The sequence below is a fragment of the Camelus dromedarius genome, chromosome 5 (genome assembly GCF_036321535.1).
Source record: "Camelus dromedarius isolate mCamDro1 chromosome 5, mCamDro1.pat, whole genome shotgun sequence".
Classification (NCBI taxonomy): domain Eukaryota; kingdom Metazoa; phylum Chordata; class Mammalia; order Artiodactyla; family Camelidae; genus Camelus; species Camelus dromedarius.
The window spans coordinates 46099968-46244146 of NC_087440.1; positions in this window are offsets into that span (position 1 = coordinate 46099968).

Genomic DNA, 144179 nt, shown 5'->3' on the forward strand with positions numbered 1-144179 from the left:
AATATAGTTCTGCAAGGTTAAGTTTTCTACAGTTTACATAGCTATTAAGATTGGGAACTAGGAATATACATGAACTGGTAATATACCTATATTCCTGTATATACACAAAATATAATTTACAGAAGTGATAGCCTATATTTTCATTTTAAACTCATCTAACTATAATTTGATTTTAGAAAAACCCTGGTAATCTTTCCCCTCCAGGCCTCGACAATACCAGCAATATAGTCTTTCTTTAGTCAACCAGGAATTTCTTACTATTTCATTCTCAATATTTTTCTTTTCTCACTTGATTTTTACTTCTCCTAATACTACTTGAGATCTGCAATCTGCTTTCACTGGTACCACAAAAATAAAATTAATAGTTTAAACCTCTTTCTCTACCTTTTTTGCTTGTTTAATTCTTTAAAACACAGGCATCTTCCTATCCAATTTGTTAAAGTAAATTAAGTTTTAATAGGAGTATTAATAATCTAACACTTCAAAGAAAAATGTCCACAGATAACAAAAGTTAATAGGAAAAGAAGTACAAATTATAGATTATGATTTTCATCGCATCAATAAAAAACTATTAGTAAAATGGATCATGAAAATACCGTTGAGTAAACTATACTCAGGAGAAATGGATTTTGACAATTTACACTAGAAATTTAAAAGAAAATATTATCTTTAGCTTTAGCAACATTACTGCTTTATTTATAACTTTGCTAATATATCAGTTGTGAAATCAGATGGGCAACGAAACCGTAAACATGCAAATATATTTTTCTGTACATTCTTCAAAATGTATTTTCCATGTTTATTCTTATAAGATTTGAGTTTTCTGTACCAAAATGTTACAATATCATAATGATTTTTTTTCTCTGTTTCTGTTTAAAAATAAGTATGAATCAGGGTGAAACTTGCAAAATGATTTCTTTATTGCTTGGATATTCTTCTTTAACTTATGTTCATGCAAATTAATTTTTATTTTTAACTTCTCCCATCATTCTTCTTTCCATATTTGTTTGAATTAGAGCAGTATCATTTTCTGAACTATGTTACACTTATTTCATTATTCATTTAAATACATAATATCTTACCTGATGTCGGGTCCTAGATTTGTTCTCTTGATTAAGTTGTCCATCTTTAATCATTAGAGTCAGTTCTTTGCAAATGGTAGACCTCAGATCATCCCAGTCATCTCTTACAGCCATCTAGATCTTCTCCAAGCAGTTTAACTTGCTGGGGGAAAGTTAAAAGAATAGAGCTGACTGGTCTCAATTTACCATGATGACCGAAGAGTTTAAATGTGTAAATCACTGTCTGGAAGTCCTTCTACATTTTCAACGTCCCAAGTAATTATTTCATATCTTTTTTTCTTTCACCTCAGTCAACAGGCACTGAAATGACAAATTTTTCAAATTTCACCCAAAGCCTGAAAGCTATTGGATAATAACTGTCACTTTCCATATCTACCAAACAAAGCTAACCCCATTCTATCCATCATCAATGTTTTCCTCCTTGATATACTGAAAGCAGCAACACTGACTACTTTGTCATCTCTCGTCTCAGGGATTTTACTCCTGTGATTGTTCTTCCTTTAATTTATCGTACCCATCAGCATAGTTGTACCATGCTTTTCTCTGGGAGAAATATGCACTCATCACCATTCTGTTTCCCTCAGACTATCTCAGTCTGCTCCCCTCTACTTCACTGGAAAACCTCCCAAATTGTGCACACTTAGAGTCTCCACATTCACCATTTATTCTCTCATTAACCTATTCTAATAAGGCAAATGTCTCCTCTCTACAGAAATTATCACTGTCAACATACCAAAGGTCATTAGTGCACCAAATCTAATGCTTACTTCCTATTCAACTGAATCTGTAGAAATCCCTCTCTCCCTACCTACTTTCCCAGAGGGCCACAATTAGCTCCTAGAGGCTGTCTATATTTCTTGCCAAACTTTTCCTTGAAATCCAAACTTATACATTCTCTCCTTAAAATCCCACTGGTTGTCTGATAACCTTCTCAAAATTAAGAGTTGAAAAACAGAATTCTTGGAATTTTCAGTAAATCTTTTCCTCCCCTAGATGTTTCCATCTTGGTTATAATATAGTATACACCAGTAAATCAAAATCTGTCTTCTTTGATTACACTTACTTACCTCCTCATCTATTTAATTATTAAGACTACTTGTTCTATCCTCAAAATGTATCTCAAAGGTGATCAATTCTGCCCGTCTCCCAAAAACTTTGTTAGTTAAGTATCCTTTGATTCTTGCATTAACATCAACAGCAGCCTCTACCAGATTTCCTTGTTCCATTCTTGCTCACGTATAATCCACAGCAGTCAGAGGGACCTTTAATTTATACTACCATCTGACAGACCACAAGGCAAAAAAATGAAATGGAACAAAGGAGACTATTTTTAACAATAAAACGACATACAATTCACAAAGTAGATAGACATCATGAACCACTGCACACCTAACAACAAAGAAACAAATATATATATATAAACCAGAAACCAGAAGAAATATAAGGAAAAAAATATATAATCCTAGTGAGAAATATTTAATATTTATCTGAGAATATTTTCTCTAGTGTTGAAAAAATAAAAGAGTAGAAAAATCTTTAATAATACCAACAATTTTAATATAACAGATTTAGTAAATTATATTCTACACAAATATACTTAAAACTTTATATCTTATACCTTGTTTTTAAATGTCATTAGAACATTTAGATGAACTGGCTAAAAGACAAATACTACTAAATTTCGAAAAGTGGAATTCTTGTGGGATACATTCTTTGATCACAGTATATTAAAGCTGGAAAAAACTAAACTTGTATATATATATATACATATATATATATAAAACACACACATATATATATACACACTTAAGTTATAAATAATTCTTGCATCAACTATAAAAACAAACATCAGTATATCAGTATATCAGAAGAATAATGTATCCTGTCCAAACATATTTTATTACAGGAATGAAAAATTAGATACATATTAGGAAGTGTATTAATGAAATTTTTATGTTAAAGGAGAAAAACAACATTCTAGAGGTTAAGAAGAAATTTGGGACAGCCATTTTAAATTAACAATATTGATAAAGTATGAATGGAATAGAATTTCTTTTACATGAAACAAATATCCGTATGAAACAAAAAGAAGCAGAATCTGTGCTATTAAAGTCAAGAGTAAGATAAGGATGCCCACTGTTCTTAATAAACACTTTTCTGGAGGGCGCAATCAATGCAATAGACAAAATTTTAAAGGAAGAGACATAATTATCATTATTTGCAAAAATATGACCTTTGCTTAGAATATCCAAAATAATTATCCAAAAGAACTATTAGAATTAACATAATTCAGTCAAGTTGCCTAATAAAAAGATAAATGTATAGAAAAAATAGCTTATTTAAATGTTAGCTATAACAAATCAGAAAATGAAATGGAGAAAACTTGCTTCACAAAAGCAAATGGGTTAATGTTTAAAAAAAATCGAATGTATTCTACTATTTCTCCTATAAGCCTTCAAAAGTTCTCCCATTACTTAGGATAAATCCAAACTCCTTTTCCCTAACTCAAAAGACCCTGCCTGCATCCTCAACTTAATTGTACTTGATTATTATCCAAGTTCACCAAGATTGCACTGCCATTCTTCCCACCGCATCTTCTTGCCAAATCTGTTCTCAAATCAAATTTTACACGCTAGAAAAGTGTTCTTTATTATTCTAAGTAAATTACACCCACAATTTTAAGGCACTCTTGCATTACATTACCTTATTTTATTTTCTTCAAATTACATGTTGAAATATCACATGCTTTTCTTAATTTTACTATTTAGAATATCTCCTATCCAGTCTGAGAATGTAAGTTCCATGACAGTAAATCATGAATCAGTTGTTGATCATTCAAAAGAGGCAGAGAAAATGTTAGGACAAGAGGACATAAAAGGCAAAGAAGAGTCTATTTTAAAAGGTTCCAAAAATAGAATTTAGAAGAATAAAGAAGTAATATTATTCTACCTCTTCCCCCATGTCCATACTTCTCTATCTTTGTTTACTCCAAATGTAATTATCATCCCCTCCCCAATTTGTTCAAGTCCTTATTATCGTGAATTTTCATAGCTCAAATATCATTTCCTAACTGACAGTTTCCAGAATGTCTAGGACTAAAGTCGTTTCTTCTACATTTAAACACCTGAAATATTTTATTTTGACTTTGTTTACACTATTTAGCAATTATTTATCATGCATTTAATTATCAGTCCATAAGAATATTGCCCCTACTCTGTTATAAACCACACAGCAAGTTATATCTCTGATTTATAATTCCCCCTTGCTATCCCTACTATGATAATTTCTGTATTATGGACTTATTATTAGCAAAATAATGGGTAGGAATCAGACATATTTATTGGAGAAATAATTTATGTTCCACGTTTTCCAAATCAGATTCATGATGGACACAATTTTCTCTATTTATGTGACTAAACTTATTTTTTAAAAAATTTAAAGTTTATTTGAAAAAGTAGAGATGGTGATACATTTTACATATTAAACAATTACATAATATACAATTAACAATACATATTTTTTCTTCTGTTCTACTTTTCTTCTATTTGTTTGCCTTTAATTTCTAATTGTCTTGTTTTTGAGTTAGGTGTAGCAATTCTCCTTGGCTACTTTTTAAACTTTGTCAGTGAACAATCTGTCATCATGTGTGGCCATAATTTATCAGGAATTTTATATCTAGGAGAATGACAGTTCCAGGGATGTCAAAATAGTTTAAATATTTCAACACAAAGAGTAATGTTGTTTTTGTTTTAGTGTTTGTTCTGGTATTATTGAGCACCAACCAAATGCAGGTAATTTTAATATGGATATAATATAGATAGATATAGATGTATAAAGATTTAGATAGATATAGATATGTATTTTAAATACATACATATGTATTTATATAGAATGCATTTATATTTATAGCTCTATGGATATAGATAGATATAGACACAGATATAATTTTTTCTCATATATAACATGGTGAGACCATGCTAGGCATTATTTTCTCTCTTTTACATATCATCCTTGAAGAGTTTAATCTCCTTGGTTTAAGAACACTAAGAGAATAAATGGAGAACCAACATCAAACTCTGGTTTGTGCGGCTCCACAAATCTTGCTTGTGACCTGCTGCCTCTGGAGACTCTCTTTGTCTCCCAGGAAGGTAAACTCTGTCTACTTTGAGTATACTATCCATATTTTCTTCTTGTCTCAGGATCCTACGTAGATTGTCTCATCAATATCTGTTAATCTTCTTATTGTCATCTAATAAGTTGTGAAATGACATGGGGGAGGTAAAAGGTGTAGTAAATCAGTTATGAAATAGCAAATATAAGTGTGTGTGTGTGTGTGTGTGTGTGTACTTGTGCACACACACACATACACATTACTGGTGGCAGTTAAACAGGTTTCATTTGCAACAGAAGATGACCCACAGGACAAAAATGACACTTCTTACATATCTAAGGATTAGTACAGGAAAATGATACCACATAGCAAAGCATTAAAGACACAGTAATAATCACATTTAAAGCCTATCTCACTGCAGAGGTTCAAAGAATCTGTAATCTCCAATCATCCTTCCTCTGCAGGGGGCACCATGATATGATTTCTTTTGGGGGACAGGAATCACCATGTGCATGGAGCACCATGGAATCAGGAAGTCTGCAACAGAGTATAAGCCCAGACTTGCATCCTGCAGGTTGCACAGGCTTAATTTTACCCTGTAACCCACCTACAGGGCAGAGCCCTCTTGTGGGTCTCACAGAGACCACATGGAAATCACTTATCTCTGAGCTTGAACTGGTTTTTGTACAAAAGATTGTAGGGCAATAGTATTAAATGGTAAATCCATGCCTTGACCAGGGGTTTGTGTCACACAGAGATATGTTTTGTTTCAGGAAAATGGCTTAGGAAAATTCCAGACCTGCTAGAATCAGCAATCATGGCATGATATATATTTTAATTATCATAAATCATTTTATATACTTTTTAGCTAATACTGTGAAGTTAACATGAGTGTCCAAACTTACACTTTCTTACCCTATCAGTCTGTTCCAGTCTCTAAAACTGACATCATAAAATTTATATATGTGATGTCTCGTTTTAATTTGTATATAATTTTTTTATAGAAATTGTCTAGTCTCCAACTTTTTTCAGGAATATAATTCCTTTTTTTATTTTCATATGAAATGTTACTTGCTCCTTCAATATACAGAATGGATTAAAAAATGAACTTACCTATTTAGGGAAAAGGGAATTTCTACTCCTACTTCCTCCACATTCCCACCCTTTAATGGCCCCTGAATACAAATTCTAAAATTCCATGAAGCACAGCTTGAAAATTGTTGCACTAATCCAATCCTATTGTACAGAATGTGAAATAGACACATTGAGGTCAACTTTTATTTGCAAAGAAGTATTGCTTGTTAGTGGCAATGATGTTAAGAACAGATTTTCTCTCTTGCCTCTCAATGTTCTTCTCAAATAGAAGTATCAACAGCTATTCAATTGACATATAGATAATATTTTCTTTGAAATAATAATTTATAGATATAAATTAAGATGATTATTTTTAAAGAACATTAATTTAAGCAGATTAAATATGCTCCCATAAATATACTTGATATGTTAATTTGCATAGATTATCTTCTCTTTAGTCACTCAAAAATGAATACATATTCAGTTTGTGGAGAAGTACCATAAGTGTAAATAATTAATATTAAATTCTAGTTAGTAATTAATATCTAATATCTAACACTACTGTCTTTTATTGATCTTAATATCTATGTGCTAGTCCTATTTTATTATATCTGCTAAATGAGTCTTAACATTGTGGCTATTTCATTGTTTTTTTTTTTTTCTTTCATAGGTAAGCATAGAATAATGGTGTTATCTTAGAATGGTTGACATCTTAGTTTCATGAAATACGTATGTCTGGAAGAAGTTTCCAGTGTTAGTGAAGTCAGTACATTAATTGTGCTTGAGAGTGAGCCACAGGTTGAATTTTACCTAAAATTCACTTAGCTTCACTCAGAAAATAGTGTTATCTCTTGGTCCCTATGGCTTTTTGCTGTACCTAGTCAGTTCAATTCTAATACTATAATAGATTGAATTATTGTTTGTAATTGCCTGGTTTTCTTCTTTGTAGTTACAGAAATGTTTATGCAGTTTATTCTAGCTTAATCCACTCTAGTCAGCCTATACTTAAAACATGCTGCCAGAACTATACAACCCTGATCACTGCCATGTGAATTGCTACAATCCCCACTGAAGTCAGCCTTGGCCAAGAGACTTGCTAAGACAATAGAATATGAACAGAAATGATATACTTTAAATGCATTGCTTTCTTTTCCATTCTCTATCAATGTCATAACCATTGGATGGCTCCTTCGTCCTGGGTCCTAGTATGAAAACTTTTGGAGTATACTGACAGTTGACTCACAGCAAATTTAAAACAAAAGCGAGAAATAGCTTTTTTCTTTAAATGTTCTCAATTTTATGATTTTATTCATAAAACTTGCTCTCTCTAGAATTTAGAGAATCAGCATCTAAGTTAGTTTAGGATTAGTTATTTGAAAATAACTACTAGGCATCAATCATGTCTTCTCCATATAGTTGTTATAAACTTAAAATACTTCACCTCTAGCATTTTCTTGAGAATTAGAAATCAATTTTCGGTTAGTTTAGGGCATAGAATAGCTAAAACTAAGATGACAGTCATTCAACTAATTGCAAAAGAATAATAAAATTTTCTTTAGTCAAAATTACCTGGACTGGATGTAAAAAAAAAAACAAAACAGTTCTCATGTATAGCCTTTGGCAACTTATTTAACAGTCTTAAGTATCCATTTCCAGCGTGTATGCAGCTTTGATACTCCAATTATTTGTGTCATTCTAGAATACCTGTACTAGAAACTAAAAATTTAAGTCCAGAGAATATTTATTCAGAGAAGCAGGAATAGAGGAGTCTTTTAAAACTGATGAACCATGCTACTGAATTGACATATATTTGATTCTGAACTTCCTAGAAGTACCTATCTTTCAAAATTATTGTATATATGAATAAGGTAACAAACACACATTAAAAGCTCAGCACTAGGCCTGACTTCCTGTTATTGCTATTAAATAATAACATTGCATCTTTCTCTGCCTACATTAGAATATTTTTAAAGTACTGAATATCTTAATTTGAGAATTCAGCATGCTGTAATTTGATGTTTCATGTAAATGGACAGTGTAAATGGAGATTAAATTGGTACTTAATTCAAAAAATAATTTGGCTGCAGAAAAAAATACTGATTAACAGACCTAGTGTGTTTTTCCAAATATTCTTAAATATAGTTTTGAAAAATTTCAGTGATTAGGGATACAATTGGATAGAAATTTACTTATAGTCCTTGGCCCAAATGAGAATGTGCTATTCACATTATCACCTGTTCCTCTGGCTAGATCCCTCCAGCTGGCAGGAAATATAGCACAGCCTGGACATTCCCAATATAGAATTTCCAAGTGCTGGTAGGAAATGTTCAGTATCTGGCAGCTCAGACCTTTAGGATTTGACTCTACCTCTTTTCAGTTTAATTTGCAATATTCATTAGATGTTTTTTATTCACATATTTCTACTCATCTTAAACAATTCACTTTATCTGAACTACATCTTAAAGATGCAATGATAATATTTTGATACATAAATACATTTCCTGAAGCTTATAGTTGAAAATTATACTCTGAATATGGAAGAATTAGTACAAAAATCTAAGCAGTTTAGCAGCCTGTGTCTGATTCAGGAAAGCAAATTCATGGAAGAGGAGCTTGATTCAATTTGGATAAAGGAAAAACTGTTATTATCCATAAAAACATGTTTGCTAGGTACCGTCTCCCAGTGGAAATGAGGATGTTAGTTATAGCTGTGAGATTCAAGTGAGAAAATGTAACATACTAGGGAAAGCAGAAGATTCAACAAGCATTCAATTTTTTGTTATTGTTAGTAATCACAATTATCAAAACCAGTTCTAAATCAAACAATTTAAGAATAAAATTCTAGCTGGGGTAAAAACCCCTTATAGCTCTTCAACTTGAAAGAGGATTTCTGTGACAGACACCAGGCATGTTTTCAATGTGACTCCTAGAAATATTTTACCAATAAAGTTATATTCCTGCTTTTAATTTCTTCCTAACTGAAGACTAAAAGAGTTGCTTTTGTGAAAATATTTTTAGTCTGTAGTTTTGTAATTTTATATGAGCAAAAGTATGCATGTGGAAACAAATGCAATGTTAATTTAAGAAACAGACATCAAATACAAATTTAAGTATTTGATCAGGAATTAATAACAAGAATTCAACAATATTTTCTAAGGTCACATTATGTTTGGAATAAAACACAGTAAGAAAGGGTGATGTAGAATTATATTAAATCACATACTGAGATACTTTTGAATGAGCAATAGGCATGGAGTTAAAACATGCCCTTAGTTCTCGCAGACATTCAAGTTATGTAATCAGGACTACTCAAGATGAGGTCATGCTTTATATTGTTGTATCTTTCATTGTGTGATATTTTCATTAATCATAACTTTGACTTTTCATTAATCATGTTATGACAGACAACTCCATTTGAAGGAAGAGTTGCAAGCTGCATCTCTCAATGACATTTAGTCTTTAGTCAGGAGTTTTATTTTCTATTTATCATTCAATATTTATAAGAAAATTGTACATTTTCAAAGAACCTGACAAATTACCAAAGTTAGTGATTAATAAGATCTGATAATATTACACAGACATTTTAATGACTGTCAAACTATAATGTATAATATATATAATGTATAATATGTACAATGATAATATACAGAAATATTTTAAGTGCCACATTGATAAATCATTTAAATGACAAACCATTTTATATTAGGAATATCAAATCAATAGCTTGATGGGTATTATTTCTAAGCCATGTCTAAGAGAATTGACCTAAAATTCATTAATAGAAAAGTATCACATGGATATTATTAATACAGATGGTATACAGATATGACAAACATTTTTAATGTGTATAGGGAAGATTAAATATTTAGGACTATTGCCAAGATACCTATTAAATATTTTGGAATAATTTTAATCAAAAGTCACATTACATGTTTTAGTTATTTTTAGATAGCCTCAAAAAACACAGGCTACATTAAGTACAAAACTAACCATAAAACCTTCAGAGTTCATTCCTGCTTACTAACTTAGATAAGGTCACAGTTTGTAATACATTATTTTTTTATTGATGTTTTAATGTAATGTGCATATTATCAACAAATGTTGATTTTAAGACCAATCTTCAAATTACTCCTTTTTTCTCCTAAATCTTGACTTCAGATAATCACAGAAATAAAATTCAAAACATATATTTAAAACTATTGTATCTTGAACATATTGCTTCCTTCAGGTAACCATAGAAATAGGATCTGTCATACGTGAAATCAGATAAACTATTTCTGCCAGGAAAAGGTATCTTCCTTAAAAACCCATCCTGAAACCATTTTGTTATAGTCTTTAATTTATATTACTTTATAAAGAAGGAAAGAGTTGTTTGGCTAAAGTTCTCAAGCAAGTATTTAGTGAAATATTGCAGCTTATAGGCAGCTAAGAGTTTTGCAGTGATACCTTTTAATCTGTTTTGTTTATTCTTAAGAAATATAATCTTATGTTCATGTGTATCATTCAAATACTACGCCTTGGAACATCTGTAATATAATCACCAATGGTGATGTTCAAAATGCAGTTTCACGAACCACTCCTCATCTGCAAATTTCTATAGAGAGGTTCTAGGAATCTTAACAATTTCTTCTAAATTACACGGAAAATGAAGTTGGCAATCAGGAATATCTATAGGATAGTTTAATTAGAGATCACTGTACTGATGGTTGACAGTATATGTCTCATTCTTTTTTGTTTGATTGAGTTACCATTTATATAGAATAACACAATTTACAGATGCTTATGTACATATTCAGATGTATTTTATATAAATTTTGCCATGCCCACTGTTTGCATTGGGTTTCCCATTATCAACTTTATTTTCTCATTGTATCAGTCCAGGTCCAATAGGGAAAGAGATAGCATGTACAAATTTGAATAACTCAGAGTTTATTTACAAAAAATAATTTCAAAAGTTTGGGTGGTATATGGGGGAACCTTAGTGAACAGTGCTCAAACATGAGGTGAGAACAATACAACTGTTACCACCTCTAGTTCCAAATAGTAGAGATGAGGAAGAGGCTGAGAATTCCAAAAGGAGAGATTTCTGTAGAATAGGCCACTTTGGGAGAAGCAGCACCTTTCTGTGAAGGGACGCAGGAAGCACAGCGTAGTCTAACAGGGTGGGACACAGGGAACTGTATATCTTGACCTCGCTCTCTTAAAACTCTCCAGTTCTCTGCTGTGATTCCTCATTCGTTACATGTAACAGGAAAACAAGGAACATGCAGAGTCTTGGATGCAATTCATATGGATCAGTTAACCTGGCAGAGGATGGGCTAAGACAGAATGGCTTTGAAAGGACGCAAAATATACCTAGTGTATGAATTCTCAACACGTGCAGATATTATTACTTTATATTTCTGAGTTGTTTGGTGGTTATAATATATCTGAAATAGTGTTTTGTTATGTGGAATGATTTCTAGCTAATATAATGCTACTTAATTTGCATGTATTTGTGTTTAAATGCACATGTACATGTCAACATATTTTGTGTGTATGTAACCATATGTGAAAATTATAGGATTAAAAAGAGAAAAAAAAATGCTTCTCACTGTTGACACTACTGTTTCATTGTAGTATCCCTTGGTTTGCCATACTTTCTCCTCATAATCTTTATGAGGTTTACCTTTTCTTAATGTATTTATTTCTTTTGGTAAATTTTAAATGTCATTCCCCTTCTATTTATTTTTTCTTTTGTACATTTATGCATATAGGTAATCAAAATATATGGTGTATATATTATGCATTGTTTCTGTTTCTGGCTTACACAAATACACATACATATGTATGGAGTAAATATGTATCCACGTTGCTGCTTTGGCATTCTTATTTATTTCTAATGTAAATGTCACCTCATACACAAATTGGTAATTATGTCCAAATATATTTAACATTTGTGGAATAGTTTGTAGATTAATATAAACATTTCAATTTTATTAGGTAAATTGGAAGATTGCACAATTAATTTTTAACAGAGGTTTTATTGCAAAAATTATTCCTTTCTTCTACTTGCACTGTTTGTTCACAGGCGCTTAACATAATTTTCCTAGTTCAAATTCACTTCCTTATTTCATTTAAAATGTTATGACTCTTGTCTCCCCATCAATTGAAGCAGGGATCTAGGGAGTGTTGGCTTTAAAACTAGTAAGCATAGGTAATTTTTCAATTGCTCCAAACAGAGAACCAGTATTTTCCTTAGATCATTGCTACCTACTCTTGGTTTATGATTAGATCATTGCTGCCAGTTTTCTGACAACTAATTCACCTACCTGTAAGAGGTAGATTTACCAAGGAATCAACAATGTCATTTTAAATTCTAGGCATGTTGTAAATTCAGCTATTCTTTTAAACTTTACATTTCCCAAAGACTAAGTGCTTAAGTTGTCAGATAAACAAAAGAAATAGGAAGGAAGAATTTTGAAATATGCATCCCAGGAGATATTTAAACATGGCATAGAATTACAACCATCTCTGGGGTAGGTGTATGCATGCTTGAAAATATAGTCACTTGTTTTTACTCCCCTTAAGAAAGTCATTTTTTGGGGTCAGTGTTTAGAATATTTTTTAAGGTAACAATTTAAAATGGAGGTATTGCTAGAGAATATGTGTTTAAATCATATATACCGAAAACCTTATGAAGTGATAGCAGATTTGCTTAGAAAAAATCAGTCTTGGGGTACTACTGGTAAATTCAAATAAATCTCTTTTAGAGTTGAGAGATCACTCAGAGGTAAGCACATCATAACTACTTAAATAATTTCTATTCTATTTACTTTTTAGGTATTGCTTTTTTTTTTCATGAATTAACCTCAGATCATGTTCAGATTTCTCAGAAGAAAAGTTTTAAAAATAGTTTTGAAATACAATATTACTGGGTAGTACTCAAAACACACTGACACCCATTTTTGAACTTCTCTTTCCACTTTCAAAACAACAATAAGTAATGGGGGAGGGTACACCTGGGTGAGGTTAAGGCTTGTATGGGATATCTCTGTATCTTCTTTTCAATTTTTGCTGTGAAGTTAAAAACTGTTCCAAAAATAAAGTCTTTAAAATTAAAAACTAACAATTATTTTTAATTAAAATATATAGTTACAATAAAAATTACAGTTTTTACTTTTTTCTCATTGGGCTAGACAGGAACTGGAACAGATAGCTACAGCCTTGGATCTGCTGTGCTGTGGGTACGAAATAGGCAAAAGAATGAGAGTCTAACTCCTGCAATAATACTAATTAAAACTGACACAGCACTGAATAATGGTGCTATGCAATAAATTGTGTCACCCCACTAAAAATGACAACAAATTTGCTTTGAAAACTTACAAAATAAGAAGGAAAAATGAAAATATTTGGACAGTACTATCATATAGTAAAATTTACCATGAATCTGTGATAATTATAATTATTGAAATATAGAGAAGAGATAATATTAAATGTAAAGGAAGTGCATGAAATTCTAAAGATAGGCATATGTGCAAGACTTCACTTTATGATAAAGAGACTGAGGGAGTGAAAAAGGCTTATACAGTGTTGTTTATGTAGGCGAGGCAAATTAGGCAACTTAATAGCACTATTCCCCAAATATATAGAGAGAGAAATAAATATATCTACATATCTCAGTAAATGTCCTAACTTGTTTATACCATAATAAATTCTATATAAATCAAATATTTGAGCAAAATATAAGCCATACATTTCCCAAAGAATGAATAAATGCAGAATGAAAGATCATTTCCACTTAAACATGAAATCCAGAAGGCATAAAGAAAATTCTTGATAAATTTAACTAAATTAATGTTTAACATTTGAATGTGAATAAAAAAGAAAATACAAGTTAAAAAGCAAACTTCCATATTGAGTAAAGTTATTTGCAATATATATTATAGAAAGGCATTTCTTTAATGTTACACATAAAGAATTTAAACCAAGCAGTAAATAGTAATGAATTGCACATTACAAATTGGACACAGAATTGAAAATGCAATTTATATTAAAACAGCCAATCACACATGGTTATATGAAAAATTATAAATCATATGTAAGATATAATTGTTTTAGATTGTAGCTGAGTACTCAGTATAAGAAACAGAAGAGAAATACATTTGAAGTATTCTTTGTTTTTTTTGTTTCATATTTCTTTCTTTCTACCTTTTTTGTACTGAATACAAGTAAGTTACTAGAACTAATAAGAGTTTTGCAAGATTAGGATATGTAGTTAATACATAAAAATAAAATGTAAATATGTATAAATGTAAATATATATTAATGAACACTCAGAAAATAATACAACAATACACTGTTGTATAAGGTACTAATGTGATGTATGATAATTAGTATAATGCATTATAAGATACACTTTACATTATAAATATTACAATATTATTTGTATAATAAAGTATTATTATAAGGTATAGTATAAGGCTTATGCTATAGCATCAAAAACAATATATCATCATAATTGTAAGTAAATATGTACACAGTATCTAGGCTGAAATTACACATATATGTAATTATATTACAGCTTATTATAATATATTAAATATAGTTTCCTGTGCTATATAATAGGTCCTTATTGTTTACCTATTTTATATATAGTATTGTGTATCTGTTAATCCCAAACTCCCAATTTACCTCTCCCCTCTCTCCCTTTTGGTAACCATAAGTATGTTTCTTCTACGTTGTCCATTTTATTGGTGTACAGTTGCTCATAGTAGTCGCTTATGATCCTTTGTGTTTCTGTGGTGTTGGTTGTAATTTCTCTGTTTTCATTTCTGATTTTATCTATTAGGGCCTTTTTTTTTTTTTATCTGATGAGTCTGGATAAAGGTTTATCAATTTTTTTTAATCTTTTCAAAGAACCAGCCTTAATGTCATTGATGAAAGAACAAGATAAAAAATCCCAGAAAAATAGCTAAGTGAAGTAGAGATAGGCAATCTATTGCAAAAAGAGTTCAGAGTGATGTTCATGAAGATGATCAAATAAGTAAGGAGGAGAATGGATGCACCAAGTGAAAAGTTAGAAGTTTTTAACAGAGTTTGAAAATATAAAGAACAACCAAACATAGTTAAAGAATACAATAACTGAAATGATAAATATACTAGGAGGAATCAATTGTAGACTAAATGATTCAGAAAAATGGATCAGTGAGCTGGAAGACAGAGTAGTGGAAATCACTGCTGCTGAAGAGGAAGAAAAGAAAAGAAAAGAAGTGAGGACAGTTTAAGAGACCTCTGGGACAACTTCAGGGGCACTAATGTTTACATTATAGGGGTCCCAGAAGAAGAGAGAAAGGGCCTGAGAAAATATCTGAAGACATAATAGCTGAAATCTCCCCTAATCTGGGAAAGTAAATAGTCACCCAAGTACAGGAAGTGCAGAGTCCCATACAAGACGAATCCAAAGAGGTACACACCAAGGTACATTGTAACAAAAATGACATAAATTAAAACATAAAAATAGAATATTAAAAGCAGCAAGGGAAAAGCAACAAACATACAAGAGAACTCCCATAATGCTCTCAACTGATTTTTTTAGAAGAAACTCTGAAGACATAAAGGAAGTGGCATGATATATTTAAACTGATGAAAGGGGCAAACCTACAACCAAGAATACCCTACCCAGAAAGGCCCTTGTTCAGATATGACAGAGAAATCAAAAGCTTTACAAACAAAAGCTAAAAGAATTCAGCACCACCAAACCAGATTTACAACAAATGTTAAAGGAACTTCCCTAAGTGAAAAAGAAAAGGCCACAACTAGAAATTTAAAAATTATGACATGAAAAACCTCACTGGTAAAGGCAAACATACAGTAAAGGTCGGAAATCATACATGAACAAAGCTAGTTGCTTTAGTTTTTTGCTATTACAAGTAATACTACAATGAATTATTTTCGAAAATAAGCAAGTTCATATACATGCAAAGACATCTGGGGGTTGAATTCTCATTAGTAGATTTAATGGGTCAATGTATGAATGAGAATGCATTTATAATTTGGGGGATAAGTTATTAAATTGCCATCAACTGGGAATTTTGCCAGTTTACTATCAGACTAGCAATATATGAAAATACCTATTTCCTCAGCATTTAACTACAGAAGATTTTTACAAATTATTAAAATTCTCTTCCTATTTGAAAGATGAGACTTTATATTTCAATATGCTGTAACTTGCCTTTCTCTTACTACTGTTGAGAACCATCATCCTTTCACAGGCTTAAGAAGAACTTCCATTAGTTACTGTGAAGTATTTTACAGCTTAATTTGTATATGTGTGTGTATATATATATATATATATTTTTTTTCCTTTTGTTTTAAAAATACTTGCATATAGTAAGGAAACCACTCTTTTACTCATTCTATGAGATGGAAATTTCTTCCCAGTATTCTAATCATTTTGCCAACAGAATTGCTTTAATATTTGGTTGGTCAAAATTATTCATGTTTAATTTTATTATCTTCATGATTTAAAACATGTTTAGATAAATTCCACATCAGTATTATTAATGACAGTTAAAATATCTCATGAGTTATTCTAGCACATTTAGTCTTGATATACAGTTGTGTCTTTGAAATATGAAATTCATTTTGTGTAAGGTTTGAACGGTGAGTCTACTTACTTTTTTAGGTAGCTCTAAATTTATTCCCAAAGTATTTACTTACAGTCTTTGTCATCTGATTTAAAATGCTACCTCTAATGTATAATAAATATCACATTTACTGAGGTATGTTTTCTGACTTTCTATTCTTTTCCATTGATCTTTCAGTCTTTTTATGTTTAGTACTACAATGTAGTTTTTAGATACATTTTAATATCTTGAAAAATTAAGCTTGTATTGACTTATTTTTTGAAAAAAAATTGGCAAATATTTCACTTTTGTTTATTTACATAGATTTTTAGAATTATTCTGTTTAGTTATAAAAAGTCATGGTATTAAATGTATAATTTAACATAAGTAGAACTGATATATTTATGAGATTTTCTTCCTACTCAATACTTGGAATTTTTTCTTTTCTTTTCCACATTTGAAGTGGTGGATCAGTAATGAGACATTTTTATATTTTAATATTTTGCTTATTTTGTATTATACTTATTCCTAAGTACTATTAGTATAAATGGGCATGTTTTTATTATATCATTTTAAGTGGCTGATTTCTGTCAATGTAATAAGACTATTTTTAAGTGTTTATTTACATTAACCACTTTGTTTTATTTTAGTTAATTTTCTTGGATTTCCAAATTATACAACTTCCAAACAGCATAATAAATGCCAAGATTCCTTAGGGAAAGTTGAAAAAGAGATAATATTCATCCAGGCACAAGTTCAAGTGTGTTCAAGAACCAAACATGATATGTGGAATGGTACATCTGGGAAATAGCAGGTACAGAACTAGAAGCCACAGAAGCTGAACTAACAGATATCCACATCCTTGTATTTGCAATTTTCAGCAATATGAAACAAGGCTAAATTAACATACCCAATACTAAACTGATTTTTGTAAGTTATAAAGCAGTGTTGAAAAATTTTCTAACAATTTAGAATAGACTTTTTGGACATACTATTCTCATTGATAATTTTAGAATGTATATATTTAGTATTTATATTAGACTAAAATGTATAGAATTTGTATTTTATTAGCGATTACACTTTATAATCTCTTTCAAATGGGATTTTAATTTTAAGGTAAACTATACTAAGTAGCAAAGTATGGTACTGATAAATTTATATTTAGCTACAGTCAAATGGACATTACTATACAGACACACTGTATTTTGAATTGTTAAAGTGATTTAAATAGAAACAAAGCCCGTTCAGTTTAAAACATTTCAAATTGGCAATACTGAGTAAGGTGAGCGTTAAGGTATTTGCAGTCTTTTTTATTTTTTATTTTTTATTTTTTGTCAACTCAGAAGCTGACAATTCTTCCAGTTTTCATAAGAGATGCTGAAATTTTCAGACACTTAGTTTTCTTGCCTTTCTGGTGTCTGGAGTACAGTACTTGATTTTACTTTAGCAGAAACTTTGAGGGGAAAGCATTAGGGGGCAGAATCCACCTGGCATGTGTGGCAAAAGAGGATACACACATACCTCATGTTATCGTGCTTTGCTTTATTAAACTTTGCAGATATTGTCTCATTTAAAATTGGAGGTTTTTGGCAACCTTGTGCCAAGCATTATCTGTTGGTGCCGTTTTTTTTAAACAGCACTTGCTGAGTCCCTAGCTCTGTGTCACATTTTGGTAATTCTCAAAATATTCAAACCTTTTCAGTATTATTATATTTGTGATGGTGATCTGTGTTCATAGATCTTTGACATTACTATAGTAATCATTTTGGGGCACCACAGTATTCCTGGCTGTGTCATCTTTGATCTTAAATCTTTGGCTCTCTTGCTGATTCTGTGATCTCTGAAGCATCCTTTAATAAATTACTTTGCTTCGTAATTAGCCAAATTCCTTTCTAATTGCTTTTGTTATGAAGTGCTAAATAACTAAACTATAAATCAGTATTACTTAACCTTGGTATTACTGATATGTTGGGCTAGATAACTGCTTCTTGGGGACCAGAGGGAGGCTGTCCTCTTTGTTGTGGAATATTCATCAACTTTTATCAACTAGTGCCAGTATTTTCATTTCTGATAACAACCAAAAATTTATCAAGACATTGCTGCATGATTCATGAGAGACAGAACTACCCACAACTCAACAGAGAACTACTGCTACAAATGTATTGATAGGTATCAGAGAGGAAAATTGGATTATATGATACATTCTGTGATATTTTCTCATTAGATAGATGTCTATTTCAGTAAATAAATATTAAAATATATTCCTGCAGAATCACATAATTATAAGGATAAAAGTAATTATAATGTTTATAAAATTTAATACAAAATATGTATTTTATTCAAAAAAAAAAGAGAGACACATTTTATCTCTCAGAGTAAATATAAATCTCAGATTCTCCAGTTCAGAGAGAAAATTAAAATTCTTTGGAGTACCTAATATTGTCATTAGAGACGGAACAATAACTATAGAAATATTTCTTAGAAGGTGAAATCAATATTTTGTGCTCTGTTTTTCAATTTTGTGGTTTTTGTGCAAAATAACTTCCAATTTATTATGAATTTATAAATATGTTTCATAATTTCTGTGGATTTATAAGTGTGCATTGATTAATCCTCTATTAGTTATTGAACTATGCCATATATTGGACGTTTGGGTCATTTCCAATATTTTGACTATAATCACATTACCTGGATAACTTAATTTGTAGTACTTTTCTATAATTTTTATATTTGATTTTATTTCCTTACAATAGACTATGCAAAGAAAATTGGTAAGATGAAAAAATGTAGAATATTTTAAATCTCTTAGTAGTCTGTGTTCATATACCTTAGTAATAAGAGTTATTCTAGTTTTAGTCTACCAAAAATGTGTAGGAACTTCTGTTTACTCTGATCTCAGCATAACTGGATTGATTTCTATTTACAACAACTGAATATTTATGGAAATGGTTTTTTATTTAATATCAGAATAAAACAGCACAAGCAAATTATGGAGTTCAGCAGGTATTTTAAGAGATTATGAGATTATTACTCAGGCCTTCATTATCTCTACCTATCAATAAATGCTATTATACGTGGATATAGTAAATGCAATGTATATTATATGTTTATACACAGACACATACATATGCAGTGATTTAAATCGTACTTAGCTTCCTCTTAAAGTGAAATATTGCACCTTATGTGTAAAAGCCAAAGAAACAACAAAAAACCAAAAACATCTGATGAATTAATTTAAGACTGAAAGATTATGGAGCAAAGAAGAAATTTAAGCAAGAAAATACATTGATGGTTTTATTAAGAGAGTTACTGAATAATTCATCACTTTTTCTGTGTAGATTAGGGATGTGAAACCATGGCATTTTGCTTCAGAGAAAATGCTTGGCAAAGGATTGATAAATTACTTTATGGAAAGGCATGAATATGGTTAATTCACTGTTACTTGGAGCTTTGGTCTTCCATCTTGCAGTTAAAAATTATTTTTTATCTGCCCACTTAGAAATTAGCAGATCTCAGTGAAGTGTTCATAAAAAGAAAATTTACATGAGACTGATGAATAGAAAGCAAACTGAATGCAAAATAGGAGGATATATCTTTCTGGTGACTTAAATGTTTATATTCCTTACTGAGGATAGCAATCCACTCTTTAAAAATAGGATTCATTGCAATTATATTAGTAATTGCTTTTGTGTACAGGAGTACACATAGTAACTCTTAGGTATTCTTGATTCTTTTTTTTTCTAGCCCATGTATAGGGTTAAACACATATTTCTCAATATTGCCACATCTTCATTGATAATTTTTCCATATCCCTAATTAATCTCAAATTCACACAAGCAATAATTTCTCAGATCTGGAGGTCACTACTTTTTATGCATTTTTCCTGTTACTTTAAAAAATGTTCTTTGTTAAAAATGCCAAATTACAGTGTACAGTTTTTAAGTGTATTTTTTTGTATATGTGTATGTATATATTGTTTTACTGAAGTATAGTTAGTTTACAATGTTGTATCAATTTCTAGTGTACAGCATAATGCTTCAGTCATACATGAACATACATACATTTGTTTCCATATTCTTTTTCACCGTAAGTTCTACAAGATATTGAATATAGTTCCCTGTGCTATACAGTATGAACTTGTTTATCTATTTCATATATATTAGTTAATATCTGCAAATTAAGTGTACACTTCTGTAGCAAGTGACAAGTGGCTAAGTTATGAATGTATACAGTCATATAGGTACTTTATTATGGTTAGAATATGAATATTAGTTTTGGTTGTATTAGAATTGAGGATAGAAAATATCAAATGAAATGAGAATGAAGAAGCTTTTACTAATTTTATTCTGATACCCATCTACTAGCTAGCATATTGAGACCTATATCCAGAGTCTCTTAAGAAGTGATGCATTTGCCAGTGGAAGTAATATTCTTACCAAAACACCATGAAAATTATTTATGTCAGTCCATCTTAAATACTCAGTTATAATCTTTTTTTCACACACAGAAAGAAGACAATTGGAAAAGGTTGGGACTTGAGTTTTTCCCAAGAGAAGAGAAAAGCCTGGTCTCGAAAACCTAAATTTGCTATTGACTCACAATACATAATTTTGGTTAAGAGCACACACACAAAAACATATATAGAGAGAATTAAATTCTGCCTCTCTCTGAGATTCATCTCAAATGATATCATTTTTTTTTTCAGTCTATGTAAGTCTCAGTTTCCTGCATTAAAGAATGATCTATGACTACCTATAATGTAGGTGTATTTTGGGGTTTATCTGAGATAATTAACATAATGTCTTAGGTATCTTTTATTTAACAAACAGTCAGCATTCCAGAAATATTAGTTGTTATGATTACTATTATCATTTTCCTATTAAATATATGGTATGATGAATACTAATACGTAGGAAATGATGAAGCCTGGAAATAGTCCAGAACAGTTATTACTGAAACTGAAAGGAAAATAAAAGAGGAACAACAGCACCCAATTCGGCCCAGAATCATTAACATATTTTTGTTACAATTCAACACAGGTCTATGAAGAGATGGAAAGGCTATTTGTTTCACAGTGCAAGACCGAACTTTGACAATTCTTTGGGTGAGTCAAACCCAAGTGCCATCATCAACATAAAAGGATTTCTATATTGAGGGGCTCTTTTAGAAATTTCACAGTTCTATTATTTTTGAATTAAAAAGGTAAAAACTCTCTATAATCAGAATAATATTGACAACAAGAGAAATGCATGCTTTCTCTATAAACGGAATACCTTCATGATTTGAAATAACTTGTGAACACTTGAGGAAGGTTCTTCATTTAATTGAATTTTCTATCAGTCTTTATTAACATCAGAGGCTCTAATAACTTGAAACAAATTTGCCTGCTGACATGAGATTTGGCAACTTCATCAGAGACATTACTTCTTATTTATTGTGGTGAAATATACGTAACATAAAATTTACCATTTTAAACATTTTTACATGTACAATTTTGTGCCACTAAGTACATTCACATTGTTGTGCAACTGTCACCACTATTCAGCTCCAGAATTTTTTCATCTTTCCCAACTAAAACCTGTACCTATTAAACACTCACTACATATTCAGCCCTTCCTCTAAGCTCTGGCAACACCATTCTACTTTTCATCTCTATGGATTTGCTACTCTAAAAATGTTATATGAGTGATATAATATTTGTCCTTTTATGACTGACATTTCACTTAACATAATATTCAATGTTGTAACATGTGTGGAAGTTTCCTTTTTAAGGCTAAAAAATTACATACTACATTTTGTTTATCCATTCATCTGTCAATAAACACTTAGGTTGCTCCCACAATTTAACTATTATTAATAATGCTGTCATATACAAAAGTGTACAAATATCTGTTGGAGTATCTGCCTTCAATGATTTTGTGTATATATCTGGAAGTATAATTGCTGGATCATATAGAAACATTCTCAATTCATCATCTTTTCAAGTTATTTTATCAAGTAAATAAAGCACAGAAGATGTCTTCTTCCTCCTATAGAAAAGATTACTATTTTTCTAGAGACAACTCAGAGTACTTGATTAAATGTAGGTGGAAGTATATTTACTTATTTACTTAGCTAGCTATTTAGTTAGCTGGTTTGTTAGTAATGTAACGTGTACTTTGAAAAGAATGTGACAGGAATGTGTTCATTCATACCTTGACTTACTGAAAATACATTTAATTAGGTTACTCCCTTGGTTCAATATGATTCAGACTAACTTTTTGGGTGACAATAACTCTTATTTTAGATATCTTTTGACTGATGTTAGAAAGCTACAATAATATCTAGCCATAATTGTTATTATAGAAGAGATCAGAAATGTATAATCATGAACACTTCAAATAAAGGTGTCATGGTGGAAAGGAATAACAAAAGCATGGTCATGGTCAACCTTTGCAGAAATTGGTAATCCCTTGAAAATACAAAAGTTATTTGAGAATCATTCTCTTAGTATTAACTTCATACAGACTAGTTTTAAGAAATAAAAAATACAGATATGTATAAAGAAGAAAATGGAAATGACCAATATATTCACTGCCCAGAAATAACCATTATTAAATATTTGGCATATTTTCTTTTAGTCATTTTTAAATAAATTAAAAAAAAACAGGTAAAACATAAGTGCTAATTATCAATCAATTAAAAAAGCAGAAATTGGCACAGATAAAAATCATAAAGAAGTTTAAACATTCTATAATAATTGTTACAGTTAATTGAACTCCTGCAGTTATCTTTCTATGCATATAGATATGTGTAGATGAACACTTTTGTTACAATGAGAATTTACTTGAGGGTGCCGTTTAAATCTTTCAAATAAAATATGCCTAGTTTTGTTTATATTTAATACAGAAAAATAAGTGAAATTAAAAGATTTTAATCCAAATAAATGTAAGTTGAAGATGAAGTTAGTTTCTTAGCTATATGGTTTAATTTTCAGTAGAGTTGACTAACTCCTCAATATTTAATATAGGGACATCAGTAAACTTATACTTTATCCAATTTTCTCTGCCTTCCTACCTCAATTGTTGTTAAACCTCTAACTCTATATGTGTAGATCATAGCATTAACATTTCTATTTTATATTAAAATTCACATACATTTAGATTTATTTTACGCCTGTATTAAATCAATTATATTCATCAGTCCTTTTACCATTTTTCTATTTTCCTCAATTTAACTATAATTGGTTAAATATTTTAAATTTATTTTTAAAACTAAGTTTAATAGAAAGTATAGATAATATAGTTAGTATATGTTGTGATTTAGTAAAAGATAAAGGAAGCATTTTAATTAAATTTTGAAAATATAACTAACAGTTATATTAGTTATATTGGGGCATTTGTGTAGACATTTTCAAAATAAATTTAGATTCATGCCCTCCACCATATACCAATACAAAATCAATGTACATGGAGTATTTTGATGTAAAAAAAAAGAATCTAAAATAGACAAATAATTTGAACATATAGTTTAACCCTGGAGTAGGGAAGATCTTTTCCAGCAATAACCCCCAAATCTGAAACCATTACATAATGCATATAAAATACTTCAACATGCACAAAACATACAATTTGCAAAATAAAAAGATAAATGAAATAAGTATTTGTAATTCATATAATAACAGAATGTATGCAGAGATTATAAGAAATTTTAAAAAACACTCTTTAGAAATACAATCAACACACTAGGTATATTCACTGGCCCTATTCATCAAATTTCGATTCCACTTTGGACTCTGATAGGACTGCACTTCCCTGGACACTTGCATTAAATAAGATTACGTGATTTGTTTTGGACAATAAATGTGTACAGAAGTGATGTGTCACTTCTGAGCTGAAATTTTACATCCACCGTAGCCCCATCCTTCTAGCTCAGTGGTCATGGAAGTACATGTGAATACTGAACCCTGGTTAGCCTAGAACTTTACAGATTATGATTAGCAGAGTTCCCAGCCAACTTGTGATAGATATTTGGCACAATCAATAAACAAATCTTTCTATAGCCACTTGGATTATCAACTAGGGTTTTTTGTTGTTTATTTGTTACTATAGGGCATAAAATGTTCCTTTCTAACTGTATCTAACAGAAGAGTCAAAAAAAGAGAAGCCGTCTAAAGTACATTATATGTATTTTAGAACATTTTGAAATCAGTCTAGATTTCACAAACATACTGCTTGTAGGTCAAAAGCTTGAATTCACTGTTGAACATGAATAAATTCATAGATAGGGTAAACTGACATCTTTACATCTTTGTACCTATCAATATCACTGAAAAAGGAACCAGAATCCTAGATCACACTCTAGATTGAAAGGCAATATAAATATAACAAAGAGAAACATTTATTTTAAATTCAAGAGCCACAGCAAGTCATTACATGTGCTAGAAAATCCGTATGATAATTCTGATAGATATTTATGATGTTTCTTTATCCCTTTCCTCAATGTTAGATCTGAAAACACCCTGATTTTTTTATGACAAATAAATCCTCTCTTGAGGATAATTTTCCCCAATTATATTACTCAAAGGATATCACATGTACATTGTGTTTCAGACCAATGGTGAAGAATTACATACGTCCCTAGATAATCAATCAGGGGTCCATGGGAGGAGATATATCAATAAAGTATACTTTGCACCGTTTACTTTTCAGGATAAAAGTCCATAAAACTGCAAAAAGATTAGATTTCTGTCAAATTATCTGTAACACAAAGTAAAAGGAGCCTTTTTCATCCAATCTCCTCATAATTTTTCTTTCAAAGTTAAAGAATCAAGTGATAAATGTAGCTACTATATATGTAAATGGTGAAAACCTAATTTATATTGTTTTCTATCACAACTTATTAACTATTTAGATATTACAACAGATATTTCAATATATACATATATATTCTAATTATAATTTGAACACTTCACTGCCTGATCTAATATATATGTTTAAAACTTTTATGGGCTCTTGAAAAGTAAGAAAAGATAATCAAGTCAAAACATAACAATTAGAGTCATCTCTGATTTTGACAGTTTTCACTGAGATTTCATCTTGAACTAATGTATATACACACACACAAATAATCTAAATTAAATGAGTTCATATCAAAGTTTAGAGACGATAAGTAAAAACAAGTATTTCTGTACCTTGCAAAATATAAGCAAATTAGTTTTTCATTAAAATAACATATCATTTATATTATGTATCAAATATATATATATAATTCACTATTTTTTTTCCTCCTGTTTTTTTCTTCCTTTCCTTTCTTTGTTCTTCCCCATTTCATTCTTTCTTTTTCTACATTGACAGAGTATCATTTCCTTATTTTCTGTTTGCATTAATTACCTAAAGTCCTGGGTAACAATTTGAGACAAGAGAAGATTGCCCTTTGGCTTCTTAATTTATGGTGTTGTCTTCTCAGGACTCATTCTTCCTCATGTTTTAAATTCTTACTAAAATATATGATTCTGTTCTGTATTTGTTATTAATCTGAGAATCTCATATATTTTGAAATCTAAATTCTCTAGGTTTGAATACTAAGATTCCTACTTATTGGAGAATTGACTTAGAAACACCCCTTTACCAGAAACAAATCTCAATTTACTCTTTGGTAAAATGAAATACTTTTTCATAACTCAGAGTAAAGATTAAAGAAAGGGCATGCAAAACAGGTATGGTAATTGAGTTTGGGTGGATATTCAACTAATGTTATCTCTCCTGACATCTTGCTAAGCAGACAAATTAATCTTTGCTAATAGAAAACATCGGAGGCTAAAGTCAGGCTGACTCCTTCCTGTATGTAACCGTGTTGACTTTGTTGTTGGAATTTATTTCAGCTAAGAAACTTTCCAGAGATGTCTGGAGGAGTGAATAATACATAGTGGGTGTGATTTTGATCTTATGTAGCTTAAATTGCAAAGACATTTGCTTGCTTTTATCACCTACAAGTGAGGTCAGTCAAGGGTGCAATACAACCAGTGATCATAAAGCAGAGTCTAGCTGTCTCACAGGAGAATTGAATCATGTCTTATATTCTCTATCTTTTATAAATTATTTTAGACATGTTAGGTTTCTAAATAACTGAACATTGTGTTTCTAATAAAGAATTATTTTGATAATCACAATGATACTTTAGTTAAAACTTATTCAAATAAAATTTTTGTTGAAATGTGCATATTAAGAAGCTCTGTAGCAAAAAAAGTCTAATTCTATACTAGAAAAATTATACTATGACATCTTTTTTTTGAGTACATGTCAAAAGTAATTAATATATAGAGTCACATTTACCTTTATTTGTATCATAAGCTATGGCTCTGGTGATCTCATGGTTGACAGGCCTAATATAGAAAGTGACATGGCACACTGGGTTTTCTTTGAAGTATAATTGTGACATTTACTTTGAAAATACCAGTAGTAATGAGAGGTCATACAACCATAATTCAGTTTTCAAGAACAATGAAGGTATATACAGTATGACTCTGTTTTAAAGAATACCCACTTTTCTTATTTGGTCTCTCAAATAAGTAAGAGTATTGACAGTTTGTTATTTATGTTTTCGTTTTTTAATTAGCTCACATAACTCCTAGGGAAGAAGAACTTTAAGACATAGATGTTTATTACCATCTTGATATTCTGTGTTTTCTAAGGGATATCATTTAATTAGTTCTTTGAGAAAGCTTTATTGTACCTTTCAGTGAAATTTAAAACTTTGATGAATTTCTAGCATAAGTATGAAGATAAAATGCCAGTGATATTCTCAAAAAATAAAAACAAAAACAAAAACAGAGATGAAAGCATGCTTGAACTAATAGTAAGAGAAGGTGGTGGCATGTTTTCTAAACAAAGCACACAATTAATCAAAATCCCTGATTTCATATGTGCTCTCCCTGGACTGTAATAGAGAGGAAATTACACTAATTTAAAGCTTAGTATTTGTCAAAATGTATCCTGGATATTTTCTTTCACATTTTTCACTAGTTTTTACAATAAGTCACTAAGGAAGATATAATTACTGTCATTTTAAAGAGAAAGAAACTGGGGTTTAGAAAGGCAAGGTGATTTTTTTTGAAGGGAGACATTTAGAAATAAACTTAACAGCAATGGAAACAGAACTTAAATTCAAGTTGTTTGGTTTGAAGTTAGTGCTTTTTAAACTAAAATCATTTGTTTTGCTACTTATAAAAGTTGAAATATGATCAAGAGTAACATTTCACTCTAGAATCGCATGTTATTACCAATATAAAATTTTTCATTTCAGAGACCCCAGAGAAAATGAGGTATCATTTAAAGACAGTGAGTGGTCACATACATGACAATGAGAAGCTCATCTTTCACTGGGAAATCGTGCCTATGATGTATGTGTCATGGACTAAGCTATATATAAAAGCGTTAGGTAGATAAGGGAACTGGTATGAGGGACTTGAAATATGGTAAAGGATACAGATATGTAAACATTTTTATAATAGAAATCAAAAACGAAGTGAATACATTAAAAACTTTATTGGAAACCCAAGGCCTCCACTGAATAGCTTGGTGACTTTGGGCAAGTTATTCAGACTTGTTGAGACTTAGTTTCTTCATCTGTAAAATGCAGATGAAAATAATATCTATTTTATGGAAAGTTGTGTGAATACATTTTAAGAAGAATGGCTTTAATGTTATTAGAAGGTCTGGTTCCTTCAGGAGGCCCCAAAGGAAAATCTGTACATTTCTTGTCTATTCCATTTTGGTGGCTGCTAGCTTTCCTTGGCTTTTGGCTGTATCAATCCAATGTTTGTTTCCCTTCTTTTCTCTAGTCAAATATCCCTCTGTATCCTTCTGATAAGGGCAGTGATGATCACATTTAGGATTTACCCGGATAATCTCATCTTGAGATCTTTAATGTAATCAATCTGCAAAGTCTTTTTCATCATGTAAGGCAGCATTCTAGTGAATAGGGAGCCTTCTTTCAGCCTACCACATGCCAATGAATATATGTAGTTTCACTGAATCCTCTGAATTCCCATATCCACTAGCTAATTTGATGATCCATTTTATGTGTGGATATGGAGAAATACAAACTAAATTGGAGGTCACATAGTAAACTGCAAAGCTATGATTAGATTCTCAGAAGTCTGACTCCAGTAGCCACTCCTAAACATTTACAGCAGTGAAATAAAAGAAAATTAGATAAAAGAGCCCCAAAAAGCATGTACAAGAAAGTCATAATGGATGTGAAGTAAAACATATATGTGAAGAAATAAAACTATACAAAATTTATTGTTTCTCAATTTTTGAATAAGCAATCTGCACACAATATGCTAAAGACTTATTTATAGTAGCAGGACATAACATAAATACCATCAAACCTTCTATAGCAGTCCACTCTTTTCCATGGGGAATACTTTCCAAGACACCCAGAATGCCTTAAACTGCAGATAGTATGGAATCCTATATATACTACGCTTTTTCCTATACATGTATACCTATGATAAAGTTTAATTTATAAATTAGGGACATTAAGACATTAGTTGATAGTAAAAGTAAAATAGAACAATCATAACAATATATTGTAATAAAGGTTATGTAAATGTGGTCTCTCTCAAACTATCCTATTGTTCACCATTCTTTTTCTTGTGATGCCAGATGATAAAATGCCTATATGATGAGATAAAGTGACATGAATGATATAGATATTGTGAGGAGCATTAGGCTACTACTGACCTTCTGACAACAGAGGAGGATCATCTGCTTCTAGTGATCCTGAAGACATAGTGTTGTCAGTGGTTGGATGTCAGGAGCACACAATGTCAATAGTTGGAAATTCCAAGCAGGAAGGAGCAGATAGCATAAGATTGCATCATGACAAACAGAATGGTGGCAATTTAAAGCATATAAATTACTTATTTCTGGAATTTTCCATTTAATATTTTCAGACTGTAGTTGACCATAGGTAACTGAAACCATAGACATCAAAACCATGAATAAAGGAGACTATTGTACTTCATAAAGTAAATACAAATAGAAATGGAGAAGAAAATTGGATGAAAAGGGAGGGGTGACAATTGCTTCTTTGCAAAATGAGGGACAGGCAATCCTATAAATGCTATTAGGATAAAAAAATAGAGATACAGGTTTTTATGAAGTCAGCAAGATAATACAAGAAGGAAAAATTAGTGATGTAATAATAAAATATTGGAAAAGGGAGAGAAGAGGGAATTGGAAAAGAAAGCTACCTGCTTTGCCATCAAATCAGGAATTTAGTAGACACTATTAAAGATGATAATTTCAGAAAAAGCAGAATAGCATACTATTTAGAGACATGCAACTAGCTACAATTTGAGCAATAAGCAATACTGGTTACATCTGATGACCCTGATAACTGATATTATGGTGAGAATGGGGCGGGACTGGAGGCTGCTTTGTGTTCTTCATTATAAATTCTTCCATAATATTGTTTACTTTTATAATATCTACCACTATTTGCCTTTTTGTATATCTACCTACAATACGCATAGTAAAAGTAAAAAGATAGCAACATCCTTTTTCCTTTATTCAACAGATATTTATTGAAACATGGTATGTGCCTAATTTAAATCAACTTACAATATCACAATGAAAGAGAAGAGAATCTTTCCCCTTTCAGAGCCCACAAGGTATGGAAAACAGATGATTAAACAATTATGATGATAGAGAAATAACACGTCCATTAGGTGGAGAAGAGACACAATGATGGAGGATAATTTAGAGAAATACAAGAAAAAATTATAAAAACAGATTTAAATGGAAGAAATGGAAAATATCTAAAGGCAAATGTGGCATAGGAAAAGTTGTTTCTTTAAATTTTGCTATTTTTTTAATTGAAGTATAGTTGATTTACAATGTTGTGTTAGTTTCTGGTGTACAGCATAGTGATTCAGTTATATATCTATATATCTATATCTATCTATCTATCATCTATCTATCTATCTATATTCTTTTTAGTTACAGGTTATTTACAAAATACTGAATATAGTTCTCTGTGCTACACAGTAGGACCTTACTGTTTATCTATTTTATATATAGTAGTTTGTATCTGCAAATTGCAAACTCCTAATTTATTCCCCTCTTTGGTAATCATAAGTTTGTTTTCTGTGTCTATGAGTCTGTTTCTGTTTTGTAGATAAGTTCATTTGTGTCATTTTTTTCGATTCCACATATAAGTGACATCATATGGTATTTGTGTTTCTCTCTGACTTACTTCACTTAATATGATAATCTCTATGCCCATCAATGTTGCTGTAAATGACATTATTTTATTCTTTCTTATGGCTGAGTAGTATTCCAGTGTGTGTGTGTGTGTGTGTGTGTGTGTGTGTGTGTGTGTGTGTGTGTGTGTGTGTGTGTATCTCACAACCTCTTTATCCAATCATCTGTCAGTGTTCGTTTAGTTTGCTTCCATATCTTGGCTTTTGTAAATAGTGCTGCTATGAACATTGGGGTGCATGTATCTTTTTGAATTAAAGTTTCCTCTGGATATATGCCCAGGAGTGGGACTCCTGGATCATATGGTAAGTCTATTTTTAGTTTTTTGAGGAATCTCCATATTGCTTGCCACAATGGCTGCACCAAATTACACTTCCACCAGCAGCATAGAAGGGTTCCCTTTCTCCACACCCTCTTCAGTTTTTATCATCTGTGAACTTTAGAATGATGGCCATTCTGGTATGAGGTGATACTTCATTGTAGTTTTGATTTGCATTTCTCTGATAATTAATGATATTGAGCATCTTCTTATTGGCTATCTGTATGTCTTCATTGGAGAAATGTCTATTTAGGTCTTCTGCCCATTTTTTTGAATAGGTTGGTTGTTGCTTTGTTGTAGAGTTGTATGAGCTGTTTGTATATTCTGGAAATTAAGTCCTTGCCAGTCACATCATTTGCAAATATTTTCTCCTAGTCCATTGGTTGTCTTTTTATTTGATTTATGGTGTACTTTGCTATGCAAAAGCTTGTAAGTTTAATTAGGCCAGATTTGTTTATTTTTGCTTTTATTTCTATTGCCTTGGTAGACTGCCCTAGGAGAACATTTGTTAAGATTTACGTCAGAGAATGTTTTCATATGTTCTCTTCTGAGAGATTTATGGTGTCCTATCTTATGTTTAAGACTTTAAGCCATTTTGAGTTTATTTTTGTGCATGATGCGAGGAACTGTTCTAACTTCATTGATTCACATGCAGCTGTCCAGCTTTCCCAATACCACTTGCTGAAGAGACTGCCTGTTCTCCATTGTATATTCCTGCCTCCTTTGTCAAAGATTGACCATAGGTGTGTGGGTTTATTTCTGGGCTCTCTATACTGTTCCACTGATCTATATGTGCTGTTTGTTTTTAATGATAAAATGATATGTGGGCAAGAACAAGACAATAGAGGAAAATCTGAAATTACAGACAAGAAACCAGCATCTGATGATGTAGGATCTCCAAAAAGGTCACTTTGGTGCAAAATTAAGAATGTATCTAGAGAGCTGGAGATTAGGAGCCTTCTCCAGCGATGATGAAAAGAATAAGGATGCAAAGAAGTGAACTTTAAATCTTGATCATTGAAAGAAGTGATGAGAATCTGTGGTGAGTCTCTGTGTTTTCTGTGTAACGTCTAATATAAAATTTATATCTTAACTCTGATACTGTTTTGTGGTTTTTTTTTTTTGCCTGGTGGTTAGCTCCTTGCCAGCTTGAAGTTTTAGAATTATTTTGGAAAGATCCATCTTAACATTTGTAGGTCTTGGGGTCAAGGGTACAAGTGGAAGTAAACAACACATATGTAAATGTTTAAAAGTTACGAACAGAACTAACAAAAGGACTCATTCATGTTCCAGAAGGCCAGGTCTCAATCAGACTTCTCTGACTCCTAGGAACTCAGAGCCTGAACTTGAATGGGGCTTTAAGTAGAGTGCTTCTCACTTACCTCCTACTCTTCTTCTGGCCTCCTCCATCCTTCCTGCCATATGCAAGGTCTGGCTTGTGTGTGCAAGTTTTGGGGGGCAAAGATTTCTGGGTGCACAGTCCAGACTCAAGTCCAAGCACCCAGCTTCATAAACTGCTGCCCTTTGGCCACATCTAGAGCTTAAGGATGCATAAAATATAAGTTATTTGGGGTTTGTTTGACAGTTAATTCCAGGGTTGTAAGTAAAGGAGCTAGTTCTGGAAAAAAGTGCTTGGCTTCCTGGTGAGCACATCCCTGTGGCCTTAAGTCTTCTCATTCAGGGGTGCAAGGTACAATCAGAGGAGGGCCAAGCCCCTTCTAGCTCCCAGCCAGGACCAGGGACCTCCTGTAGGAGATCAAGGGCAGTCTTGGGAAGTTAACAGAGAAGGATGTGCCTCTCTGTGACTTAATCATTATCTTTACCAAAAATTTTAAATACAAGTCAAATTTTAAGTATTTGATAAAATCATGATGGCATTTTCACAAAGCCACACACATTTCATTTTACTAATATTAAACAAGCTTCCTCTTCCATTTCTCTTTCTCCCGACCTTTTATTTACCCCCTCATCTTTTTCATTTCTCTTTCCCAATAAAAAAAATATTAAAAGAACAGCAGATACATTTCAATAACCAAAGTAAATCATTATCAAATGCAGAGTATATTGGCTATATTGACTTTGCTAGCTGTTTTTAATATTAGGTCAATATTCTAAAGGTGATAAGAAAAAAAATTCAAAAATGTCCATTTTAATTGTAGGAAATGTAACCTTCAGCAAACTTCTTATCACTACTTGAAAAGGAAGTTTAAATTCAGTATTACGGTAGTACATTACATGACAAAATGTAAGGGGAAGGAATATGTTCTCTTGTGTAAATGGATGAGACACTTACTGTGACAGAGCTAATTAGGCTCTTGGGGAAATTTATGCACAGCTAATAAGAAGCAGAGCTAAATGTTGTCTTAATTTACCCTCAAGCTCTCAAAAAAAAAAAAAAAGTTGCTCATTCAAGTTGCAGTAATTGAGCCAACAACCATTAACCCCTCTCTTCTGGATACACTCCCTCACTAACTTATAGAAACTAAGCTATATCTTTCCCAAAGAGTGAATTTTTTGTTTTGTTTTGGTTCTCCATGCATCTTAGAGTTAGTATCCAAAGTGCATTATATTTGAAGATATACACAAAATTCATAAATTTCTTTTTTCTCTGTATGACACTTTGATTATTGCTTTTACCTTTTAATATGGTGTTACAGAGTGAAAAGGATTAATAATCATCACTATTATCAACTGGGGTTAAACAGGCTCTCAAATAATGTTTGTGAGAGTGTAAATTAGAAAACCCCTTAATATGAGTCAATCTCTTTATAACTCAAAAATTTTTAATATTCTTTACGTCTAAATGTGTCTCTTTTAGAAACATGTACAGAAATGTTCAATAATGACATATGCAAATAAACTAATCAAAAGATTATATTAGATTTGGTGTAAAGGATTTTAAATTTGACATATTTACAATTTATATTACATCTACAAAAGCTGATGTAGCTATATGCTAACCTATTGGGAATAATGTCTTCAAGTGTGACATTTATGTTTGGGCAGATTTATATCAAACTTCTAGCTATGGCCTTCTTTTTTGATGGTGAGATTGGATGAACTTTTATTTTCCAGTTTATGGATTTTTTTTTATTATCTAAAAAGTTTAATATGAATATATGTTACTTTGGAGATAAAAGAATTATTTTAATTTTGTATTTTTAAATCTCATTAATAGAACAATTTAAATTATCTTAAAGTCATATCTGGCCATACACATTTTAAATGAAAAAAAATAAAGCAAGTTGATAAATTTTAATTATGTGGTAAAAGCTGAATCACACTCTTGACCTTAAGGAATAAGCACATCAAAAAATATTTGACAGTACATACTAGTGAAGTAAAACTACCTAAAATGGATTGGTAACAACAGGATTCAGGAAAGTTAAATAATAAACAGGAATGGAATACTGGAGCTCTTCAGAGCTATACAAAATTTACTGTCAAAGTCATAAGTTATGTTGGATAATGGATTCAGTTACTTACTGCCTTATTAAGATGAATCTATCATATTAGAGAGAAAAGGGAACATCCATGAACCAACAATCTTGATCATTTCATTTCTGTGGACTTCAGTTACATAAGAAAAAATTGAAAAAATATTGTTATATGAAACTCATACCCTAAAGCATTAAACACTTTTTAGTTTTTCATGTTAAAGATTCTCTCTTAAACCTCACAGTGTATACATAAAATAGAAATGAGAAATAAATACTGCACATTTTTAGTAGTAATTTTCTGCAGGTCGTGTGTTTTGTCAAATTTTAGTCATCTTCTTTTCTATAATTTTTCAAGTTTCTGTAATACAAATGCATGGTACATTCTATAATTTTAGATATTAAGTGAAACATATTTTGTATTAAAAACTTTAAAAATATAAACTACAGTAAGTTTTTCTAGATACATTTTAAGAAGGTCACTGGAACTTTTTATCTGCAGTTCTGTTCTTTTTGATATTGCACAATAGAGACTAATGAAGGAAAATGATTCTCTTTAATACAAATTTTAGATACAGTTAAAATGAGTGTTTAACAATGTGTGCAGAATGTGTCTCCGATTGATCACATGCCAAGGTCATTCTAAGCATTTTTATTTCTGTGAACAGATTTCATTCAAGTTATCATTTAAAAAAAAGAGAGAGAAAAAGCACACAAACTATTTTTACCTAATGTATCATCAGCACTCTGATCTTCAAATATTAAATGTTTCATGGGAATATGCCATGTTATAGTCACACACACACACACACACAAATCAGACAGTCTGATTTCCAAAACCCTGAGGTGATCAGAAGTTGGACTTGACACATTTAAATATATACATATCTCCTAAGGCGCTGTGATGCAAATGCATATAACAAAAAATATATGGCTTTTTGCCTTTGGAGAATTCAAAGCCTAGGGAAATGAGACATAGAGCCAAATACAGTGCCTGAACAGCCTTTCCCCTCCTTTGGTTGTGCATCTGGAGTCTCTGTATTACACAATCTGAAGGAGCAAATTCACATTAAAATTAATGCTGTAATACAGAAGCTCTGAAAGCACTAATACAAACAAATAGAAAGACAAAAAGAATATAAAACCTCTTCACTGGTATAGTTTCGCATTTATAAATGATGTACATCTACTATTTTATTTCTTGTAATACACTATGGAACATTTTTACAGGATAAGTAAATATGAAATTAATGATATTTTGCAATTTTTGTTCTACTATAAAAAGTTTTGGCTCCATTCTAAGTTTTAGTTTGTAAATGTCTGCTATTATTCCTTGATAGTAATACTAGCACACTGTATTCCTAAGGAGAGACTCATTTTTAACAGTAATAGATACAAACCTCTATTTCAAATTGTCTTTGTTTGAAAATTCCAATGGTGTTTGGAACATCTTGTCAAATTTGAGTCAACAGTATTGTTTCAGACCTGTAATATAGCTGCTGGTATATTTGAACTTTCCGTTTACTTACTATTCTTACTTACATTATGTGCATTATATTCCTCCTGGAGTTTTAAATTTTTTTCCAGATACTTTATCTCATGATGGTTAAAATTAGATATTTTCTTTCTATGAATTCGCATACCTAGGACATATAAACTAAAAATCACAATATTAAAACAGGTGGAGAATACTAAAACTCTCTATATTGGATTTCTGTTCTTACACATGTGCAGGTAAAAGGTATCATATGGACTAATTATTTTCCTGTAATATCAGCATACTAAATATCTCTAAACAAAGTCACTGCTTATTTTTATTAAAACACTCAAGAGATATCATCCTTTCTCTTCCTAGTATTGCACTAGAGTATGTGGAATCAATTGTAAAGAAATGTTATCAAATCCCAGAAAGCCATGCATGAAGTGTTTAATAGCTTGGATGTTTACTGGCAGTCAATAAGTATCAATGGAAATTAAAAACAAAACAAAGCAAAAACAACCAACATGATTAGAATCTTTTAGTTGGATGGACAACTCTCTGCCATGAAGGAAGGTGTAATAGAAAAGAGTCACTTGTATGGTTCAGGATGCTCCCCTTCCCTCATATTCATCAACCGCATGGTAGGACCCTTAATTACTATATAGGTCATATTTTTCCCTATTTAAGGTGCAAATGAAGTAAAAGAGTAGTATCAGTAATTCGTGTCAGTTAACAAAACACTGAGGAACTGAGCCATGTAAACTATGAAGAGGTAAGAAGTAGCATGACACAGTGGTTAGACCAAAAAGGTCCTGAGTGCCCGGAAACTGTGAAATATGAAAGAACAGATTTTGAATACAGGCTGCTCTGATTTGGCCTATTTAACAATAAAGCCCATTCTAATGGAAATCTCTAAGATACTGTCTCACCAAGTTCAGGAAGAGATCATACCAACTGAACCAGTAGGGGCACGTCTTCCCCAAAAGGTTTCTCATAGGTATGACTAGAGAAAGGTAGAAAATTCATATAATGGGGCTGAATCCCAGGAGCTCTCTTCTTTTGGCTTTATTGATGAGGAACATTTAAGCTTTTTGCCTCATACAGGGATCTATTCTAAAAATAGTGAACCTGCTGGGAATGACTGTCCAGTTCACAGCTTCATATGTAACATAGCCATCAAAGGGATCGAAATCTCATTTCACAATGCTATACTGAAAGGGAAATGCAGAGCAAATGGACATGGAGCACAACATAAAGGACAGGCTTAGAAAAATTTCAAGTCCAGTTTTGAGAATAAGCAAATACAATGGATTACATCACTTCAGCATGTGTGAATTTGCTGGTAAATATACTACTTAAAGATTTAGCCCAAGTGATTCTATTTCCTGGATCATTTTATTTGCATCATAGAGTTCTTCGAATCTCTCAAGAAATTGAAAAAAATTCCATAAGTTCACAAAATAGAAGGCACTATAATTTTAGAATAAATAGTCTCGTTATAGATCTAAAGAGATACAAATTTTACATTTATCGAACCTACGCAATGACATTGTTAAAAACTGGGAATAAAAAGACCAAATACAAATGTAAAAGAGCAAATACAAATATAAAAGGTATATGACAGCCCCATCTTTATTGTACCTCAGGGAATTTTCTGCCCATGCGTCTAGGAGTCAACAGGTGCTTTATAAGCAGTTGGAGAAGAAAGGCAACTCAATATAATGAAGGACTTTAGCTATTCTTAGTCTGTTCTCACCACATTCACTCATGCCATCCTTGTGAGTACTCAAGCTCCTGGAAGAATTTGACATTTTTTATGATTCCCTCAATCACAGAGCTCTCTCTCCCCCTAATTTTTATTATAAACTCTCCCAATTTTTGACCAATGCTATAACCTCTGTTTCTTTGGGGGCTCTGCTTCCTGTCTGGACTGTAAATGTCAGTTTCCCTAAAGTGTTAAGCCTTGTCATTTCTGTACCTTTTGAACTCTAAGTTTTGTGAAAATCCTACAAGGACTACTACCAGTTTTTTGCTTATAAATAGATTTCAACTCTCTCATATTTTTCATGTTTTATAAATTTTTCAGTGTTAGATGCTGTTTCTATTTCTCTTACACCTTCCTAGGGTAGATGATACACTTGCCTAGGAAAGACGATAACTCATCTTTTGTTGATCATTTAATGTGTAGAGTTACCAATGATCCATTTTCATTAATTTAAAATGACACATATGTTAAGCAAAGTGGCCTTGAGGATGTACTTGTTAGCAGGTATATCATGTCACACTGTGTCAAACAGGCCAGGCAATGATACAAAATTCTAATAATCCTGATGGGCCTTAGAAATTATCTAAGTATCTAAACCTATCCTAACATTAAGTACATTGGAGTTCAACAAGGTTAAGTGACAGAGCGTAGGGCTCACACTGAATTAATAATCTTAGAGGTGAGAAAAGAATCATATTTCTAGAGTCAAAGTCCAGGTGTCACTCAGCAGGGAAACTGGCACAACATTAAAAGTCTAAGATGGTCACAAAGATCTGCATGAGTCACCTTTTATAATCAGTTCCTTCCTGTTTTCAACTCCTAGTCACTGCTCTCTGTGAATAATACAAAAGGAACTGTTGAGCATAGTGCTTAAAGCAAAAACCTAATAGCTTTCCTACCAAACAGATGAATTAAGTTTTTGTGGAAAGTGGTTAGTGATTATCTCAGCATAGTCACAGGAAAAAACATTCATTCAATAATTTCTTGCCCTAACTATAGTCTTACTCGTCTTCCCTATTCTGTGAAATATTCAGGTTTTAAAACATACATGAACATATTTCAATATTGGTTATAGAAGAATTATTTGAATTAGTGATATTCACAATGTTATTAGATCATTGTTTTATATTCACAGTTTCAAGTTGGAAATATTCAGAAATAATGATTAACATTTGGAAATTAGCCATTCATTTACAATTCAGAGAAAAAGAGCTTTTGCTGTGTGAGTCATAAAGAATGCTAATCATATTAACTTTACTACATTTGGGAAGTCACAAAAGCAGAAGGGCTGGTAAAACATTTTGTAGTCTGGTAAACATTTTTCATCTATTTGCATGGTTGACTGATCCTATTCACTAAATTTGTTTTAAAGAGCCCCATGCCAAAGGCAGTAAAATGTAATATGAAAGAATAATAAGCTAATTAAAGCAAATTACTGCCATGCAAGATAATTATATTTAGACTTTAATACATTTTATGCAGTGTATTTATATCTGTCTCACATTATTGCAGGTTAATCAAATGTAGGATAAATGCTAAGAAAATTAAAAATTTACACATCTGATTTAACTTGTGTAAAAATATTGAATTGATGGAAAGAAATATTTTTTTAAATAAGAGGTATTTCTTAAATAAGAGGTCATAACTTAAATCTATATTCTTTTCTTGGACAACATAAAATATCATTGCTTTAAAAATAATATATCAAATTTATATGTTTGGTTACATATAAACATTACTATGGTTTAGTGTGTATTTTCATACATTATATCACTGGATATTGACAATTATTCAAGAATTTTGGTGTTTATTGCAATTTTTTTAACTCAAGTGGAAAAAGACTCAGAAAAATTATGTGACTTTCCATTTTATCATGACATCTTAAATTATGTGGTCTTTTTATCTTTCTGTTTACCTATCTATCTTTCTATCTGCACACACATACTCGGGGATGTTTTATATTTTATGACTCCAAATGTTAAAATCAGTCACTACAGTGTAGCAATGAGTGAAATTAACATCTTGGACATATCATTTAATAACACGCTATTACATTGTATATTGAGAGCTGAGGATTGGCATTTTATTAATGACTTGAGAAATTAGATATCATGGCTTTATATGGAACATTAGAACTTATGTTTATAAAAGTTTATAATAAACTTTTTTTAATCTGTAAAGTTTTCCAAAATTTTAAAATATTTTTATTGTTAGGTACATATTCATGTATCTAATTTACAACTTAATACAGATGGGACATACATTTATACATATACACATTTATCTTCTTTTTTCCTTTTTGCTTATCTTCCTTATCATCATAGAACATCAACCCTTTCCTCTACTTGCTTGTCATCTAACCTAAGTAATCCATGTTAACAGCTGATTAAAGATCCTTTCATAACTACTTTATAATTACATAATCTAACATCTATACAATAATGTACATGTATCCATGTATATATGGAAGGAAAACATCTCCATAAAGAAAATTTTAGAAATTTTAGAAAGAAAAATTTGCTACGGTTTGACAAAAAAGGTCTATACTACATACATTACTCTGAATCTTTTTGTTTTATCCAGTACCTCATACAAATTCTTCAAAGTTACTGGTAGAGCTCTACTCCATTTTTTTAATAACAGCTGCATAATTTACTCAACCGTAATATATGTAACCATTCTTCAGTGATTAGCAGACAAGATGCTTAGTTTTTGGTCATTATAAATGATGGTGCAAAATGCATCATTATAGTCTTACCTTTATTCAATATACTTTTGCTGTCCATGAAGTAAATTAAACTATATGCAGCAGGGTGGTTGAATTCAATTGTATAAGTATGTTTAAGTTTAGGAGATATTATCACATTTTTTACTGGAAAGGCTATTTAACAGTTAATATTTTCACAAGTAATGTATAAGTATATGCCTTATCTTGTTCACATACCAGCAATAAATGCTCTATTATTTTTTCTTGCAACATATTTTGCATTAAAGGTTTGTTTCTACTTCATTTGTATGTTTATGAATACTGGTGAATTGCTCATACCTTTATATGTTCATGTATTTCATTCTCTATAACATTTCTCTTCACATATTTTACTCCCTTCCTAGTGGATTTTTTCTTATAAATTTGTAGGAGGTCTTCCTGTATTATTTGTTATTTATTTAACCCTTAGTTTTAGTGTTGGACTGTTTGTTTATATTATTTTTCTCTCCTAAAATTTTAAAGGTAAATATTTAAATATATCTAGTTTACTTGTATACCTTCTGATAGTTATGTTCTTTCTTAAGAATTTCTACATGCAGTTTGCTAGATTTTATTGTGAATTTTTAATTATTACATGTTCTTTACTCTTCATGTGTTTAAATATATAACCCTCTGAAATTTATATTTACATGAATTATAATTAATGGAGGAATGATTGCCCTAGAGTCATGTATTAAGCCATAGCTTTTCCTACTTCCTGAAACACCACTTACATCACATAATTGTAATAACAAGAACAATGATAGTAATAAGAGTAACCAATATTTATTGAGAGCTTACTAATTTCCATACACTCTTCTACCTAATACATATTTATTTAATTAATCAGTTCAAAAAGTATGTTATTTCCATTATATAAATGAGAAAACTGAGCCATAGAGAATTTAAGTACATTGCTAAACGTTTCACAGTGAGGAAATAAAAGACTTAGGCTTCAAAGTAATATAGTTTGGACATGAAGTTCACATTTTTTACTACTATGCAGTGATATGTCTTTACTAACATATTTGTGTAAGTATACACACAGACACACACACATTCCATTATCATCTATGCTTGGTTCTTTTTTTTGCTTTGTTAATTTTATTCAATGGTCCATTCTTCTATGACATAACACAAGTGCACACACTCATAAACACATAAATATATTGATTTCAGTATAATTATTTCCTAATATTCATAAAATAAGTCCTCACCTTCATTTCCCTTGATTTACGTATATTTCTTGATTATTTTCAGGCAATCTTTAGTAACTCTAAGTTATATTACTCCTAATGACATTGATCAGTCATTAATGCCTTCTTCCCTATCCTGCACTCATCGTACAGCGAGTCACTATTTGAATTTTGATCACCAGATAACTCTTGCTTGGTTCTTTGCACTCACTCAATATGATGCACTTGAGAGTTACTCATTCATGTTGTACCAAGTATTAGCAGTAGATGATTTTTAAATTTATACATGTGTATGTTTAGCTTTTTATCTTATTTAGATTATTTATTTATATTTGTGTATATATTAACATTTGTTTTAATGAATGTACTCCATTGTATCAATATAATACAATGTATGTATTCTCTTCTTCTGATAACATGCACTTTGATTATCTCTAGTTGGCCCTTCTGGTAGAAGCCTTTTTGTTACAAAACTGTTTAATTTTTCTTGGGTAACAATGAGAAATGGTAACAATAGATCATAGAATAAGTATATGGTTAGTTTTAAAATCACTGCCTGAGTCAGACATAAAGATCCACTGCTTAGATCTTCCCGCATGAGAGAGTCTGCCATGAGAAGGACAGGCTCAGATCCTTCGGCAGAAACATCTTCAGAAACTGCCACTGCATTTGAGCCAAGACTAAGTTTTCCACAGGAAACTCCCCCATAAGGACTGAGCACTACACGGCACCATTTCTCACTGTGTTTTTCTTTGCTCTGGGGCTATATGTTGGTATGGCTGAGACTTTCTGAGCTCTGCATCAGAGTCTGAGAACATTTCTACACATTTCTCCTTCTATTTCTCTCTCATTTAACAGTCAGATCGGCATCATGGTCTGAAAACTTTTCCTTCTCATTCCCGGCCTCTTTCCTTAACCCTAACCCTAACCTTAACTGTAACCCTAATCCTAACTCTCCCAATGCCCTGTCACTATCTTCTACAGCCCATTCTGAAATACAGTTCTATTTAATTTATTTTTATGAATACATTTCTGAGTTTTTAGATCAGTGATAACATACATTGTTACATAATTTTATAGCTAACATATTGGAAATTAGTCTCTCCCATCTTAAAAAAAGGAAGAGAAAAAGGAATATCAATGTCACACTACTACTATTTTTAGCATAACATTGAAAACGCTTATTTTGTGTATTAGTTCATTGCTAGTGTATTATTTATTCATTGCATTGTTGATAAAAATGCTTCATCAAAAACACCAAGAAAAGAAAAAAAATCAAGGAAACAAATAAACAAAAAACAAGAGAGAGTGAGAGAAAGAAAGTTTAATTACTAAGAAAATTCAACTCAGTACCTTAAGTGAGATCTGGGCCAACTACTGGGAAAATCTATGTTAACCAATTCTTTTATGTTAGTGTTTGTTAGAATGATTGTATTTCTTTAAGAACAAAACATATAGAAATTGATTAATTTCCTTTTCTGATATGTATTGAACTCTTCTGTTCTGACAGTATGAGGTTAAAACTGTAGTACCCCAGAAGATTGTTACGTAACAAAATAATATATGGGAAAAAACAGTCTTCCGAGTACTGTATATAGCATTAAAAAAGATGAAAGTAAATGAGTAATGAAATGATTATACATAGACATGAGGTCATTAATAATGAAAATAAGATTTTACTGAGTTTCAAAACGAAATGCTATACTTCCTATTGATAACAGCATATCACATCATCATCAGGAAAGCTCTGACCTTGATGGAGAGTCTTATTTTTTAACGTTAGGAAATTGAAGAGATAATAATGAATGCGTGCTTATCTAATTGTTAAAATATTGCTACTAAATTGTGTGTATACTTTATTTAGAGCCTATTCATTCAGTGACATGAAAATAAGTTTTTAATATAAAAGTAGATAAAAACTTACAAAAAAGAAAAATGCACTTTCCTGAGAGAATTTACAGCAGAAATAACATTCTATTTCTGAAAGTAAAAATAAAATATGTATATTTTGAAATATAAACTGGACTATGAAATGTGGATGCATCATTGTTTATCACAGACTCTAATTTAAGGTGAAACTTCCAATACTCACATTCTTTTAAATGATAAGCTAGATCGTTCATAATTTTTATTTTTCCTATTTATTTTTATCTTGTAATATGTACTACAATAGCACTTATTTTTAATAACTGTAAAATTTACTATACTTATTTTTTAATTGGTTTCCATTTACAGTTTTACTTTGCAGTTTGTAAGTTCCCTTGATACACGTGAAAGTGCTCATTCCTTGGGTAATTTAATTTTTCAAAATTGTACTTGATGACTATTTAATAATTGTGTCACTTTTATTTTATGGTATCTGTGGTTCTTCGATACAGTAGAAAGCAATTCAGTTTTAGAAATTTGCTTAAAACTAAGGGGGAGAGTTTTTATTCACTTTTCACTTATTTAACATTCACTTTTATATATAGCTTTAACTTTTCAAATTTCAATAGCTTCTTTTTAAAATTAATCTGTGGAGGTTTTCTGTGCCATTATTTAATTAAAGAACAATTACTAAACACAAATAATATGGCCAGTATTTAATATTTACCTTATCCTCACCCTTTTCATTTAATTCCCCTTTATTAACCTATTTTTGAAGAGTGTGAATAGGTAAATATTCTTCTGAGAAACTTTAAGTGAAAAATACAGAAAAACAAATTGACTTTGCTCCCTTTCACAATGCTTATGAGAGAACAAGTAAGGGTTCAGGTTTTATTAAAATCATATATATATGATTATATATCTGCTGTTGTACAGCTAAATCTCTAGAAGTTATTCACCTTGCATAACTGAAACCTTATATTTATTGAGTAACAACTCCTCATTTCTCTCTCCACTTAGTTCCTGGAAATGATCATTCAACTTTCTGCTTCTATGTCTTTAACTATTTTAGATACTTTCTTTAGGTGGGATCATGCAGTATTTGTCCTTCTATGACTGCTTACTTCTCTTAGCATAATCTCTTCCAAGTTCATCCATGCTATTGCATATGACAAGATTTCCTTCTTTTTAAGACTGAATAGTATTCCATAAGATGTATACCATATTTTCTTAATCCATTCATCCATCAGTGGACAGTTGTTTCCATATCTTAGATATTGTAAATAATGATGCAGTAAACATGAGAGTGTAGATATCTCTTCAAAATCCTCTTTTTAATTCTTTTGGGTATACAAGAAGAAGTGGGATTGCTGCTTTATGCAGTAGTTCTATTTTTAATTTTTTGTAGAATCTTCATAAATTCTTTGCCCATTTGAAAATTGTTATTTATTTCTCTGTTTGACATTGTGCTGTAGGAATTCCTTACATATTTTTAGATATAAACCCCTTATCAGATATGAACTTCCCAAATATTTCTCTCCTGTAGGTTGCCTTTTCATTTTGATGATTATTTCCTTTGCTGTGCAGAAGCTTTTTACTTTGATACAATGCCACTTGTCTAGTGTTGCTTTTGTTGTCTACGGAAGAACAAACCTGGAAGCACCATTCTTCTTGATTTCATAATATATTATGATGCTACATTAATCAAAGTAGTATGCTACCCTTTTAATACAAAATTGAGACCCTAGGAATAAGCCTTCACTTTCATAGTCAAATGATCTTCTATATGGTTTCCAAGGCCACAAAATGGGGAAAGGATAGTCTCTTCAACAAACAGTGGTGGGAAAACTGGATATTCACATGCAAAAGAATTAAATTGGACCTCTACCTTACCTTACCTTTACCTTACCTGACTCTATACAGAAAGATCAACTGAAAATGGATTAAAGACTTAAAACAAGACCTGAAACTATAAAACTCCTAAATAAAAAGGAAAAGGAAAAATTTCTTGACATTGGTCTTGGCAATGATTTCTTAGCTAGTACAACTTATAATGTACTGCTAATTTTCCTTCAAAGTCACATATAGAAGATGAATTCAATTTAAACATAAATCTAATCTAAATTAAACATCTTGTGGAAATTAATCATTTTGAAAGGGATTTCCTATATTTAATCTATAACTAAGTTTCTATGAAAATCTCTACTTCGCTCTCTCTTCAACCACAAAACACATACACACATCAAATTACTTACATATACTTATATATATGCTGTATATAATATATATAATATTTATACGAATACTTACATTTGTATATATATGTCACACATTCTCTCTCTCTCTCTCCTATCACTCTTCCTTGTAAAATAGAAAGGGTATGAAATAGGAGAGCAAAAATAATAGTTTTTTTAGTTCAATATGGGTTTAATAAAGGCATGGGAAAGTTTAATTAATCTTTTCATTTGCCAAACTTAGAAGATTTTGAAAAACATTTTCAAAATCTAAATATCTCTGTGTCTCTTCCCTGTACAACAAAGCAAGTATATGATTGTTTGAAGACAGTTTTAACTTTGAAATGTCTTCCTTCTTAAAACGTATTCAGAAATAGGTGACATGAATTCTTTCTTAATCGACTTCTTACTAATATTATAGAATAAAAAAGTTCTAACTTCAAACTTTATTTCATTAATTAATGATAAAAAGCATAGTCCCAAGTATTATAATGCTTTGCTGACTATGAGAAAGCCAGAATTTTAAAAATCAGTATGATAGAAAAAGGAAAAGAAAAAGAAATCCATCATTCACTATCATGACTACAATGATGAAGTAAGATAATGAAAGAGTGATGAATTACAGGAATATTTTCTAAAAGAAAAGAAAAACAAAAATCATTAATAGGAAACTACTACTACGTCTCTGTGCTATTGAATTAATAATCAACTCTCAAACCAGATGATACAGAAAGACATTATATTTTGTCAAGAGATATGAATAACACAACATATCCACAAATGTGCTCACATATTTAGCATATTGGTATATACATTTACAATTGAGCATGATAATGTTGATTATAAAATTTCACATAGAATATAACACCTTTTATTCATTTAAGTATTCATGAATCTTCATATTTACATTTTGTGCAGAGGGATTAATGTCAAGTTATAGAGAGGACAAATATGCCTATAATGTTTACATGTAATGTTTCTCTGCAAGTATTATTTAACACATAAATTGTGCAATTATACAGCTACAAGGTAAATAATGACCAGCACTAAGACTACCATGTTTAAAAGAACAGTGAAAATGTAAAAGTATGTAAATAAACATGAAATAGTCTCTCTACCATGAACAATCCTTCTATCTCTACCCTCCCATTCTCCCAACCTGAACACAAGCACACACGTACATACACTTTGACAGCTGAAAGAGGAGACTAAGACGTAAAAACTAAGAGAAACAGATCCAAAGAGTTCAAATCCTTAACCAAATAAGGTCATGGAGTAAATCACCAAGGCTGAAAAGATCTCCTAAAACAGAAATAAAAGAATGAGATTACAGAGAAAAGAGATGTCCCTAGTGAACATAAGCCAGATAGCCAGTCTACCTTGACCAGGAAGCACAGAAATGTGAAGGAGTTGCACTGCTGCTCTTATCTCAATCCCTGCTGAAGGGAACGACATAATTCTGCCCTCAAAATATTTGAAGATGTGGAAAAACTGGATCAAGCTAAACCTGTAACAAATTCCAGACATTGCTCAACTACACATCAGAATGATTTAGCCACACTCATGTGATCTGTAAGAAAAAGGGTGTCCCTTTTCTGAAAGTAAACATTATTTACTTTAATCATTGCTATTATTTTATAAAATATCTCTGGCATACAATAAAAATTATTCTTATGACACACAGAACATCCAAGCAAATGTGATTCAGGATCAAGAGAGGAAATAGTCACCAGAAAAAGCTATAAATATCAGGATAAATATAAAACCTTTTGGATACTTAATTTTTATAAATACATTTTTATATATTTTTCAAAACATCATAGACTGTTTAATAATAATAACAATGTTATATGAGGATTATTATATATTTAAAAATAAAATCTAGATGCAAAATATAACGAGAAAGAGTATAAAATACGTGAGATAAATGGACGTGTACTGTAAGAATCATAACTGATACATTAAATATTATAATATTATTTAATTATAAACTATGATAACTTAAAGATGTAATCTATAGATCAACCACTAATATATGGTTAGTAAAAAAATACACAATGCACCTGAAAAAATGGAGGGGAGGAGAAACAGCCGGAGCAGAGATAAATGGGGTAAATAAAAAATATTTACCAATATAAATTACCTAAACTTGACCACATCAGTAATTACTACAAATGTAAATAAAGGAAACCCTTCAATCAAAAGGCACAGAATGCCAAACTGGATGAAATAAGCATGGGCTAGCTATGTGATATTACAAAAAGTCACTTGAAAGTAAAAGTGTGGAAAAAGATATACCATAACAAGACAAACAAAATGAAAGTTGACATGACTCAAATAATATTAGACATATATTAATCTTTTTACTTAATAATTCTATTCTATTCCTAGTTATTTATTAAGAGAAATAAAGGAATATGTCCACAATTTTGTATGAATATTGTAGCAGTCATAGACACGAAAGTAAAATGTGCAAAACCCCCAAATTTCCATTAAAACAAAAGAAACACATTGAATTATTCAAATAATGAATGTTGCTCAGCAAAAATACAAACAAAAAAACTAATGATAAAAGCAACAATATGCATCTTAATATAAATCACAGCATATTATGGAAAGGAAGCCAGATAAATAAAAATGTATTATATTATTCTATTTATATGAAGTCCAAAAAAAAGTAAACTAATTTATAATGATAGATATTAAATAGTTGCTAGTGGAGGCAGGGGAATTACTTGGACAATAATGAAGAGGAACTTTCTGGGCACATTTTTTAAAAATTTATTTTAGTTTTTTTTTGGGGGGTGGTAATTAGGTTTATTCATTTATGTTTTAATGGAGGTACCAGGGATTGAACCCAGGACCTCTTGCATGCTAAGCATGTGCTCTACCACTGAGCTATATCCTCCCCAATCTAGGCACATTTTATGTCTTGTTTTAGATGATGTTATATGAGTGTATACAATTGTCAAAACATGAATTAGACACTTAAGATATGAGGGTTGGAAATGTTTCTTATATTCTAAGTACATGATAAAGAATATTTTTAATTATATAGGTTTTTATGCTGGTGTCAATCAATATGTGATAGAGTCACACTTAACATTTATTGAATTTAAATGCACTTGTTGATCTATTTCTTCCTTTCTATTACCTTCTGCTGTTAGATATATATCCAAAAATCAGATTTATGTGATTAAAAAACACTTAATGGTAAGTGTTAACATCTCATAAAGCCTATCTGTCCCTACAAAACAAATTCAAACTTTAGTTAGCCATTTTCAGATACTTATTATTTTATATAAACTTTAAAAGTATTTGTCCAGCCCTGTATTAGTCAGGGATCGTCAGAAAAACAGAAGCAGTAGTATAGATGATAGAGATAAATGATATGTGTGTGTATATATATAATGATAGCTAGATAGATAGACAGACAGACAGACAGGAGGATTTATTATAAGGAATTATAGATGCTGAGAAGTTCCAAGATCTACAGTCAGCCAGCTGAAGACCCAGGACAGCTGAAGATATAGTTCTAGTCCAGTCTAAAAGCCTGAAAAACAAGAGAGCTAATGGTGTAAGTTACAGTCAAAGTCCAAGTCTTAAGGTAGTTGAAGGCAGACGTCTTGTCTTTAACATAGTCAGGTAGAGAAAATGAATTCTCCTTTACTCAGCTTTTTTGTTCTATTCAGGCATTCAACAGATTGGATGAGTTCACCCACACTCTGGAGAACAATCTGCTTTACTCACTCTACCAATCAAATGTTGATCTCATCCAGAAATACCCTCACAGACATGCCTAGAATAATGCTTAAGCAAATATCCAAGCACCTCTTGGACAAGTCAAGTTGATACAGAGAATTAACCATCACAAGTTCCAAAATTAAAATTATGATTGGGATTGAGTATTTTATATATTGATTTAGGAATAATTAATGTAATGTGACCTATATTCTAGAAAATGGTATAGTAACAATTTTTATATATTAATTTAAATTTATCTCCTAAGAGATGATATTGAAAAAATACAATAATCTTTAGTTTAGCTATGCAGGACAATATTTACATACTCTTTCTCATTTAATTTATTGACGTAGTGAATTTTGTTGTTAAAATTTTTTACTGTTAAAACTACCTTCCATTCCTAAATTAAAACCTATCATGTTTGAATATTTTTAAATACTCTTTATCATTCAGTTTGCTACTTGTTACACATATTATAATAAATATATTTGAAATAAATCTATTGCTTTGAATATAAAAAATGAATTGATAATACAGTTTTTATACTGATCTCAAATATTTTAAAAGTATTTTACCTACATAGCATACTATAAGGGATATATATTTTTTAGTTTGCTTCCATTTTTTTTAATAGACTGTATTTTTAGACCAGTTTTAGGTTCACAGCAAAGTTGAGGGGCAGTATGGATAGTTCCCATATACCCCTTACCCCATTATCATTATTTTTGTAGTAAATTCTTAATTATATTTACCAACAGGTGTTTGGATTTTTTTGTTTCTCATTGCTCCATACATCTCATACCTTCCTTCTGGATTTATTTTCATTCATGTGAAGTGAAACTCAGCTATAATTTCTAGCAATGCAAAATAAATGTATCTAGTTTTTCAGGTATGAAAACATCTACTTGTTAGGTCTGTGAACTTAGCCACCTGAATTATCATTTTTTTCATATTTTTAATAAATGAGCTCATCTTAATGGGCAGTACTTCTTATGAGAGTCCCAGGCATACCTGGGATGTGAGGTCTTTCATGGAATGTTGTTTCTTTTGTTTGCCTCTGTCCAGGTTCAACAGTGTTGATATGCAGATCTAAAAACATCTGCAAATGATCTTTTGTATTGGAATTTAATATCTGTGAAAAATTATATGTGCTATGCAAGATACATTTTACCTATGTTTTAAATAAGAGAAACTTCAATGTTTAGAATCATGTATTACTACAAATTACATTATATTCAGATCTTGAAGAAAATGAGAAAGGTATGGCTAGGACAAAAATTGAGAACATAAAAGTTGTTAGAAAGAATACAGGTCTAATAAATACTAATTTGCTTATTATAATTTGTTTTTAGATTCAAGAATTACTTTTATACTGAAATACATTAAACAAATGAATTAAGACAATATAATCTGATTAATTTATTCCATTGAGAAAATAATCTGTATATTAAAATAAATATTTATTTACTCCTATCAATAAACAGATAACTGTTCCTCCTTTTTGTTGACTCAAAACTCTGAATTCATATGATTAGGCTTTTGCAACTATCAGCCACTTTGCTATGAAATTTTATTTTCTATTATTCCTCAAAATTATTATGAACTGGAGTCACTGGAAATAGAGCATTTTTTAAAATTGCAAATACTAGACTTCTAGTTTGTCATAGGAGACTACATTTCTTATTTTATTGAGCAATGCCATTTTTTTATTAATAATTTACCACGTGGGAATTGGCATACCTCTACCTCCTCCCTATGCCACATACCACATGCACAGGCATAAATTCTAAAGGAGACGAGATGAAAGCAAATGAGAGACATAAACAAATATGAGGAACTGGAAAAGACAGATGAGAATTAAGTGACTCATCAGCATGAAAAATGGAAATGAAGGTATTTAGAAGGTGAAACCTAGAAGCAAGTAGAATTTTGTCAAGGGTAATGATCTGAAAATGATCTGATAATTCCAAATGAGGGGATTTGTCTATCTTTGGATAAATGTAGTAACAGAAAAGTCTGGACTTAGGATAAAAATTTATATTAAGCTGGGGTAGTGAGAAAGATGCACAACAGTGGAAAAATGTTCTATATATATAATGAGTTTTAGAGATTATGTCTTCCAAAAAACTTGTCAGGTGGACCTATGCTCTAAAAATCTGTGGTAGTCTAAATGGAATTATACCTTTAATCGTTGATTGTATAGTTTTACTAAACTTTATGTTGCAGTATCTTCCAACAAGATCTCCTAGGAAGTATGGAAAACCTAAAGTCTTCTTACAATTTTGTGGTCAGCAACATTTAGATATCACAAATCTTACTTACTAGTTCCAACAGATAAATAAATATTAAAATGCTGAAATTAACTTTTCTTTTTAAGACTGTAATTTTATAGATGAGTATTCAATCGAAATAAAATTGGGAGGAAGATACAGCGATTCTTCATATGCCTCCTGCCTTTTACACATGCATAGCCTCCCCCATTATCAGCACCCTCCACTAGAGCTGTACATTTGTTTACAACTGATGAACATATACTAACACATCTTAATCACCCAAAGTCTATGGTTACATCAGAGTTCACTCTTGATGTTGTACATTCTATGGATTTTGAATAAATATATAATAAATGTATCCATTATTATAATATCATAGAGTATTTTTACAGCCCTAAAAATTGTTCTCTGCTTGTTCACTCCTCTCCACAACCTATGACAACCACTAATATTGTTACTGTCTCCCTAGTTTAAACTTTTCCAGGTCATAAAGTTGAATCACAGATCATAGAGTATGCAGCCTTTTTAGACTGCATATTGTTAAATGAAAGCAAGCCAGTTAAGACTTCTCAATGTCTTTTCATGGCTTGATAGCTTATCTATTTTTGGTGTTGAATGACAGTCCATTGTCTAGATGTACCAGAATTTATTTATCCATTTACCTACAGAAGGACATCTTGGTTACTTGCAAGTTTTGGCAATTATGAAGAAAGATGCTATAAACATCCATGTGCAGGTTTCTGTGTAGACATAAGTTTTCAACTCCTTTGGGTAAATACCAAAGAGCACAACTGTGGAACTGTATGGTAAGATTATGCTGAATTTTGTAATAAACCACTGAATTATCATCCAAAGTGACTATACCATTTTGCATTCCCACCAACAGTGTACAAGAGTTCCTATTACTCATCAGTGCTTGGTGTTGTCAGCGTTCAGAATTTTGGTCACTCTACTAGGTGTTTAGTAGGGTCTCGTTTTAACTTGCATTTTCTTGATAATATATGATGTGTAACATAATTTCATATGTTTATTTGCCATGTGTTTTTCTTCTTTGGTGAGGTTGTCTGTTAAGGTCTTTACAAATAGTTTGTGTTTTCACATGTAACTGTTTTAAGCTAAGATATTAATTTTTAAATTTAAATATCAACAAGAATATGAAATACTTTATAAATTCTGCAAGGTTTTGGATATTTTACTTTGACACGTTAAATAGCACTTGTTTTTGTAGATCTGTTTTCTCTCTCTCCCACAACAATGTGAAGAGTTACAATTCTTTAAGTAATTGGTTTTGCTATTTTAAAACTTCGTGGAATGTTTCATTATTGTCATAGATCATTTACTTTAACTTTTAGATTCAGCTATTTATTACAAATATATTACTTATTATGAAACTACCATCTTAAATATTCATAGAAAATAGATATAAAACCATCAAACCAAAACAGCATCCTGTTTCACAGAGACCCATTGAGAAACATCTGCCTCTCCTAAATATAATTAAGTAATCAGCTAAAAGGGGCTGTGTTGTTAAGTAACTCTTCTTGAGTGTACTTGCATTAATCCTCTAATCAGTTGCAAAGTACTAGCTTCTATGAAGTCTGACATGGCATATATTAAAAGGAAAAAAAAGGCCCTAGATTGAAAAAAAGGTAAGTTCTTTAGGTCTGCCTTTCAAATATATTTTTTAAAAAACTGTAAATTCATGAAAATACTGGAATCTAGTGCAGCATAACTTATGACTTCCCCATGCTTGTAAGAATATTCCTGTTCATATTTCTTTATCAGACTCCACAAGATTTCCCTCCAGTTAAGTTCCCGAAGAGTAGTTTTGTTCCTGTTCTGTTCTTTTCCTTTTTTTCTTTTCTTTTTCCTTAAGAAACTCCAAGTAAACAACACCAGCCACAGGACTAATTGTAGTATAATATTCCATTAAAAACCACTATCTTTGAAAGACTCATCCACTACTGAAACAGCATTTTAGACTTCCTGACTGATTCCTTGACCCTCCTCTATCATTTATGTTCAAATTTTAATCTGCATTACAAGTATTTCAAAGTCATTTGCCTGGATTTGCCACAAATCTTGTTTCCCCAGTTGTGGCCCAGGTTCAAGTCTTAACTAATTCTGACTTAAAATGGTTTCATTATCATGGATATGCTACTCTCTATCTCTCACCATCTTTCAGTTACCTCAAAGCTGAAATGAGAACTTCTTCCACGTTTTTTCAAATGTCCATCATTACTTATCAGCATTTAAAATGAATTATAATTTTTCTAATATTACTAATATTTTATCAACAGGAGATATTAAAAATTAATATTCATTCACTTAATAGCAAACACTCAAAATATGTGATTAACTGAATAGAGAACTAACTAAATATATTCATAATCACAGTCAAATTTCAACAAATTTTCACTTAGTGATAAAATAAGTAGATAGAACATGAATAATTTTTTGAAATCTTAAACAATACAAAAATCAGTTTGAAATTATATATAACATTTCAACAAAACAGAATATACTTTTAAAGCACATAGAAATTATTCATCAACATACCACTTACTCTAGATTGTAGTAAAATTAAAAGAATTCAAATAATACAAAGTATGTCCTCTGAACACAAATTAAATTATAAATTAATAACAAAAAGATACATGAAATATTTCCCAAACACTTTGATAGTAAAAAAAAAAAACCACTTCTAAAATACATAGATTAGTAGAGAAATCACAGAGAAGTAAGAAAGAATTTAGAAATAGATGAAAATTAAAACAAAGCATTTCAGTATATGTGGAATACACATGTAACAGTGCATTAAGGGGAATTTATAGCATTAAATGATTATGTTAGAAAAGAAAAGAAGTCTCAAATCAGTGACTTGTTTTCACCTTTAAAAAAGACATAAAATGAAATATAAAATAAGCAATATTAAAAATGAACTAAGAGTATAAATTAATAAATAAGCAAACAAAATGTTTTGAAAAATTACAATACCAAATGCTTCTTCACTGATCTGATCAATAACATTGATATATTTCTTGGCAAATTTATCAGGAAAAGAAAAAAAATACAATTAAGTGATATCAAGAATGAGAGCAAAAGAGCAAAATATTTTTAATAAGATCAGAACAAAACACTACTCAACTTCAAGATGACTTATAAAGCTTCAGGCATTAAGACTGTGGCATTGAGAAAGATATGGATCAATGGAACAGAGTAAAATACAGAAATATTTTTATTTTTCAGTGGTCAGATTTTTTTTTGACAAAGTTGCCAATGCAATTCAACAGCAAAAAGATAATCCTTTCAACCACTATTTCTGTGACAACTGGATAGCCATGTGCAGAAATAATAAACTTCAATCATTATATTATAGCATCACACTAATACCAATGTTAACTCAAAATTGATTATAGCACAGAATGTACACGGTAAACCCACCAAACTTTTGTAAGGAAATCCAGAAGAAAATCTTAGTGAACCTTGTCTAGCTAAGTTTTTTTAAAATGACTGAAGATCACAAACTATTAAAGAATTTTAAAAATTAAAAATTGCCTTGATCAAAATAAAAATATCTGTTCTTCAAAATGTAGTTGTAAAAATCAAAAAAGCTAACCATCAATTGAAAGAAAATGACTCCATATCATGTAACTGTTAACTCAGATCTAGAATACAAAAGAAATACTTGGAACATGGTAACAAGACAGACAAGCCATATTAAATAGCTAATGATTTCAACAGATATTTTATCAAATAAGGTATATTAATTAAAAAGAAGCACTTAAAAGGCCTCAGGATCATTAACTAATAGGGAAAAGAAAATTAAAACCACAGTGAGATACTACTGTATTCTCTGAAGAGTGACTAATACGTAAAAACCTAACTATTAACTATATCAAGTGTTAACAAAAATTTGGGTCAACTAGAATTATCATACACTGCTGGTGAGAACATACAATGGTTAGGTAGTTCCTTAAAAAGTTAAACGTACATCTAACATATGATCTAGCCATTTCACTCTTAGGAATCTACTTACAATAAATGAATGTCTATGCCCCCCCAAATGTATGTATACAAATATTTATAGAGGCTTTAATTCAACTACTCAAAAACTAGTAACAACCCAAATATCCACCAGTAGGTAAATGAATACACAAATGTTCATATAATGAAAATCAAATCATAAAAAAAAAAATGAATTACTGATACACATGATAACATGGATAAATTTCAAAATAAGTATATTGAGTGACAGCAGTCCGAACTACAGGTATTTACTATGTTTCCTTTTGTATAACAAATTCTAGAAAATGGACACTAATCTACAGTAACAGAAAGCAGATGACTGTGATGGTGAGGAAGGGTGGAGTTAGAGAAGTAACAATAGGAAACATTTGGTGTGATAGTTATGTTCATTATTTTGACTATCTTAATGGTTTCACAGCTATATATATATGACAAATTGTATACTGTACAAATGTGCAGTTTATCGTACCTCAACCAATTCCTAACAAATCAAATACCTGAAATACCTGAAGAAAATAATACATTTAAATTGGTAAAATCAGTAGTGCTCTTATATTCTAGAACACAGAACAAATAATGAAAATATTTTCCAATACACTCTGTATACACATACATATATAATATATGCATCGTATGATACGTACTTCAGTAATACACACAGGGCTTCCTATATAAATGGAGAAATATATTTTAGGATTAAAATATTTCCATTTGAATATCTTGCAGTGATCTCTAATTTAATATTTCTAAAGCTGATTTTCTAACTCCCTCTATTATTGTGCCTCATGGTCCAATCATTAAATGGCACTGCAACTTACTCAGTGGCACAAACCATAAGAGTGGTATGACTTTTTTCTCTCTTCCCTCTATGGCCCACTACCTCCATACCTAATTTTGACTCAATGTTGTTTATTTCTCAAATTGCTTTATTTTACTCCTCTTCATCTGTATTTTTATGACCCTACTCTAGTTCCTTTCCTGGACACAGAAACATTGCCAATTTTGTTTTTTTGAGTCTTGGATAGTAGCATTTTTAATACTGCTTCCCAAGGCCAAGAGAACAAAGTAAATATTGTATAAATTACTTCATAAAGCTTATCTTCCTCTGTATATTCATCTCAAGTTACTGCATCCCCCATCTACATTATGAACCCATGTTAGTAATGCACTGAACCTGCCTACTCTTTTAAAATAGATTATGTTCTTTGTGGTGTTCATATATATGTTTCCTTCTGCTGAAACACTAATTCTCACTTTTTGCTCGTATAGTAATCATATATGTTTCAGTTTCAAAAAGCCTTCCAGAGTGGAGCTTCCCTTATACTTTAGAGCAGGTTGAGACTCACTTGTGCATTCTCTCATAGCATAATTTAAACTCCTATCAAATAGTATGTATATTTATAGAGGCATGGAAGACTGCAAGATCCATGAGGACAAGTACTGTGTCTGCCTTATCCTACTAAGAGCTCATGGAACGTAAGAGAATAAAGTAAACATTATTGAGTACATACAGAGCTATTTTAAAAAAAAATTTTTTAGGGGGAGTTAATTAGGTTTACTTATTTATTTTTAGAGGAAGTACTGAGAATTGAACCCAGGACCTTGTGTATGCTAAGTATGCACTCTACCACTTGAGCTATACCCTCTCACTTAGGGCTTTCTTAAGTTCTCAGTGTTAACTGGTTGAAGACCAGAGCTATTAATAATAGTCAAGTTTCCTCATTTTCAGTTCAGTACTTTTCCCACCTACTATAATGCATTAGTTAAAGTTAACTTTTAAAAAGACTAAAACTCCAAATTTTAGATATTTCACACATTATGTCTTCCTTACCTAACAATCTAATGTCGATGTTGCAGAATGGACAACACTCCTCTTAGTTGTGAAACAGTGACCCAGGCTCCTTCCATTGAGGGCTTTCCATTTTTCACCACAGGGCTACTGAGTTTATTCTAGATGCTTTCTCTATTCCATCTAGCTGTAATGGAAACCAACAAGAATGTCATCTGTGGAGAGATTTCTATGGGCTGGACCTGAAAGTGATGCATGTTACTTCCTCCCACATTTCATTTACCAGCATAGTCACGTAGCCTCACTCAACTGCAATAGAAACTGGGAAATGGAGTCTAGGTATGTATCACGAAAAAAAGTGACAATAACCAGTCTCTGCCAATTACAATAGACTGTAATTAACAGCTAGATTTTAGAATGTCAAGGCATACTCTATTTTAAATAGCACCTATTAAGAATAAGCTTATTAAGTTAGGCATACCCAGTGTTTAACAGACTGGGTTTAAATTTGATGGACAGAACTTACAATATATGACAGAAAAATGGTATTTCTATATAGTTTAAAGGCAATAACATTGTAACCATTTCTTCTAAGTAAAATATCTCAATTGGTATCTGAATTACATTTCCAGTCTTGTTAGGTGAAAATTTTTGAAGTTATTCTGCTTCATAGTTTCATACACTTGTTAAACATTAAAGTGGTCAGAGCAATTATTTTATTTGCTTAAAGGATGAATTATAATAAATGTTCTTGAGGTCCATTTGCTCTAGAAGAAAATAAGGGAGATTTTATGCTGTATATAAAAATAAATATTTCATATGACTTATCAGATAAACGTCAAATTCAACTTTTCTGTCACTTTCCTGTACTAAGAAATACACTATATGGGGTTCAGGATTGTATACTACTGTTAAGTAGTTCACAGATTGCACAGAGGTTGTAAGTTGAATTGACTGAAATTGAATGCAGTACACAACAAAACTGAGGGCAAAAGATTTATATACATTGTCAATGATGCTGGCATAAAAACTAGGGAGTCATTTTGAAAGCAATCTCATTTTTAAATATCACTATTTTTTTTTCCTTCCAAAGTAACATGTGCAAAACATAATTAACAGTTTTATATTGTAATGTAATTCACTCATGTTGCATGTGGTTTCATCTCTATACTTTACAACGTGGAGATAAATTTTCAGAAGAAAATATTCAATTTAGGTTTATGCTATTGTAAGAGCAGTTGAGAGATGATAGTAATTTGCATTTATTCCCAGGTAAAATTTGTTTCTGAAGAAATAAAACAATTCAGTTTCATTAGTCCCAATGCCCATGCTAAATTTCTTGGCTATGCTTCTTCATATTTTTATAACCTTGGACAATCAATATTATATTGGCACCACTGCTAATAATCAGGGAGTAATAAAAAAATACAAATATATCCTTTAAAGATAAATTTATACAAATTAACAGCAACATCTTTATGTCATCTTTTTTATTTATTTATCTGATAAACAATACGTATAATTAGATTGCTTCATTATTATATACTACTTTTTGCGATAATTTTCAGTCACTTCAAATTAAACATCTCAAGTGTGGGGTAGTAGAGAAATTTATATATTTCTTTATTTATATACTATTTATTACATAGTAGAGAGATTTACATAGACATAAGAGAGATACACCAAATGTATTTCTACCCCACTATTTTACCAAATTAGAAGAAAAGTAAGGAGTCAATGGTCATTTGTGTTATAAATGTTAAATATTTGTGTTATACATATGTATTATATATTCTGAGCCACTGGAAAAAAAATGGATCTTTAACACTTTGATAGCAAGGGATAATTTTCATGTTACACTTGTAAGCATAGTCAAATTGAAATACAAAACTCTATCTAGATATACTGGTCTGTACTAGAGCACTAGAGTGTATGGGATGACCCTGTTACACATATATATATATACACACACACGTGTGTGTGTGTGTGTGTATATGTGTGTGTGTGTGTGTATATATATATAGTGCACATAAACATTTTGATTTAAAAATAGAATTAATGTGTCCATTTAATTATAGTGATTTATCAATAATTATTTAGAACTTTGATACAGAAGGGTATTTAAGTATTTACTGTCCAATTGGGACATGTGACTCTTCTTCATAGAGTTCAGGCAACATCTCTTGGTGTTTAGTGCTAGCAATCATCTCCTATGTTCCTATAGTCAAATGTACTGTTTTTAGTGCCATTATATAAACATTGGTTAAAAAGAGCTTACACAGTGGCATACACGGACTCAAACCAAAGCATGGGTGGAGACCTTAGGTGGTCCAGAGCATTGGACTCTCCTTGAGTGTCAGTGTCACTCAAAATCAGTGTATCAGCAGCCTTCTTGTCACTCAATCTCAAATGATTTCAACAAATAAACTATTAAAGGCCAATCTGATTGAACACATTCACAGGACAGAGGGCTAGAGGTATGATCCTAGAAAAGTTACAAATATTTATACTTACTTATAATGTATGCATTTGATTTTAAAAGAAATAACATCAGAAGTGATAATCCCATACACAAAGTGCAGAAAACTGAAAACAGAGGTACAGTGAATATGACAATAAAATTTAGTATTAAGATAAGTAATCTGATATATTTATAAATGATAAAAGAAAAAAGGGAGTAATCTTAATTGAACTAGATATAGTTTGTCAAATCATGTTACAGACTGTCTAATTAAAAACTAAGGAGAGAGAATGTTCTCACAAGTGAACTTGGGCACCACTTCATGTTGTCAAAACAAAGTCATGACAAATTATAGCAGAATGTGTATTTTGTACTTGAAATCTCACCAACGTTGATGTAAATAAACATTCTCTGGTATTTAAAAATGTTTGAGGCCATACTTTTGATAGGCTATCAAAATGCAGGATAGATTATAAAAAGGAAGTAATACAAGAGGCTCTTTAATGTGTGTCATACATTTGGAAAGATTAGTAAATTACTGGAACACACCAAAATAAATACATAAAAATTAATTTAAACTAATTATTTTTAAAACATGTTAAAATATTGTCTCTAATTTAAAAATAACATATCTTTACAAGTTTATATATGTGAGCAGTAAAGTTTCATTAAAACACAGAATATTTTCTGTATATGAATTGATAATATACTTTATGAAATTCATTCCACAGCTGACTTTCAAGTTTTTTCATTTCTCATTGATTTTACTCAAAAAAGTATCTAGACTCACAAAAAGTATCTAGACTCTAGATTCCTAGTGAAATCATATAAATTGCAATGTTCCCACTGTATAAGTACTGCTTTATAAAATTATCATTTATGGTATTAAAAATGATACCTCGTATTATCAGGATTAAAACTTTAGGTCTCTTTATCCGCATTAAAACTTTAACCTTCAAAAGTCACCTCTAAGAAAACAAAAAGGCAAGCTAGAAAATTAGAAAAAATATTTGCAATACACAGATCTAACAAGACTTCTGCATTTGTATCCAGAATAAAACAATGACCTACTGTATAGCACAGGGAACTATATTCAATAGCTTGTAATAACCTAAAATGGAAAAGAATCTGAAAAACAATCCTTATACACGTATATGTATATTATAATTGACTCACTGCTGTATACCTGAAACTAACACAACACTGTAAATAAACTATATTTCAATAAAAAATAAAAATTAAAAAAGTCCAATGACAGTAAGATTCTTAACAAAAGTGATTAGTATAGAAATGGAGGAAAATATATACATGTATAAAGATTTTTTTCAACTCACCCTCTCTCTCTGAGTTATCCTGAGTTAGGGTAGAGACATCTCCACCTATCTGTGTTAATTTCAACTTACAAAAAATTTTTTTTTAATTGAGCTATAGTCAGTTTACAATGTTGTGTCAATTTCCAGTGTGGACTGCTGGTGGGAATGCAGTTTGGTGCAGTCACTGTGGAAAACAGTATAGAGATTCCTCAAAAGACTAGGAATAGACTTACCATATGACCCAGGAATCCCACTCCTGGGCTTGTATCCAGAAGGAAATCTACTTCAGGATAACACCTGCACCCCAGTGTTCATAGCAGCACTATTTACAATAACCAAGACATGGAAACAGCCTAAATGTCCATCAACAGATGACTGGAAAGAAGATGTGGTATATTTATACAATGGAATACTATTCAGCCATAAAGACCAACAACATAATGCCATTTGCAGCAACATGGATGCTCCTGGAGAATGTCATTCTGAGTGAAGCAAGCCAGAAAGAGAAAGAAAAATACCATATGTGGAATCCAAAAAATAAATAAATAAATACATACATACAAAACAGAAACAGACTCATAGACATAGAATACAAACTTGTGGTTTCCAAGGGGGCGGGGGTGGGAAAGGACAGACTGGGATTTCAAAATGTAGGATAGATGAACAAGATTATACTGTATAGCACAGGGAAATATATACAAGATCCTGTGGTAGCTCACAGTGAAAAAAAAATGTGACAATGAATATATATATGTTCATGTATAACTGAAAAATTGTGCTCTACACTGGAATTTGACACAACATTGCAAATGACTATAACTCAATAAAAAATACTGTGCTATACAGTATAATCTTGTTTTCTGATGTAATAATCAATATTATCCTTTCTATGTTTAAAAGTTTACTGTGTTGGGCAGTGAATTATGTGCTCATGATACAGTGTAAAATTAAATTCTCAGGGTGACCAGTTAATAAGTGATTGGGCTGCCTTCCGCCTCAGGTACCTCCTTCTTAAGTTTGTTAAATTGTGCTAGACATTGCTATCTGGTTATTTATATTGATTATATATACTGCTTCCCCCTATTTTACAAGAAACTGCCATCTTTCTGTTCATGAATGTATTGAAAAAGACAATTCTTCCTGAGGAGGTGTAAATAATCTGTACCTGATGGTCATATTACTGTCATTATTTCACCTTTTTTTTTTGGCTCTATGTCCTTATAGAAAAAGTTGTGAAGTTCTTCTATTTTTTAATGGAGCAGAAATTATCAAACAGACAATAATAAGGTACCATTACCCAATCATTTATTGCTCATCTATGATATGACAGGCACTGTTTGGGCTCTAAGAAATATAAAGAATTAATATGTGGATCTCATCCTTGAGGATGAATTGTATATTTATTACTGTATATTAGCAACTCTAAGTTGCCATTGATTGTGATACAGTTATTTTATATACTACCAATAAAGGAAAAATGCTGTGAATTAAAACATTTAATCTTTCCTTATCATATCAATTATAACACACATCCAAATGTAGAGGTATTATGATGTAGAAAATATGCATTTAGAATATTTGCAGTATGATACTACTATCAACATGATAAATGCTTTATCAAGCTGTAGAGAAAGGAGAAAGTGAAAATATAAGTAGCTAAGGCTGATTGATTTTTCCTAGGAGAACAGAGGAGAGGATATTTATGCTATGCCATAAATGATAAGTAATATTAATGATATGTCATAAAAATAGGTAAGGAGTTTTGTGGCAGCACAGGTAACTAAAGAAAATAATATGACTCTCCTGTGCCTAAATTCTAAAACCTACAGTGATACAGCAGTTAAATATGTTATCACAGTTGTGACCTGCCCACGTTGATTCGATGTTACTGAGTGCTTCTCTCAGTTTTGTCATTATTTTAACAGTTTTAGCTTTTATCTCTTCAAATCAGAGTTTTTAATCCGAATGGGATCATTATATGCCTTTCTTCTCTGTGTTTTAACAGTCTGCAAACTATCATCAGCTACTAGCTTTCAAAGTTTATCTTTCAAACTTCTCTTTTGTTGTTGTTGACATGACAGTGAAGTATTTCTTAACCAAATTCCATGTGGAAAAGATACAGATTGCTTGAAAGTTTTCAGGCATTTTATTTCTGTAATGGACAGCCATTTTACTCAAGGGGTATTACAACAAATGTATCTTAAACACATGATTTCTCCAAACTCCTCCATCCTCTATGTCACAGTTGGAGTTTTTCTGCTATAGTTTGATGTGGAACCATAGCATATTAGTTTTACTGGTGAAATATAAATATTACATGTAGTTTTCATAATCCATGATCAGATTCAAGGGCAATATCTAATTTCCCATGGTCACCTATATATTTTCAGCTATACTATATATCAAAGGCTATTAGCATTTTCAATAAAAAATTCATGTTTTAAAAACGTAGCTTTTAGTTAATTTTAAAAATTACTTCCCCCCAAATACTTTAAACTTTATTTAGTAACTGCCAAAAGTGAACAACTAATAATGTGTAGCAGATGTAACAACAGAAAGGATATAACAGTCTATTTCTAATTTCCCTATATTAATACTATTGCAGGAAGAAATATATAAAGATATATATTATACCTATGCTTTTGAAGACATTTTCTATGAATATAAAATGTGTCTATGAATCAATATATACAGCAGTTTGAAGAGACATTTTGAAATCATAAAATACCAACAGTATGCAAAGTTATTTCATTGAAAAGCTCCTTCAAAACTATGATAGGGCTTTCTTTCCAATTTTCATAAAGGAGATAATGACTAATTTTCATGTTAATGCTATGACCCTGATAGAGGGCAATTATCTTTGAAAACCAATCAAATATTCATTAGAGCTGAATAAATTTGTTATTTAACTTAACTGCCTTTTTAGAAACTCAAATGTCAATTTTAAAATGAGCCTAGGATATTTGACTTCATCAGCTGGCTCATGTTTTAAGATGTTCTCTATCTATATATTCTACTATATCATCTTAAACATCACTATTCTTAACCTACTTCTAGCTCAAATTTACATAAAACAATCATCCTCAATATGATGTATGAGAGCATAAAAATCCAGAATGCTACTATAGCAATAGCAGTAAAGTGAGATTTGATGCAGTCCCTCCTGGCTGTGCCCAGAAAGATGATATTTAAGCAATTGATAATAAATTCAGCTGAAGCAGGTCCTCAGATAGACTGATTCCACTTTGTGGTAGCTGATAAAATGGAATACCCAAACCCAAAGGCATTTTATACTTGTAGCCATGTAACAATACATCCGAAGAATCACAGGAAGGAGAAATGTTGTCACTTTTTTCCCCTTCTGAGTATATAGCTCATTTATGTTTCAGCTTTTCTGCCTAAAGAACATCAAACGTAGGATTTCTTCTTACAAGTAAACTATTTGAATTCCCAAATCCAATTTTTCTATTGAAACTTGAAAAGTGGCTGCTATAAAGGCATAGATTGTTAACAAATTGATTTGATTTTTTGTTTTTCCATTTTTCTTTTACTTTGAAATATAGTTGTGAACCCGTCAACCAACATAAAAAGTAGAACATTACCTATACTTTGTACCTGTTTATATTCTTCTCCATTTGCCCATCTTCCCACTCTCTAACCCAAAGATAAATACCAAATAAATTGTGCATTTATTATTTCTTTTGAAAAACAGTTTTACTATATACATCTTTAAATAACATATTAATCATGTGTGCTCATTTACAAATTCTAGAAAAAGGATATCACCATATTTAATATTTTAGAAGTCGCACTTTTCATAGAAAATTAAATTTCAAAGATTAATCTATATTAAATATACCCTTCCATATATCTACCTTTTCATATATCTTTTAATGTATTTAATATTTTTAATATAACCATTTGTATAAGTTTGATTATACGCATTTCTAATTTCCTTAAAATTGTGTGGTGATTATAAGTAATATTATTTTTGTTTGAAGTTAAGTTTTTTTTACTAATATAAAGAAATATGATAAATTTTATGACTTTTTATACATTTATCAGTTTTTCAAAATTTAAAATTTTTAATTGTGATAAAATACACGTAACATAAAACTAACCATCTTATCATTTCTAAGTGTACAGTTCAGAAGTTTAAATACATTTACATTGTTGTACAGTCTCCAGAATTCCACTCATCTTGAAAAACTGAAACTCTATATGCACTAAACAACACCTCTCCACTCCCCTCCCTCATCATAGCCCCTGGCAACCCCCCTTCTACTTTCTGTCTCTATGAATTTGACTACTCTAGGTACCTCTTACAGGTAGAATTAGACAGATTTTGTTTAACTATAACTGGCTTATTTCATCTAGCATACTTCCTTCAAGATTCATTCATATTGTAGCATATGTCAGAACTTTCCTCTTTTGTAATGCTAAAAAATAACCCATTATATCTACACATCACCTTTGGCTTACCCATATGGTTACTCTATTTTTAATTTGTTGACAGACTGCTATATTGCTTTTCAAAGCAGTTAAACCATTTTACAATCCCAGCAACAGTACACAAGAGTTTCAGTTTCTCCGTATTCTTGCCAATAAATATTATTGTCTACTGTTTTTTGTTTTTTAATAGTTGCCATCCTAATGAATGAGAGTGGATATGTCACTGTGGTTTTGATTACATTTCCCTAGTGTTGAATGACATTGAGCACCTTTTCATATTCTTATCCATTTGTATATCATTCTTGGTGAAATATCTATTCAACTCTTCGGTCCATTTTTTTAATTGTGTTGTTTGTTCTTTGTTATTGAGAGTTATAGGAAGTATTAATATATTCTGGGTATTAACTCCTAAACATACATATGATTGGCAAATATCGTCTCCCATTTTATAGGTTGCCTTTTCACTCTACTGATTGGTCAATATCTTTTTCAATTCACTTAAAACAATTCTAGTGCTTTCTCTGTAAATTTGTTTAAAATTTCAGCAATGTGGGCATGTGCATATAATTAGAGTGCTGTTTTTCACGTTCAAAATGTTACATATTTTCACTTGATTTTGTCTAACTGTGCTACCTAGATCCTCTGAAAAATAACAAAAGTATTATTAATAGGAAAAATTTTATTATTGAATATAAAGAAGTTTCTCAAGTATTGCCCTACTTGGAATAATATTTGCTATAATTTTAAGTACATATTTTGTGAACAACTTTAGATTTACAGAAAAATTGCAATTTTCGTACAGAGATTTCCCATATAACCTGGACCTATTTTCATTTACTAATAACATTTTACTTAGTATGGTAAATTTATTAGAATTAGTGAACCAATGTTAATACATTGTTATTACCTAAATCCATACTTTATTGACATTTTCTCAGTTTCTTAATTTTCTTTAGTTTTCTTTTTTTTCTGATTAGACACTCATCAAGGATCCCACATTACATTTAGTTGTCATGACTCCGTGGGCTTCTCTCATGTGTGCCAGTTTCTTAGACTTTCCTTTTTTCTAATGAATGTTTTGAGGGATGCTGGTAAGGTGTGATGAAAAATAAACTGAGGTATGTAAAAAAATTAAGAGTTTATTTGAGCAAAATGTATTAGAATTGGGCAGCACCAAACAAAAAGTAATTAAGAGCACTCCATGGAGGAGTGCTAGGGGAAAGATTTACATAGAGAAGGTATAGAAGTAAAGAAACAAAAATTCTTTATTGATTGACTATAAAGCCTTGCTGCCTGTTTGTATTGGTTTTCCTTGGGTTTTGATTTCTTAATCTTGAGGTTATTTATAGGCTTCAATTTTGTTTCACTTACAAAGGCCACCAAAACACTAGAGCCACTTCAGTCTAATGGACTCCTTGTTTAATTACTTTAACAGGTTATTTTTGTAGAATATCCCTCTCCTGGGCTTTACCTGCTGATTTTCTTGTAACTAGGCTGAAGTTACTGGTTTTTGAGAGCAAGGCCACATAAGTAAGGTGTCATTTTTATCACATCGTATCAAGGGTACACACTACCAACTAGACTTATTACTGTTGTTACTGACCTGATTACTTGGCAAGGTACTGTTTGTGAAGTCTCTCCTCTGTGAAGTTACCCTCTCCCTTTCCACAATGCACTTTTGAAAGCAAGTCACTTAGTACAACCCACACTTAAGTAGTTGAGGAGTGATGATCCATCTCCTCCAGGGTGAAGCATCCTATACATTATTTGGAATACATCTGCATGGATAATTTATCATTTCTCCCCAATTTATTTACTTATTCAATCATTTATTTAAATCAGTATGGACTCATGGATATTTATTTTTTATTTTGATTTATAGTCCAGTATGAATATATTTATTTTGTTCCTCAAATTGCTAGAGCTTTGGCCATCAGAAGCCTTTTCTTTTGGTATATATGTCCCTTTGATATACCACCGCCATTGTGTGAGTACATGCATGTATGTGTATATAAATATCTGTGTTATCCTCTGGCATTACAAGATGCTCCAGGCTCACCTTGCTTTTTTCCTTCATCAGTCCTAGAATTAGGAGGTCTTTATCCTTCTGTTGAAGAATGGTACTAGAAACATAATCTACTTGCTACATGTGATCATTGCTACTGAGTTCCATTGTTTCTAGGCTCTTTCAGCTGACAGAGCAAGAAAGCATATTTATATATAGCTAGCCCATGTGTATATATATTTACAAATATTTCTCTATCTTACCATACATATACATGTGTTCATACTGATTTCTCTAATTCTAATATATTACCCCATGGGTCATTATAGTTTCATCCCCATGATTATGTATAAATACCCACTCCAAAAATGAAAAACCTCACTTTTCCCTTCCGCTATACATTTATTTAGTGGTTCAATTCCCATACACATGCATAGCAGAGTCAGAGTTATGAACCTGTATCCCTATGGGAAAAAAAAATGATCAACTAGCTAACTAGATTACAGTGTTTATATACAATTCCTTTTGCTTTCAGTTTGAAATATTACACTAATTTACAAGGTTATATAGGTCAGTATGTTTTCTTCCACCCCCTTTAGTTAGTGCTATGGTCTGAGTATCTGTGTCCTTCCAAATTCATATATTGAAATCCTAACCCCCAAGCATGGTAATTATTGTAGATGGCGCTTTTGGGAAGTGACTAGATCATGAGGAAGAAGACTTCATGAATGTTATTAGTGCCCTTATGAAAGAGATCCCACAGAGCATAAATTTTAACAATGTTCTCCTAGGGCACTCTACCAAGCAGTATAAATAAAAGTAAAATTAAACAAATGGGATCTAATTAAACATACAAGCTTTTGTACAGCAAGGGAAACTATAAACAAAATGAAAACATAATCTATGGAATGGCTGAAAATAGTTGCTAACAATTCAACTAATAAGGACTTAATTTCCAGGACACAGAAACAGTTCATACAACTTAACAATAAAAAAAAATGAAAATAAAAAATAAAAAATGAGAAGATCTAAACAAACATCTCTCCAATGAAAAGACATACAAATGACCAATAATCACATGAAAAAGATGCTCAATATTGCTAATTATCAGAGAAATGCAAATCAAAACTACAAAGAGATATCACCTCAAACAACTTAGAAAGGCCACGATTAAAAAGTCCACAGGTACCTAGAAGACAGGACAACAGAAAGCAACCAATCAGAACAACTGCAAGATAAACAAATAAAAACTAATAAAAGCAACATAAGGGACCTATGAGATAATATAAAGCATGCCAATCTTCACATAATAGGGGTCCCAGAAGGGGAAGAAAGATCAAAGGGGATTGAAAAGGTTTTTGAAGAAATCATGACTGAAGACTTCCCAAACTTAAAGAAGAAATCAGATATCCAAGTACAGGAAGTTCAAAGGGTCCTAAACAGGAAGAACTCAAACAGACCCACACCATGGCAAGATATATTCAAAGCCCTGAATGAAAAAAAGATGCAGCCTAGGATAGTTTATTCAGCAAGGCTATCCTTTAGGATAGAAGGAGAGATAAAGAATTTCACAGACAAGCAAAAACTAAGAGTTTAGCCACACTAAACCCATGCTAAAAGAAATATTGAAAGGTCTAAACAGAAAATAGAAAATAACAAGGTCTAAACAGAAAAGCAGCAGGATGCTACAGAAATGAGAAACTCACAACTGGAAAGGTGATAACTCATGAATTACAAATAAAATAAACACGAAATTGTAAAAGAAGACATCTAAATCATTAAGAGTGGGAGAAAGAAGCAAGAAAATATAGAGCATTTTTTTTTCTTTTTTAAATTTTTTGTTTTCGGTAGGATGGGTTCGAGATAAAGTAATGCGCTAACAAACTTACAGAAAAGGGTAACCACAAGCCAAAAACTTACAAGGGGAGTCACAAAAACTAAATAACATCCATGAGAATACTAAGGAAAATTACCAAACCACAAAAGGAAGAGGAAAGGAACAAAGAGGAAATACCAATTCAACTTCAAAGATAAGTTCAAAATGGCAATAAACACACATCTATCATTAATTACTGTGAATGTTAATGGACTAAATGCTCCAGTCAAAAGATTGGATAATAAAGCAAGAACTTTCAATATGCTACATACAAGAGAATCCACTTTAGGGAGAAGGACACATATAAATTGAGAGTGAAAGGATGGAAAAGGATATCCCATGCAAATGGAAAAGCCAAAAAAGCAGGTGTTGCAGTACTGCTTTCAGACAAAAGAGACTTTAAAACAAAGGCCATAAAGAAAGATAAACAAGGACATTTTATAATGATTAAAGGAGTGATACAAGACGAGGCTATTACACTCATTAATATATATGCACCCAATGTAGGATCCTCTAAGTACATAAAACAATTACTAACAGAGATAAAGAGGGATATTGATGGGAATATAACCATAGTTGGAGATTTTAACACCGCATTAACATCACTAGACAGATATTTCACACAGAAAATAAATAAGGCAACAGCAAAACTAAGTAACACAATAAAAAAATTAGATTTGGTGGATATTTTCAGAGCATTACATCCCCCAAAAATAGGATATACATTCTTTTCAAGTGCACATGGAACATTTTCTAGGATTGACCATGTACTCGGGCACGAAAGAAACCTCAACAATTTTAAGAATAGAAATGTACTCAAGCATCTTTACTAACCACAATGTGATGAAACTAGAAATCAACAACAGAGAAACAAAGGAGAAAAAAAGGAAAGCATGGAGATTAAACAATATGCTATTAAAAAATGAATGGGTCAATGAGGAAATCAAAGCTGAAATTAAAAAATACCTTGAGACAAATGAAAATGAAAGCACAACCACACAAAATTTATGGGACACAGCAAAGGCAGTGCTAAGAGGGAAGTTTATAGCGATACAGGCCTTCCTCAAAAAAGAAGAACAATCTCAAATAAACAATTTAACCCACCAACTAAAAGAACTAGAAAAAGAAGAACAAAAAAACCCAAAAGGCAGCAGAAGGAAGGAAATTATAATGATCAGGGAACAAATAAATAAAATAGAGATTTAAAAAAACCATAGAAAAAAATCAATCAAACCAAAAGTTAATTTTTTGAAAAAGTAAATAAAATCGACAAACTTCTGGCCAAATTCACAAAGAAGAAAAAAGAGAGAGCACAAATTGGCAAAATAAGAAAGGAAAATGGAGAAATTACAACAAATAAAATAGAAATATAGAATATCATATGAGAATATTATGAAAAACTATATGGAACCAAACTGCATATCCTAGAGGAGATGGACAAGTTTCTGGAAACATACTGTCCACCAAGACTGAATCAAGAAGAAACTGACCACTTGAACAAACTGATCACTAGAAATGAAATCGAAATAGCAATAAAAAACCTCCCTACAAATAAAAGTCCAGGACCGGACGGCTTCACCAGGGAATTCTACCAAACATACAAAGAAGAACTCATACCAGTCCTTCTCAAACTCTTCCAGACCATTGAAAAGGAGGGAATACTCCCAAACTCATTCTATGAAGCCACCATCACCCTGATACCAAAACCAGGCAAAGACATTACAAAAAAAAGAGAATTATAGGCCAATATCACTGATGAACATAGACGCCAAAATCCTCACCAAAATTTTAGCAAATAGAATCCAACAACACATAAAAAAGATTATACATCATGACCAAGTGGGGTTCATCCCACGGACACAAGGCTGGTTCAACATACGCAAATCAATCAGTGTAATACATCACATCAACAAGAGAAAGGACAAAAACCACATGATCCTCTCAATCGATGCAGAAAAAGCATTTGATAAAATTCAACACCCATTTATGATAAAAACTCTCACCAAAGTGGGTATAGAGGGAACATATCTCAACATAATAAAAGCTATATATGACAAACCTACAGTCAGCACAGTACTCAACGGTGAAAAACTCAAAAGCTTCCCACTAAAATCTGGGACAAGACAAGGATGCCCACTATCACCACTCCTATTCAACATAGTCCTGGAAGTCCTAGCCACAGCAGTCAGGCAAGAGAAAGAAATAAAAGGGATCCAAATTGGAAAAGAAGAGGTAAAAGTGTCATTATATGCTGATGACATGTTACTATATATAGAAAACCCTAAAAGGTCCACACAAAAGCTATTAGAGCTGATTGAAGAATTCAACAAGGTAGCAGGTTACAAAATTAACGTTCAAAAATCAGTTGCATTTCTTTACACTAACGATAAATCAACAGAAGAAGAAAGTAAAGAAACAATCCCCTTTAAAATAGCACCCAAAGTAATAAAATATCTGGGAATAAATCTAACCAAGGAGGTGAAAGAATTATACACAGAAAACTATAAACCATTGATGAAGGAAATTAAAGAAGACTTTAAAAAATGGAAAGATATTCCATGCTCTTGGATTGGAAGAATCAATATTGTTAAAATGGTCACACTGCCCAAGGCAATCTACAGATTTAATGCAATCCCTATCCAATTACCCAGGACATATTTCACAGAACTAGAACAAATCATAATAAAATTCATATGGAACCATCAAAGACCTAGAATTGCCAAAGCATTACTGAAGAGAAAGAAAGAGGCTGGAGGAATAACTCTCCCAGACTTCAGACAATACTATAGAGCTACAGTCATCAAGACAGCATGGTATTGCTACCAAAACAGACATATAGACCAATGGAACAGAATAGAGAGCCCAGAAATGAACCCACAAACTTTTGGTCAACTCATCTTTGACAAAGGAGGCAAGAATATACATTGGAATAAAGACAGTCTCTTCAGCAAATGGTGTTGGGAAAACTGGACAGCAGCATGTAAAACAATGAAGCTAGAACACTCCCTTACACCATATACAAAAATCAACTCAAAATGGATTAAAGACTTAAACATAAGACAAGATACAATAAACCTCCTAGAGGAAAACATAGGCAAAACATTATCTGACATACATTTAAAAAATTTTCTCCTAGAAGAAAGAATAAACAAATGGGACCTAATGAAACTTACAAGCTTCTGCACAGCAAAGGAAACCAGAAGTAAAACAAGAAGAAAACCTACGGAATGGGAGAAAATTTTTGCAAATGAAACCGACAAAGGCTTGATCTCCAGATTATATAAGCAGCTCATACGACTCAATAAGAAAAAAATAAACAACCCAATCCAAAAATGGGCAGAAGACCTAAACAAGCAATTCTCCAAGGAAGACATACAAATGATCAAAAAGCACATGAAAAAATGCTCAATATCACTAATTATCAGAGAAATGCAAATCAAAACTACAATGAGGAATCACCTCACATCAGTCAGAATGGCTGTCATTCAAAAATCCACAAATGACAAATGCTGGAGAGGCTGTGGAGAAAGGGGAACCCTCCTACACTGCTGGTGGGAATGCAGTTTGGTGCAGCCACTATGGAAAACAGTGTGGAGATTCCTCAAAAGACTAGGAATAGACTTACCATATGACCCAGGAATCCCACTCCTGGGCTTGTATCCAGAAGGAAATCTACTTCAGGATGACACCTGCACCCCAATGTTCATAGCAGCACTATTTACAATAGCCAAAACATGGGAACAGCCTAAATGTCCATCAACAGGTGACTGGATAAAGAAGAGGTGGTATATTTATACAATGGAATACTACTCAGCCATAAAAACCGACAACATAATGCCATTTGCAGCAACATGGATGCTCCTGGAGAATGTCATTCTAAGTGAAGTAAGCCAGAAAGAGAAAGAAAAATACCATATGAGATCGCTCATATGTGGAATCTAAAAAACAAAAACAAAAACAAACAAACAAACAAAAACAAAGCATAAATAAAGGACAGAAATAGACTCACAGACAGAGAATACAGACTTGTGGTTACCAGGGGGGTGGAGGGTGGGAACGGATAGACTGGGATTTCAAAATTGTAGAATAGACTACACTGTATAGCACAGGGAAATATACACAAAATGTTATGATAACTCACAGAGAAAAAAATGTGACAATGAGTGTGTTTATGTCCATGAATAACTGAAAAATTGTGCTGAACACTGGAATTTGACACAACATTGTAAAATGATTATAAATCAATAAAAAATGTTAAAAAAAAAAAACAGATGAATGGATTAAGAAGTCATGGTATATATACACAATGGAATACTACTCAGCCATTAAAAATATAAAATAATGTCATTTGTAGCAACATGGAAGGACCTGGAGATTGTCATAGTAAGCGAAGTAAGCCAGAAAGAGAAAGATAAATATCATATGATATCACTTACATATGGAATTGAGAAAAATTGCACACATGAACATATTTACAAAACAGAAACAAACTCACATAGAGAACAAGTTTATGGTTAGGAGTCGGGTTTTGGTGGGTGGAGAGATAAATTTGGAGTTTGGGATTTGCAGATACCAACTACTATATATAACATCAATAAATAAGTTTCTACTGTATAGCACAGGCAACTATGTTCATTATCTTGTAATAGCTTATAATGAAAAATAGTATGAAAAGGAATATGTATGCAATGTAATGTATGTATAACTGAACCACTATGTTATGCACCAGAAATTAACAAAACATTGTAAACTAACTATACTTCAATTAAAAAAAAAAAAAAGGAAAAAAGAGAAATATCAGGAGGCTTATGGATGTCCCTGGTGTGAGAGTGAATGGAATAAAATGAACTCACTGGAAAAATTCTAGCATGGAATTTTCACTAGGAACCCGTAGTTATGAATCTGAAGAGAAACCAAAATTTTAAGTTTGGGTCTGGACTTTAACTTTCTATAATGCCTTTTCTGTGTGTGTCTCGGCACAAAGACTTTGAATGTCTATGTCTCCTGCCTTGACAGGCTTGGTTTGGAGTGTGAAGTGAAGTTAGATGGGAGCAGAGTGAGGAAGGGATTAATAATGAACCTACTTTTTCCCATCATGAGGTCAGAAGAATTATTCATATTCTATTTTCAAATAAATAACATTTTAATCAGTCCCCTTTCCTTCCTTATGTAATTTATTTTGCATGCAAGAAACCCAGACCAGTCCCAGATCTCCATTCTGAATTAAAAACCTTGTACTTCTTGAAAATGTAGATAATAAAAATAAGTTTCTGTAACTAGTTGAAACATATAGTTTTGCCAGCTTTTCTGCAATTTTCCCTTTCTCCTCCTTTATTAAATTTCAGTCTGTTCATGTTGTAACATCCATGTCTAGGCTATCACTCTGAGAAAAAAAAAACTACAGTATTTTACTGATGCTGAGAGGAAAAATATCTGGAAAGATACAATTTCAGATACTATTTTGCTGTGATTTCACTATTTCTTCATATATTATCTGGATGAAACATCCACATGAAAGGCTGACACTAATGTCAGAAATATCAATAACTATGGCAAGTCTAGTGAAAAGGAAGAGAAGAGAAATGGAAAGAACTTTGGCTTCCTGGGTTGAGTGTTACTATCCTTTGTAGGGTACATCATATATGTTAACCATTCATTAGTCAACAATTCAGGATTTGAAGAAAGCAGTTTTAAAAATTGTGTTCAGGATATTTCTGGAAATGAGACTACATGGGAATAATTTTCCTTTAGGAAAAAAAATAGAACTTTTATGTATTTTAATTTCACCTCTAGTAAAAGAAAAAGTATGAAAATAATGGCAATGAGTTTTATCTCTATTCTCTTACCATATCCTAGAAACAGGTCTAAATTGGCAAAATAAAATAGAATCATCGATTGTTCTCAGAACTTAGACTAAAGCAGCTATTTGGGAAATAAATAGCCCAACTGCCCACTTAAGAAAGTCAGTTAGACAACTTTATAACCAGATTCCATGTTTTCTTTTATTCTGTTCAGTCATCAGAGGATATGTTGAGGTAAAAAAGTACTTTGTGACTATTTATTGAATTAAAATGAGTAAAATACTAAATATACATATGGGGCTCTATGATATTTCTAAACTATACTCATTCCTATGTGAATTAAGTCAATATATTTTACAATATCAGGCACTAAGTTAAATACCTGTAAACCTAAATTTTATGGGGTGCTCACCTCTTCCTCCTTCCTTATTTACACACTGAAAGGGAAAGTTTGGATATGTATCAAGAACATGAAAAATTCATCTTAAGGGCCTGTTTTCTAGAGGGATAAATAAACTGGCAAAAGTTCAATTTTTCCACACGATGTTCTCATCTTTTTAACATTTCATTGAGCCACTGTGGAAGGAACCTAGGGCTGTACATGAACTGGGTGTTCCTTCTGCCTTTGTGATGGGTCAAAACACAACTTAGGCAGGCTCTCAGCAAAGAAAAAAAACACATAGCGAAGGCACTTCATGTCTGCTCATGATGATAAAGATAGCAATAGTACCAGTGATCTTAACATTTCCTATTAATTGCTCACTATGAAGAGTTGCAGCATGTAGCACAATGTGTGCATTACTTCATTTAATTCTCATTACATCCTTATGACATAACTACTGTTATAGATCACAGAAAGAGAAACTGAGGTTTAGTGAAGTGAGGGGTTCAAATCCACTTTTAAACTTAAGTGTAAACAAAACCTATCCATGAATTTATGCTTGCCTAACCTAGTATACCTATAAAAAAGATCATTTATAAATACATAGGTGAAGGCCCTTAAAACGATCCTCAGAAATAAAGATTTTATCTATAATAGGAAGTTGATGGGTGTGCTAGGTTAGAACATGTCCACAAATTCTTTGATATTCCTGTGATGGTTAATTTTACGTGTCAACTTTACTAGCCTGAAGTATGACCAGATAGTTGGTAAAACATTTCTGGATATGCCTGTGAGCATTTCTGGAAGAGATTAGTATTTAAATCTGTAAACTGACTTATGAAGATCACCTTTACCAATGCAAGTGGACATCATCCAATTTGATGAGATCTTGAATAGATCCAAAAGGTGAAGGAAGGATGAATTTGCTCTCTGCTTTGAGCTGAGACTTGGGACATCCATTTTCTGTCCTTGGATATTAGCACCCCTGGTTCTCAGGCCTCCAAGGGATCTGGACTGAGTCATACCACCGGCTTTTCTGGTTCTCCAGCTTGAAGACGGCAGGTCTTGGGACTTCTGAGCCTCCATTATCGTGTGAGCCAATTCTTATAATAAAAAAATCTCTCTCTCTGTGTATGTATACATATAGATAGATAGATGGATAGATAGACAGACAGGCAGACAGATAGGGATAGATAGATCGATCGATCCCCATATATTCTATTGGTATTATTTCTCTGGAGAATCCTAATTAATACAACTTCCTACATAGTTAGACTCAAATCCGCCCCACTCTACCCCATTTAAGTGTGTGAGTTGGACTTAACGACTGTCTTCCAATGAAAGTAAGATGATGTCTCTGGCACTAGGTAAAGTCATTGCAGCTTCCACCTTGGTCTTTCTCTGGTATCATTCACTCTGAGGAAAGCCAGCTGCCATGTAATACGGATACTTTTGCAGCTCTATTGGCAGAGCCACATAACCTGCTACTGCCATGTAAATGAGCCATCCTGAAAACTTCTGATAACTGAATCCCAGACTGATCTGTTGACTTCAACATTCTTAGAGACCCAGAACAGAGCCATCCATCTATACAAATCCTGAATTACTAATCCATACAAAACATGATGATATAATGAATTTTTTAAGTTACTGTGTTTTGGAGTAATTTGTTATAAAGCAATATTAACCAATATAGTGGGGATTATGAATTTTGGATCCAGCTCCTTTAAAAAAAATAACAAGCAGAAGAAGCTTTTAAAATATAATAAATAATGACCAAAGTCTCCCTTTTAATAGTTCCTGTTGTAAAGGAGTGTAAATAAAACACTAGATTCAATCTAATGTGACAGACTGCCTTCTAGGAAAAGGTAAACAGGTTAGGAAAATAGTCATGTGCAAGATATTTCACCTGGGGCATAAAGTGAAGGTTTCATCAGAGAAGTAACATGAAAATATATTTAAATCAACTATTTAACTTCTCTGAACAAGTTACTAGACTATTAAATAAAATAATGTGTTTAACATATAAATAAGTAACATAATAGATGGCCCTTCTTGAGATCGGCAGGATGAAGATTTATATCGGCTTCAGAGAAAAGAAATGTAAGATAACTGACTCTATTAAGTGCCTGAAATGAAATTTAAGTAGAAATTGTCAGAGGCAAACATTTGTTTCTACTAAATGAAGCTCAAATGAAATTTAACATGCGTGCTAAGAAAAACTGCCTAATGTGCAATAAATCTGCATTTAAATATTTTTGTATAAATCACATTCCTCCAGAGCAATCATTCTGAATTAACTCTTTTTTTATCTTCAGTTACTTACATGTAAGATAAGATTTCTCTCAAAAAATATTTCTTCAAATAAGTCTTCCAATTTGCCCTTCTAACTAATTAATTCTCATTAATAAGGATATTGAGTCACCTCTGGACTAGGATTTGGTACTCATAAATTTAAGCCTTTTCTACCTTTGATTCTAGCAATTCCTGTGATTTGACATTAATAATAATGTGACTGTTAAGCAGCAGTCTAACATTAAAGTGATCTTTAGTCAGTTTCACATAACTTAACTGACTTGTTGATTCAAAAATAATTAAATCTTAGTTCTGCCCCAAATGCTGTAATTTCTATATAGGTTATCATTTTAAAGTTAAACAAAAAGAACAGACTGAATGAACACCAAGCATTCTCTCTTATGAACATACTCATGATGTCTCCTGTACATTTCATGTAGTCACTGTAGCCAGGAGCCAAAAATAGCAAATGAGGAAACAAAACAAAATATCAATAATAGCAATGAGAAGAGCTAAAGACCAAATTCTCTGAAGACAGAAAAAGATTGGCACCATTTAGAAAACATTTGAGGAACCAACATGGCCTTGTTTGTTTGTTATTATTTATTTATTTGTTTGTTTTAGAGGAATAACAATGGAATTTGGAGTCAGATGAAGGAAATTTGAGTCATGACTAAGTTTCTTTTTTACTAAATACGTGAACTAGTAGTTTAAGTCACCTCTGAGTCTCCATTTCCTCATAAATAAAATGAAAAGAGTAACAATTCCTCACAGTTGGTATTGATATTGATTTTAATTACCTGAAAATATAAGCAGAGTGTGAGGCATTACAGAAATGTTAGTTCCTATTTTCCTCTAGTCTGTGAGGCTTTTGGGTTCATGTATGAAGACAAACGTGTCTTTACTCCAAGCCCTCATCACAATGACTGTGGAATAGAAGAGTGGCTTTAAATCTGTGTTCAGTGACATTAAAAATAAGACTTTGGTTTCAATTTCTAAACCCTTTCTTATAAGTACATGGGTTTATATCTCTCCAACTAATGATATTAAGAAAAGAATTATTTCTTACATAAACTGTGGATGTAAATTGAACACTAGAAAATTTCAGATAATATATTTCATGCTTCTACTTCTAATGCTTCTTTTCTTATCCAGTTCCCTTAAGAAATACTATCATATAGTCTGACATGGTTAAAATGTAATAAAAAAGTAAGAAACATAACTATAAAGCTAACATACTCAAATGCATGGAGCAGATTAAAGTGTATATTCATCTAAGGGTAGGCCAACAAGGGAAAAGAGTATACAGAGATTAGGATAAACACAACAGATCAGGACAACAATAAATGCAAGGCGGTTAGAAGAGCTTTCCCCATTGTTGGTACATGGGGTACGGTGTTAAGAAGTCTAAGATTACCAATACTTGTAAACACAAAAGGGCATATATTAGTACTTACAGGAAGGTCTATCAATAGCATATATTTAAGCCAAAACACTTGGAAACTTCTGGTAACACTGAAGCTAATCACTTTTATTATTTAATGAAGTCCCCATTTTAAAGAATTACTTCAGATATTTGGAAAGGAAGGTATCTGAACCAATCTGTCTAACTTAATTGGCTTATTATCAGATTCTGGTATCTAAAATGAATAAAAAATTTAAAACAAAGAACAGCATCTGAATAATGGTGTCTAAATAAGGCATATTTTAAGTCAGTATTTATTTTACAATGTCTATATGTTGACGTTCCAATTCTAGCAGGATCTTTTGATAAGGCTTTCCCCATCCTATGTTTTACTATATGAGTGATATTTGGTTCTATTAAAAAACCACAAAATGTTGGGGTGAATGTATCTTTTCAAATTAGAGTCTTCTCCATATATATGCCCAAGAGTGGGATTACTGGATTATATGGTAAGTATATTTTTAGTTTTTTAAGAAATTCTCATATGTTTTCCATAATGGCTACACCAAACTACATTCCCACCAATAGTGTAGGAGGGTTCCCTTTTCTGCACACTTTCTCCAGCATTTATCACTTGTAGATTTTTTTAATGATGGCCATTCTGACTGGTGTGAGGTGATACTTCACTGTAGTTTTAATTTGCATCTCTGACAATTAGCGATATTGAGCATGTTTTCATAGCAGCACTATTTACAATAACCAAGACATGGAAGCAACCTAAATGTCCATTGACAGATGAATGGGTAAAGAAATTGTGGTATAATTATACAATGGAATATTATTTAGCCATAAAAAATAAAATAATGCTATTTGCAGCAACATGGATGGACTTGGAGATTGTCATACTAAGTGAAGTAATCCAGAAAGAGAAACACAAATACTATATGGTATCACTTATATATGGAATCTTAAGAAAGGACACAAATGAACTTATTTACAAAACAGAAACAGATTCACAGACATAGAAAACAAGCTCATGATTATGAGGGGTGGGGACTGAGTGGGTAGAGGGATAAATTAGGAGTTTGGGATTCACAGATACTAACTACGATATATAAAATAGATAAACAACGTACTACTGTATAGCACAGGGAATTATATTCAATATCTTTTAGCCTATACTGAAAAGGAATATGAAAAAAATATATATATATAAATGAATCACTATGCTGTACACCAGAAATTAACAGAACATTGCAAACTGACTATGCTTCAATAAAAACAAAAAGCAAACAAATAGGCAAACACATTTTAGGACATTAGGGTTTCACAAAGGATACTTTAATAAGTCCTTAAAATTGCGCATTTAAGACGTATCACTGTTTCTGCGTCTTCATGAGGATTTTGACTCTGGTCTTGACATTTAAATCTAGGGATATTTTTATTAACGGTCCTGATGATAAACAAGATATCAATAGCATGTATTTTCATCACACATTCTTATTTAGGTTAGGTATTAATTACATTATGTCATGGCAAATATTTGGGTCACAGTATTACTATGCAGAGTAGGCAGAAAACATTCTATCTCTCTGAACAGTGTTATATATTTGCTTCAAGAGAAATCGTCTCAGAACAGAATTTGTTTGGTTAGCATCTCTTAACTGTATGCCAAGATAATCATTTGGACCCCAGAATCTGCTAAAATTTAAGAATAAAGATAATTTTATATTACATGTTGGTTGTTACTGAAATTAAAGTCACATTTTTCATATATAATAGGTTTTTTCTTACAGCTGCAACTCTTTTCTCTTATTGTGTGGTGATAAGAGAATGAATATTCAATAGCCATATGATCTCTAAATGCCACAAAACTACCTGTATTTTTACAGTAGCCAAAATTAGAAACTATCAAATGCATATTGAAAGTAAGATATTCATATAGCGATGAAAATCATCATCTATACACAGAGACAGCTTTGTAGTTGCCAGAGGCAAGGCATAGAAGATGGTGAAATAGGTAAAGGAAGTCAAAAGATATACACTTCCAGTTGTAAAATAAATAAATCATGGGATGTAATGTAGCATGGTGACTATAGCTAAAAATACTGTACTGCATATTTGAAAGTTGCTAATAAAGTAAATCCTAAAAGTTTCCTCATGAGGAAAATAAAATCTGTAAACTATGTATGGTGACAGATGTTAAGAACTTATTGTGGTGTTCATTTTGTAATATATCTATGTATTGAATCATTATGTTGTACACCAAAAACAAATATAACATAGTATGTCAATTACACCTCTGTGAAAAAAAATTTGCAAATATTTTCCCCCATTCCATAGGTTGTTGTTTTGTTTTGTTTATGGTTTCCTTTGCTGTGCAAAAGCCTGTAAGTTTAACTAGGTCTCATTTATTTATTTTTGTTTTTATTTCTATTGCCTGGATAGACTGTCCTATGAGAATTCTCCTAAGATTTATGTCAGAGAATGTTTTGCCTATGTTTTCTTCTAGGAGATTTATACTGTCTTGTCTTATATTTAAGTCTTTAAGCCATTTTGAGTTTACTTTTATGTATGGTGTGAGGGAGTGTTCTAACTTCACTGATTTAATTTCCAGAATATATAAACCGCTCATACAACTTAATAACAAAAAAACAAACAACCCAATCCAAAAATGGGCAGAAGACCTAAACAAGCAATTCTCCAGTGAAGACATACAAATGACTAATAGGCTCATTAAAAAAATGCTCAGTATCACTAATTATCAGAGAAATGCAAATCAAAACTATAATGAGGTATCACCTCACACCAGTCAGAATGCCATCATTCAAAAATCTATGAACGATAAATGCTGGAGAGGTGTGGAGAAAAGGGAACCCTCCTACACTGTTGGTAGGAATGTAGTTTTGGTGTAGCCGTTATGGAAAACAGTATGGCGATTCCTCAAAAAACTGAAAATAGACATACCATATGATCCAGCAATCCCACTCCTGGGCATGTATCCAGAGGGAAACTTAATTCAAAAAGATACATGTACCTCAGTGTTCACAGCAGCACTATTTACAATAGCCAAGACATGGAAGCAACCTAAATGCCCGTCAGCAGATGACTGGGTAAAGAAGTTGTGGTATATTTATACAATGGAATACTACTCAGACATAAAAAGGTAAAATAACGCTATTTGCAGCAATATGGATGGACCTGGAGATCATCATTCTAATTAAAGTAAACCAGAAAGAGAAAGAAAAATACCACTCATATGTAGAATCTTAAAAAAAGAAAAGAAAAGAAATAGAAAAAAAAAAAGAAGACACTAATGAACTCATCTATAAAACAGAAACAGACTCAGAGACATAGTAAATAATCTTACGGTTATGGCGGGGAAGGGATAAATTTGGGAGTTTGAGATTTGCAAATGATAGCCAGTATATACAAAAATAATTTTAAAAAAACAAATTTCTTTAGTATACCACAGGGAGCTATATTCAATAACCTTTAATGAAAAAGAATATGAAAACAAATATATATATTTGTATGTGTGTGTGTGTGTGCATATATATGCACACACACACACACATGCATATATGTGACTGGGAAATTATGCTGCACACTGGAAATTGACACATTATAACTGTACTTCAATGAAAGAAAAAGAAAAAACAGACACTTATAACTACACACAGCAATACGAGTGAATCTCATTAATATAAAGTGAATGGAGGAAGCTAGGTATGATAAAGCAAACCCTATGTGTATATATATATATATTTTTTCTAATTTATTGTTAGATTTCAGGATAGTGGTTATACTGGTGCGGGGGTAGGGATAGATGGAAAGGGATATAGAAGGGTTTCCCGGATGCTGTCAATGTTCTATTCTTGATCTGTCAGTTATATACATGTGTTCAGTATGCAAAAAAATTTACTGAACTATAACTTATAGTTTTGAGACAGTACTTATGGGTCCCTTGCATTTCTGCCTGTCAAGTGAGGAGAAGCATTGGCTGCCTTTTGTTCCAAACTATCTTTTTTAGAGATGTTAATACAGAAATGACATTGGAAGATAGAGAAATAGTCCCCTTCAGGGTGGAGAGAAAATTTGGTTCCTGAGTAGTATAATAAAGATAATACTTCTCTCTAGGAAAAAGTTTTAGTAAGTTTGCTTACAATCCTTTATAAAAAGCTGGGTTTCTCTGAGTTCAGAGTTCCTCTCCTGTAACACAACCCACTGCATGTGCAGATGTCACCAGGTCTTGCTGTATAACCTTGTGGGAAGTGAGACTCAGGAAACATTGTAAACGACCATATTTTAGCAACTGCAATTGCTGCCAGCAATACACCATACTTTGTTTTTTCCTCAGGAGTCTCATGACTAGAATAACCACTTAACAGATGTAGTAATGTAGCATTTTTAAAATAAGAGGTAAACTATTATTGATGCTTAAGATATATGTACTTTTCCATGTGTATCATAATTTAACAGAAATTTAAAAAGTACTTGGAGTCCTCTTTATTTCTTATAAATCACAAGAGGAAGCAAATGCGGACATACTAAAGATTTCTTCTCTTAGAAGACATCCACCCCACTCTCCCTTACACAAAACCAAAACAAATAAAACACTTGTTAGTGTCTGTAGAGCAATAATCAACTTTTAGAGTTCCAATGCATAGTTACTCTCCTTGGGAAAAAGAGTATTACTAAAGAGCATGGACTTGTAAAATCTATGTCTTTTTGATTACATAATTATATGAAATTTTGATTAAATCTCCATTTGAAAAGTTGCCCTGGAATATTTATTTATTCTGTGTCATGTATTATCTATTCGGTTTTATCTTTCCCCTCAAATCAGTAGCATTTAAATATTATTTCAAGATTTTCAAAAATTATAGTCTTATTTTATTTACTCTATTGAAAGAGAAGCCACGATGAATATGAAAATTCAGTATTTTCCAAGTGAACAATATTATTGTTTGTGGTGTTCATATGGGAATCTAAGGGTAGAAGACATGATGATTGGAAAATTACTATAATACCTTATTTGGACAAAGTTTAAGTTTTTGGAGTAATTAAACTCATATCACATTGAATCATAAGTCTATGGTGAAAGAAAACATATACAGTAATAGCTCTCAGCATAGTGAACAGAGAAACAGAAGCACAGATAATTTATTTTTCCAAAATTACTGAACAACTTTGTAGAGGAGGAACTTGAACTTTGATTTCTCTAAAATACCCTGCCTTTATACTAAAAAACTTATCCTAGAAGGGCAAAAGACAATGGCCTTTCTGTTTAAGAAATACATTAATGGATAAAAGCAAGTATTTCTGCATGTGATAATTCTTCATCATTTTAACATGGGATATTGTGTAATTTACACCTTTTAAATATAGAAAACAGTGATTTTTTTCTGAAAATTGAAATTGCATTGACAATAAACTGTTAAAACTGAAACTCAGGAATTAGAAAACAGTAACAAATTTGTTAAAAAGATGATATATACACAGGACTTCAATTTCCATAGTGCACAGTTTTCTCTAAAGCAGTTGTCAATGACTCAACTCACTGTAATGATGTTTAGAGCAACAAGAAACTAAGCCACAAAAAATGCCCTAATGAAAAATAAGTTATCTGTGGATGGAAATGTATTCTGTATGAAATATCTTGCACAATACCTTATGGGCCTCCTCTCAGCTGTACAACTAGGCTGGCTTTCATAACTGGGGCTGTTCTCCTGGGACTTCAGTGCTGCTTTTCAGCTTTGATAGAATAGAAGAGAAAGGATGAGGATATTGAGCCTGATTGGTTAACCACTCTAGGGACAAGGGCTTGTGAGCAGCTCAGTAGGCTTTTCAAAATAAACAAAATACATTTTTTGAAATGTAAGCAAGTAAAAAAGACTTAGAATTTAAAGGAAAAGCTGGTTTGGGGTGGTAATATTTTTATGGTTCTTTGATCACTGCTCTCACCTCCCTACTCCTCATATCAGATAATTTTGGTTAATGAATAAGCATAATTCTCATCTTATTAATATAGTCAGAGATATGGCGATTCAATTACATTGTTAATCTCTTCTGAATTTAATAAGTTATACTGTATGGTAACACAATTCCTTGAAACTTCTTTTCACTAAATCATATCAACAAAGAATCTTCTCCTATAGCTATGTATATATGCATAAAATCATCAGAAATGTCCAAAGGGAACCAAAAGTTCAATGAACCAACATAGAGATAAAAATGGTCAATATACATATATAGGAGCACTTTAATGCTCTGTATGCTGTTTCTCTCACAATAATAGATTTTTGTAAAAGACAGTAAAACTATGCCTTTTGAGCCATTACAAGTGAAGAACAATTCAATTCCATGGGTTATTTCCATATGTATTTTCTCTAAGAATTATTTAACAATTACTTAACACTTAGTTTTTCAAAAGTATTCTCTAGTATTTTTGTTAATGAATAAGAAATTATTTTATTATATTAGCTCATATTTACCATAGTAAAATTTGTCCATATTATTAGCAATTTTAAATTTTAAATTAGCAACTTAAATTTTAGTTTCATCATGGACAACTATGGCTAACTTGACAATAGTCATAGTACCAAAACATATATAAATGATTGAAAAGAGACTTTGAAATTAAACCTTAGGGTCATGGCTGGTTTTCATTTTCTTTTAAATTTAGATGTTGTCTTGTTTTTCAGAATTTGACATAAAAACATAGGTAGCAATCTCCTTCTTTTCTGTGTTCTGTCTCCCAAACCTGCTAAATTTCCATGTTTCACACAATGTTCTTATTGTTGACAACTTTTTTCCTCCAACTGTTTATTCTATAGACTTTGACACCAGTCTTCCATTTCTATAAACTAATAGGATTACTTTTGAAAAAGAAGAACTTTTGTTTTAATTTTATACCCTACTTACTTTTTGAGTTTTTAATGAGAAGTATGTAATACTTTTATGAATTTAACAATACAGAAAATAGGTCAAAGTCATTTTTAGATGTATATAATTTTGCATAGTTCAACATTGAAAGTATAATATTATGTTTGTCCTGGTTAATTCAAGCTTCAAATCAAGGTAATAAGCTACAGTTAGAGAAAATCTGTAACAGGGATAGTCAAGTGACATTTTTTCAGGAAGATCACACTCCAGAGCCCTACTATAATCCGTTCAAGTGGGCCACATTTTTGTCAATATAGAGGGCTTTGCCTGTTGGTAAGGTAAATATCAGATGTGGCTTTTTACCAGTGATACCATAGCTTGTTATCCAGCATTGCATCTTGCTACTGGCCTGGGGTGAATGCTGTTGTCTCATGCCAGCTACAAGGCTAGAGGACCCAGTCCAGTTGTCCCATATGCCCTGATAGAACTTTGCATACAAGAGACAAGAGTGCATGAAATAACAGAGAGTTTAGAAAAAAGGTTTATGAACTGTTTGTGCCTGTTTTCTAATGTATATTTTCCTAATACATATTTGTATGTATGACAGACTTTGGACTTGGATTTGCTTTAATTATAACATTTGAGTGAGGTGGGTGGGTATATACTCAGAAACTCAAATCTACTCTACGTCAGAGGGGAATTTCTGAAGCATCTCAACCAAAGAAGATTCATGATACAATTTCCATTTTAGAGCAAGAGCTATGATGAGGAGGTTGAACTGGATAAGTTGGAAGAACAGACAGGAAGGTAAACATAAAAGTTAGGTAAACACATTTTATCTCTATTCCTTTCTCTTTTTTTCTTCTAATAAAATTCCCCTATCAGTCATCACAAAATAATATTTCAAAGGTATCCCTTTTTATTATTTGTGGGGATATTAGTAGAAAAGATTTTAAGCCCTTTACTGCTAACTCTGGGTTACACAGCAATCTAGCTGTACAGAAGGATATAGCTTCATGCAATGTTCAACAAAACATCATTTGGACAATAAAAGGTAGCAAACAAAAAATGACATAAGATAGTATATGATTAACGCTCAAATGGAAGGTTGGAATTCATTCCGCTGAGTAGTGGAAAAGGATACAATAAGCTGAATCTTGGCAGAGGGGAATATTTGAATAATAAGAGATTCAGTTTTTAAAATGTATATTCAAGAATTAATTTACTAAAATTATTAAGATTCATTAAGAAGTATATTTTCCTTAAAAAAAAAAAAACTCTTCAGCTTAGTATTTCAAGTAAGTGTGTAGCAAATATGAATGTTCCAGTTTCACTTGGCTTCATGATGGAGATGGATCAAACCAGAAGCTGCTAAAACCAGCTATGTTAATTTTGATGAAGTGATCACATCGATGAGGTTCAGCAAACATCAATGTTATCATGGCCAGCCCTGTGTAAGTAGACAACGCAAGTCTAGTTTTTTTGGATTATTTTCACACAGAACAGACAAGAAGAATAAGCCTCCTGCATTACAAAGCTTGTCAGGAACATAGGCCTGGCTCTGAGCAGCGTCCCCTTGGGACTGAGCACAAGCTGGCATAATTTCTTTCATGTAAGGGATATTCAGAATGTTCTCTTAACTAGTAAAATCTCACTTACCAGGATGGAAAAGGGTGAATGGAATTCAAAAAAAGTGCCATTTTTATTTAGTAACACTAGTGAGAGGTCTGATTAGTGGCCATAAAAACACAGAAATTTTGAGTTTCCAAAAGTCACTGCTCCCTTCCTATAATCTGCACTTTGAAGCATATTTTTCAATTTATTTTACTTTATTTCAAAATTTCTGGTGTTCTATTAGTTTGAAAGGGCTGCCAGTATATGTACTATATTGTGACTTAACTTTTAGAAAATATACAGAGCAATTTTTTCACTTTCTTTCAAAGAAGTCAGAGCACATTTTAAAAAGGTAACTGTTAAATGTAATTTTTTTCTTTAATGGTAGCTTTGAAATACTCTAAATTCATGGAAGTCTTCAGTGCAAATAACAGTAGAATCACTGAAACTTATCTGCATTTTGAAGCACATTTGATTTTAAACCATTTTTCTTCAAATGAATCTTATGACCAAAGAGCAAACACCTTGGAAAGGATTCTATCATGGAAGGCTTGGCGTAAAGTAAAACAAGTCTAGAAGTCAAGGCTCTGAGAAAAAGAAACTGAGCTTATGCCCATGTTGTGTATTGCCTATTCCTTGCAAGGAACAGCTAGTGGTAAAATCTACAGTATTTACAATTCTCTTAAGCTTAAAGGAAATGTAGGTTTGAATTTTCAACTATAAGTTACATGAAAATCTGCAAAGAAAGCAGTATATACAGCTACTTAAATACCACTGTTAGCAATTAAACAACCCTTATATGTTTATATTTTCTTGAACCCAGAAAAGATGCCATTTAGTGTGTAATTTTGTAGAAAGTTCATGCAGTGAATAAAAGTTCTGTATATATATGAACTTCTAATTCTGTGTTTTATTTCAGACTTAAACCATTTTTATAAAGCAAAAACCAGCGGGTAGCCACAGCTGGTAAAACGAGAAAGCATTTGCTACTGCAGAGAACTTGTTCGTGAACTGCTTGAGCCGACTTAAAATGGAGAAGATCCTATCACAAGTAAAGCGACTACTGGGAAGACTTAAATATGTTCTTGGTTTAAGATTACACCGATTTTGACATAAATATCCCACCTCTTTTTTACTCCCTTCCCTTGGATGTCATTTCTGTGAAATTTGAAGCTGTTAAAAATCAAGAATCGAAGTCTGGAGAGTACCAAGGGAAGCACAAATGTGTAAAAATATTGAGTGCCAGGTTTTATCTATTAACTTATTCTCTTAACACCTTTGCAAAATACACTTACACTGTTATTTCCATTTTGAAGGTTAAAAAAAATCTATAAACCTATTGATTTTTCTAAACTTGTAAGCAAGGAATATCTCAAACAAAATAAAACTCCATGAGAATTTTTTTTGAGATTTAGCAACCTAATCTTCCATGCCTTCATTCCTCACTCTCCCCATCCACTACTCATCAAAGGACAACTTAAGAAATATGGTTAAAATGGCACAAAGAAAAAAATCAATTGATTCTTAGAAACTTCTAGGGAGTTTTAGTGAGTTGTTTCCCTTACATTCATTTAATTTATACTATTTTCAGGTAATATATGTTCATATATTTTTAAAAATAAAATAAAAAACTAGAATGGCAGCCATGATTGTACCACTCCCCATTGTAATTCCTGCTTTTCCAATTCAAGCCATTTTAAATCTTATGAGCTTTTTTTTTTTTTTTGGTTTGTTTACTCTCCTTTTGGTGTTTAATTTAATGTTTTTAAAAAGCATAGCACATTGTTTTGTATTACTTTTAAGTTTTAGACTTTTATATATAAACTTATCTCTAATAGAAGATTAAAATTTAGCTATTTCACATTATGTTCCTGAAATTAACATTTCCCTACCAAAACAATGTAGCTTAGATCTAAGTTTACTTATACTCATTCCAGGTGAAATAAATATGTGGCAAAATAGGTCTTAAGAGTGTTGATGAAAGCAGATTTTGTAAAATAGTAAAAAGTAAATGGGTAGTGGTTGTAGATAGAGATTAATTTTAATGCAGTCTACACTAATCACATAGACCATGGAAATCCTATAATTCTGTCCATGATTTCTGCAAATGTCCTGTTATATCCTCATTGCCACTTAATACTATTGTTCTGTAGCCTTTCATCTATATTCATCTTACACCAAATGAACCCCAATGAGAAAGTAAGCCACATTTCATTTCAAAAATTAAAAATTACTCACCAAACATTGGTAATTTAGCCCCTTTCTGCCTAATTTTTGAGATACTTGCAGATCTCATGATCACAGTATACTCCTTATGGCAAGAGTCGTCCTTTCTCTATCACAGAAGTCCCTTTTACCACCTCTTGCAAAAAAAAAAAAAAAAAAAAAAAAAAATTGAATAGTCTCTCCTTATTTAAGTTCCAGTTTGTTTTTTATCTGAGTGTGAGTTTGAAACACTGCTGATGCTTCCTGGGGTTTTAGACAAGGAACACATACTCCACCACAAAATTTTGATTCATGTCAATAATTCTTTTCTCTTCTATTCTGTTCCTAATCCTACATCAATCTGCACCTCAGGATTTCCTGGGAATTCTTAGCACACCAGCCAATTGACTTTCAGGCCCTTAGGGAATTTTCTTTCTTTCTAAATAAAAGTATATTTGGAAAAACCTAAAATTATTCTGTACAAATATTTCATTTGCCAAAAATTAAGATTCTCATTCTCCAACTTGGCATGAGATTCTGGGTAAATATGTATATATGAATATTTCTAGGTGAATAATTCTCAGTCCTTGACACTATTTTACCTCAGTTGTTGGCAATAAAACAACGGGCTTAGAAAATTTAACAAAGAGGTATTCAGCAGAATAAAATAGATTAGCCAAATTTGATTTTGGTCATTTTTCAAATTCCCATTGGTCATTTGTATATACTTTTTTTTAAAGTTACATATTCTATCATTTTGGGGATAGTCATACATTATCATAAATATAATCAAACACATATTGTTTTCTCATGACCTGTGAAAATTACTCTATAATTTTATTGTCTCTCTATTTAATACTAAATTATTTATAAAGTCTTAATAGTTTTTAATGATTTATACTCTTTCACCTACATGCAAAGAATTTTACATGAATTCATTTTTTAAATTCAAATATACATGCCTGCTTCACAGTAAGACTATTGGTAAAAAAAAATTCTATAATAAAAATAATTTAAAAGATGTCAATGGATAATTTCAATCTATGCTGATTCAAAGAAACAGTATGTGTCAGAAAATATTTATTTGGATTGGGACTCAGATTTAACTTCCAAAAATAATATCTTAGGTAGGTAATTGTCATTAACAGAAGGTGAAGTTACAAATAAAGCAATGCTGTTTTTGCCCTTTTAAATTATACTGGATGAAGGGAAGGTTCTTCAAATTTGTTACTTCAAGTAATCTCCTGTCTCATTTCTAAGACTATTTTATATATAAACATCTTAATCCTGGAGCACTGCTTATATATGCAGATATCTAACTTCTGTCTTATGCTCCCATTCTCAGAGAGTTCCAAACTAATGCAGGACATTCATAAGCTAAGAGTTCTCATTCTGGGTCTAGATGCTTAAAGGTCATCACTGTTTCCAGACTTCTTCATACTAGCCTTCCTTTTTAAAATCTTCTTTAAAATATTTTAATTTTTTTAACATTTTTTATTGATTTATAGTCATTTTACAATGTTGTGTCAAATTCCAGTGTAGAGTACAATTTTTCAGTTATACATGAACATACATAGATTCATTGTCACTTTTTTTTTGCTGTAATGTATTTATTTATCCATGTCTCATTTAGTTTTTCTTTTCAAATATATCTTTAAAATTATTTTTACAGATGGTCTATCTTGCTCTCCTACCCATCACGCTGAGGTTATATTATAAAAATTATGTTTTTAATTCAATTTTTATAGTTTTTCAAATGTACCTATACATTTTATGAGGCATGCTTGTCTTATCTCATATTTCATATTCCTTTCCAATATCTATGATCATTTCCTTCATTCTTCCTATGAAACACTCCTTTTACTATTATCATCCGATCTCTGTTTATTAGATTGCATTATATTCTATTTGTTTTGTCTGCTGGCTATCCTTCAAGGTGATTTATTTATATACATGATTTATAGTGATTCTTATGTTGAACATATTTTCAGTGGACATTATTCATGAGAAAGAAACCATGTAAACCACGTGCCCTGGAATCTGAATGTGTTGCTACAATGTTATTTCGAGTTCTTCCATTTCTGAGTCTTAAGGTTTTTACTCAGGCCAAATTAGATTTAATGTTGATTTTTCAGTTATTTCTAAACACATCATTGTATGGCAGTTTCACAGTGGTTTGCCATGCAATCCTATGATTTTTATTTATTATAGCTTATTATTGTGCTACTCACAGCCCAGGATAGGTAGCCAATCTGCTTGTTGCCTCCTGGTATAGGAGATGAGTTTTTCTGATTTCTTTATCTCAAACAGTAGACAATTTCATGACTCCTAGTTTCATTTATCTAGCTTAGTCTGGCTTCCTACAAGGAAGAAACTGTTTTTGTAATATCCTTTCTATTACACAGCCTAAGCCCTACCTTCCAGACATTAGGAGTTATATTAGGTTCTATTGCATTTATGAGCTCTTTGACCCTATTCATCACTCTAATATTCATACTCTCTTTCACTTTTGTCACCTAGAGTTGATCTTTCTTAGTTTAAGAGTAACATTTTCCTATTTTTTAAAATCCATTCCTAGGGAAAGCAGAGAGGGCAATTAAATGAGAGAAGGAAAAAACAATGGGTAGAAGAAGGAAGGGAAGAAATTTATCTTTTATATTACCTCTGTGTATTATATTTATTAGAAGCTCATCTCATCCACAATGACTTCATCTTCACTTCCTACACAATAATCACTCTCTCAAATCTACTCTTTTTAACCTTTGATTTTCTTTTACTTTTAGGAATCATATATCTTTCTACCAATCCTGCTTTTAAGTACATAAGCTATAATTGAATTTTCAGCAGATTGCCACAGAACTTTTTCTACTTCTACTATAGTGGGCATTCAATAATTGTTGCTCTGAAAGTCCAAAATATAAATTATAGTCCATGCAGCCTAGTTCTATTTAGCTCCTGCCTTGCTCTCTCTTATTGTTTCTATTCCTGTTCTATTTCTTCCCCCATAACCATATTCACCTGCCCTCCTTCCAGCTCTATAGATAGGAATTCAATTTGTGTAATACTACACGCTTTCTTTAGACCTGGGGCCTTTATGCATGCTGTCCCCTTTTCCTGAAATACTCCCAGTCATTTCTTGTGTAGTTTGCTCCTACTCATCTTCCATATCTCATCTGAGATGCCACTTCCTTTAAACAGACTTACATGTCTCTTCTGGATGAAATGTCCTTCTTACTTTCCTTCCTTAGAACCACATGTTCATATAATTATCCCACTGAATTGGTACTTGAATTCACATTTGTATGCCTTATAAAGTTCCAACTAGGAAGTAAGTGTTTTTTAATACTAAGGAAAATAACAGTACCTTTACTCCCTCATAATTATTAGAAACCCTGTCCTTCCCCCAAAAGGAATTGCTAGTGATCAGTTGTCTACTCCTGCTGTGCTATTCCCAATTTACCAACAATCCTCCATGCTGTTCCAACTCCCCATTGTCTTTCCCTAATATGCAAACCAGCATGTCCCCCTCTTCATTCACTAACAGACTAGAAACAAACAATATTCTACACAACAAAATATATACAAATTTTAGAGGTATCATAATAGCACTCAATAAACAATGAAAAACTGAAACTTGAAAATAAAAATCACGTTTCTTAAATCTCACAGTCTTCCCCATATTATATATAATAAGTATTCTGATAAAATCTACAGCTTACTTCTTAAGCCCCAGACTACAATCATTTTATTAGGGGGCTAACCTTTCTAAAGTGATTCTGCTCCCTATTTTTCAAGTGATGGATCTCACAAAATTTCTCCCTCTTCAAATAGCTGAAGAAAAAAACAATTAAGCACTATACCTCACCCATTGTTTTCAATTTATGATATCCCAGCTAGCTTAAACTCAGCTTTCTCATACAACAGTAGTGGTCCAGTAATTTGATATTACAACCAAATACATTTTTCCCTCTGTAGTAATTGTACAGTGCAGAAGCAGATACTGAGTTTGAAGCGGTTTTAAAATTTGTTTACCATGTATTACTGACCAGTACTCATCTCTAAAATATAATGTTAACACTGAAGTCAACACTGCTAGATGTCTGATAAAACCTATTCTTCCCTTTCCTGAGCATATAGCTAGACTACCTTTCATAGTTTCCATTATAATTAGGTGTAACTAAATTGTCTTCACTGGGAAATGAATAGAAATAGTGTTTACCACTTTTGGACTTGGCTTTTTAATATCTCCAATGCATACTTTTTCATGTCCCTTTCCCTTTCCAGATGACTGTGATGGAAAACTCAGTTACAGGTCCCTGAATAACTCTGGGAAGGAGATATACTCCTCCACTGTGAACATCTGTCTGGAATACTGTGAGAGAAAGATTGATTTTAATTGTGTAAACGACTACAATTTTGAGACACTTGTTAGTGGGCCTAGATAACCTTAGCTAACAAATAAAGATGATATATATCTTCCTTAAGGCTTTATGTAGATATACCAGTGCTTAGCATGGTGAATTTCACATAACTAGAAGTTAATGGGATGTATGTATGGGAATGCATTGTGTGCTTGCATATATAGAAATAGAGGTATCAAAATCACTAATAAACCTTCACATTATACATTTTCCAGGCTCCAGTTGTGCATATTCTTATTCAGTAGGTCTGAGGTGGGCCCTAAGAATTGAGATACAATCATATATAAAGATAGATGATTATGTTACACAGTCATGTTCGCAAACCCTGTTCTTAGGTTTTATTGGAAATCCTGATAGGATAAGCAAGCATGCATCTACATAATAATCTTTCTAAATGTGTCACTTACACAATTCTTGGAACTTGTGGCTAGTTTTTGAAGAGTCAGGGGGATATTTAGGCTTTACTTATCTAAGCACAGTAATCTTGATTGAATGAATATTATTTTAGCCACAGGGGTCTTTCACGTACTGAACTAACTTCTCAACGCATGTGGACAAATTTCTATAATTACTTTCTCATGAAACCATACTCCCAGGTGATGAACATCACTTCTCTTTTTCTCCTTTTAGTTGCAAAAAGTGAAGATTATACTACATTTTGTAAGTGATTGTTTTCCTTGTGAACTCATCAGGCACTGCTATTTTACAGCTAACAAGTTCAATTCTATTGATCAAGTATGTAAATGGCATCCACCCTGTGTCAGGACATCACATAGAACTAAAAAAAAGTAGGGTTACCACAGAAAGGACAGCTATATACAATCCACATCTCTTAGATATTGACCACTAATTGTCCCATATAAATGGAAATATAAAATCACCAACGTGATTAAATTTAGGGCCATTAAGACATGCATTCAGGGTCTTCTGTGAAATCTTTGTGTAAAATTGAACCCTCTTGCCCATGTGTCCACTCCCCCTTATCATTCTCCATTAATTTATTCACTTATCTGCTTTAATATTACACGTATTTACTTATTTGTTTATTTTTAGTCTTCCCTTATTAAAATGCCAAGTTCATGATGGCAGGGACTTTGAATTATATGTCACTGCTATATTCCCAGAACACAGAGGAATGATGGCTCTTAGTTAATATTTTATGATGAATATTTAATAAACTTTTAATAAAGTGTCATTAATTAAACATATATATCTTTCCTTAGAAGATTGTCTAATTCTCTTTAACACTGGGGCTGTGAAGATTGCCTCAGTTTCATCGGATGATCTCTAGATCAGTTAGTTTTTATTAGTTATTACATTTATTTTTAGTATAAGAACCTTGGTCAAAGACTAGTTTGATTAAATTGGAATTCCAAAGCCCATAATCACTGTTCCTTTAATATTTTGGTGGCTGACAGCCAGCTGACTCTCAGTGGAATTATGAAATATTTATTTCCAGGAACTCAGAAGGAATAAAAGAAAAACTCAACAGTCTTTGTTTTAATCTCTCCAGAGGAAATAATTATCCATATTTGCAATATTACATAACTTTTTATAACCAAATGGAGGAAAATATTTCAAAAATGATATTTGATCCCCAGGATATCCTCAAATGAATTAAACAAGAATTAAACATCCTCAATACCAGGGGGTACCTACAAAATTTTAAGAAAAAACTTTATTGATATTGTTAATAGTGTAAATATTTGGTCAAAATAGTATCATATTTTAAAAATATTTTAGGAATCAAAATTGCCTTATTTTCAGAATTTATTTTGAGGCACAGAGTTCCAGTTCTGTTAAAAAGCAAAAATGTTATGCTGTGTGATGCTGCAAGCAGTTAAGGCCTGGGCTCATTTTCCTGTTTTCCAAGTTCTGCCAACTCTGTTGATTGACATTTTCCATTTTATATGTCCCAAATTAAGAAAGGGCATGAATCAAACCATGTAACTTTTAAGTAAGTGAATGCTATATTTTTATCAAAATTTAGTTTATTATGAAAGAAAATCAAAATACCTTATTCAAAAATAAGACCTAAGAATCATCTAAATATACTCTTTGGGATTCCCTCAAATTTCTCTCATTTGGCAGACATAATATTGTAAGGATTTTTTATTAATCAAATTTACGGATCCACATTCAATGACCCAATGACACTAAAGCAATCTCTTGATCAAGAAGAGTTCTCTACTTGAATATAAGACGGTCTAGCATTAAAACAGTCCTACTGGTCAATCTTGATTGTTCCTCCAGAAATTTCAGGTGTTAAGCAAAGTGATTCAGTTATGATGGACATTCTGACTGGTGTGATTTGATGTCTCACTGTAGTTTTGATTTGCATTTTTCTAATAATTAGCAATATTGAGCATCCTTTCAAGTGTCCATTGACCATCTGTATGTCTTCTTTGGGGAAATGTCTATTTACGTCTTCTGCCTATTTTTTGATTGAGCTGCTTGTTTTTTTATATCAGCCTGTTTGAGCTGCTTGTATATGTTGGAAAGCAATCCCTTGTCAGTCATGTCATTTGCAAATATTTTCTCCCATTCTGTAGATTGTCTTTTCATTTTGTTAATGGTATCCTTAGCTATGAAAAGATTATAAGTTTAATTAGGTTACATTTGTCTATTTTTGCTTTTATTTTCATTACTTTTATTTTCAATTTTTATTAAAAAAATTGCTGTGATTTATGTCAAAGAGTGTTCTGCCTATGTTTTCCTCTAGGAGTGTTAGAGTACACAGTCTTACGTTTAGGTCTTTAATCCATTTTGAGTTTATTTTTGTATATGGTGTTAGAGAATGTTCTAATTTCATTCTTTTATGTGTAGCTGTCCAGTTTTCCCAGCACCACTTGTTGAAGAGACTGCCCTTTCTCTATTGTATATTCTTGACTTCTTTTTCATTGATAAATTGACCATAAGTGCTTGGGTTTATTTCTGGGCTTTCCATCCTGTTCTGTTGATCTGTGTGTCTGTTTCTGTACCAATACCATGCTGTTTCGACTACTGCAGATTTACAGTATAGTCTGAAGTCAAAGAGTGTTATTCTTCCAGCTCTGTTCTTCTTTCTCAAGATTGTTTTGGCTAATCAGGGTCTTTTGTGTTTACAAAGAAATTCAATGATTTTTTTGTTCTAGTTCTGTAAAAATATCTTAGGTACTTTGATAGAGATTGTGTTGAATCTGTAGATTATGCTGGGTAGTATGACCATTTAAAAAATATTGATTCTTCTAACCCAAAAACATGGTATATCTTTCCATCTGTTTGTGTTGTTTTGATTTCTTTCATCAGTGTCTTAACAGTTTTCAGAGTACAGGTCCCTTGCCTCCTTAAGTAGGTTTATTCCTAGGTATTTTATTCTTTTTGATGATATGGTAAATGGGATTGCTTCCTTAACTTCTTTTTCTGATATGTCATATGTATAGAAATGTAACTGATTAATGTATATTAATTTTGTGTCCTGCAACTTTACCAAATTCCTTGGTAAGCTCTAGTAGTTTCTGGTGGTATCTTTATAATTTTCTATGTTTCATAGCATGTTATCTGCAAACAGTGACAGTTTTACTTCTTTCTTTCTAATCTGGATTTCTTTTATTTCTTTTTCTTCTCTGATTTCTGTGGCTTTGGCTTCCAAAACTATGATGAATAAACGTGGTGAGAGTGGGCATCCTTGTCTCATTCCTATTTTAGAAGAAATGCTTTCAGATTTTTACCACTGAGTATGATGTTACCTGTGCGTTTGTCATATATGGCCTTTATTTTGTTGAGGTATGTTCCCTCTATACTAACTTTCTGGAGAGTTTTTATCATAAATGGATGCTGAATTTTATCAAAAGCTTTTTTTTTTTTTTTGCATTTACTGATATGATCATATTGTTTCTATTCTTCAATTCATTAATGTGGTATAACACATTGATTAATTTATAGATATTGAAAAATCCCTGCATCCCTGGATTAAATTCCACTTCATTGTGATGCATTATCCTTTTAATGTATTTTTGGAGTCAGTTTGCTAGTATTTTAATACTCACTGTTCTTTCTTGATTCATACTTTGTCTAAAAAAAAATGAAGATAGGTGGGGTATAGCAGATATTATCATCAGCTCAGACTAACTAGATTTTTCTCCAAACTATATATATATCCTGATAGTTTAAGAATTTATGATATTTAGATTTAAAGCTAGACAGAAATAGAATTCAAAGAAAACAATAAATTAAATTTGTTATCTGTGTTGGAGATTGTTTCTCCTGCCATTCTTTACCTTGGGGGAACTGACTGCTTGTTCTCTGTCTCTCTTTCTGTCTCTGTGTCTCTACCTCTCTCTCGTCTCCAAAATGTGTACTTGTACACATAAGCATTTTCATTGATTAGGATGGCCTACAGCTCTTTGTCAATATGTGAAAATTGCTACACATGATCACAGGATCAAATGTAGAGATAGTCTACACATGATCACAGAATCAAATGTAGAGATAGATCAAAAGTAGATGAAGGGGACTCTACATACAATGATCTTAGCAGGCAGTCATTGTGTGTGTGTGTGTGTGTGTGTGTGTGTGTGTGTGTGTGTGTGTGTGTGTGTGTGTGTCTGTGTGTGAGATATGGCCCAAAACATAAGTTATGTTTGTTTTCAGTGAAGAGCAAAATTAATAGAAAATGATTTTCCTTTATCTCTATGTGCAAATAATTTTTACAATTGAATTTTGCCTAACAAAATATCCATAGAATTCTAAAGAAAGAATAAACAGATGTGTGTTTATTTTCATGTTGGATTGACTAATGGAATCCCTGATAAATCACAGGATTATAAAAGAAAAAAAAATGCTAAGGCAACCATAACATGGTTTTTACATAGATAATTTTATGAGCTATAGTACATACAAAGCAGTAAAATCTATCATATTAGATAGAACAAGACTTGGTATAGTTTACAAATAGTGGAGATACAGAAAAGAAATGATGAATGTCTAAAAATATCGTACTTTGGAGAGCTGTCGTTTACTTGAGAACCTATTATTTGGTGGATTATAATTTAAAAGCTACATTTTCAAAGAAAGATTTTTAACGATAATTATATTCGCATAACAGCTATAATTTGGAGCCCTAATTCTGCTAGCTTTTCATTAGCTGCTACTATCTGTTAAATCAAAATTATTCTTCTATATTTAAGACATAAAGGCTCTTACAACAAATAATTCCCTGAAATAGTACTGTAGATAATTATCTATATACTACACTTTAGGAACAGTTATGTGGCTATCAGTAAAATCATCAGCTCATTCACATACAATGTCCTTGAAATGAACAGACTTAAAATATAATAAGGCTTTTAAAATGCATTTACATAGAGATTAACTTTCTAATTTGAATATAAATGTTATGGAACAAACTCCATAGCTGGATAATAATTGTGTGTATATTTCCTCCGAAAGCTGTGGTATGTGAAGTACTTGGACATGATTTCTTTAAATGAATCCATTTGGAGTCAATATCATAGCTATATTATAATAATAATGAAATGACTGGGCATTCTTAAATTTAACCATATATGGTCTGGATAACCACAATGCATACAGATTTGGTAAATACGGCAAAACTAAAAAAAAAAAAATCAAAATAATAGCTTTCCAACAACAAAAGCAACCAAAAATGCTTTCAAATGTAAATATAAAGTCATTTACAATGATTTGATTTACATTCATTGCATCTGGAAAGCAATATTAATTTGTATAATAATACAATTTTAAAATTTTTCTTGATTTTTATTATTGATCTGAAGCAAGCAATATATGCAATAGCATACATCTGTCAAGAAAGTTTTGCATCTGTAAAGGAAGGCATCATAAAACTCAAATTTTGCTGGAAAAGAAATCTTTGTCATAATGCAAAAAGAGATGTCAAAAGGTCAAGAGAAAACTCAGCTACTTCATTTCATTCATTTTTTTCCCTAATAGTTCACAGATTCATTTATTGCTTTTGCTTTTCTAATTCAATCCAAAGTACTGCAGTAACTCCACTAGTAAATTAGTATATGTAATCATCTCTGTGACTCCTAGGTAAAAAAGTTGTAGTGATAAAATAATCACTTTGATCACTAATTTTATTAATGAGATAGAACATTTTTAATATGTGTAACCACATCTAAGCTGTTCACTATGTCAAGAATTTAACGAATTTTTCCCTCCATTCAGTATTGTTCTCTAACAGACCTGAAAAATCACTGGGCTTGAAATTTCAGTTATTCTTCAGTTTTGATCAGTTTTCCTGATATCAATGTAACTGTCTCCACATATGCTGACAATGAAATGCCGGCAATAAAATTGCATCTCTCTTACTTTTGCCATTTCTTCCACTGCTACTGAAAATATTGACTAGAATTAACTTCTTACCCAAAGAAGTTTATGTGGAAGCTTATTGGTTTCAAATCATGTTCAAATGACACACGGTAATTTCATTCCTTAATATAATACTCAGAGATAACAACACTTTGGAATTATGGAGTTGATAAGTAACTAGAAATTTACATTGCTCTTAAAATTTATAGGCTCTTATAACTAAGAAGCTCCTTAACTATATAAATCAAGCTGAATAAAACTCAAATCACCAAAGAATCATTCTAAACCTTCTATTTTAGTAAATGTATCTAATTTTAGCACATATATTTTAAATTTCATGTTTTATTTCATAAATAAAATCCAATGTAAATTTGAATAAAATTCTTCAGAAGTGTAAGTTTTCAACATGCAAAAACGAGACAAATTTCATCAACTAAGTACTCATATTGTGATTTCCACAGTATTTGCTACTCAAATGCAAAAGTGTTTATCATTATAGGAATGAAAAATAAAACTGTGAATAAATAGCATTTATTTACAAAGCTTACTTCAGACGGTTTTCTTTAGACTCATTTCTTTTTTTTCTCCTTTTCTAAAATCGTCAGAACTTTTTATTCAAATGCACTAGATTTCTATTTTGTTTGTCTATTACAAATATATAAACCACTTAAGAATAAATCTACTGAGCTTTCTCCCTTGAAGAAGGTAGTCTTTTGCCTCTTCCCACGATTAGGTCAATTATCATAGTCTGATTGTTTTTCCAATTTACATCACTGAGGATTCCAAAGTCTAGTAGGAGAATTCAAACTAAATTCCTTTATTCATGAAATCAATAGGAAAAAAAAAGGTGGCATTAAATAAAAAGCATATCTAGTGCTATACACATAAATTTATTGCCTTCAAATTTTGAAATTGAGCAGAGGATGTGATGATGAGTTAAAGAAAATTCACAGGGCCTAGCTCTAGCCATGAATGCCAAGGTACTGGCCTTGTTTTCCAGGAAGCCTGTTCTAGCTTCTGGACCAGCCTCACCCACCAGGGGTCAGACACCAGATGCAAGAGAATCATAATCTTGTAATCTGCAGACCCAGCCTGATCACAGCCGGCCAAATCCTTCTCTGGGATCAGCTGGATCTTGGCTATGCCCACTAGCAGGCCGACACAAACTCCAGGAAACCCCGGACACCATGTCCAACTGTGTTAGGAACCACTCTCCACCAACGGTGTGGTACACATTCTGAGATCCCTGGGCCCTGTAGCCAAACTCCAGGACCTGGCTTTGCCAACCAATAGTCTGGCACTAACCCCAGGACCTTGTTTCACCTACCAGTGGGCAGGCAACAGCTCTGGAATCTTCTGGACCTTCAGTCTATCCACCAGTGAGCCAGCAGCACTAGCCTTGTGGCCCCCTGGGGTTCTGTAGTCAGCTGCTTTATGACTAGGTCTCACCAAACAGCAACCAGGAGCCTATGCACAAGGCAGAGCCTGTCAACCAACCAGACTACCAGAATGCCTATGTAGCCCACCACAACAGAAAGCCCCATGAAGCCCTCACAGAGGGAACCCCTAGAGTATATAGTATGGGTGATGAGAGGGGAGTACATCCTCTGGGTGATGAGAGGGGAGTGCATCTGTTGGGTGATATGCATAAAGTGTCTCCCACAGAAGGCCACTTTTCGAAGGTTGGGACCCATAACTAACCTACCAGATACAAAAATATAAACAGCAACTTAGGCAAATGGAGTTGGCAGAGGAACATATTCCAGACAAAGGAACAAGATAAAACATCAAAAGAAGAACTAAGTGAAATGGTGATATGCAATCTACCTGAGAAATAGTTCAGGGTAATAATTATAAACATGGTCAAAGAATTCAGGAAAAGAATAGATGCACTGAGCAAAAAATTATGTTTTTAACAATGAGTTAGATAATAGGAAGAATAACCAAATAGAGCTGAAGAAAAAATAACTGAAAAAAAATACACCAGAAAGAATCAAGGGTAGACTAAATGTTACAGAGGAAATGACCAGCGAGGTAGAAGACAAAGTAGTGAAAATCACTGATGCTGAAGAGAAAAAGCAATGAAAATTAATGAGGATGGTTTAAGAGACTTCTGGGACAACATCAAGGACACCAATATTTGCATTGTAGAGGTCTCAGAAGGAGAAGAGAGAAAGACATGAGAATGTATTTGACGACATAATAGCTGAAAACTTCCTTAACCTGGTTAAGGAAACCGTCAGTAAATCCAGGAAGCACAGAGAGTCCTATATAGGATTAACCCAAAGAGGAACACACCAAGATACACTGTAATTAAGACAAAAATTAAAGATGAAGGGAGAATATTAAAAGCAGCAAAGAGAATGCAACAGATAACATACAATATAACTCCTATAAGGCCATCAGCTGATTTTTCAGCAGAAACTCTACAGGCCAGAAATGAGCAGCAAGATTTATTGAAAGTGATGAAAGGGAAAAACTTACAACCAAGAATACTGTACCCAGCTAGGCTCTCATACAGATTTTATGGAGAGATCAAAAGCTTTACAGAGAAGCAGAAGCTAAAAAAGCAGAAGCACCACCAAATAAGCTTTATAACAAAAGTTAAAGAACTTCTCTAGGTGAAACAAAGAAAGCCACAACTAGAATCAAGAAAATTATGAAATGAAAAGGCTCACCAGTAAAGGCAAATATACAGAAAAGGTAGGAAATCTTCCACACATAAAGCTAGTAGGAAGGTTAAAACATAAAAGTACTAAAATCATCTACATCCACAATAAGCAATTAAAGGATACACAAAATAATCTGATGTAAAATATGATATGAAAAAGAGTAATCATTAGGGGAGGAGAGTGCAAATACAGGATTTTAAAAATGAACTTGAAATTAAGACACTAGCAACTTAAAACACTCAAAAATATACACACACACACACATATATATATATATATATATATACACCAGACAGCACGCATATACACATATATTTATTTGTTTGTTTGTTTGTTTTCCTCTAAAATTAGGTACAAGACAAGAATGCCCATTCTCACCACTTTGGTTCAACACAGTTTTAGGAGCCCTAGCCACAGAAATTAGAGGAGAAAAAGAAATAAAATAAATACAAGTTAGAAAGAAAGAAGTAAAACTGTCAATTTTTGCAGATGACATGATACTATACATAGAAAATCCTAAAGACTACCAGAAAACTAATAGAGTTCATCAATGAGTTGGTGACACTGCAAGATACAAAATTAATATACAGAAATCTGTTGCATTTCTATGCATGAACAATAAACTATCAGAAAGAAAAATTAAGAAATCTGTCCCACTTACCATTGCATCAAAAATGATAAAATACCTAGGAATAAACCTACCTGGGAAGGTAAAAGACCTGTTCTCTGAACACTATGAGACCCAGCTTAACTAAATTCAAGACTACACAAACAGATGGAAAGACAGATCATGTTTTTGGCTTGGAAGAATCAATATTGTTAAAATGATCATAATATGCAAAGCAATCTAAAGATTCAATGCAATCCCTATCAAAATACCAATGGTATTTTTCATAGAACTAGAGAAAAAACTGTAAAAATTTGTTTGGAAACACAAAGACACTGAATAGCCAAAACAATCTTGTAGAAGAACAGAGTGGACAGAATCAAGTGCCAAGACTTAAGAGTATATTACAAAGCTACAATAATCAAAACAATATGGTAGTGGCACAAAGACAGATGCATAAATCAATGGAATAGAATAGAGAGCCCAGAAATAAATCTACGTTCTTATGGTTACTTAATTTACAATACAGTGGGCAAGAATACCCAATAGAGAAAAGACAGTCTCTTCAATTAGTGGTGCTGGGAAAACAAGACAGCTACGTGTGAAAGAAAGAAATTAGAATATTTTCTAATATCGTGTACAAAAATAAACTCAAAATGGATTAAAAGCCTAAATGTAAGAACAGAGAAACCATAAAACTCTTAGAGGAAAACACAGGCAGAATACTCTTAAACATAAATCACAGCAATATTTTTTATCTGTCTGCAAAGGAAATATAAGCAAAATTAAACAAATAGCATTCGATTAAACTTGAAAGCTTTTGTACAGCAAAGGAAATCATTGGCAAAATAAAGAAACAATCTATAGTGAATGAATGAAAAATCTGCAAATGATAGTCAATAAGAGGTGAATATCCAACATATATAAACAGCTCATACAATTCAACACACACCAAAAAACCCAAACAACCTTATTAACAAATGGGCAGAATGCCTGAAGAGACATTTTTCCAAGGACGACATGCAAATGGCCAACAGGTGCATGAAAAGATGCTCAACTTTGCTAATCATCAGGGAAATGCAAACCAACACCACAATGAGATATCACTTCACACCTATCAGAATGGCCATCATCTAAAAGACCACAAATAACATATGTTGGTGAGTATGTGGAGAAATGGGAACCCTCATACTCTGTTGGTGGGAATGTAAATTGGTGAAGCCACTGTTGAAAACAATATGGAGGTTCCTCAAAAAACTAAAAATAGTACTACCATGTGACAAAGCAATTCTACCACTGGATATGTATCTTAAGGAAAAAATATAAAAACATTCATTCAATAACATACAAGCACCTAACTTGTTCAGAGCAGCATTATTTACAATTGACATGATATGCAAGCAACTTAAGTGTCCATCAACAGATGAATGGATAAAGATATGGTATATATATGCAATGGACTACTACTTAGTTGTAATACAACAAACTATTGAATATAACAAAAAAGAAGCAAACTCACAGATTTAGATAGGGGAGAGGGAAGAGGGAAGGGGAAAGGGCAATATGGGGGTTGGGAGTCAAGAGGTACAAACTATCATGTAAATGGATTAAATGCTCCAACAAAAAGACACAGACAGGCTGAATGGATACAGAAACAAGTCCAGTATATATACTGTATACAAGAGACCCACTTCAGAGCTAGAGACACATACAGGCTGAAAGTGAGGGGATGGAAAAGGATATTCCTTGCAAATGGAAACCAAAGAAAGCTGGAGTAGCAATACTTATATCAGACAGAATAGACTTTAAAATAAAGACTGTTACAGGAGACAAAGAAGGACACTACAAAATGTTCAAAGGATCAATCCAAGAAGACAATCCTAAAGAAGCTACCAGAAGACTACTAGAGCTCATCAGTGAAGTTGGTAAAGTTGCAGGATATAAAATTAATATGCAGGATTCAGTTGCATTTTTATACATTAACAACAAAATAGCAGAAAAGGAAATAAAGGAAAGACTCTCATTTACCATCACATCAAAAAGAATAAAATACCTAGGAATAAACCTACCTAAGGAGGCAAAGGACCTGTACTCTGAAAACTATTAAGACACTGATGAAATAAATTAAAGGTGACACAAACATATGGAAAGATATACTGTGTTTTTGAATGGAAGAATCAATATTGTTAAAATGGTCATACTACCCAAGGGAATATACATATTTAATGTAATATTTCAAATTACCAATGACATTTTTCACAGAGCTGGAACAAAAAAATTTTAAAATTTGTATGTTAACACTTAAGTCCCTGAATAGCCAAAACAATTCTGAGAAAGAAGACAGGTGGAGGAATCACGATCCTTGACTTCAGACTATACTACAAAGCTACAGTCATCAAAACAGTATGGCCTGGCACAAAACAGTAACATAGATCAGTGGAACAGGATAGAAAGTCCAGAAATAAACTCAAGCATTTATGTTCCATTAATCTATGAAAAAGGAGGCAAGAATATACAATAGAGAAAAGGTAGTTTCTTCAACAAGTGGTGCTGGAACTGGACAGCTACATATAAAAGAATGAAATTAGAACATTCTCTAACACCATATACAAAAATAAACTCAAAATGGATTAAAGACCTAAATGTAAGACTGTGTACTCTAAAACTCCTAGAGGGAAACATAGGCAGAACACTCTTTGACATAAATCACAGTAATAATTTTTTTGCATCCATCTCATAGAGTAATGAAAATAAAAGCAAAAATAGACAAATGTAACTTAACTAAACTTACAAGCTTTTACATAGCTAAGGATACCATCAACAAAATGAAAAGACAATCTACAGAATGGGAGAAAATATTTGCAAATGATGTGACTGACAAGGGACTAATTTCCAAATATACAAACAGCTCATACAGCTTAATATAAAAAAAAAGCAACCCAATCAAAAAACAGGCAGAAGACCCAAAAAAGACATTTCTTCAAAGAAGACCTACAGATAGCCAACATGCACATGAAAAGATGCTCAACACCGCTCATTATTGAAGAGATTCAAATCAAATCTACAATGAGGTATCACTTCACACAAGACAGAACAGCCATCATTAAAATGTCTCCAAATAATAAATGCTGGAGAGGGTGTGGAGAAACCTTCCTACACTATTGATGTGAATGTAAATTGGTGCAGCCACTATGTAGGACAGTAAAGAGGTTTCTTAAAGAACTAAAAACAGAGTTATAATATGATCCACAAACTCCAGTCCTCGGCATATAACTGGGGAAAACTATAATTAGAAAAGACATATGCACCCCAATGATCACAGCAGCACTATTTACAATAGCCAAGACATGGAAGCAACCTACATGCCCATCGACAGACATATGGATAAAGATTTGGTATTTATACACACACACACACACACACACACACACACACACAAAATGAAATACTACTTAGCCATAAAAGCAAATAAAATAATGTCATTAGCATCAGCATAGATCATCCTGGAGATTCTTATTCTAAGTGAAATAAGCCAGAAAAAGAAAAATATCATGTGATACTACTTATGTGTGGAATCTAAAAAAAGACACAAATTAACTTATTTACAAAACAGAAACAAATTCACAGACATAGAAAACAAACTTATGATTACCAGGGCAGGGAAGTGGGTGGGAAAGGACAAATTGGGAGTTCAAGATTTGCAGATACTAACTACTACATATAAAATAGATAAATAATAAGTTTATATTGTATAGCACAGGGAAGTATATTCAGTATCTTGTAGTAACCTATTATTAAAAACAATATGAAAAGGAATATAGTTATGTATATATATGACTGAATATTATGCTGTACACCAGAAATTAACACAATATAAATTGACTATACTTCAAGCAAAAAAACTAATCATAAACTAGGCCATTTAAAAATACTATTAAATTTTAGACTTTACATTGTCAAAGTAAATCAAATGTGTGTGCATTCTACTAGAATAGATTAAACAGAAGATCAGATGAGACCAACTAATCTTCAATATAAAGCAGATGAGAATTTCATGCCTTTCATTAGATTTCTTTCCAAAAGGAGATTATGGTGACTTCATATTGGATGCCCTTGTTTCATTTTGAGAAAAATCCATGTCCCAGGCCTGAATAAGCTGTAATATGATTAAATGCTTAAAGAATAACCTGTTGTATGCTTTAGAAATGCCAGGAACTACAGGACATTTCAATTCTGCAGCTGTATATTTACTGCTCTTACACAATCAAGATGAGACCTATGAGACCATGACATGGCCAGTCTCGAGATGATTATTGGAGCTGACTGTGCTGCCTCACACATAATATCCACCTGTACCACTCTGAATCTCTTTTTTAAAAGCTCTTGTTCCCTAAATGAAAACTCAGAAATGGTTTTGGGGATGCTAGCCTGCCATTTTCCCCGGTTGCTGGCTTCTTGAATAAAACATCTTCCTTTTTCCACCACCTTTGTCTCTCAAACATTAACTTTTGAGCAATGAACCTGAGTTCAGTAACCTGAATGAACTTGAGTTCAGTAACACTTTCCTCCCTTCCTTCCTCCCTCCCTTCCTTAATTCCTTCCTTCCTTCCCTCTTTCTTTCTTTCTCGGACCAAGTGTTTATCGAGTTTCCTCCTTTTACTAAATAACATGCTATACAAGAAGTTTAAAGCCTGTCCTCAAAAACCTTCTATTCCACACAAAATTATGAGCTTTATAACTGAAGAGATAATAAATAATTATCTTCTAAATTAGATCATATGTATTTAAATACTACTAAATTTTAGACTTGACTTTGTCAAAGTAAATAGATACAAATATTTATAACTTGACTTAATTTTAATTATGCAACAGACTCTAAGGGTTTGTTTTAGAAAATAGAATTAACTAAACTATAGTTGTTAAATTGTCAGATATCTACAGGTTGCTGTCATTATGATAAATACTAATAAAACTGGATGTAGTAGTCTTGAAAGTTTAATTGGTTTCCTGAGAATAATCTACCTGCCTTGGAAATATCTGTATTATAAGTTCTTTTGGTGACTATATTTCAACATCAAACATATATTTTTGATGACAAGATATGTCACAGAATGTTACATTAGAAATAGGCAGTTGCAGATCATTTTGTGCAAAATTTATTTAATAACTGAAAAAAAAAAAAAAAAGAATCTCCAAGAATGTTAGCGACTACTTCCAGGAGCAATGCAAATTAGAGGCATAGGAAAGACTAGAAACTAAATCAGATTCTTCTGTTCCATATCCTGAGCAGGATTAACTGAATAAAGAGAAATATTAAGTGCTATAAGCATAGCAAGTTGCTTTGTGTAAATTATTCCTTGATCTTAAAATCACTGGTAAAATAAATTGTGGATATGTTCTATAGCAGCAAGTTTTCTGGATTGCTCAAGTATTTTTACCTTCTTTGTTCGCATGTCTGTTTTATGATTAGGAATATCAATTTATAGCAAATAGGGCTGAAAATGGTTTCATCCTCTTAATTTCTTCCTCCTGTTAGCATTACTATGCTTTTTTTGTAGATACTGTCTTGATTTTTAATTATTGCTCTATGATTGTCCCTGGGGGAAAACATCTGCTATTGCCTATTCATTTCTTTCCTCTTGCTTCAGATTCCCTGTGGAAATATTTGTAGTTTGTTGACATTGCATTTTTAGTTGCCTTTGATGGTTTTCTACCCCAAGGGTCCTACGAAGATAAGAATATTTAGCTGCCTCATTTCCTATGACAATTGTGATATTTTCCCTATGTTACTATCATGTTATTGGATTCATGAAATGATTTCAGTAAATGAGAGCTATCAAATTATTCTACTTTTACACTTCCGTTAATACTTTAATTGAATTGTTAATATGTCTTCTAGTTATATTTAGTCATTTTTTGGCATCCTGAATTTTCAATGTCTTCTATTATCTTAATTATTTAAATTTGTTTATATCTTTGATTTTAAATGTTTCTTATCAACAATTAAGTATTTAAATATAATTTAAAGAAAAAAACTTTTAGTTGACACAATTTTCTAATTTACTTAGCTTCTTAACTGAGTTCACTCACGTCTTTCCCTTTCAATGTTTCTTGGAAACTCAGAAGTTTATTAAGGCAAATAACATGTAAAATATTTTTACCAAGTTAACAGAAAGTAGAAATTCTACTAGGTTGATACTTCACAATAGTATTTATGTTTTCTATATATTTTATTTTCAGTAATTTTCTATCATATTTATTGATCACTCAGCAAGCTTATTATACTTTCTTATTAGTTATAACCACCTATTCTCAATTGGTTTTCACAAATACTACCCACAATCTTTACATATTATAAATATCATACTCCCAACTAATATTTATACTTATTTTTTCTTCTCTAATCAAATTGGTTAAAATTTTGAGAACACTACAGGAATCCTCTTTATTTCTAACCTTGATGTAATCAATTCTTGATTTGGTCTAATGTAATCATTTCTGCTTAATTTTTAGATAGATTTTTATCAGACTAAAGTAATGATGATTAATTATTAGGAATGCTATAATTTTCCTTTCCATCTGAATAATGAAGCTAATTGCTTATACTGCATTTTTCTTTTTCTTTTATTTTCCCAAATGTTAAGGGCAAGAATGACTAGGATTTAAGTTGCCAACAAGCATCCACTTTACTGTTTATTTACTGTAATTTGCTGTGGGTGAAATATTGATAAATTCTTGCATAACTGGAGTGCTACCGTGCACAGTTCCAAACAAAGTGTAAAGAAGCTAAACTACATTCATTTAGTGTGTTCCTTCTGAACAAATGTAAAAGTTCCATTCACCTCAATTTTTCTGTGAGATAAGCATACCTTATTGAATATGAGTAAATTTTCACTTCTAATTCTCCAGATTTCATTGTTAAAAATGCTTCCTCGGGGAAGTTTTTCATAACTCTGAGTCTAAGTTTTGTTTCACATTGATTTGCTCTTCTTGCACTTTGAACTTGGGAGCACTTTGTATATGCAAATTCATAAGCACTTCTGCAAATAATATGTACATTCTATAGTTCAGGAGTGCAAAATCCAGGTCTATTTATTCACCATATACTGCCAATGACTAGGAGATTTTTTAAAGTACTTTTGGACTAACAGACAAATGGAAGAATACATTTCCTATCATGCACTGTCCCTGAGAAACCACCTACCCTTCTTTTCTAGCTTCACATGAGTTGAATAATAAATATTCAAAGGTTCAATCTGCTACTGTCCATGGCTTTGCCCAGACGCTTTGCTTTTAGAGACTTTATGACAGCATTGAAAAAGAAAGGACTGGTACTATTGACCCTGACTATCTCAAAGATTAATTCTTGCGCAGGTAGAATCATACACTTGGATTTCCAATATGCACGGACAATTAGACGCTAACATAAGGGAAAGAGAAGTGTGAGAAAAAGCCTTTCTATCTGATTAGCTCATCTGGTAGATATGGTTCAAGTGTAGTGTATAGAATATATTACTGTGTTTTTAAATCTAGCTTAAATCAGTACTACACTTAGAGGCTTCTACAAACAATCCTTATGTGTCACTGCTATAGAAACAGAAAAAAACTTTCCTTCTTCCCCTCTAGGTTCTTAGGCTGGTCTAATAATTAAATTGACATAAAGCATATTAACAGGAGGAAAAAAACCTTAATTTTGTACATATAGGAGTTCAATAAAAGCATGAGACTCAAAGAAGAAACCAAAGTAGGAAACTTTCATATTTTTAGACAAAGAAACAATAAAGTTTTGAGGAACTGACAAGACAAAGTGGTTTGAGATTGGGGTACCAAATTAGTGAAGAAATAACAAGGTTTGTTTATAATCTTCTCAGCCCTAAATTCCCTATTTCTGGTGATAAGGATGCCTTCTACTTTCCTCGTACAGGAAGGGCACTTTTCACAAGGGAAATTCATTTCCTGCTTTCAGCAAGACAAGGGAGGGTCAGAGCATCTTTGCACTGGCTATTTTTCAAATAACTTATACTCAGAATAATCAATATGCCAAAGGCACATTTTGGAATGACATATTCTGCTCCCCTTCACAGTAAATATTTATTCTATGGTTATATATTTCAAGATCCAAGACACAATAAAACAAACCCTTGGCAGTCTCAGAATGGACTGATTTCACTAGATTTTCATGGATTATATACCATGATCCACTCCACAGTTGTAAAAATGTGTTATTAATTTTATCAGACAGTTAAATATTAATTATGTTCTATTATCTCTAAAGCTAAAACAAAAGGACATAATATTGCTATAAGATCAAAACAAAAATAAAACATAGTCTCTCAAATATGAAAAAAAGTTATGTTGATGAATTTTTAGGGAAGTTTTAGGTGTGTCTCTGTGTATATGTGTGTATTTGGAGAGAGTTTCATACCCTGGATAACTGACATTCTAAACACTATCTAGATGATGATAACATATTTTTAATAACTGAACTTTAAGAAACTGTAGCCAAATATGAATAGTATAAATTAAAAATAATGGCTAGTCTTATGTTTTTATACTGTCATCTTCTTTTTAGGTAAAGTCTATCCCTGTGTAATTTCTGTTGGTTGCTAACTTTTTTAAAAATTTATTTTGGTTCTCTTGAGGGGTGTAATTAGGTTTATTTATTTACTAATAGAGGTACTGGGGATTGAACCCAGGACCTCATGCATGCTAAGCAGCCACTCTACCACTGAGCTATACCCTCCCTCCCTAACTCTTTATCAGTAGTACCATGATGAATTTTGTCAACTTTACAAAAATATTGTTAGGATTACTGTGCGTTTTTCATGTGATTAAAAGTGTTTTCAAACCAAAATACTATTTAACATTCAGAGAGATAATAAAAATAATATTATATCAGAATATCTTTATTTCTATTTCACAAAATATTGAAAATTTAAAATTTCCACTTATATTAGAATGGATGGAAAAACAGACAGTAACCTGGAGAAAATACAACAAAGAGGAATAAACATTTTTTTTTCCTGAAAGCATGTTTAGCATTTTCCATAATCTACATATACCAGGTTATTTGCAACACAGTTCTCAGATGCTCTCCTACTAAGCCATTAAATCTCAAAATCCAGAAGAAACACACAAACTGCATTTGCTATATTTTTAATTTTTTTTTGAGGGGAAAAGATTATTTACTTATTGTAGAGGAGGTACTGGGGATTGAACACAGGACCTCATGCATACTAAGCATGTACTCTACCACTGGAGCTAAACCCTCCCCCTTAAATTGCATTAAATTCTATAATCCCTGCTAATTTAATTCAAATTCCTTAAGGAAACTACATCCAAGTGGTAACTGCCCAGCTAACATTATAACGAGAAACATTCCAGAAACAATTGTCTTCATAACCACTAGGAATTCCATATATTAACAATGTTAGTGTACCTACACTTTACTAAAATGGTCTTTTAAATATGTTAATTTACTGCATGTTTATGCAAAATAGATAAACTGATCATTTTACTTTGGAGTTCTATATCTCTCTTTTACACTGAAAAATTAAATAAGCCTTGTTCCCTTTTACTAAATCAGTTTAAGTTTTTTTCTTTTGTAGTAATAATTATTCTGCCACAAGAGTCACACGAGAAATATACAGGAATGAAGCACATCCTTCAATTTTCAATTGTCTCCCTATTATAACAGTTATCAGCTCATAGACCACCTATATATAATCTGACAATTTATTAAAAATAGGTTTACTTCAAATTGGGGATGCTATTGTATACAAGTGTATATAGCTGTATATCATACTGATGTCTTGGTTTATGAGTTTATTAATTTGACGAATTTCTCTCATTTTAAGTTTTCAAAAGCTCAAGCCAAAATATATTGGTAATTTCAACATACTGATCACATTTTGAAGTTCTGTCATTGCCGAGAGCCCCAAATATCAGAAGAGCAAATAACAAGTTTAGGCTTTCAGCTTGATACTATATTCTAGACTGGATGTAACTGCTTTTGATTTTTTTTTTACCCAAGGTGTCATTTTATATCTTTATATCTTTCATAATTTTCTCTGCCAAAATCCTCTTTTCTACATATTTAGCTACTCCAAAAAGATTAGTATGTAATTGCCATTACTAAATTAAATAAAACTGCGTGGTAATTTATGAGGTAATATTTATATATCAGTTTCTATCAAGAACATAAATATGAAAAATATAATTAACATTTCTCAAACTATTTTGAGTAACTATATTGGCGAAATATCACTGAAATCATTTAAAGTCCCCGTGAAATAGACTTTTTCATAAGCTATGGTTAATGCCATTGCTGTTTCTAATTGAAAAAACTAAAACAGGAAAATTCATTGTACATCCTTTCTACCATATCATGACCCATGCATGCTTTTATTTAATTTGTATTTAGTCATCAGTTAAAATGCACATGTCACTAATTCTCTGTAAAATGAATACTATATGCATATTTTAACACATTTATTTAAATATCATTGTCTACTATTCATTTAAAATTTTGAGATATGTATTATGCTATAGAAATAATTTATAAGTCAAATAAATAGAGTTTTAAAATGGAATGATTAATATTGATGGATACTAAAACTAAATTCCTGCTCAGATAAAAAAACAAAATCCTATACTTTGTCTCATCAACTGTTTTTTGTTTTTAATAGGTCTTTTGAAGTTCTGATATGTACTTTCAGGGGCCTCAAGGATTAGATCTACATAATAAATTACCTGAAGGAAAAAGAACAACTGAGTTGCATAAAACAGTCTCAAAGAGAACAACTAAATTTTGGCTTAAATATCTCTAATTGCGAAAAAACTATCGAAATTTTTATTTTTTGTAGTTAACTTAAAAATTTTAATTTATCTTATAGCATGAGTTTTATACAAATAATTAGTTATTCATTGGAATGAAATTTAAAGGTGGTAAATAAAATTTATAGACTATTATGTTTTACAGTGATAGAATTTCAAATTTCACAAATAATTTTCAATTGCATTTAAATTTACCTTAAAGAAAAAATGACCCCACGTATGCAGCAGAAGATTTATACTATAAAGATCTAAAACTGTTCTAGATAGCAGCCACCAGTGTCATATTGCTCTAGAGCCCTCGAAGTATGACTGTGACTGAGAAATTAATTAAAAATTTTTTTCATTCAACTTTAATTTAAACTTAAATTTAAAAATGGATTCAATTATTTGAAATTTTTAAGTTTTAAAAAAACTTTCATATGTAAATTTATATATAAATTACATCTGATAAAAAGTATCTGCATTAAAATGTATTCTAAATACAAAATACACACATTTTAAAGACTAGTAGAAAAAAATGTAAAATACATTAATAGTTGTTATATTAACTGTTGAAATTAAATTATTTTAATTATAATGTGTTAAATAGATTTTTGAAATTAATCCTACCTATTTCATTTCACTTTAATAAATGTGGCTCCTAGTAAAGTTACAATTATTCATATGATTCACATATGTCTATTAGTTAGCTGGCTTTACTGACTGAGTTGTGTTTATAGGTAAGTTTTTTAGGTGTTTAATTCCCACTGTTTTACATGTGTGATAAAAAGTTATTGATTTTTGAGATGCTTTTCACAAAATATTTTATATAGAAATATTGAGCAGAAATCTTTAATTTATTGCAGAGTATGGCTGGCTATTACCAATAAATAAATTTACCCACAGGCAAATTTTAAGAGTAATATTAAACATCTATTTTATAAGTATTATTAATAGAAAAAAATTATATCATTTGTTGATTTAACATATCAGTAACATTTGTGTTAATTTCAATTTGATTCCACAGAGACAGTTTCATTTTCCAAGTAAAAATATTAGCACTATATTACAAATACCAAAATAATTCTTTTTTTTTTTTTTTTTTTTTTGCCTTTGGTAGGGTTTACCATTATAGCATGACCTAAATATCTGCTTTAATAGTCTCCCATAGTTTCCAGAGTTGTCTATAGGGATACTTTAGGGATGTTTTCATCTTAGCCAATGCTATAGTTGACATAAAACATGAATTAATTTTTGAATTTATAATACAATAATGGAATGAAAAATCTATTCAATATTTACAGGAACCTTTGTAAATTTTCGGCCCTGTTCTAGTTTTCCAAGCAATAATTTATATATAAGTAGCAAAAATGTGAGAAAAAAATAATAGTAAAGATTTAAGAAGCTACTTTGCTTACTTTTGTTTCTTTCAGGGAAATTCTAGGCTTTGATTTCCAGGTGGAAATATTTGAAAATGATGAATAAGTATGGCTTCCTGCAGTGAAAGCCAATAATGTACATTAGTATATTAAGAAAGCAAAAAGCTCAACTTGAAAAAAATTAACCTCCACAATTGAGATATAAGGACTTACATCAATTAATTTTTCAGTCACTTGTTTTCATTACTAAGTTTTAGCCATGACCTATACACCTATTTCAGTTTTTCTCATTAAAAATAAGTTTTCAAGTAAAATAAAACATGAATACAAAATCATTCTATGATTGACTTTAAGCACATAAATGTAATTAAGCTAAAATTTGCAAATTTTTGTTGGTATTAAAATTTATGAAGTATCTTTTTACAGTTCTTTCCACTAGGGTACATACAACCTCTGTATCAAATTTGTATTGCTAATTCAAGACTAATTTAATCTCAAAACCTACAGTGAATCTTGGTAAGCCATATAAACAGATTTACTAATTGATTGAACATTAGAAATAAATATTAAACTCTTCTTTTCTGACTTTATTTAGAAAGCAAGAAGAAAAGACAATGACATTTAATTACCATAATTAAATTTGTATTAATATATTACCCTTCATTAATTCTCTACTGATGTGAATACACTTTGAATTAGAAATAATAATCTAACATTTAAAAGAAACATGTTCTCTTCAACAGAAAGAAGTTTCCAAATATAGTACAAAAAGACACAAGTAAATCACCTCTGAAATACCTTGCTTAACAGCACAAGATTCACTACAAACCTTTTTTTTTTTTTTTTTTTTTTTTTTTTGCAAAGTTCTTTTACGTGTAGGGCTTTAGAATTAGATATAGTAAAATGAGGGTTTATATCATTCTTCACTGTCGGGGTTGGGGGGCAATAATGTCCACGAACAAGACTGGCTGCTGAGGCTATCGTACTGACCAGAACACAACAAAAAAGGCCTTGCTTTCATTAAACACAAAGACTAACAGTTGAGGCTGTGAGGCGGTTAGATAGAAATGAGCACCACGCAAAGGGTGAGGAAGGGGGAGGGAGCAACCCCAAAAATAATAGTATGCCTGCGCTCAGGATAAGGAGCTCCAAAAATTTTTTTTCTCTAAATGAGGGCCGACAAAGAAACCAGCTAGAATAGAACACTGCAGCTGCACAACAGAAAGAAGGAACTGGCTTAACTTTACCCAATGCTCATTATAATGCAACTAACATTGCAGTTTCAGCCACCCCCATAGAGTTCTCTGTGTGCATCATGGGTAAGAAGAGGAGTAAAAGAGGTGGGCATGCCTGAGCACAAGGAACGGGAGGTATTAATCAATTAGCCTGGCACTCAAATAATGTAAGACGTCAATCAATCAATCAATCACTAAAACGCCACCTAAACCGGGATATAAGATTGGAAAAACAAAGGAGAGGCGTCATTTTTCCTCTCCTGGATTTGCCCGCCCCCAATTCTCAGGTGTACTATATTTTACTACCTTTTTAATTTACTAATAAAATCTTCTGTTTACATCACACTTTCTGTCTCTCACGAAAAATTCATCTTTTGGGGGTTACTAAGAACCGAGGTACTTTTTATTCTCCTTCTCCCGGTAACAAGACCACAATTACCTTTAATGTATCAGATAAACATATACTACAAACTGTGATAAGTGAAATGGATGAAAGCACATAACATGAAAACTCCTAGGTTTGGAATCTCCAAACATCCCTATAATATTTCAAAAGAGAAGACACTGTAAAAGAAACACCTAAAGTAGTGCAATACCACTGTAATACTTGTGACACTCTTGCGCAATGATGTAAAATGTATTATTTTACCAATTATTAAAGAGTAAAGGCATGCGTTTCTTAGGTAAGAACATAATTGACATAGATACTTTTCTATTCTTTGAAAAACACAACTGTTACTTACATAGGTCTTTAATTGCAGCTTATTATCTTTTTAAAAAAATTTTGATGAAGACATTTTACATTATGTAAATTAATACAGATGCTATCTCTTTTCCTTTGTTTATTTCAACTCTGAATACCCAAAAGCAAAGCAAATCTTCATTTGCTTTTTATCTCCTTAAGGTAATAAGGAACCCCAAATTCAAAACACTTCCTGTCAAGTTTTCAGCCTGATTTACAACTGCCAATGTGCAACAATAGCTAAAAGATATCAAGATGTAGGAGAATTAGTTATAGACCACAGCACTCAATGTGCAATGTAAGTAAAACCTTAAAACTCTTACGGTTGCTTATAACATGCTGGGAAAGCATCAACCATAGTCATTGGTAAGAAAGAATGAACAATGGTGGCTTTTACAAGTGTTTACTGTATATGCAGCAAAATAAAATGATGAAAACACATTTTAAATTGACACATATTTCACTATTCATTTAACTTTCGTGATAAAATTTTATGTTTAATTCTCCCCTCATATTTTACATTACAAATGTATAAGGCATGAATACTGAAAAATATTTTTATGATTTATTGTGTTATATTCATCATTTATTGTATATATTTTTACTGCTATATTCTTAGCAACTAGATGAGTAATCACCAGCATATAATAAAAATCAATAAACACCTATTGAATGAATACAGTACAAAATATGTAACAGAATGATAATCATCACACCTGAAACCCTGACTCCTTGAATCCCCACCTTCTTGAAATACATGTCAATCAGTGTACTCTTCCACATTTTCCTTCATATGCATACATAAAGATTACACAGTAAGTTTTTCTAAATAAACAATCATAAAAGCTACCTTTTTCTAAGCTGCTTTTCCTTAATTACCTGTGTGCTTGAGCAAATTTTCATGTTGTCAATTTTCTCTACTATTCTATAAAATCCCTATTCATATATTTTTAAAATATCCTCCTAGATATTTTATGTATTTATTTTTTCTTGTAAATTTGTAAAAGTTACTTGGTATGTACATTACAAACATATTTTTTTCCAACCCTATCACTGGTGCTTTGGTTTTGGCATACTTAATTTCCAACCACACAAAAGACTGTCATACAATTAAGTGCATCTATCTCTTAATTAAGAAGGTCTTCTCCACAACTGTTGTCATACATTAGTATCCCATATATACTTGGTTCTATTTCTAGATTAGCTAAATAATTTTTCTGTTGGTACGCCAATATCATTTGTTACATTACAGAGATTATCTCTCAGTCGCTCATCTTATTTACAATTTCCTGAACTTCTTTGGGTATTTTGATATTCTGACAAACTTTAAAATACTTGTATATAATTCAAAAATAAAATATTTTGATTTTGGTTGTAATTACTTATATTAAATATTGATACGCAAATAGTAGTCAGTTTTTTAAAATAAATCTTCCTACCCAAGAATACTGTATTTTTTAACTTTATTTTAACATCTTGCTTTATATTCCTCAACATGGTATTATAGTTTTTTGCATCTTATATTTGGCCCTTTCATAATTTTGTTACTATCTTGTAAGAGCCTTTCCTCCCTTTTATTTCCATGTTTTTACTACTAGGGAGGAGCAATAGCTATTGACTATTTACACATTTATCTCAATATAGAATATACGTCAATGCAGAATATAAATTTTACAAAATTATCTCAAGTGTTGATCTGTACTTCTTATTACTCTTAGAATATTTTAGTAGATTTCTAAGCAGATACATGGCCTATTATGGATAAAATGAAATCATACTGTTCTCCAAGTGCATTATTTTATTGTATAAAATTATAACCTTAAGTCAAATAACATAAATAATAAGAATTACTATTATCTAAAGTTATTAAAATAAATTTGGTATTTTTATTTGAAATAAAATTTTCTTTTGATTTTTAAGTAGTGTTTATAAATTATTTCCCTTTATCTCTATTTTTTTTTTCTTTTTGTTTTTCATGGATATGACTATTTGCCTTATTTTCCTTAATTTTGGGGGAATAAACTATGTTAACAAATTTTCTATTATCAGATTACCTATTAAAAAGGATAAACTCAAGGTTGTCAAGGTTTAGTATAATTAGTTTTGTTATTCAATTATTACATTTTATTTAGAGTAACCTATGTACTTTTTGTGGTTTGTCCTATATATAGCCATACTTTAGTATCAATATTTATCTGTGATATTAATCTTATGTTACTTTCATAAATAATTTGAGGAGATTTTATCCTTTGCTTTAATTTAGAATAATGTTAAAACAATGGTATTACATGACTTTGAAGAAGTTATGTGGGAACTCAACTGTTAATAATGCCATTTATAGTGTCAAGTATTTCATCGTATTTCTAATACTACTTCTATTCAATGGAATTAATTTGAGTAAATTGTCTTATACTCTAAATTTCAAATTCTTCTAGATTTTCATGATAGACATACTTTATAAACTTGAAAGAAACAAAGTCTTTAAAAATCATTAAGAATTATAAAATGCTTTGTATAACATAAATAATTTTTTTAAAGTTCCAGTTTAAATGAAAATTTAAAGCAGTATACTTCCAAAATGTCATAAATTAATATTGTCTGTAAATGTTTGCACTGTTCAGAGGCTCAAACCTACCTCATCGTTGGCTTATTTGAGCAGAATCAGCAAAGTGAATGCTAGGTGATCATTTTTCACACGCACTTTTGAAATTCTTGTTCTACAAATAAAACAGCATTGCAAAAATTAGTTACACTAAAATGAATTCGTATGATACTATATCAGATTACATTTTTCATGCTAATTTGTACACAAACTTAAATACAAGGTTAATTCTTAATAAATATTTGTTAAGCATAAATGAATTTGAAAGACAGTGATCTAATGTAGTCAGCCACAATAAACAACAACCCAAGTGTTCACAGTGTAGTGGTCTTCGGAATTTTGTTATATACAAGAGTAAGTTTCAACTCAACCACTGCTCGTAGAACAGCATAACTCAATTTAACGGGTCTTTTTTTCCTTCTTTTTTAAAAAAAAACTTACATGTTCAGTTGTAATAACCAAGGGTCAAAATATATTTTCTAGGAATTGACGACTGTCTGACAAGAGGTACTAGTTCACAACACAGTTAAAGGTCGTTAACATTAATCCCTGGGAATGCCCTCTCCCAAGGTTAATATGACTTTTTTCTTACTATTCCTCCATGTGAAAGTCTCAGAGCAGAGGCACTGGGGTGCATCCAAATTGGCATAATGTAATACCGTCAATCTTAAGGAGGAAGCCAAGTGTGGCATGACTAATAATTGAATATGTTTTTCTAAGGAAACAGCAGTGCTGCAGAAGCTGATTTGGTAACTTTGGCTACCAGTCTCTTAAAATCAACATGAGCTAATACGCCCTAAATTCTCCAGACAGCCCAGGAATCTGGTCTACTAACCACGTTAGTATGAAGTTCAAAGGGAGACACTTTTAATGCGTGAGTCACTGTCACCAGCAAAGCCCATTAACAATTCCCAGGAAATAAAAACAGAATCTGGGCAATAAAGTCTAACCTTTTTCTTTTCTTTTGTGCTTTGTCTAGTTTCGCTTGCTCCCAGGGGGCCGAGTGCAGAGGCTCTGCATCCAGCATTTAAGTCCAGAGTTTCTAGTATGAAATGGCTACGACCTTCACCTCAGAAGCCCTTTGCTGGGCACTGAAACTCAAGATGGCGGCGGTGGCGAGCTCGGTGCAGAGACGCGGCGCGTGCGCTGCAGTTTGAAGCCCTGCGCCACCTGTCTGCGCAGGTCCCGCGAGAACTCCTGCTCCCTCCACGCTGGGAAAACCCATAAAGCAACCCTGCCCATGGCCTGTCCAGGAAAGTCTGTTCTTTAGAGCAAGAGGTTGCACTTCATTCTCTAATCGAAGAATAAAGTTTTCTTCGGCTCCTGAACCAAACTGGTCTTGTTCTCTTGGAGCCAGGGACGCTAGACAGAAGGACCCTTGTTGGGGACCATCCTGGAAGGATCGGTAGCATCACAAAACGGTAAATTTTTTCTAAAATGGAATTGTCAACAAGGGGATTTTTTTTCTTGCCATTTCTTTTTATACAATATTCCATTCAACAAGCACTAATTTAGCAACAAATTATATTTACCATTGAGCTAAGAAGTGTGAAATGCAGTTTTTGGAATCATTTGTAAAGAAAACTTTTAGACACATTTCCAAAGGGAAATATTTCAATAAACTTAATATTGTTGATTAATTCTATCTCACAATCTCGGTATCTGATTCTAGAAAATAATAGAGACTACTCAAATTATACTAACACTTCCAAATTTCTAATTAATAGTACTGAAGGCATCATTATTTGTGAGGGAAACTGCTTTTATTTACATCTTAATTGTTTCAATGTTCTAAATAGGAATGTGCCAAAAAAAAGATTCTTCCACATTTTTTCTATAAGAGGGATTTGAAACAATAGGAAGGCATGTTTTCTTAGTTGACAGCATAGTCATTATATTAGCAAAGAGCACACCTTTGTGTAACGGGCGTGGTGAAGATCCTATGTTGTCACATTATACACAGGAGGCCACTGTACATGTTGGGAGAGTAATATTTAAGATAAATCTGTCATCTTTACAATTTTCCCTGATGTGTAGTGTGCTTAACCATATCAATAAATTAATTGGAAAAAAAGAAAAAAACTTTGTTAAAGTTTTCTACTATTCACAAAGTAGACCCTAACAGGAGGTGCACTGAATATTTTCAAGAAATTATACCTAGTACTTTGATCATCCTCTTCCTCAAACATTTTGTTTTCTGGGAGGAAATCCACAAAAATTCTTAGTGTAGCCCTTGAGTGTCTTCAAAAATAGTAAGTAATTCAAAGTAAAACATGTTTACTTGGTATGAAGTCCACTGAAAAAAGCAGAATGGTCATGCTAAAAAAAAAACTGTATATTTGGTATAAATTGGGCATAAACCCTTTGGATAAAATTATATGAACACTTCCTAAGCTGTTCAGGAAACATTGTTTTCAGGAAATGTTAATAGATACCATTTATAATTACTACTATAATGTTAATAGTTATAGATATGGTCAGTGTGTGAGCTGTGGAAAACACTACTTATTAAATACTCATTGTGGAGATTTAAAGTATATTTTTAATATAGTAAAAGAGACAAAAGGTTTAAACAAAAATTAAGATAAATTTAACCATTAAACAAAAAACATAATCTATTCTATGTAAGTTCTGTGCCCTACAGACATACTAACAATGCCATAGCCTACAGTGGCACTTCTAATTATAAAGCAAAGATGATTAAATATTGTACTGAAATTATCTCTATTTTGTTTTATTTTATGAAGCCTTTAGTTGCTTTAGAAGGTTGAAGAAGTGTTTCAATAAAATGTTTTTATTTAGTATAATATTCTTTTTTGTACTATAATTGATCATGATTTTGAACACTGACTTCAAACTTTGTTGCCATCAAGCTTATTTTAGAATATAGACATTAATATCAGAATTTCAAAATTTAAAAGGAACATTATACATTGTTTTTGATTTATAATATTATACCTCTATTAACATTGACTTAAAAGATTCTATTACTACTTTAAACATAAATGGGTGCATCATATATATCTAATTAGAAGCTACAGATTCAATTACATTTAAGGATTTTTCTCTGTAGCAAAGGATGGAGGGGAGTTCTAAGTGATCAAGATTTCTACCAGATTTAATTACTTCCTCCAGTAGATGACACGTTACAGGTGAAATAGATGCAGCTATCCAACAAAGCAGGCTACTAATTTTATTGCCTAATAAAATTGAGGTGTAGATTTTTAAATAAGACTTCCTACCTTTTAATTTAATACACACAACCAGAGAGCTTTTTTTTTTTTTACAGCTGTTGTGCCCATATTACCCTGTTTCTTTATTTTAGACAACAGTAAAGTTTATATACATAAACTCTAGGTTTAAGCTAGAGTGCAATTTGTTCTATTTTTCATGTAGTCAGGGTGGGACAGAAACTGAGTTAAGCCTGCTTGTTACTTGGGTATGTCTGTGATATGATAGACGCCTGGAAAGTTGCTCTCTTCGCTTGTGTTACCCTCTAGAAACAAACACTAAGAAAAGAAACTGAATTCCAATATTTGAGGGTCCACAAATGAAAAAGGAAAAGCAAAGAAGCCAATAAAGGGCACATGGTTAGAAAAGCCCATTCCTGCTGGGGAACTTTGAGAGAGAGAACATGAACATTCAGTCATCTTACCAGAGGGACATGAAGTATTTATACCCCAAGTATTGTCAGTCATTGGTTGAGAACTGCTCCTGGAGAGTATTAACTGTCCTGGGAAGTACAGTAGGAGGATCCAATAAGTCACCAGGCAAAGAGTTTAAAGTATTTAAAACTGGAAGTCATTGGGTTGGCACGCAGGGATGCAGTTAGGGCCCAGGGGGTGTGGGAAGGACACTGAGAGTGTCTACTGTTACAGACTCGGGGTCTCTTGTCTGCATGGCACAGTATTCAGGCAGGCTCTCTTACAAGGTAGTCAAAAGTGGAGGCTAAGTGCAATCAAATTTTAATCAAAAATTTTTATTGGACATCTATGCCAATGCCATTGTACTGATCTCACTTATATTTTTAATTGAAGATGACTCTGCAGAAAGATAAAAGAGAGCAGTCTACGAGAAAGGTGATAAACCTTATTATAATACTAGATTTTGAAGGATTGTGTATGAAAATATAATTCTTTTATGTCCTCTAAATTTCGGCACATGCTAACCTGTTTCCTGTGACTTTCCCAATTATTGTTCTAATTTCTTCTATCAGCAGTAGATTTTCAGTTAAATATTATTTCAAAACATTTGATTGATGACTGTCTTTAAAGTCACATTGACCTCTGTATCTGTCCATATTTTCTAGACTGTAATTCCCTCTGCTACAAACACTCTGTAGCCCCAGGTTCCAGAAATAATGAATGGTTAAAAACTCAATTATTACTTGGGAGTTCCTTTCTGCTATATCAAGCTGAGGTGATATTTATAGAGTTATGAGAGATCTGAGTGTGGTGGTTTATAAGGACACCAGGAACTAGGACACTAAATTGAGGCAGTCTAATTAGATTTTAAAATTTAGGATTGGAGAGAAGGAAATAGAATCTCCTACCTAGTATTAGTGGCAGTAGAAAGTGAGATTATTTTCAAAGGGTAGTTTAACAACATCACTCAAAACCATCAGCTCATCTATTCTGCAGATAGCAATTTAACTTAATGATGTATATGCATATGCCCACAAAGATGTACTTTGAAATATGTTTCTTGAAACATATTTCTATACAAACATGTTTGTATAGCTAAAACAAATCTGAAAGCAACTTTAATCAAAGGTAGAATAGGTAAAACATGATTTATCTATACAATCAAATGCTATGCAAGTTAAAAGGGAATGACAAATTTTTAAAGCCTGATAAATGCCCAAAGTGATTTTATAGTTGACCCTTAAATAACTCGGGGGTTAGGGGCACCAGCCATCCAAGCAGTCAAAAATCAGCATATAATTTTACAGTAGGCCCTCTGTATCCACAGTTCTGCATCCCAAGACTGAACCAATGGAGGATCCTGTAGTACATATTTTTTGAAAAAAATCTGTCTGTAAGTGGACCTATGCAGTTCAAACCTATGTTTTTTTCTAGAGTCAACTGTACTGTTCATGTGAAACAGACACTAAGTGTATAATGTAAGTGCATGAGAGTAAGTTTGGGTCACTTCTGTTTGTATAACTGAAAAAAGAGAGATGAAAATATGCTCATATTTGAGTTAACTCAGAGTTAAGTGTAAAAAATAGAGATTTCAACTATTTATTTTAAAACTTTTCATATTGTTTTTTTGTATCATGTGTTTGTCACATTTATAATTTGAATGAAGGAAATTGAAATCTCAAAGAATTACTGTTTTAATGAATTACTACCCAAGTCACTATGAGAGGGACATACCACACCAAGGTATGAACTTCAGGGTGTCAAGATATTCCATGTGTTCTGAAAAGGTAATAAAGACTCTGATGGTAGTTTTGTTTTACTGCCAAATAAAAATAATGTCCTATGAATGATGAGACTGCATAACAATTAGGCAACAATTAGTAAGTTACTTTTGGAAATTTTCATTTGAGCTAATTTAACAACAATGTGGATATTTACATTTATAGCAAAATATTTTATAAAACTTAGACTCTAGCTGCAATCTAAGGCTACCATGACTAATTTAAATAAGACATGTCGCATCATTATGACTATGCATATTTAATTCTGAAAACATTTTTTAAAATAAAAAGCCAGTTTCTACTTTGAAAATTTCATCATTTCCCTGAACCTTTAAATTTTTCAATAATAAAAGAGATTTATTTTTCCCTTTGGTGCATTTACACCATTCTCCTCCTGGATTATTAAAATGTCATGGGAAAGTCATTTATTCAGACTATGTTGCCTCATTATACTAATATAAACATTGTTTGGGTAAATTCAATCTGCCTGCTTCCTGCTTGTGTACATCCAAAAACGCCCTCATTGGCTGACATAGTATACCAGTGAAATCAAATGCATGGCCTTTTGTTACTGCATTGTTCAGAACACAAATAATGCTAATAAAATATTCATCATCATTTATGAAAAATGATAGCAAAAATGTGAAACATTATTTCAGATTTTTTTTTCCATTAGAGAAACATAGGATTATTGAGTCCATGATGAGATATTACATATTAAGCCTTAGATCTTACTCCAGTGACCTAGATGACTGTGAAATCATGGCCCTTAGGGATTAATTGTAAAATCCATATAGCACCTGCTGTTTCATGCTGCAGAAAGTATCTTATCTTGTAAAAATACGGTTGGTTTGTTTGATTATTTATCCAAAGTGTAAGATTTAAGAAAAGCATGAACTAGATATTTTAAAGTCAGGAAGAGTAGCTCCAAAAATAAATATATCAAATAGAAAAACAAGTAATGAAAAATATGTACAATTTCTTGAATATATTTCTCACATAAAAGTGTCAAAAAATTTAATTTATATAATAAGTAAATTTTGATAGCTCCCACTCAAACACTCTAACCTGGTAGTAACATTGTGATGTGAATCTTGAGTGTTCTCATGTGTTTGCACATGTAAATTTTCACAATGTACACCCACAAAAACACATACACACATAGCATCTTTTAATACTCATTGTTCTGCAACTCCTTTTTTTCAATAAATATGTTTTGAATTTTTTCAAATTTTCAAAAGAGGCTTTATATAATATAATGGTCTTTCTGTTCTCCTGAAGTGTTTGTAAAAAATGTAAACTACTGGGCTCTCAGCCTTAGATGATCATGGTCCAGTGAAATGACATATGAGATTGTGCAGTTTTAACAAACTCAGTAGCTGACTCTTAAAATTATTTTAGTTAAAAAACAAAACAAAATACTTCTTTATTATATTGTTCCAATATAAATGAATGATTTAGGAAGACCTTATATACTCATATACTGTAAGCTAGAAAAATAGTCTATATTTATGTGTGTGTATGTATGGTCTACATATATGTGTTTTGAAGATATTCTTTTTTATATTTTATTATATTTTATATGTGTCTAAAATTATTTCCTTCAAAATTGGGGACTAGCTCATTATCACAACTGTCATCTTTATTAAAATTCACTTCATAATTCTTCAGTTTAAATCATCTATTGTTCATTCTTATATGATGCCTTTCTGTGTTATTGATGCATTTATTCTGCTAGTTTACATTATCTTGCATTAATGTCTTTCTCAATTTTTTTATATTATTGTACTTTTGTACCTTTTTTGTACTTTTGTTGTATATTATGAAAGGATTTGTCCCATCTAAGTAATCACATTCATTACATCACATATTTATATATGTATGTGTGTGTGTGTGTGTGTGTGTATATATATATATATATATATAATATATATAAAACTTTAAGTTCTACTCTCTTAGCGAATTTCAATTATACTAATGGTATCAACTATAATCACCAAGCTATACATTATATCCTCAAACCTTATTGATCTTACACTAAAAGTTTATTCCTTTTTGTCATATGCTTCCTATTTCCCCTGGCAACCACTCTTCTACTTTCTTATTCTAAGAGTTTGACTTTTTCAAAAAATTCCATATATAACTAATATCATGTAGTATTTATCTTTCTCTGTCTGGCTTATTTTGTTTAGTATAATAGCCCTCAAGGTGTATCCATGTTGAGGAGATTGCAGGAGTTGCTTCTTTCTCAACCATTCTGTTTTTCACCTTCAGGACAGTATTCAATAAGATAGTCAACACTTTCTTATAAAAGAGGATTTGTGTTAGATGATTTTGCCCAACTGTAGGTTGCTGTAAATGTTCTGAACATACTTAAGGCAGGCTAGGCTAAGAAATGATGTTCAGTAGGTTAGGGGTATTAAATGAATTTTCAACTTATATTTTCAACATACATTGAGGAAAATCTGTATGTTACAAAACTGGAGTTTGAACTTTCAAAACTGCCATACTATTCCTTTATGACATATTTGAAAATGAACTTAATCAGAGCACTCTTGATATCTGTGTATAATGAAGCATAATAGGAAGTCAAAAGTAATTAAAAGGTTTTCCAATCTGACAAAAGAGACAAGGAACACCACACTAACAAGATTGTTGTGAAAACATCTGTAATTTGTTTATAGTGAACCATTTATCATCTTAGTCCCTGATTCTATTATCCATTTGCAGGTTAAATGTCGTAATCAAAGTTGTCAAATCCACTTAGTGATCCATAAATTAAAGTTGACCTTCCAATTTAAATCTTTTCAAGTTGGTGTAGATTAAAATTCATGTGTGAAAAAGGATTATTTAAACCTACAACAAGTATCAAAATATTTACTGCCAAATTCAAATTGATTTAAAGCACCAGAGTGATTAAGCATTACTTTCTTTAGATTTCATTATTTTAATATAGTGAAGAAATTATATATGTAATATATATATTTAAAGAAAATAAAGAGAACTTTTTTTAGATTTTATCCTTCCATTCAAGCTACTTTGTAATATTTTTTAAGTGCCAAATTGCTCCAACCTGCCAACTAACAGGCAATCCCAAAGTAATGAGGTAGTGGAAACAAATATTTTTGAGAGACATAGAACTACTCAATACTGAAAATCTTTGTAGATAGAGAATAAGCTATAAGCTATGTGAGTCATGAGAGAAAAGAAAAGAAAAGGAAGGAAGGAAGGGGAAACAAAGAAACAAAGAAAGAAAGGAGGAAGGAAGGCAAGAGAGAGAGGAAGGAAGGAAAGCGAGAGAGAGGAAGGAAGGAAGGAAGAAAGAAAGAAAAAGAAAGAAAGGGAAAATGCCTTTGCCTGGAGAGGGGTACATGAAACTTATCAACAGGAAGGTGAAAAGCCTTTACTTTTGGGATGAGGTACTGATGTTTGTTCCAAAACAGTAAAACAAAGCATGCTATAGCCTGACTGGTCAAAAAATGGTTTCAGGTGGCAGTGAAGCAGCATTGGTAGGTATGTAGGATGGGTGGAAAGCTTTTAAAAAATCACGAGAAGAGAGGTATGGTACATGTTGAAAACGTCCAGGTCCCCATTCCCCTATGTGGTTTTCACGAAGTGTAAAAGCACTGAAAATTACTACACTAAACACCTTGCTGTTACAATGAATAATCTTTTTTAAGGATCTGTAGATCCTTATTGATGAAAGATAATATAAGGTAATTCACCTTCTTGGTGAGGTCCATTACAACCTTTAAAAACTTTCCTAATTTTTTCTTAAGTTAACATGAAGTAAAAGAAGCTAACTTTATTGATTGCCTACTACATGTCAGTCTTTGAAGCTTTCAGATGCTATGATATTCCCTTGCTCCCAAAGCAAATATTCATCTATTTTATTTCTCTAGTGAGGAAACTCATCAAAGGTTAAGTCCTTTGCCAAAGGCCGTACTTTTTTTTAAACTTCTTACCCAAATGCATTTTTACCTTAACTCATAACTCTAACTAATGGAGGAAATATCATTTTAAAGTATCTTACTTGATTCCCTCTGAGTTGCCAGACTTTTTAATGTTCATATTAATAGTATTTGTATACATCTGTGTAATTTTTTAATTCACCTCATATTTAAATTCAACATACATATGTATATATTATACATATTATATATACAAATATATATTATTATTATAACATATTTCATGCATATGTCAAATTCAGACCAAGAGACTCTTACAATGGACATGCTCTCCTGTCAGTTTGAAAGGATAATTTCACATCCTAAATTATGTTATTTTCCTAGCCAAATTTAATTAGGTAACATTCAATACAATGTTATTTGCAATTCCTTATTTTAAGTGGCCATGCTGCATTAATTCAACATATTAAAACGAGTAACATTAATTATGGTAAAGCCTTTAATTTTCAAACGCTTTCAGGGCAGGGTTATTATTTCCATTTTACAAACGAGGTAAGACAAGCTCAGAGGTTAAGTGGTTAAACTACATAAGCTTCAAAGAAAATTTTAGACCCAAGAGGCCAACCTACCAGCTAATTCTCTTGCTCCACTATTCCACAATTCAAAAGCCATTTTTGAAGGAATATATTACATAATACTCTATGCAGGTATATTTATTTTTGGCTGACTCTGAAGTATTTTGTTCAGAATGATCACTTTAGGGAATATGTTTTCAGCATATGTCAACATAAAAGATGATGGTGACATAAATAATTATGATAGATTGTTCGCATATTTGATCCAAATTTAGGTTTCAAATAAGCTCATCTTGCTGCTATTATACTTAGGGAACTGTTTAAATTGTTTCCAATATGAGCTAGCTATTTGTAACCTGCTGTCTTTCTAGGTATTGATAAAGATAAATCACTACACCATGTTATGTGTTTTTCTTTCTACCCCTGTCTTACTCCTCTGCTGCACACCAAACACATTGCAGCCCTGTCATTATTAATGATAATCAGGTTTAGGAGACTTTAATATACTGTTCATCATGTTGTCTTTTATAAAAACTTTATATATTGAAAAGTATCTTTTATTTTCCTGGCACTTTCAAACCCTCCTTTCTATCCCCAATATTTTGCTCCTTAAATTTATCCCATGTTTTCTTTTTTTCTCAGACATGGATCTTCTGTCACCTTTCCATGTTTTTATAAGGATAGCATTTGAAAAACTGTGTATGTATGATGTTACAGTAAGCACTTGAATGAACTCTTCCCCACATTTAATTTGTTTTTAAGTCATTGATAAGTAAACTAGATTCACACTTTATTCTTCATTACTAATCCCATCAACCTGTAGTGGATGCTAATCACTTCCTGTTACAGGAGATTCATCGCTACTTAACCTGTTATTTTCCTTCTTCTCCCTCAATAATTCCAAGTGCCCTGGTTAACTGTTGTTTTTCTAAACTTACTTTTTTCAAACATCTTCAAAATCATATATGTTGTCAACTTTTCAAAAATTCAATGAAAACTAATCTGGCTGGGTGTCAGTGAACTCCACTACGTTGTCTGAGGTAGGTTCTTTTAGAAAAAGACTTGAGTAGAGCACATTCACTGGCCTTTTCTACACAGATTTCTACAAAGATTCATGGAGGAGCTCATCCATACCTCCCATGGAGCTATCTCTTGAGGAGAAATCCAGAAGAGGGAAATAAGTAGGGATAACTGTAGCCCCTTTTGCTACAATTGGTCTCAGCATTTGCTGCTTATGACTGTCTTCTCTATTAGGTTGATGTGACATAAACACTCATTCCTAGAGAGTGAGACTTTGGTATCATTTGGTAATCTCAACTCAGGTTTGCTATACCTATACACTCACAGATAAATTTAGACAAAAAAGGAACAAGAGGAGCCCAAGTTAAACTGACTAGATTCCACACATGTTCCCTCATCTCACTTTGTGTAAAAATAGCCTATAACTTCCTGCCGATCAGGTTCAGTTATCTCCATCAAAATGGTGACTCCTCTTTCAACTACTGGTCCCTGGACAGAAGCCCAATATGCCCCAGATGGCAGCTGTGGCTACTAATTTAATAGGATGCTTTTTGTATCCACTGGCAAGCATGTGCCAACTTTGTAGATCAGAACTTCCAACCTTGTAGATTCCTGTTGGTCAATGGAAATTCCTCCCCTATTTTCCCAGACATATGTATTTACTTAGCACAATGTACATATATTGCACATAGTGGATATTGAAAAATAACATCCATCTTTTCTGAGACTTTCTTTCTTAGCTGCCATTTCAAAACTGCTTTCTGTAAAAGTTTCCATTGCTATATAAAGAAGGCTTATTCTGGATAACTAATGGATCCCATGGTAATGGATCCACTGTAGAATCTCTTTCCTCTGATGTCAGTCTTCTGGATGAATTCTGTTACATGAGATTCCTTGCCTCTGTATCAGGAATGTCCCTGTGTAGTAGTGCTAACAAAGGCTTGGATCGCATTAAAACTAAATTTATGCCTGAGATGATAAGGCAATGTTGTCTCATATTTTATATTTACTTTTGTAAGGTATCACCAAAATACTGTTAATTTTGTCTTAAAAGTAATTTCCTTTCAAATTAAGTAATTTTTAAAAGATGGCTTTAACTTCTTTTTAAATATTAACCATTTTTATTGCTCTCCATTCTGTTCTATGGAACCAAGCTTCCATTTGATGTCTTATTTTCAGTCTAAAGAGCTTCCTTTAAATGTAATGTAGTACAGGACTGCTAAATATAAAATCTCTCAGCTTTATTTTATTTAAAAATGTTTTTATACACTCGTAAGTTAAAACTTTTCTGGGTTGAGAAATTTCACCATTGCTTTAAGCATTTCCTTCCATTATCTTTTAATTTTTTTTTCTTTTTTTAAATTGAAGTATAATTGATTTTTAATATTGCATTAGTTTCAGGTGTACAGCAAACTGATTTATATGTATGTATGTATATAAGTAAGATATATATTATATACCTTTCCAGATTATGTTGTTATAAGATAGTGAATATATTTCCATGTGCTATACAGTAAATCCTTGTTGTTTATCTGTTTTTATATAGTAGTGTGTATCTGTTAATTCCATACTCCTAATTTATCCCTCGCCTTTCCCTTTTGGTAACCATAATTTTTTTTTCTATGTCAGTGAGTCTGTTTTTGTTTTGTAAACAAGTTCATTTGTATTATTTTTTAGATTCCACACATAAGTGGTATCATATACTATTTGTCTTTCTCTGATTTATTTCACTTAGTATGATAATTTTAGGTATATCCATGTTGGTGCAAATGGCAATATTCTTTAATATGGCTGAGTAATATTCCATTATATATATCTCACATCTTCTTTATCCATTCATCTGTAGATGGACACTTAGGTTGCTTCATATTTTGGCTATAGTAAACAGTGCTGCTATGAACATTTGGGTGCATGTATCTTTTCCAATTAGAGTTTTTGTCTTCTGGATATATGCCCAGGAGTGGGATTGCTGGATCATATGGTAGCTCTATTATTAGGTTTTTAAGGAGCCTCCATAATGTTTTCCATGGTGGCTTCACCAATTTACATTCTTACCAACAGTGTAGGAGGGTTCCCTTTTCTCCACATCCTCTCCAGCATTTATTATTTGTGGACTTTTTTTTTTGATGATAGCCATTCTGACAGGTCTGAGGTGATACCTCATTGGTGGCTTGAATTTGCACTTCTCTAGTAATTAGCAATGTTGAGCACCATTTCATGTGCCTGTTTGCCGTCTGTATTTCTTGCAATAAGTGTCTATTTAGGTCTTCTGCCCATTTTTTGATTGGATCTTTGGGGGGGGGTTTGATATTGAGTTGTATGAGTTATCTATATATATGGAAAATTAACCCCTTGTCATTAGCATCATTTTCAAATATTTCATCCCATTCCATAGGTTGTCTTTTCAATTTGTTTATGGTTTCCTTTGCTGTGCAAAAGCTTTGAAGTTTGCTTTGGTCCCATTTGTTTATTTTTGCTTTTATTTCCTCTGCTTTGGGAGACTTATCTAAGAAATCTATGGAATGCAGCAAAAGCAATCCTAAGAGAAGTTTATAGAGGTATAGTCATTCCTCAAAAAAACAAAAAGTGTCTCAAATAAACAACCTAACCTATTACCTGAAGTAATTGGAAAAAGAAAAACAAACAGAACCTAAAGTCAACAGAAAGAATGAATTAATAAAGACCAGAGAGGAAATAAATAAAATAGAGATTAAAAACAATAGAAAATAGCAATAAAATCATGGGCTATTTTTTGAAAGCATAAACAAAATTGATAAAACTCTGGCCAGGTTCACCAAGAAGAAAATCAACAACCCAAATAAGCAAAATCAGAAATTAAAGAAGAGAAATAATAACCAATACTGCAGAAATACAAAAAATCATAAGAAAATACTAGGAACAGTTGTATGTCAACAAAATGGACAACTTAGAAGAAACAGACAGTTTCTAGAAACATGTAGCCTGTGAAAAATCATTCATGAAGAAACAAATAATTTGAACAGACTGATCACTAGAAGTGACATAGAATCTGTAACTAAAAACAAAAAGAAACCAAAAAACTGCCTGCAAAAAAATTCCAGGACCAATGTCTGCACTAGGGAATTGTACCAAACATACAAAGAAGAACTTATAACGATTCTTCGCAAATTCTTCCAAAAGACTGACAAGCAGGGAACACTCCCAAAGTCATTCTATGAAGTCACTAACACCTTGATACCCAAACAAGACAAAGACACAAAGAAATTACAGGCCAATATCTTTGATGAAAATAGATGCAAAATTCCTCAATAAAACATTAGCAAACCAAATTCAACAACCCACAAAGGATCATGCACTATGATCAAGTTGAATTCATCCCAGGGTCAAAAGAAGGTTCAACAAATGCAAATCAATCAATGTGATACACTTCATCAACAGAAGAAAAGACAAAAACCACACGATCATCTCAATAGGTAGAGAAAAAGCACTTGATAAAATTCAACATCCATTCATGATAAAAACTCCCACCAAAGTGGGTATAGAGGTAACATATCAACATAATAAAAGTCATTTATGATTAGCCCAGAGCCAATGTAATACCCAATGGTAGTGAAAAAGAATATGAAAACAAATAAATGTATGTTCATGTATGACTGAAGCATTACGCTGTACACCAGAAATTGACACAACATTGTAAACTGATTATACTTCAATAAAAAATACATAAACAAAAAATAAAAATAAATCAATAAAGTGTATAGACTAGTTAAAAAAAAAAAAACTTAGTGAAGAACTGAAAGCCTTGCTGCTACATTCTGTAACAAGCAAGGATGCCCACTCAACACATCCTCTATTTAACATAGTATTGGCAGTCCTATCCACAGCAATCAGAAAGAAAAGAAACGAAAAGGGATTCAGATTGAAAGGGATGAGGTAGAATTTTCATTATATGCTAATGACATGATACTCTATATAGAAAACCCTAAAAACTCCACCCAAAAACTGTTAGAACTGATAAATAAATTCAGCAAGGTAGCAAGATAAAAGATTAATATACAAAAATCTGTTGCATTCCTTTACACTAATAATGAAATATCAGAAAGAGAAAGTTTTAAAAAAATCCCATTTAAAATTGCATTAAACCATAGCCATATGTATAAATCTGACCAAGGAGGTGAAAGACTTACACGCTGAGTGAGAACTATAAAACATTGATAAAAGAAATTGAAAATGATTCAAAGAAATGAAAAGATACCCCATGCTCTTGGATTGGAAGAATTAAATTGTTAAAATGGCCATACTACCCAAGGCAATCTACAGATTTCATGTGATCCTTATCAACTACCCCAGGACTTTTTTCACAGAACTAGAACAAATAATCCTAAAATTTATATGGAACTACGGAAGACCCAGAATTGCCAACACAATACTACAAAGCTATAGTAATCAAAACAACATGCTATTGACACAAAATATACATATAGATCAATGAAACAGAATGGAGAGCCCAGAAATAAAGCCACATACCTACAGTTAATTAATCTTCAACAAAGGAAGCAAGACTACACAATGGAGAAAGGGTAGTCTCTTCAGCAAGTAGTGTTGGGAAAACTGGACAGCCACATGTAAATTAATGAAGTTAGAACACTCCCTCACACCATACACAAAAATAAACCCAAAATGGCTTTAAGATTTAAATATAAGACATGACTGCATTGGCTTTTTAATTTCACTGTTTCTACTGAAAAGTCATTCATCAAGTAATATGTCTATTTTCCTCTTAGTTCTTTAAATATTTTCTCTTTGTATTTGAATGCTGTCAGTTATACTATGAGATGCCTGTGTGTGATTTATTTTGATATTATCCTGCTTTGGTTTCAGTGAGAATTATGGATTTGCTAGTTGATGTTGTTCCACCTAATATTGTAAAAGTTAAGCCATGATCTTTATAAATTATTACATGTGAACCACTGCTCTTTTATATTTCTCTGGGAATCTAATTAAATGATTTAATCATTTCTATTGATCTGTCTACAAATTAACCAACATGTTTTATTCTCAGAATTTCTAATCTGCTGTTAAGCCTATCCAGAGAACTATTTTAGATACTAGATTTTTCAGTTCTGGGATTTATTTTTAATAGTTTTCTTTTCTCCTGAAATATTTCATCATTTCACCTACCATGAGTGTCTCCTTTAAGTTCTTGAATATACTTATATATATGCATAAATATTTTCTCCTAATTACAATAAATCAATTATCACAGCATAAGTTTCTATTGATGACTTTTTTTGTTTGTCATGGGTCACATATTCTTGCCTCTTGGCATATCTAGTCATTTCTGTTTTACACTAAACATTATTTATATGCTTGGTAGAAATGGTGCATTTTCTAATGTTCCTTTAAAATGTATTGGATTTTTTTATTTTTCTGACTGATGTCCACCATAGCTACACTATGACTTCTCATTTCTTTTTTAATATAATACCTTGTAAATGAATCTATTTTATCATTTACATTTCCTTATTATTACCCTGTGTCCTACTAACTTCAGTTTGTAATTTTTTATCATGAAATTTTATAGAAAATGTAAGTGCTATTATTTAAAATTTATGGCAAAATTTTGCATGTAATAAAATCTATGGAAAATACAAATATCCCTTGCGTCAATTTGATAGGTAGACAAAGTCATTCCCACTCATATTTTCAAGCTGAGTTATATTTAAAGCTTTCAGCTTAATTTTCTTATCTTCAAAATAAACGGAAACTACATAAATGTCTTATCTGAGAACTGTCAGTACTCAATAGCTTTAAGAAATATTAACATATTTGCATTTTCAACATGTTCAATTTTTGTAGAACTATGTGATGAATGAATAAATAGCACACCAAATCTTTTAGGGTTTTAGTTTAAGGAACTCTGAGCACTAGCCTATTTTAGTGTCATTTCTGTTCTCAGAATCATTATCACATAAATAAATTAGATGAAGTGCTTACATAAAGGGAGTAACTTTCACCAAAGGGAAAATACTTTTAAAGTTAATATAACTTTATACATTACTAACATACAAATATATACTAATTTGAAAAGTGAAGATTTATTTGGTTTAACTGACATCAAGAGGATTTTGTCTTTACGTGTTAACAGTGTTAATTGTGTAGGAGAGACCCCTAAAATTATGAGTGGTAAATGTTATATGCTTTAATACAATGACTGTCATTTTGGTTCCAAGTACTAACAGTAATTCACACATCCTTAGGTACAAATAAGGGCTCCCATATTCCACATTTTGAGTATTTTTTTTTTAAGTTTCTGCTCGATTGTGTTAGCTTACTTTAAAATTATTACTGTGCACTTCCCTAAATTCTATTAATCTTGAACATCAGTTACTTTATTGGCCAGTTGCATTCCCATTTTTGTGAATACCTACATATCATTCACCTTTTTAAAACCTTGCTTTATTCTTATTAATTAATAGAAGCCTTTTTGGCTGCAGGAAATAAGGCACTGTTTATATGTGGCCAAGAGGACCCTTTGGCTTTCACATCTAGTTTTACTTAATGATTAAATCAACTCCAGCCCTTTTAAATTTTTCCGTAGAACATCCATTGACCCCAGCAATGGCCATAATATGCTACTGGGCTTGTAATGACTACTTCCCTCATTTTCTAAATCACACTGACAGAGTAGATTTACTGGTGCATTTGGTTCCATTATTATAACAACTCATTTCGCTATCACTGAGAGTTTTAAGGAGCTATCAGTAATTCACCTACTAACACTGATATAGTCCTTATCACCATGAAACAACAAGTGGTACAGATCCCAAATCTTACTTTAGTATCTACTTTCTCAGACCCCTGAGGTCCTCACATTTGGACATTGGTTTCCTCAGAAGTGGACATTAGTAGGCAGGATGATTTTTGCACAGTTGTGGTGGACCAACATCTGTGCTGAGAAAGAAAAAAATAAAATTGAGTAAGAAGAGACATCAGGCTGCAATGTAATCACAAGTCCTCGACCAAGAGCTAAGGGATCCTAAAGCAGGGATGGCACTGTACACTTACTGAGTTGGGGCAATAGATCAGGAATTGAACAGGCATTAGATACTGACTGCCCTTAGGCAGAAGGGATGAAGTTGGATGAGCAGTACTCTAGCTGAGGGTAACATCATAAGAGGGCTGATGGCTTAGGATTGGCAGTCAACTAGGCAGCTGTAGACACAGACATTCCATCATGAAGAGGAAATTGGCTGACACAGCACAGCATCTGCTACGCTGAATAACCAGAGGTATTAAAGAAACTGAATCCATTATTATATACTTTCCTAAAAAGAAAATCCAGATTCAGATGACTTCACTTAAAATTATTGAAGATACTTAAGAAATAACCTCATAATTTCACACATACTTTCAGGGAATATGTCCAAGAAAGAACGGATACGAAGCCAATTTACAAGGCCTGGGTAACAGTATACAAACTCTAAAGGGACTTCAGAGGAAAAAAAAAATTCAAATCTCTCTCATGAATACAGACGCAACAATCTTAAACAGAACATTAGTAACACAAATTCAACAATATTAAACGTGGGGTAATACATCATTAACAACAAAGTTTATTCTGAGAATGTAAGATATAATTTTAAAAGTTCATTGTGGGAAATAAGGAATTTAAAACTGATCAGTTACTGCTCCAGAACACTTGAGGAAGCTGTGATCAGATCTCTCAAGAAGCATTCAAATGAGATTTAAAAGTAAATGAAAAGTTCAGATTTTTAAGAAATCTCTAATTTTTATAAATATTAAATAAAGCTTAATCATATGAATTTGTTTCAGCCATAAAAATATAACTAGCACTCATTATATTATCCTACATGAATAAACAACAAGAACATTGTACACAGTATACAAGGCAACAGTTTCTTTTTTTTTTTTCTTTTTTGAAATTGAACAGCAGGCAGCACACGATTGTGGTCCCTGATATGAAGTAACAATAAAAAAAAGATGCCAATCTCATGATTAATCCAAATGTTTTTCCAGTATTCACAATTAATAATGCAGTACCAAGGAGAGGGCCCAAGCAAAACTTAGTGGTCTTGGTTATTTGAATAGAAATAATCTGACCTCTAGATGTCTGAAGAGTCCGGAGTATAAGAGACAAAGTTCAGGAGAGAAAGGAGCTGTGCAGGTAAAACACTCCAGAAATCTGCATAGTGTTTTTCTTGAGTCTGTGACTAAATACTAAGCTGTGTGAAACTCCATGTGGTCATTCAAGAATCAACTTGGAATCTTTCTCCTTAAAAATACCCAGATCCCACACAGGGCTAGAGACATTTACTGTTCAACAGCCTGAGTGGGGAGTCCTCGTTAATCACTGAGATCCTCCAACACTTAACCTTAGAGCAATCTGCAACTGCCTCAACACTGCCTAAAACCCCAACTTGAAAAGATTCATTTGATTTCCAAATAACTTATCTGACAAACAAATTTTGACACTCTTAAAACAATAAAATCCAGCTCTCAAAAATGTAAAATTTATAATTTTCAGCATCCAATTCAGGGAAACGTGACAACACAGGGAAATATGTCTTGCATTCCCAGTCAATAGAGACAAACATAGACATGACACAATGGAATGGAATATATTATATACACATGAAGACCTCAAAAGAGCTACTGTAAATTTGTTCAAGTATTTACTGTGAAATGAGTAAATAATGAGAGATAAAAGACTAAAAATAGATGAAAAGTACAATAAGTCATATGTCTTTATTCTTTAGGTGCTTTAAGATTTTTCTCCTTATCACATGTTTTCAGAATTTTGGTGTTTATTTTAATGAACTTTTTAATTTAAAAAGTTATATATTTACAGAAAAGTTGAGAAGATAATACAATGCTTCTCTATACACCAAACCCAATTTCCTCTATCATTAATATCTTACAATAACATGGTATATTAAAATTAACAAACCAACATTGACATGTCATTATTAACTCATGATCAAACTTTAATAAAATTTTCAAAATTTCACCTAAAGTCTTTGTCATGTTCCAGAATCCTATCCAGGATATAATTAACCATCATATTTCCCTTGGCTCCTCTTGAGTGACAGTTTCTTAGACATTCCTTATTTTAATGGATTTGACAGTTTTGAGGCATGCTGGAATTTTGCAGAATTTCCTTCAATTGGGTTTTGTCTAATATTATTCTTATGATTAGACTGAGATCATCGTGAGGAAGACCACTGAGGCAAAATGCTGATCAAATCATATCGAAGGTGCACATTATCTACATGACTTACCATGCTTCATGTTGAGTTTAATTACAGGGCTAAAGTAATGTTAAATTTCTCAACAGTAAAGCTTCTCTTTTTTCTCTCTTTCCATACTGTATTCTTTGGAAAGGGAAAATTCCACCTTTTCTTCTACACTGAGTGGGGAGTTATGCTGTACCTCCTCGAAGGTGAAGTATCTTTAAAAGTATTCTTGTACACAATAGATTTGGCTTTTCTCTTTCATTATTTAATTATTTATTAACTATTTCTTTACATCAATGTGGACTCATGAGTAATAAGGAGTCTGATTTTGTTCTGTGATGTATGACGGCTGATAGCTTTAAAGCCACACCTCTCCCTTTTCCCTTGTGCTTTATACATTGTGGAGCTGGTAAGAAAGCCCATGTACTCTTTCTTTTGGCTCAGGTGGAAGACTCAAATCTTGCAAGCCCCCAGTCCACAGCCCCACATTCTCACTGGACCCCATCCCCCTACCCACAACAAAAGCCCAGAGCCAGTCTCCCTTTCTGGCTCTCTCAAGCTATTTTGGACCTGCTTGAGAGGCCTGCCCTGCTCTCCCCAGACACTCTCTATTATGAAAGCCATAAACTGTTTCATATGCTTTTGGCCTTTATATGGCATCATCTGTTGCAACATCCAAAATGAATTTAAACGTTTGGATGTCTCTTCAGGTTGGGCAAAACAATAAAAACGGGCAAAACAATATAGATGCCTATTTCATACTTTAAGGTTTATAAAGTAATACTAATTTTTCTTACTCAAATTGTTCCAGCTTTGGCTATTGGGAGCACCTGTGTCCCTCTGACATATCCCCATTGATATATATATATATAATTTTTTAAGCACTTCTTTACTTTCTGGCACTGAAAGCTGCTCCGTGTACATCTTGGATAATTAGGGCCCCAACCCTAGAATAGACAGTTCTTCAAGAACTGAAACAAACAACATTACACTGTTTCAGATGTAGTACACACACTTTGTAAGAGAACATTCCCTAATCCCCCTTTCTATCTTTATGACGTTACTATTATTCATTTCACTAATTCCTATGGTATAACAGCCCAGTAAGTTGTTACTATTACTGCTTTAAACAATTACTTTTAGATCTATGAAGAATAAGAAAAGTAAAAGATTCATTTTAGCTCAATTTTTTTCTTCTCCTATCTGACAAAATTCATATAAATCCAGGTATCTGACATATGTTATTTCTTTATATCTGAGGAATATCTTAACATTTTCACAGGCAAGTCTGCAGGAGAATTCCTTAAGTTTGATAGTGGTGAAGACTGAGATGGGCATGTGCTCTAAAATTTTATGATTAAGTCTGTCTTTCAATGTGCCTCTGTTTCTTGCCATGTGACCTTTACAAGAGTTTCTTAGTTTTCCCCCATCCTTAAGTGTGAAATGAAGGCTAGAGGAAGCAGAGTGGGAGAAATCCCACCCATAAGAGTCTTTGGAAACTAGTTGTTGGCTATGCAAAATTTTCAAAAATATTTTACAATGATTATTCTTCCCCCCTCCATCTGTCATAATCATGGGAGACGTTTTTCAGTTGTCACTATGAGAGCTGATGTGGTTCCTAAAGGTAAAATCTACAAAAGTATAGAGGCACCCAAGACTGTGGCCCCAAGGAGTCTGTCATTCTCATTCCAGTCTACACTCAGGTTCCAAAAATTCATCAAAATTACCACTTAAGTATTCCTTCCAGTTTACGCCTTCAGCTGCTTATGTTCCAAATAAGCAGATCCAGGCTGTGACTCTGGATTTACCTGGTAAGTAACCAGACTCTTCAGAGTTCAGGGTGGTAGTTTGCCCCGAAACCTCAGTTCTCTGATGTGTGTAAGAAAAGTCATTAATCTAAAGTTATTCAGCATTTTCTTTTTGTAAGGAAGGCAACTTCCAACATTTTTACTTGTAGGATCTGTAACTAGAAGTCCAGCAATTTGAATTTAATGTGATTTACTATGGTTTTCTTTGGATTTATTTTTAGATTTTTTTGAGTATCTTGTATCTGTGGGGTTTTTGTCATAAAATTTTGAAAATATAATTATTCATTCAAATGTGTTCTCCTCCAATTACACATATTTTTGATTGGTTGATAGTGTCCTTTGGGACATTAATTCATTGTTTTTATGTTTTCTCTCAATTCATTGCTCCTTCATCTTTATTACTGTAACCAGGAAATTTCAGCAGCCTCAATCTGATGACACTGCTATCCTGCTGTGAGTCTCATTCCCTGTGCTGTGGACACATAATGACTTAAAGAAGAATGCCAAGCAGTAACATGGCTCACATCATTCAGTTCTCTTCTCTCACAGATCACATGTATTCACTTCCTGTTGTTCAATGTCTAAAACCAGATGTGTGTGTGTATTTCATAGAGTTGCCTACTTATGGCAAGAGGTAGCTTCATTTCTAGCTATTCCTTTAGAAGGGTTAGAAAAAGAAATATCTTCCGTATTTTCTACC